Genomic DNA, 141,830 nt, shown 5'->3' with positions numbered 1-141,830 from the left:
GCTTTGTAGTGCTCATCATTTGTGTTATGTTTGGGTTGAGCATGTCGCTGTCTTTGTCCTCTGAGTGTGGACTGATTAATTAAACATTTGGTTCCCTTTTGTGCACTGCCATTAAGAGTCGATGCACTTGCTGGTGGATGTGTTGTCGAAAGTGGATGCTGAGAAAGGGATTGGAGCCAATCCAACCAGTGCTCTGACCGCTTTATCATCTGGCATAAACCCGGTGAGTACTGAATATGCAGCTTGAAACGCCTTTTAAATGCAAAATACAATAAGTACATCAAATTTCACATTGATGATTACAAAAAAATGACAATTTTTAATTCGTAAAATGTTACTATTACAATAAATTTGCGTACATAATTGTATAGTCATAAAATCATATACAAAACGACACTACTGTCCTACTGAACAGATCTTTACTTTCTGGTCAATTGAACAATACATCAGTTTCTTTCTAAAGCCTTTATAATTATACATGTACACTGTATGCCTGCAGGCTGAGGCCGTAGGGAAGGTGCTTCCTGAGATGACGTTTAGCTACACTAACATGCACTGCATTTTATACGCCCTGGGAGTGGGCATGTCTACTAGAGAGGCCGATCACCTCAAGTTCCTCTATGAAGGTCATGAGGAGTTCAGCTGCCTGCCTACATTTGGAGTTATCCCAGCTCAAGCATCAATGCTAGATGGAGGACTGAGTTCTGTTCCAGGACTCAGCTTCGACCCTACCAGGGTAAGCAGATTTTATTTTTTTAAAGTGATGTCAAGTGATTTGACTTCAATTATGCCGCTGATCTCACCGAGGCTTTTGCTTAATCAGATCAGACTTGTGCAGTCCATATATCTTTCTTGCTATATATTCTTTTCTATATTTTCCACTCTCGTATGCCTTTAAGGATGCAGTGGATGAAATGTAAATTCTAACATTCATCCCTCTGTATATTGTTTTGAAGCTCCTACACGGAGAACAGTACTTGGAATTGTACAAACCGTTGCCAACTTCCGGTATGATCTGCTTTCACATGCGTGTACTGTATAATAGATAGATATTTATTTATTTATTTTACCTGGCTGCTTAACGAACATCTATTTTCTAGGAACGCTCACCTCTAAGGCATCAATTGCAGACATTCTCGACAAAGGATCTGGAGCAGTCATACTCCTGGATGGTGAATGATTATCTTTTATCATCATCAGAATATAATGTATTTGGCCTTGATTATATGGAAGAACTACTCAGTAATGTATATTTCTTTGATAAGTGAAAACCGTTCTAACTGAATAAAGAACCGAGCAAGAATTAACATGGAGCACAATGATGCGTCTTCATTCCTGCAGTTTACACGTACAACAAGCAGGAGTTGGTCTGCTACAATCAGTTCTCAGTGTTTATCGTTGGGGCTGGCGGGTTTGGTGGAAAGAGGACATCAGATAAAGCAGTGGTACGCCTGTAAATCATGTAGATTATTCAGTGTTTATTTATGTATTCCTCTTGTTCAGCATTTATAATATTCCTTGTTTTATTCCCCCCCTCCCAGGCCACCGTTGCACCTCCAAACAAATCACCAGATGCAGTCGTGGTTGATGAAACCACCAGAGATCAGGTGTGATAGCGGTGATATACGATCTAGTTAATGAAAGGATTTCAAATTGATTAATAGAATTGCTATACTCCGTTAGTATTTTGTAGGTGGTGGTATATCAGCCAGCATGGAGTAATTGTGCATAGCAATTAGATTTAGTCATATTCATACAGGCATTTATACATATTTTGGACTGACCTCTCTCACAACTATCTCAAAAACATTTTCTGCATTTTAGGCTGCTTTGTATAGGTTGAGTGGTGACTGGAACCCTCTTCACATAGACCCAAGCTTTGCAGCAATGGGAGGTAAGAGGTGCTATCGCTTCCCTCTGTAAACAGGAGCATGTTTTTAGAATCAGTTACAGTAATAGTGTTTGTCCCAAAAAATGATTCATATACAGTTTTAAAAGTTGTCTAAAACTTTAGGATTCAAGTCTCCCATACTGCATGGACTTTGTTCGTTTGGATTTGCTGCACGCCAGGTCCTGAGGCAGTATGCAGGAAACGACGTTTCCAGATTGAAATCTATTAAGGTGAGGCAGATTTATGCAGCGCTACTCAAAACCTTGTAATACTCCTGTAACACACTCTCAACTATCTAGCGATTTTTTTTTTTTTAGAAATTGTATTAGTTTTTTCCGCATACTTTCTTCGAATGATCGCGGCGGTCTGTATTAAAACTTCTTGCTCTATTCTTTATTTTGTATTTCCTAGGTGCGATTTGTGAAGCCGGTGTTCCCAGGCCAGTCGCTACAGACAGAAATGTGGAAAGAGGAAAACAGAGTTCACTTTCAGTGCAAAGTGAGAATAAAGCTTGTGTATAGAGCCTACATCTGTCTATAGCGTACACTGACTGCTGAACCTTCTATTTTCTCCCATTTCGCATTCCACTGTCCAAATCATTTACGTATTTTTATTCTGGCTGTTCAGGTGAAGGAGACGGGAGACGTCGCGTTATCTGGCGCGTATATAGATCTCCACGAAGCTCCCGGCGCTGTCGCGAGCACTTCTCCAGCAGAGGTACAGCATCATTTCTATTAAATATTAATTATAATACATTGTGAGCAAAAATAAGCAATTTGAGGAAAACAACTGTATGGAAAAAATGATTATAAATCACCATGTGACTTTATAGACCAGTGGACTCCAGAGTGACTTGGTGTTTGCTGAAATTGGACGCCGGATCAAAGACCTTGGTGCTGAACTCGTGAAGAAAGTGAATGCTATTTTCAGATGGGAAATTACCAAAGGCGGAAAGACTGCTGCCCAGTGGAGTAAGACTTCAGATTAATCATTCAGAGGGGCTCAAGATTTTATTTCCCAAGTGTTCTTTATTAGACATTACATGTAAGGATGAAATGCTAATATTCTCTCTATGACAGGGGTCAACACATTGTTTTAATGAATTACAATTGCCTTGTGTGAAAAGCAACTTCATACTTTTAGATATTTAAAATGTGGTGCTTTTTGAGCTTTAAAAAAAAAAAGGATCATATCTTGCCTGTTGTTTCTTTTTCTATTTCAACATTTTTCATCTCTCCAAAAGGGGATACATGCTGTAACTTTCTTGGCACACAGATCAAGCTTTCATATTTATTTATCCCTCTAAATCCAAGATCTGATCTTTTTCTGTTCAGCTATTGATCTTAAAACAGCACAAGGTGCACTTCATAAAGGTCCATACAGCGGCAAAGCTGACGTGACATTTACTGTGGCTGATGAGGATTTCATGGATGTAGTGCTGGGGAAACTGAATCCACAGAAGGTACTGTTTCACATTAAGGCTGATTCACCAGATGTGCGAGCGCTAGGACTATTCTAGCACGTTAATGCCGTTGTTCAGAAATCAGCGTTGTTTTTCTTTGTTTTCCACCCCATAGGCATTTTTCGCTGGCAAATTGAAAGTCAGAGGGAACATCATGCTGAGCCAGAAACTGGAGACAATACTGAAGGATTATGCCAAGCTGTGAGACTTCAAACAATCCAATGCCTTCGAGAAATGCAAACGCAGAATGCATGACAGTTTTGCAGAGGGGGTACGATGGTTTCTAGAATGAGATTTAAAATCAAACAGCTAACATTTACAAATCATCAGTAACAGTCTGAGAATGTTTCAGATTCAGAGAGTGAAACACTAATAAAAAAAAAGGAGCAATAACCGTATTCACGTGATCTTGTGTTAATTAGTTTTCCGAGTCTTTGTTGACCCTACATTTTATTAAGGCCTGTTTTCTTGACTTGCAGTCCAAAAGTGACAGACGTGTAAAGTAAAAAATTAATGTTAACAATAAAAATTCCACACTGTTACTTGGTACTTAACAGTAGTCAAAGCTGATTTTATTTTTAAGCAGCTCTGAGTAAAGCTTGTTATTGATGTTTGCATAAAAAAATATTCCTAGCAATCATTTCGCTGACTTTAAATAGAACCGAAAGCATCTTTTCGATTAATTAATGATTATGAAAGTAAAACAACTCAGAATACAGTCAATCGAAAGGTTTCTCATTCTACACTTTGTTCTCAGAAGTTTAATAATGATTTATAAATTTGTAATAAATTAACTTTGTGTACTGCTTAATGGAATTTGCTCATTTAATGTTTGTAAACTGTATATAACAAACAAATGCACAAACCTTTAACCAATTTTGCAGCAAGGTGATTTATTTAATTACATTGGCTGTGTAATTACATATTTTAATTTACAATATATCCATAATAAAATTCAACAGATTTGCGTATATTCACATTTCAAAATTTTAAGGGAGAAGGTTGGACGTGCTCAAAACTACTGCAGTTTATTTCTTACTTCCAAATCAAGTAATGTTTTTTCTATCAATGTGGAATCCTATGAATGATTGATTATTATTTTCAGGGCGTAATCTGTATAACATGAATGATAGCAGTGTGTAAAGCGTGTATGATCTTGTAGCAAGAGCTAAAAGGAACAAAGCGAAAAAAAAAAAGCCATTTCTAAAAAATATATATGTTAAGAGCGTAATTTGCAAGAGCTGATATGTGACATTCTAATCATAAATATATTTTTAAACACTTGTAAATGGCCTATGGTTAGCAGGGTTTAATCAAGATAGTCTTTATTATATTTATATATTTACATAAACAAAATAATTCTTTAGTTGCTTTCTGAAATAAAGCTTAATGTAAAGCTTAATGTACTTTAAAACGAAGTTTTATTCTTGTGCAACATCTGACTGTAATCAGTCTTCATAAATCAGAAGGCTGACAAAAAAACATCAGTCTAACTACTTATTCACCATAGGCTATCAATATGTACCCTTTACCTTTGATTCAAAGAACAAGTCATAAAATGATAAGCTAAAGGCGTAGGAGTGATCAGGTTGAACTTTGGCAGCATGACAGAAGGACAGGACACTCGCTTCTAGTATAATGAACCCTAGTGCTGTTAGAGATGTGGGACAGCGCAGAACTCGGAGATTTAACTCTCAAAGGGCTTGATCATTATCTAAAGTCTAATGATAATATAATATAGAGTTTATGCTAGTATTGAATATACTAGAAATAATCAGCTGTCAGCCAGATCTCAGTCTACCAGAAGATAGTTGTTGGAGGCGATAGAACAGCATTTTATTGGTAACTGACTAATGGCAAGGCTTTTCCACTTACGTACACATAAAAATGCCGATTTCTCAGACTCCTCCTCTGAGGGAAAGTGCGTATGAAAGGTCTCATCCTTCATTACTATAGGATTCAAGTTTGTCTTTGGAGAAAAGAAATAAAAAAATTCAAAAAAAACTTAAGATTGCCTGCGCTGATATACATATTTCCTGGGCAGGTCTTACCCAATCGATGATTATTCTACAATAAACTAAATACTGTTTAAGCTTATTATTATTAATATTCCAGAATACCTTGCTCATACCATTAGGGATACAAGCAAAAACTAGTACATAGTTAAATGTAAGAATGGTCACAAATTTGCAAGTTACAGAATGTAAAGAAGTTTTACAACCCTGACTCGAACCAGTAGGTGTCACAGAGGTTCACGGTTGTAATTCAGGTATAAATATAAGGACACTTTTCACTGTTTATTATTTTTTTTAATCTAGACCACGATCACAACAACTGCTTAGCAACGGATTATGTAAGGCTTACTTAAGTGCTGTGTATATATTACAATAGGATTGAACTCTCCATGTAATGCAGATAAAAATGGAGTAAAATAGATCATCTAATGGACTTAAATACGTTTCTACACTTGATTCGCTTGTAAGTGATATGAAAAAGCGTCTGTTATCTAGAATATCAGTTGGCCTTAATCAATCTGTATGTCCGAAGCTGCGACTGCTGGGTGTTTCAGCAGAGCCGTGTTCGCTCGATTCAAAATGCCTTTTCCCCGTGGTCCGTATTGCTCATCTTACCCTGTGCAAAAGTTGATCCGAAAGTTTTAATTGTGCTAAATAATGAATTTGACATCATTCTTCGAATTGTTGGTGTAAGTGCTGACGTGGTCAGGCAGGACGCGCATTTTCATGGTGCCGTCGGCACCACAAGAAAACATGTGATTGCCTGTTGCCGTCTCGAGCTGCATCACTCCTGTGCCCAGGTTGCGGAAGATGGACTGCCGGGCGTGCTCGTTCGGGAACATGTGCAATAGGCCCTGCGTTAACATGTTCCACACCTACAAAAAACATACAAGCATCATTGTCAATACGTTAAAATAATAAAAAAAACAATTTTTTTATCAATTATTTGACAATTTTAACAAAATAAAAATCCAAATCAAACCAATATTTAGTGTGGTCACCCTTTTGGCTTTCAAGTCTAATTTTTTTATTTATTTTTTTCAATTAGAATTGTGAAGGATCAGAGTCAGCTGTGATCAATTTCATATGTAGGCTGAAATACAGTCAATAACTAACAGAAAAAGCTGTGTGGGAGATTTAAACCAGATGAGGAACAACCAGAGACTAAGATGAGGTTCTGGAAGACAGTTTCATGGAACAGGTCCTACACCATGGCAAGACACTTCCTTTTAATATCAAATATAGATGATGTCCAGCAGTTCCATCAGGAAAGAAATGGAGGAAACCTATCTACTGTCTGGAGTACCCTGGCCAGAAGTGGTCTTCATGGTAGAATTGTGTTCAAAAAGCTAAGCGACTCAAAAAAATCTACAAAAACATAGGATCTTGGGTGCAGAAAAGTGGCAGAAGATGCTCTGGACTGATGTGTCCAAATGCAGGCAACAGTGAAGCATGGTGGAGGTTGTAAGTTTGGTGCTGCATTTTTGCAAATGACAGTGATTATAACAGCTTTAATGGTTCCTCAATGCTGAGAAATACAAATAGATAGTAACTAAATAGAAGAACTGATGCTGTTTCTACGGTTTAAAATGGTTTGTCTCACCAAATATTGATTTGATTTGGATTTTCCATTTCGTTAACTGATATAAATAAATTCTCTCAATACAAAATAAAAATGTTGACATTTCAAATACAATTTGAACCTCAATCTTATACAATTATACTAATTGTAAATTAAAATGTTCATTATTCTGCATGTTGAAAAAGGTCACCGATTAATTTCTGAGATTCTGGATTACACTGTAACATAAGACACATATCTGAATCGAAAATACCTTGATGTTGCCTTCGGCCGAGCCACTGATGAAGCAACATTCGGTGGCATCCACAGCCAACGCTTTGACAGCCGAGTCATGGGCCTGAAAGCTCTGGCGCTGGATCTTAAGTGCGAGGTCCAGCACACTGATCCATCCTTTCCTCCCTCCGCTGAGCAGCAGCTGCTGTTTGGGAGCAAGAGCCAGCACAGTGGCACCAGACTCATGGCAGCTAAAGCCTGCAATCAGATTGACATGCTTGGTGGGATTTCAGGGCCCCTGTTTATAAAAGATGTGTGTGTGTGTGGTATACACTGTACGGCCAAACGTTTGTGGACACATGACATTACAAAAATATGTGCATTTCTAGATTTTCGAGATTTAGTCTCCATTTGCATTTGTAATAACTGTTATTTTCATATTTTAGGGAAGCTTTACTGATTAATGTAAGAAGAGCTGGGGCTGAGCCAGCACTTTTAGTTCTTCACGAAGCTTTTCAGTGGGGTTGAGGTCGGAGGACTAGACTTTATAGGACCAGATCATGCTGGAACAAATTTGGTCTCAGTTTTAATTAAAACACTAAAAAAACACTCTGCTCTTCACCTTTAGGGCAACAGTTTGATTGAGACCCACATATAAGTGTGATGGTCAATTTCTGACATATTTTTGCCGATATAGTTTACAGTGGTGCACCTGTATAGACCCCAAAGGGAGAAAAAAAATGCATTACTGCCAGGTGCAGTGTGTGACACATAATATGATCAGCGCTGCGGTTGTCAGTATCGCCATGGCAACACTTCATTTCACAGCAGGCAAAGACGCAGTTTAGCTGGTGAATAAAACATGTTTGTTTGAGTCTTAAAACTATCGGCAGGGAAATCTAGTTAAATCCTGTCCTGCGTTTTTCTGGGTCATCTAGATGCAAATCTAGAGCATGTTTGAACAAGTCCTCTTTTCTCACTGTAAATGGTCTGAGGTGCTCCCAGAAAAAGCCCACGAATTTGACAATAATTGTAAAGCAGAGGTGAGAGACACTTTAAAAAAGGATATAAAAGGTAATGGAGGCTTTAATGTTATAACACCTCTGCTTGCTAATACAGATTTACTGATAACACTGATCAGCTTTTCAAACGTTTGAATTCCAAATTCTTTGCATTTCTAATTATTATTATTATTTATTTTTTTTTATACAATTTTATATGTAAAAATGACATTATATGCACATTATATACATATGTAAATGATAAAAAAAATGTTTTAAATAAAATTTAGATAGATAATCAATTAGAATCCTACAAGGTTGGTAGATTGTTACTATGGGCAGACTTTCCAAATTTGGCTGAAGATAAAAATAAGAAAAACTGTTAAATACATAACCTTTGAAAAAAAAAAAGGTAAATAAAGGCTTATTAAAAGGTTAATGGGATTAGAGCTAACATTTTACTGTCTGTCTGAAGTTGTGATTGGTTAAAATAATCACAATCCTACAGCATAATTGTCCGTTTTATAATTAATGAATAAACCTGTGTGAGCTGTGTGCTTATTGTTTCTGTAAAATCTGTTTAGGGGATATGTAAGGATTAATTGTTTATTTGTTGTTCATTTTTATCATCACTGCAGTCTAGAATTATTGTCCATTCCAACACAAATGAGGAGAAACCTGAAAGCAGCAATAGCAGTGTAAACTCACCATGAACCAGACTGTTGGATGGTGTGACCAATGTATCCCAGAGACATACGTTTCTGTATAGTGAAAGGAAGAAAGAGAGGTAAAGAAAATGTTTTTCCTGAGTAACCCGACTGAAAAAAGTCAGCTATGATCCAGTGGATTAATTTCCCTGCACAATGTACCTGTTGTCAGTGGAAAGGCCAGCGGTGGCGATGAGGGATGATGAGCCCACGAACACAAAGTCATGCGCTGTTTTGTTATGGCACTGCAATGTCTAAAGAGGAACACAAAGAACACCATCTGTTGCCACCCCCAAAGAAAATAAAATTTTCTTCTTTAAACAAACAAAACAAAACAGAATGATGGAATGTACCAGGTAGGGTTTAGGGGTGTTCCCTGAAGTATTTGTCTGCCAGAGACTAAGAGCTCCATCTGAATCAACAATACCAAACTGGGGAGGGAAGAATCTGTTACATCTAAATATTCAAGTACTTTAGAAGAATAAAAATAGTAGGTAATACCAGGTAAACTATTTTTTATACTACATTTTATCTGTAAAGCACACACAATGTTTTCACTCACCTTATTCCCCTGGTAGTTGAATCTGATCCTCGTCACCCTGGAGTTGCCAGGGCTCCTAAAGCAGATGATCTGCTGCGAATGACCCCATTCAAACATCCTCACACTGCCATCCTGAGCTCCTGTTAGGTCTGTATTTAAAGATAGAGAACCCATTATACCGAAATACAATACCTTATACATAGATTATTATTAGTATATGTTAAATATACCAGTGCTGTGATTAGAAAAATACTAGGATGAATTGTATAATGGATGGGTTTGTCTTTCACACTGAATAAAGATTAGCCTGTTCATGAAGAGGGGAAACTCTTCGCTGGGCTTCACTCAGTAATATATTATTAGCCATAAAACTTCTGGTGGCACTTACAGTATGGGAGTGTAGGGTGGGACGTCATCCTCCTGACGTTGTTAATGTTTCGTTTAATCAGCTACATGGAGGATAAAGCATTTAGTAAGTTATAGAAAGAAACGACATCTTTAACAACTAAATAATCCTAAAGAAACATACACAATACCTGACCATCACATACCTGACATCACATACTTACTGTATGTGCTCATTTGAGTTTATATGCGTTTGTTGAACAGTAATCACAAATGTAATTTATGTAATTTGCTACTGTATTTAAGTAGCTTTTTCGTGTATCTGTACTTTACTGAAGTATTTCTATTTGGTGAGAACTTTAACTTCACTACATTACTAAGTCAAATATCAGACTTTTTACTCAACTATATTTTTTTTGTTTGCGAAATCAGTCGTTTGTATGCATTCATGAGTGGATTAAAACTTAACCGGTCAAGCGTGCAGAAAGCCACCAATCAGGGTAAAGCGCTTTTTGTTTTCAAACTTCGCCGCTTGGTGGTTTCTACTCAACACCAACATACAGTTAAGTGTGAGTTTAACAGCAACCACAACATTTAGAAATGATTAAATAAACGATAGAAGTAACTCCTTTTTTTTTTTTTAGTTACATTTTTTTTTTAAGTAGTTGAAAAGAAGGTTTTGGGCTCATGGTAATTTGAACAGATATCGCTGTTTGTCTCATTAATATCATTCTATTAATAGATTGTGAGAAGAGTAACTTTAGAGTCTTTTCACATAAACAAACAGTTGTTTAAGAGTCTTGTAAGAAAAATGTTAATAGGAACATTATAGCCATAATAAATCATAGTACTTTTGATACCTTATTACATTTAAAGGCAAATACTTTTGTACTTTTATGGCTACTTCATCCATGGTTTGGGTACTTCATCCACCACTGGTTATAATAATCCCCACTCCCCTGGGAATGCTTTCTAAATAAGTTTGCACATGACTATGGGGATTTAACAAATCAGCCATTAGAAAAGCCAAAGGTTAGAAAGTCTGTGGTGTTCCAATTCATCCCAAATTGTGCTCAGTAAAGTTGTTGTCAGGAGGCCGTGTAGACTGCTCGAATTTCTCTACTCTAAACGAGGCAAAATATAGCTTCATGGATTTTGCTTTATGCACAGAGGCACAGTCAGTCTGGAACATGTTTGGACTCCTAAGCTTCAGTAAAGACCATATATGGGTGTGATAGTCAGGTGTCCACAATCTATTCACCATTTATTGTATATTTAATAAAAAACATATATATTAAATATATCCAAAACCATATAATTAAACAGTATATTACCATACACTGGCAGTAAGAATTAAGCTGGCAGTAAGAAAGCCAGTAACATGGTCATGGGCTGCTCACCATTGCTGCTCCTCTGCCAGTCTGGTGGCTGCCCAACCAGGGCATATTAATAGGAGTGCCAGGACTGCTGCGAGTGTAAGGCGTTGTGCCATGCAAAGCGGTAAAGTCATCCCGAGTCTGGACCACCAGAAAGTCATCACCTCTAAAACACAGCAAGAAGCACAATACAGGATCAAATAAGAACTGAACAACATAATGTGTCTGCTCTCTTCCTGTTAATTGAAACAGCAATTTAAATGGATCATTACTGTCGCTCACGGTCAAATCAATCAGAAAACAAAGCATTCACACTGACAATCAGGTAATAATGAGATTCAAATATAATTTCTTCAATGTCTGATCAGTGAATGAAGCGGAAATAAGCTGCAATGATGCCACATTAAATTCATATAAAGGGCTTTTGTGTAGGTTGTGAAAAGAAAATAGGACTCATATAGCTTTGAAACATATGGAACATGCCTTGGTAGAAGTAGAATAGAACAGAAAATAAGAGCTGGCCGAGGAAAATACAGATCCAAACAGCATTTTAATTCCCGCTTCATTGAAAATTGTCAAAGTAAATTTCCCATTATTTTGTCACTGTGACAATTTTCCTTGTTTTGAAATTTGAACAGATTAAAAGAAGTTGCCAAAATTACTTTGCTTCCGTCTCTGTTTCATCATCGATCCATGTCAATATCTGAGTGGCCAGAATGGAGGACACGTCCAGCTCCTGGATGTCATGGGTTGACGCAATTACTAAGCAGTTACGATTAGCCTGTGAAAGCAGAATACATTTCATTACACACACGAACCCAGTTCACAAGCAAAAACTAGAACTACTCAGAAAATGGCAGCAATTCTCTCATGCAGCTCTGCACCTTGTTAATGGCGAAGGCAGTGATGATGTCAGATTCCTTGTGGATGATGCGAGCTTTGCCTCCAGGGTAACCCAGATCTGCCTCAATCTGTGCGAAATAGAGCCATTAATTTCAAGTTTCACTGTTCCACTAACATTTTACTGTCTACAGCAATTCTCACATTCTGATATTGTATTACATATAACAGAGAATAGCTGATGTTAAGTGGTCAGTTACAATAGAAATTACATTCCAAAAGCATAACTGTACATTTTAATAACAAATCTAGGTGAGCTGTGAGCTTATCGTTTCTCCAAAATTTAGTGGTGTAAAATTGCTGTAGAATTAGAGAAATATCTTAATAAATAGAATATTCTATACATTTTTCGTTTGCATCTAATTAGAATCAAATTAAAGCTTGTGGATTTGATGAGAAATAAAAAAAAGGGTTTTTTTTGTAGATATGTTGTGTTGTCATTATTTGATTAACATAAGCAGGCCATATCTCAAATCAAAGATTTTAAAAGTGATATATAAAATCCATCGTGATAGTTTTTCCGGGTTGCGTTATACAGTACGAGAGCGGCCTCTAAACTATTTGTTTATATAATTATATAGTTTATATATTATATACTGTATATAAAAGTGATATTATATCATATATTGCTAATACAAAAAAAAAATTCAAACTAGTGCGTTTTCATGCAGATGTTATTCTTTTGTCATTATTTATTATCAGCTGTGTCAGGGCCAGTTCTAAAATAGAAAGATACTAAGATATTTTTTAACAATAAATAAATCCCCCAACCATAGTCTTTCAAAGTGTCATTCTTTCTCTCAGTCATTATTTCCAGGATAAGCCTGTGCGATGTGGATTTGGCGGGAAAAAATAAATAAATAAATAAATAAATATAAATATAAATATATATATATAAATATATATATATATATATATATATATATATATATATATATATATATATATATATATATATATATATATATATATATATAAAACCTTTTACAATTATTTTTCTCATGATTTATATATACATTTAATAATGTAGTGAACTTAAATATTTAGAGCAAGAGAGATAAAGTACACCTTATGGCAGTAAAAGGTAAAGAAAGAGGTAAAATCACATAATGCTTCTTTAAATATAGCAAGTATGCATACATAACAATATCCACGTGCACCACAAATCTTTAACAAACATTTTAACTATATAACAAGCAGTACCTGATTGGAACCAAGTTGCTCCATCCCTGAATACCTCATGCTGTCAGTGCAGTCCTCAACCAACTTAAATTGTTCAAAATGGCAACATCAGACGAGAAATCAAATGAAAACATGCAAGTCAATAGCTCACATCAAAAGTGAACATACGTATAGACTGTTAAACACCAAAAATAAATTGCACAGAAGCAACAACAAATGGCATGAACATGAATTACATCACAAATAATCAGGCAAAGCAACTGCACAACACAACCGGGAGTTATAGCACACACAGAGAAGCACATTCAAAATTCATCAGTGCTGTATTATATACTAGGTCAGTTCATACGATTGCACAAACCAGATAAGCATGCAAATGACTGTGTACCTCTTTCTGATCCCGCTTTTTGGTAAAGATGTTACGAATAAAAGTCTCCTGCACTTCTTCCTGTTTTACCAGATACTGCCAGAGTCTCTTAACAGAAAGTGCAGAATGATGGTGGGACCTAGATGATTAAGAAGCACAGTCAATACAATAACACAGAATCTTAACTCCCAATATTACAGGTCTTATTATTGTAAAAAAAATAATAATAATTCTAATAATAAATCAAGCAATTTCCCCCAGCATTTTTTTTCAGCATTTAAATTACCTGTTCAGAACATGATTAGAGATCATAATCATTGTAATCATATTCGACAGAATGAAGAAATTGGCTGTGTGTGTGTTTGGCAATCCAAATTGTCTCATCCCCACTGACCTGAACGGTGTGTTAGAGGGTTCGAATAAGGCCTTGTGTCTGAGGAGAGCTGGTCCAGATGCCATGGTCCCATCAATTGGGTGTGTGGAGATATATTCAGAGGGAGGTCCACCGAAAATCTCCAGCCTTTTGAGTAACACCTGTTCCCAGCGCTGTAGCGTTTTCATTACCGAGTGGCACAGTGGAGAGCATACAGGCAGATCTAAAAATATACACGTACAAAATAGGAATAAAAAAGACATTGAATTACATTGCCAACAGTCCCCCTGTTAACATCGGCAAACACAAAATCCTAAATATGACGAGTTTTAACTATAAAGTGGTCATGCAATACGTCTACTACATTTCAACTGCTAGCTGAGGAATTCGCACATCTTACAGCATTTTTTCCTCATTTCTTGAATCATCCTCAATATTTGCAAAACAGTAAGTGCATTTCTCAAAGCAATTTGCACCACATAATGGAATACTTGCAAAAGCCTGTACTTTTTTTTTTTAAAGACAGCACAAATGTACAGGTTTCTGTATATGGGATATTGTTTGCAGAAGGTTTCAACTTTTACTGTACTGTAATAATGTTTGTTTGTTTCCTGGTTGTTTTCGGAAACTATAATTCTGTGTTAAGTGTAGGTTTCCGAGATTCACTTTTTACATGTTTTAGAGAACCGGTACACATGTACACTCGCCTTCATTAGTGACAGTCAAGATTTATCTGAACAATTAAATTCAAGACACATATACATACATTATATATATATATATATATATATATATATATATATATATATATATATAAAAATTAAATAAAAAAAGATTTAATAGAAATTTAAGCTTCATAGATTCTGATAACTGGTTTAACAATTCTGGATTTATGCAATGAACTGAAGCTGGGATGTTTTGGGGGTTGAGACTATTCAGGTGAGAACCAGTATAATATATTTTGATTAACATGACAAAAACAAATGATAATGTAGGAGACAGCAAGCATACACAATCAGTTAAATGAATGTACTGAAGCATTCGCGATTTGTTCAAAGCAACGAGAAATTGCTTTTATGATGTGCACAAGTGACTACATGATGGAGGTTTTGAAAATGTCATTTCGTATCTGAGAAACGTTTCAAAGCAACTGAGAAAAACTAAGTACAGAATACAATTTCCAAGCATACACTATAGAGCTAAAGTTTTGCCAACACCTGACCATTCACATTTGCATTTTATTTACCCCATTCCAGATTTAGTCTCCCCTTTGCTATTATGGTGACCATCCATCTGTGAAGTCCAGTTCATCCCAAAGGTGCTCATTAAGGGTAAGTAATACTTACTGGACACCAGTATTGATTATGACAGATTTAATGAAATATGAGAGCTTACAGAATATACACATGATTATACTGCAAAGTCCTTGTTTAAATATAAAAGTAATATATTTGTTTCCTTTATTAAAATGGCATCTTGTAGATCTTGTGTTTAGATCTTCTATGACAAGTTCTTTTAAACATAATCTATATTTGATTCCACTCAGCCAGTGTTTATTCCTTTTTGACAGGTGATGGTTTAAAAAAACATAAGAGTGAAAAGAGTGTCTTTACTAAATAAGGGAGGTTTTTACCCAGTAGATCAAAGCCAGCCATGGGATAGAATGATTTCAAGCTTCCCAGCACAAGCTTCACCATGGCCACGCGCATCAAACACCAGCTAAGGAAAGAATAATTTAGCATTCATTACACTGAAACTAAATCACAGCATGATCAGAAAATGCACTGCATACAAAAGCCCTGCATACCTATAAGAATTATTGTTGGAATGTTCCTGAAGGTGACAAATAGTATCTCCAAAACCATCCTCTTCTTCCTCTTCTTCTTCCTCATCACTCCCCTGGCTTTCCTCTGAATCATACTCAACTTGGCTTACAGATGGTGGCAGGAAAGGCTGCGGGAGACATATAAATGTGGAATATGTCAAGCCTAATAAGAATGGAAAAAAATAAAGATAAGATTGGACAGAACATAATTTGTCTTGTACCTTTGCAATAAAGTAGTCCCAGATGCTAAGCTCAGGAGGAACAAAGCGTTCCTTAAAAATGGATGCTTCCTGCTCTACTATAGGGCTGTGGCTGACTGGGTTGTCTGCTGCCTCCCTGGAACTGCTTCTAGAAGAATGCTGCCTGAAACGCTTCTGCTTCCATTCCTGGTCCTCCATCACAGCAGGGGCTGACACACACACACACACACACACACACACACACACACACACACACACACACACACACACACACACACACACACACACACACACACAAATAGCAAATTGTCATGAGAAACAGTACTATGCCTACTAGACAAGTGATATATATATATATATATATATATATATATATATATATATATATATATATATATATTGTAAACAGACACAGTAGGCCAATGCTGGGATTGTAAAATACCCTAATAGCTACTGAATAATACATTTTACTTCTACTGAGAAAGCTATTATGTAGGCCAGCATCTTCTGCTGTCTACAAAAAAAAAAAAAAAAGGGAAAAAGGGAAGAAAAAAAATATTTTTAACAAAGCACTAACCCAATGCTGGGCTGGATTTTCCTGTTACAGTAAGCCGAGCCCCCCCACCAAACACAGCCACCCACAGCTTGCTGTTAAGTGGATGCGCCACAATGTGAAAGAGCTCGTTGCTGGAGTGTGTGGCCAGGCCATGCACAAACAAGCTGAGGAAGACAGCTGTGAGGATCTCACACAGCAGCACACCCACACTTGGCTGGTTTTCTTCTGCTGTTGCACCCAAGAGACGCACCAACGAACTGACACCTAAAGACAAAAAAATATATATAAGACTAAAAATACTGCCACATAGCTATTTGTGAGGCTCAGACAGAACATTCCTATTGTGAATACCGAGGCCAGCTGCTTGTATATAAAGGTAAAAAAGGCACAGAGCTAATCTTAGTCATAAGCAATTATCAGCTCAGTGCACTGCTAAAAGTAGATTAAAAGTACTTAAATTACACCTGGTGTGGTAAAAGGGGATATAAAACACATTTATTATATACAGTGGATCGATAATTTCGACCAGGCATATCTTTATGGTTATCGATCAGGCAGAACACCTAACCACCTGCCTAATATTGTGTTGTTCCCCCTTTTGCTGCTAAAACAGTCTTGACCCGTCGAGCATTAACAGCATTAACTTCTTCAGCAATATGAGCCTTTGCTCCACATGTGTATCAGTGATCCTTGACCGCCCATGACCCAGTCACAGCTTACCCACTGTTCCTTCCTTGGACCACTTTTGATAGATACTGACCACTGCAGACCGAGAACAGCCAACAAGAGCTGCAGTTTTGGAGACGCTCTGACCCATTCATCTAGACATCACAATTTGGCCCTTGTCAAACTCACTCAATCCTTACACCTGCCCATTTTTCCTGCTTCGAACACATCACAACTTGACAATATGTTCACTTGCTGCCTAATATATCCCACCCACTAACAGATGCCAATAATGACAATGTTATGTCTGATCAGTGTATTTGTATTTATATATATATATATATATATACACACAAATTGAGATGTTATAAACTCAAAATGACAGACTAAAAACACAATAATAATAATGATTAAAATAATAACAGCAACAAAATAATGAATTAAATAATTAAATAATTAATTAATTAATCATTAAATTAGTTTATTATTATTATTATTATTATTATTTAAAAAATTGTCTACCTGGCCACTGGGCTGGAGAGGTGTTAGGAATGACAGCTTCATCCATACTGAGAGTTCGTACAGGGTGATGATGAGAAAGCAAAATGCTCTCATAGACTGTGCCTGTGAACTGGTTGATATGACTGTCGGGAAGAAACAATATGAAGCTTAAAGATTAGCAACAATCTGCAGCTCCCTTATGTTATATTCTCTTTTATTACATACTGAAAGTGTTAAACAAAAAGGTTTAGAAGTCGATGACTGACTGACATGTTTATATACAGTTTATTTACAGCATTAACATGCCTGACAAAGTGCGTATAACCTTTTCCAGATTATTTTTTTCCGGAACACAATGGGTGCTCTATAACAGAGTTCAACACACCTGTAACTGTGTCCGTCACAGAGGCACTGGTAGATACAGGCAGACAGAGAAGCTGCCAGAGTGTGCATTACATAGATCTGTGTATAAAGCAGACATAGGATTAGAAACGAGATTCGGAACAGGCAGTGTAACAAGAAAATATACAAGAAGCACATTTCTTTATCTACATACAACTGTGCTCAATATGGGGCTTTTCTGTGTATTTAATAGAAATGAATCAAAACTTTGAGTTGTGTGTGAATTTAGTGCCACTGTGTCAAATATACTATATCTCTGAAAACATAGATATCATTAATGTATACTCTGGAAATTTACCACACCTCATTATTAATGACATCTGGGTGAGGAGGAGAGTCCATTGCATTAATGATGTGCAGTATGTCATGTGCCAGGTTGGTCAGGTGAACTATAGGATTGGCCACCACAGTTTTGGAGCTTGCGGTGCAGGCGAGCAGGAGAGGAACTGATGCTTGCGGCTGAACAGGGACCTGAAAACTGTCATCCTAATACAAACAGAAGCAGACTAATTTAACAAAATGCCAAACGATGTGCTAAAATGCATATTTAATGGTGCGTATTGAATAAACAACAAAGTCTGACTATTTTCTGTCACAATGAGGTGACAGAAACCAAATGAAATTTAGACAAACAGAGCTTCCGATTCCTGCGACAGGCTTTTGTGTGTTTTACTCAGTGTGTTTACTCAGGCAGCCCTCTGTTTGAAGATCTGCAAAAAGGAGGACAGGCTCCTCAGAGCCCTGTGTTTCAGCTCCATCTTTCAGTCAATGCTTGAAATGTCACTGCAACATTTAATCTAGTGCTGCAATTATTTTCAGCTGATGTTTCCAAAACAAATCAAGACCAATCAAGCACATTTTAGTCTATTGTTCTGTAACTTTTACATAACAATTACCCTAGCTAAGCAATTGCTTGGTCCTTTATTTAACTAATTAATATACCACAATTTTTTTTTTAAATACTTAGTTTATTTGTTTGTACTTGCTTACATTGGTGGACAAAATACACAAAGCATGTTGTTGAGCTGAAGTAGAGATACAGTAGATTAAATATTAAAAGATCGCCCTTTAAAATTTCACTTGAGTAAAAGTACAAAAGTTTTTGCCTTCAAATGTACTTAAGTATCCAAAGTACTATGATCAATTATGGCTATAAATGTTCCTAATACCGTTTTTGTCTCTGAATCAACTCAGTTTATGTGAAAAGACTCTAATGTTACTCTCAGCACACCACTCTATTAATAGAATAATGTTAATGAATCAAGCACTGAAACCTTTTTATCAACTACTTGAAAGAAAAATCACACAAATAAGACCCTGAGTGTTGTGGCAAGTTAGAAAGTCCGAGTTTAAGTCCATCACTTATTTACTCTCTGCTTGCTGTTGAACTAATGCTGAACTGTATGTTAGTTCTAAGTAGAAACTACTAAGTATTCAAAACAAGTTTAAAACAGAGTTTGTGCTTCTGATTTTGAAAATGTAGTGAAGTTAAAGTCTCCCCAAATTTAAATACTTCAGTAAAGTATGATGTGCGAAAAAACGACTTAAGCACAGTAACAAATTACGTTTACTTTGCTACTGCCACCCACTGCTTACTTACTAATTTGTATAACAATGAAAGGTTTTACAAGTTTGTCAGAATTTGTATCATGAGTCAAGTTACCTGTTGAGATTCCTGCAAAAGCAGAATTAACTCCATCCTGACTGAAGCCAACCCGCCTCCATGAGAACCATGTAGGATACAGTAGCTTAGGAAGATGCGGAGTAGTGGCTGGTTTCTCTGAAGCCACAGTCTGCGTCTGTGTAGCACCTCTCTGACCTGCTCTGCAGTCCCTTGGTATTCTTGCTCATCTCCGGAGGCACCGCTAACTTGACCAGGTTCAACTGAGATGGCCCCGGCCACCTGCTGAAGGTAGGGGTTGTAGCCGCAACACTTCTGAAGGGCCTTCACCTCCCGCTCCAGCCAGTGATACAGCTGGTGGCGCAGCTTGCCACCATCCAGCTCATAACCTGTCGAGAGAGTCCGAAGCTCAGCAGTCAGCATCTTCAGGCAGGAAATGAACTTCAGACGAGCAGCTAAGATGTCATCGAAAAGAACAAGGGAGTTGTCTACAGTGACATCCGTTGACACCGAGGTAGAGGCAGAAGCATCACAAAGGAAAGCAGAGCTCTCTGGTTGGATCTTCTTCATCGCTAGGCCAGCTTCTTCCTCCTCAGATTCTTCTTTGTCACTTTCCCACTTCAGCTCCAAAGACTCATCTTGCAAAGTCATGGAAGGTTGACTCCAGTCAAAGCTCAAAACTGAGTCCGAGTGGCTGTGGTCTTCTTGTGGAGAAGATAAAGTGTCTGAGACAGACCCAAAGCCGTTAAACATGGGTTGGGCCCAGTCTAGTGTAGAGGCCTGGTCTTTTCCACTTCCATTGTCTAAATTGTCAGGACCACTAAATGTTGGTGAGGGCTTCTCTTGGTTGTGTAGCATCTTGGATTTCTTAATAACTTTGGGCATTTTGGAGAGGACATCAAGTGCTAGCATTGGGCAGCCAGCTTGTAAGTGAGCATTAGCAGTAGTGAAGAACAGTCTCCTTTCGGTGAGACTAATGGAGTCGGCCATGGTGGCTTGTCCAGTCAGTCCTGCTTTAGCTTTATCTGAGGATGAAAAACGACGCCTAAGGAGCAGTGGATGGTTTCTGAGGTATTTGTAGAAGTTGAAAACCTCTGGGTTACAAGGAGATGTTTCTAGACTTCCTGAAAAACAGATAGAACAATTTCCAAATAAAATGCATTAATCACTAACCAATCTGTTAAATATCAAATGACATATGTATGACATAGTATTACTTCCTACCTTGGTGTAAAGCATCAGCATTTGGGTTTGGTTGCTCGAGCAAAGTATCCAAAGCGTGACTGTAATCATCTAGAACCCAATATGCCATACTGCGAAGAAAGGGATCCTGGTGCATTGGAAGCTGGTGGTCCTGACCCAGCACATACCTCTGAAGAATTTTCTTATACGTGGAAGAGGTCTCAAATTCAGACTCATATAATCTGCTAATCACCAATGCCAACTGCAGGTCCTGCAACTTCTCCAGGCAAACCTAAATGTATGCATGTTTATTTAAAAATATATAATAAAATGGCAAATAGAAGACAGGAACATACAAAAATAACTAACACTAATGCGTTGATGGCAATGGCACCACCAGTTAGTTTAGTCTGTCTTTTTAACTCATTTGTATGTCTTACATATATACTTAAAAAATGAAAGCTATAAAAGAAGAAAATCCATTTGCCCTTGCTGTGTCAATGGAATTAGATAAATTCCAAAAAATCAGTTCGTCTTTTCATTGCAAAGATAATTTTATATAAATTCTACAAACATTAAAACACTTTTGCCAACAAATGTAATCCCAAATATACGTGAAATACAGACAGTTAAAACACAAGATTACACAAATTGAAGGAAAATACAAAATAAATAATATTCTATATCACATTCCCATTCCCAGTCGGTACGCCATTTTGTACCGAATGGCGAGGCAGAGGGAAGGAGCTGGGAAGGATGTGCTGCAAGTTAGAGCAATGAAGGGTACAGATAGAAGTCTGTTGACTAGTGAGAAAAGTGTGTTAAAAAGATGGAGGGAGTATTTTGAGCAGCTGATGAATAAGAAATACGAGAGAGAGAGAAGGGTGGATGTTGATGAGATTAAGCAGGAAGTGGATAGGATTAGTAAGGAGGAAGTGGAAAGTCGGTAAGACCAGATGACATACCGGTAGAAGCATGGAGATGTTAAGGAGAGATGGCAGTAGAGTTTTTAAACCAGGTTATTCAACAAGATTTTGGAAGGTGAGAGGATGCCTGAGGAATAGAGAAAGAGTGTGCTGGTACCGATCTTCAAGAATAAGAGAGATGCGCAGACCTGCAGTAACTACTGCTACACTACTATTGTTATTTGTAGTGAGAGTAGGGAGCAGGTTGAGAAGAGCCTGGAGAGGTGGAGGTATGCACTGAAGAGAAGGGGAATAAAATTCAATAGGAGTAAGACAGAGTATATGTGTGTGAATGAGAGGGAGGGCAGTGGAGTGGTGCAGTTGCAGGGAGAAGAGGTGGAGAAGGTCGAGGAGTTCAGGTACCTGGGGTCAACAGTGCAAAGTAATTGAGCGTGTGTTAGAAAAGTGACACAAAGAGTGCAGGCAGGGTGGAGTGGGTGGAGAAGAGTGGCAGAAGTGATTTGTGATAGAAGAGTATCTGCAAGAATGAAATGGAAAGTTTATAGGACTGTGGTGAGACCTGTGATGTATGGTTTAGAGACAGTGGTATTGAGTAAAAGACAGGAGGTGGCGCTGGAGGTAGCAGAGCTGAAGATGTTGAGGTTTTCGTTGGGAGTGACGACGATGGACAGGATTAGAAATTAGTTTTTTAGAGGGGCAGTGCATGTAGGATGTTTTGGAGACAAGGTGAGGGAGGCGAGATTGAGATGGTTTGGACATGTGCAGAGGAGGGACATGGGGTATATCGGTAGGAGAATGCTGAGGATGGAGCCCCCAGGAAGGAGGATAAGAGGAAGACCAAGGAGGAGGTTCAAGGAAGTGGTGAAGACATGCAGGTAGTTGGTTTAAAAGAGGCAGATGTAAAGGACAGAGTAGTATGGAGAATTAGGATACGCTGTGGCGACCTCTAACAAGAGCAGCCGAAAGAAGATCACATTTCCCAATAAAAAATTTTTTGGTGATAGTTAAAATGTTTCATTTGTACATTTGGTGAAAATTTTGTAAAGAGCTTAGGAAACAAAGAGGTTAGCAAGAATTTATCAATCATAAAGCTTCACAAACGTTAATCCTTTCAGAATCTCTTATTTAGTGCCTCTATTTTCCAGGACTTGAGAAGCACCAAAGATTTTCCATCAATTACTTTTTTTTCTTCATTACAGCTCTTTAAAAGATTTTCAGTTTCGGAAAACCAAAGCATGAATGCCTCAACTCAAACGTGTCTTTTAACTTCACCAAATGATGCTCGAATTCCAAACACATTCCTTAAATATTTTTCATATTTAAAAAGAATATTTTCAGCCCCAAAATCAGTCACCTCAACAGCATCCTTGAGGGAACCCGCCAACAGAAAGAAGGCTGCCGAGTGCTGAAACCTCTGCTTTCCAAGCAAAGAGAATGCGTTCTTCAATGCAGCCTTCCTCCATCTGTCCTCATTAAAGTTGTTACTGAAGAAAGCAGTCATTTTCACGTTCTTGTGCGACCTTCAAATAATAAAAGTTCCAAGTTAAAATAGGCCAGTATAAAGTTTTTTGTAATCCTAACCCTCACACAAAATAAGATACAAAAAAAAATTGGAAAAAAAGGTTTTACCTGTACAGTCCCCAGACCACAGCTTTCTTTTTCATCGCCAGATAAAACAGAGCTGCATCCAGGGGATCATTATTCCTCTGAAAAGAAGCCTTTGCTACCTGATAAGAGTGATGGAAACAGGAATAACTAACAAAAAAAAAATTCCTAAATTCAATTACACTTCCTAAAAATCTCTAATAAAAATAGTAAAAAAAAAAAAAATTATAATATATTATATATATATATATATATATATATATATATATATATATATATATATATATATATATATATATATATATATATATATACATATACATACATACATACATACATACAGTGAGGAAAATAAGTATTTGAACACGCTGCTATTTTGCAAGTTCTCCCACTTAGAAATCATGGAGGGTCTGAAATTGTCATCGTAGGTGCATGTCCACGGTGAGAGACATAATCTAAAAAAAAAATCCAGAAATCACAATATATGATTTTTTAACTATTTATTTGTATGATACAGCTGCAAATAAGTATTTGAACACCTGTCTATCAGCTAGAATTCTGACCCTCAAAGACCTGTTAGTCTGCCTTTAAAATGTCCACCTCCACTACATTTATTATCCTAAATTACATGCACCTGTTTGAGGTCGTTAGCTGCATAAAGACACCTGTCCACCCCATACAATCAGTAAGAATCCAACTACTAACATGGCCAAGACCAAAGAGACTAGAGACAAAATTATACACCTCCACAAGGCTGGAAAGGGCTACGGGGAAATTGCCAAGCAGCTTGGTGAAAAAAGGTCCACTGTTGGAGCAATCATTAGAAAATGGAAGAAGCTAAACATGACTGTCAATCTCCCTCGGACTGGGGCTCCATGCAAGATCTGACCTTGTGGGGTCTCAATGATCCTAAGGAAGGTGAGAAATCAGCCCAGAACTACACGGGAGGAGCTGGTCAATGACCTGAAAAGAGCTGGGACCACCGTTTCCAAGGTTACTGTTGGTAATACACTAAGACGTCATGGTTTGAAATCATGCATGGCACGGAAGGTTCCCCTGCTTAAACCAGCACATGTCCAGGCACGTCTTAAGTTTGCCAATGACGATTTGGATGATCCAGAGGAGTCATGGGAGAAAGTCATGTGGTCAGATGAGACCAAAATAGAACTTTTGGGTCATAATTCCACTAAACGTGTTTGGAGGAAAAAGATTGATGAGTACCATCCCAAGAACACCATCCCTACTGTGAAGCATGGGGGTGGTAGCATCATGCTTTGGGGGTGTTTTTCTGAACATGGGACAGGGCGACTGCACTGTATCAAGGAGAGGATGACCGGGGCCATGTATTGCGAGATTTTGGGGAATAACCTCCTTCCCTCAGTTAGAGCATTGAAGATGGGTCGAGGCTGGGTCTTCCAACATGACAATGACCTGAAGCACACAGCCAGGATAACCAAGGAGTGGCTCTGTAAGAAGCATATCAAGGTTCTGGCATGGCCTAGCCAGTCTCCAGACCTAAACCCAATAGAGAATCTTTGGAGGGAGCTCAAACTCCGTGTTTCTCAGCGACAGGCCAGAAACCTGACTGATCTAGAGAAGATCTGTGTGGAGGAGTGGGCCAAAATCCCTCCTGCAGTGTGTGCAAACCTGGTGAAAAACTACAGGAAACGTTTAACCTCTGTAATTGCAAACAAAGGCTCCTGTACCAAATATTAACATTGACTTTCTCAGGTGTTCAAATACTTATTTGCAGCTGTATCATACAAATAAATAGTTTAAAAATCATATATTGTGATTTCTGGATTTTTTTTTTAGATTATGTCTCTCACAGTGGACATGCACCTACGATGACAATTTCAGACCCCTCCATGATTTCTAAGTGGGAGAACTTGCAAAATAGCAGAGTGTTCAAATACTTATTTTCCTCACTGTATACATATACATAAATACACACACACACTCACACACACACACACGCATCTCAATAAATTTGAATATCATTAAAAAGTTGATTTATTTTAGTAATTCAATACAAAAAGTGAAACTTGTACTTTATATAGATTCAGATTGATATATTTCTAAGGTTTATTTCTTTTAATTTTGCTAATGAAGCTAATAAAAACCCAAAATTAATTATTAAGTTCAACATTGGAGACTGGTGGTATCACACTCTAATCAGCTAATTATATAGAAAGAGAGAGAGAGAGAATTTTTTGTCTGTTCCAACCTTTTCAATACATCTGCGAAGCTTATTAGTGCTCCTTAGCCACCATCCTAAACCCATGGCTCTCAGTTCAGGCCAAGTTGGTTCTCCTTTCTGCATGCAGGGCAACATGTTGAGCAGTTCCTCCTCAGCTTCAGAGTGAAATGCCCAGGTATAGTGACATGTAGACAGGCCTGCAAGCCAGGAACCAGAATAAAAGCCCCAAGTTGTCAAACTAACTCAAAGTACCAAGAAGAATCACAACAAACTAACAGATGTGTCAGATTTAAAAAATGCAATCAAACCACAGTAAACATTAGAGGCTGACCGATAGTAGATTTTACCGATACTAAAAGCTAAGTTGGATCGTACTTGCCGATAACCGATTAATCAACCGATAGTTGTCAAAGTGAATACTGGATGTGAAATAGAACTAAACTTTATGAAAAAATAAATAAATACATAAAAATTCTGTACTGAATCATGAAATTGTGCTAAATTAAATAAATATATTAATTACATGAATACATATTGAGGAAAATAAAAGACATACATTCAAACTGAAACAAAAAGTAACATTCCAAATAAATATAAAGTTACATCCAAAATTTATTTAAAAAAAAAAGACACTTTAACAAACAGCATGTGGCATCAGTGATTCGCCTCTAGAGGACTTTCTCATACTGTATAATGACGTCATACCGTTTCAACCACTCCAGCAACCTGGAAAAACTATCGGTATGAATTTTTTGCTGATAGCCCAGAGTTCCAGCAATCAACTATCGGTGCTGATTAATCGGTCGACTTCAAGTAAAAACCTAAAAGATTTATCCAATTTCATCCTATTTTGGGAATGACATGACATGAATTTTGATGCTTGTGCTTTGGAAATATACCTTGGCAAAGGAGCTGTGCACGATGCATTGGAGGAAATGAAGTCAGAAGAAAAGTGTGCAATCGAACAGCAAGCAGGAACTTCAAGCCACATTCATCCAGTGTCTCCCCACCTAAATTTTGGTTATAACATTTAGTTACAATTGTAAGAACACAGTCATTAAAAAAAAATCAGACATGTAAACAGTTTATACTGACCTTCACCTTTTCCCTGACTTTCCCTGATGTCTGTGCTGGTTGAGGCAATGGTATCAGCTAAAGCCATGAGAGACATCTGCTCTAGCCGTGTCAGCCCAGGTAGGCTAGAATGAAGCAGGTGGCTTGACAAAACCTGGGCATGCTCAGGTCCAAAGAAAGTGGGACTGTATTTTGACAAATCAATTACTTTAGCCTTAGAATCCTCCTCCTCCCCATTTAAGACATCCATGTCATCTAAACTCACAGGGCTGGTCTGGAAAAGCTCATCATAGGTGTCTGCTCGGCTGGAACCATGACCACTGTCCCCACTAACACTGGATGTTTTGGCTTTAGCACAGGGAGCTGTATCATCATCTGCAGCGAGCAGAGCATACAGGGGCAATGGGGGGATGGAGTCAATCTCTGTGTAGTCCGAGCTCTCAGTTTTGTTGAACATTTTGGGGTCCCTGGACGTGCTGCCACTAGCACTGATAGTGAGTGATCGTAGACGACGTTCCTGGTTCACATTGGTGTCCTTTAGAGTTACAATCTCTCCAGCTATGCACTTAACCAGATGAGACAAAATAGCTTTGGCCCTTCGCACCTTGCCTAGGTCCATGAGTTCCAAAAGCTGCACCGGATGATACTGGGGTAAGGTGGGAAACAAGTGGTGTGCTGCTTCAAACAATCCACAGTCTTCCATTTCAGCTGGAAGGTCATACATTGTCCTCTTACCACTAAGTTTCTGAGCTAGACTGGTCATAGACCTGGTAAGAGTCTTTTTAGATGTTTGGAGACTTAGTCCCTCTTGTTTTAGAGATGTTGAAAGCGAGGTCATGCTGCCACCATTTGCATCACCTGTAGTCAGAGCTGATTTGGCTAATGCTGCAGGCTGCCACTGAGAGTAGACATGCATTTCACAGTCCATGCCCACAACCAGAATGCCATCTCTAACCCAAGACAGTGAGACTGGGATTAGCAAAGAGCCCTCTACAGAGGAGACTAGGTCCACAATACGCAACAGAACAAACCTTGAAGAGCAGTGTTCCCTGCTGGTGTCTGACAGCCCCAGCTCAGGAGGTTTTCCTGACAGCAGCCCATACATGTACAGTTTTGAGCCAAGACCTACAGTCAATATGTGTGAACCATCCTCTCTGGAAACCCAATCCAGATGAACTAGACTCTTACCATTGCTATTTAAACAGTCCTCAGAACTGATTAATCGATCCTGAAAGCTGGGCACAGGCACAGAATTATCAGAACCATTGATATTTAGACTACTTGAAACATCCATTTCAAGGGTCTGCTCTAACATCCACTGGGATCCTCCAGTGGATTCACATTGGAATATGCTCACATGAATGAGGGGCTTCTTGATATGTCTTGAAGGCTTCGGGTCCCTGTATGCCACAGCTACTCTGCTAGTGTGGCAGCAGCTGATGCTCACAGGCCTGTCAGGAAAGTTCAATGCACTACTATTGGTGAGACCTTCTTCCACTAACAAAGGCCATTCCTCCCAAATATAAAGAGAGGTGTCATTGTCAGAGACTCTACAACTCCAAAACCGCACAGTTCCATCTGTACAGGTTGTGGCAAGAAGATATGGGGCCCGGCCAGTTGGCTGCAGAGACGACGAGCTTAAATGGCCTACAAAATATACCACCAAAAAAAGGACTTATTCATATGTTCCTAAAAATTATTATTATTATTTTTTTAAACATATGCAATCAAACAAACGGTAAAGACAAACAAAATGATCGGTTCAACACTAACAACACACAATCTCAATTTACATGGATTTGCATTGATTTACATCAGGGGATATCGCGAAGATAACATTTGCCAGATTCATACCTGCCGCTGGTGTGGCAGATAGAACTTCTACCCCATCTGGAAGGTTCAGCTCCTGACTGAAAACTCTCTCTTTGGCCAGTGTGAGGCGACAGGCACTGCGTAGGCTGGACTTGCTAAGTGATGATTTAAGGGTTGATGTCGAGTCATTCTGCAAGTTGCATGTTAATGATGAAGCCGCAGCGTTTTTATCAGCAGGGGTGGAGGTAACTCCTGAAAATAGCATTATAAAACAGCATGTGCAATGGATAAATATAAGCCAACAAATATCATAACCAAGCATGTTCCAGCATTAAAAAAATGTGATATCACACTCATGAGATATCACAGTGTAAACTACAAAGGCAACACTACTCTGCGCACCCCCATTGGTTTTGAATTTGTGCTATTCCAACAGCAAGCACAGATCATCTTTTTTGTCAAAATGCAAAAGATTTGTGCACAAAAACCGATCAGGAGAAGATAAAGACTAAGGCTACAAACTGCCCCAGGAGTTCACGTTCAGTGTTTTTTCAGTCTATAAATAGCTCACCATATGATGGCTACTATTTAAGACTAAGCACTTATGTTACTGTTACTTATGTTACAGCCCAGCAAAATATGTTACTGAAGCTTTCACTTGCCTGAAGAAATAATGAATTATATTTATTTATCTTTCTATGTGAAAACCATATTTTATTTGTAAGAAAATCAGATACACACCCATAGTAACAGGTGCTGCTGCCAGCTGCAGATGCCACATATGCAGAATCGATCTCCTGCTCTGCGTAATCTCGATCACCACCAGAAAAAAGCGTGCCCGAAATAGTGCCGGGCCAAAGGCTAAAAAAAGAACACGGAAAAATGACATCACAAGTGCGCATACAGCAACCGACAAAGATCTGATGAATTTCCTGAAAGACACACTACTATTCTCAGCAGACAGCAGCTCCTGCGAACAATCATCCTTTTTCTCGTTCCCCAAGATCAGATCCTCCTCAAACACATGTAATAACTGGGTCTCCTTTCCTTGCTGTGGAGGCATTAACAAGAGGTGTAAACTCCCAATGCTACTACTATGACTACATACTAATAACATGTTAAATCTTAATTCATGGTTTGAATCTGAGAACATATACTTACAAACTCTGTGATGGCATCAAGCTCAATGATGCAGCCTGGTCTTGCCGTAGATTGCTGACTTATGATATTGAATACTTCTCCCACATATTTCTGCACCACACAAAACAGATGGATTGTTTGGTTTACTTTTTAATCGAAATTTCATTTAAATCAACTACAGGTAGTCCCTAAGTTACGATGGTTCAACTTTTGGATCTTTCGATCTTACCATGACAATAGTGATGTGAGAAAATTTTAATTTAGTACGATATGTTCTGCCTTGTGAAATTCCAGTTGTGCAGTTGTCTCCGTGTTAGAGATTGTTTTTTTTTTTTATTATTATTATTATTATTATTATTAACAAATACAGAATACTAGGCTAGGCCACTTACGTTATTTTGAAGTTAATATGGAGTTATTGTAATGCATCTCCATCGAAAGTCAGGGTCTACCTGTATTGTAAATATACTTACTGATATTTCAGGATTGGAGAGTTCACTCAACAGTTTTTTTGCCTCAATAACTGCCTGATACAGTCTCAAGGATTGGCCATCACTCGCTACAAAACAGGCGCTTGGCGAGTTGCCATATACACCTTTGTGGAAAGAGTAAATGAATAAGTAGACACAAGTTTTTGCACAAAGGCAACCAGATCCATGCTACAATATCCAAAAACAGAACAGAAAAAAAAGAGACCTCCTTACCAAGACAGTTGCTTGGGATGAGAGTTGGAAGCCAGGCCACATTAGAGAAGGCTGATGCATGAAGTGAATTAATTCTAGCCAGCTCAGAAACGCCCCCTGAAAATGACAGGGGTCCAACTGGATCAACTCTCCATAATATTAGTTCACTATAAACCGCATTTGGATCTTGCGGAACAGCACCCAAGGAAAAGCGGTTTCTTTGCCCCGGAGAGACTTGCCCAGGCCCTGAGTGAGCAATGTGGTTGCACGCCTTGGCATTGTGATGTGAGGTGGTTAGAAGCAGGGGCAGTACAGAGTGGCAGGCCAGGTCATTGAGGTGGAAGCGATGGCCACAGTAGCGTGACTTGTGCGAGACGCTGAGCACAGTGGAGAAGGCTGAGCCCTCAGCAAAGCTCACTGACCACTGGTTTAGTGAGCCATCAGAATGCTTAGAGATCATCAGTACATTGGGCGTGAAGATGCTCAGGCGCAGGCCGTTCGGACACTGCTTGCTCTGCCCCAGGCCAACTAAAACTGAAGAAGTGCGTTGTACGCCTTGAGGACGCTGGCGACCATGTTGGATAGCCAAATCCACATTTTTGTTACAGGCATACATCACTATGCTACGGCTGAGAGAGATGGCATCACCCGTAGGGAAGGCAACCGGAATTCGAGATGCGAAAGACACCTGTGACAGAAAAGATAGCAAAACTATTGTTCCATTGGTAGAGTAACAACCAGACATAGTTGTTTAGACAGTAATTCAACTGCAGAAAATGTGTAAATATAAACAATTTAACAATTTACCTTAATGTTTTGATTGTGTTTTGTAAATGAATAAAACATTAAAAAAATTAATTCGGATGTTGAGGTACTTCACCTCTATTGCTATTTGAAATTTAAATATTTCTACATATCTTACTGCCATGTTGTTAAACCATACCATAAAATGTTTATAGCTTATGTACAGACACACACATTTTGTGTATTTATACATACATACATACATACATACATACATACATACATACATACATATATATATATATATACATACACACACACACACACTTTAGGCAGAATGAATAAGTCAGCGAGAAACTTAGTTGCTACAATTCTGAGACATGAAGAGATGGTTAAGACATCGGTGAGTGCGTGTAAAGTCATAATTGGGAGATAAAGGTTGCGAGAAAAAAAAGTCAGAATTGAGATTAAAAAACACACTCACTGATGTGTTAACCATCAAGGCATTGGACTTTTGATCCGAAGGTCATGAATTCAAATCTCAGCCCTTTGAGCATGGCCCTTAACCCTATAGCTCATTGTTATAGTATATAGCTAAAGTTATATAGCTATAGCTCAGTATTATGAATAAGACAATCGTAAATCGCTCTGGATAAGTGCGTCTGCCAAATGCCGTAAATGTAAAGCTATTTATATAGATCTTTTTAAGAAGAAGTAAGAAAAATTATCTTATAGGCATGCATTAAATATTGTGCCTACCTGTGCCTGTCGGAACATCCCGGGCTGGTATTCATCCAGCCAATCAATATGCCACACCAGTAGTGATCCGTCCATGGGGTGGATGCTAAAAAGCATGTCTGCTCCCTTGTTCCAGTCACTCAGTAACACCTCCACCTGGTGATTCACTGCCGCTTTAGGGAGAGGAATTAAGGCTCCATTTTTGCAGCAAGTCTCTCCTTCTTTGCTTTCAGGGTCTAGAGAATTGTCTTCCTCATCACAGCCTGTACTCATGTAAAAAGGATATACCTTATGTGTATACAATTCCCAAATAAATGCCACTGCTAAATTGACATAGTTAATAAAAAGGGCTTCTAATGTTTAAAACGATGACAACAGCTACCATCATGTGTTGGGTTTTGAAGCTCCAAATTGGTCCTGAGCTGCTGAAGGAACACCTCCATGGTGAGAGTCAGGTGCAGCTCTTTGTTGTTGAGCCAGTGAACATTGAAGGGTCCACCAGGCTCCTCATCATCTGAACCGCTCAGAGATGATATGGAGGGCAGCAGAGGAATATCTAACATAACAGTTCATTAGCTTTTAGACAAATATGTTTAGGAAATTTCAAACAAACAGGGTTTTAATATAATCCAGTGAATGTGGATGTGCATTGAATAATTACATTCAGTACAACATTAATTATCTTGTAGGATAATTATTACAGCTCTCTGAAAATCAAGCACTCAACATAAACACACAAGCATAAGAGATAGTCTGGTTAAAATTGTTGCGGATAATACCAGTGTAGTCCAAATAATGTGTTATGCACACTCACTGAGCACTTTATTAGGAATTTCCTACTAATACTGGGTCTTCCTATGCTCTCAAAACACCCTCAATTGATCATAGCATCTGGTTCTATTAGATGTTGGTAAAATACTTTTAGAATTCTGGTCTATTTTATCTTTCAGGTACAATGTCATGCTGGGAATGACAACAATTGCATAATGACAAAGTGCATTATTATGTAGCCATTCAAAAATGGGAAATTGTAGACATGAAGAAATGCACATGGTCAGCAACAAATACTTAAAACAGGTTGTTGTCCAGAGACAACCCCACACCAGTACTCTACCCTCACCAGACTGTCAACACAAGACACAGGGTTGATTATGTGGGTTCATGCTGTTAGTATCAAATTCTAATTCTTAATCAGCAAAAACCGTGAGTCAGCAGACCACTACAGTTTTAGTGTTCTGTTTTTTGGCTGACGGAAGTGGAACCCAAGGTGGTTTCCTCTTGTTATAGCCCATCTGCTCAATTTTCAATGATTTATGCATTCTGGAATGCATTTCTTTTGTTGTCAATCTTTTTATTGCATTTCAACCATACATACAAATACCACTAAAAAGGGAGAACAAGAACAAAACAACTAACAAAAGAAACTCAGCATTTTACATCAACATACAGTATCACCTCGTTTCATAGTATTTTATCACCTTTCTGTAATTTTGTTCATTTGTGATATCTATAATATAAAATTAATTAATCATGACTGGAAGACATCAGTCAGTCCGGATCGGGAACAGCATCTCCAGCACCACCACACTGAGCACTGGGGCCCCTCAGGGCTGTGTGCTCAGACCACTGCTCTTAACGTTGCTGACTCACAAGTGTGTAGCAATGCACAGCTCGAACCCCATCGTCAAGTTCGCCAATGACACGACCGTCGTGGGTCTCATCAGCAAGAACGATTAGTCAGCTTACAGAGAGGAGGTGCAAAAGGTAACAGCCTGGTGTAGAGCCAACAACCTGTCTCTGAAAGTTGACAAAACGAAAGAGATGATTGTTGACTTCATGAGAGCACAGAGTGACCATTCTCCACTGATCATTGATTGATCCTAAGTGAATATTGTTAAGAGCACCAAATTCCTTAGTGTTCATCTGGCAGAGAACTTCACTTGGTCACTCAACACCAGCTCCATCACCAAGAAAGCCCAGCAACGTCTCTACTTTCTCAAAAAGCTGAGAAAAGCCCATCTCCCTTCCCCCATCTTGACCACGTTCTACAGAGGGACCATCAAGAGTATCCTGAGCAGCTGCAACACTGCCTATACAGAAGATAGTGAGGACAGCTGTTTGCATCCTCAATGCAAACAGCATTGTGGATGCCCCCACACAAGTCTCACACAAACTTTTCACTCTTCTTCCATCAGGGAATCATTCGGGGCCGTCACATCCCGACTATGCAACAGCTCTCAAGCCATCAGGCTCCTTAACCCACAGAAACTAAACTAAAAACTCGCACACAAACTCACTTAACTGTGTGTACTGAACTGCTACAAACTGAACTCAAACACACACTCATACTCATTTCACACATCCATGACTTCAGTATCACCCGTATTATTATTATTATTAGTACACAACTGTTTACATGATGTTTTCGTACATCCATTTGACTGCTGCTATTGCTGCTTTGCGCAACCTTCTATGTTTACATTTTGTGTTCTTTACAAGTACACTGCTGTATCCAGTTCTGTCTTGCACACTGCACAGTATAATATACAGTAGGTTATCGCAGTGTATTTTGTGTATTTGTCCTACACTGTCTTGTGTTGTCTTTTGCCCTGTCGTCTTGCACCGCTTGCACCAGGTTGCACACGATGCCCTTTATGTGGCGAGGACACTTACTAGTCCTTAGCTATGTGTTTCTCTTTTATGTAGCTTTATTGTTGTATATACATAAAATAAGTATTTGAACACGCTGCTATTTTGCAAGTTCTCCCACTTAGAAATCATGGAGGAGTCTGAAATTGTCATCGTAGGTGCATGTCCACTGTGAGAGACGTAATCTAAAAAAAAAAAATCAGAAATCACAATATATGATTTTTAAACTATTTATTTGTATGATACAGCTGCAAATAAGTATTTGAACACCTGTCTATCAGCTAGAATTCTGACCCTCAAAGACCTGTTAGTCTGCCTTTAAAATGTCCACCTCCACTACATTTATTATCCTAAATTAGATGCACCTGTTTGAGGTCGTTAGCTGCATAAAGACACCTGTCCACCCCATACAATCAGTAAGAATCCAACTACTAACATGGCCAAGACCAAAGAGCTGTCCAAAGACACTAGAGACAAAATTGTACACCTCCACAAGGCTGGAAAGGGCTACGGGGAAATTGCCAAGCAGCTTGGTGAAAAAAGGTCCACTGCTGGCGCAATCATTAGAAAATGGAAGAAGCTAAACATGACTGTCAATCTCCCTCGGATTGTCAGTCAATCTGTCAATCTTCCTCCATGCAAGATCTCACCTCATGGGGTCTTAATGATCCTAAGGAAGGTGAGAAATCAGCCCAGAACTACACGGGAGGAGCTGGTCAATGACCTGAAAAGAGCTGGGACCACCGTTTCCAAGGTTACTGTTGGTAATACACTAAGACGTCATGGTTTGAAATCATGCATGGCACGGAAGGTTCCCCTGCTTAAACCAGCACATGTCCAGGCACGTCTTAAGTTTGCCAATGACCATTTGGATGATCCAGAGGAGTCATGGGAGAAAGTCATGTGGTCAGATGAGACCAAAATAGTTAATTATTCCACTAAACGTGTTTGGAGGAAAAAGAATGATGAGTACCATCCCAAGAACACCATCCCGACTGTGAAGCATGGTGGTGGTAGCATCATGCTTTGGGGGTGTTTTTCTGCACATGGGACAGGGCGTCTGCACTGTATTAAGGAGAGGATGACCGGGGCCATGTATTTCGAGATTTTGGGGAACAACCTCTTTCCCTCAGTTAAAACATTGAAGATGGGTCGAGGCTGGGTCTTCCAACATGACAATGACCCGAAGCACACAGCCAGGATAACCAAGGAGTGGCTCTGTAAGAAGCATATCAAAGTTCTGGCGTGGCCTAGCCAGTCTCCAGACCTAAACCCAATAGAGAATCTTTGGAGGGAGCTCAAACTCTGTGTTTCTCAGCGACAGGCCAGAAACCTGACTGATCTAGAGAAGATCTGTGTGGAGGAGTGGACCAAAATCCCTCCTGCAGTGTGTGCAAACCTGGTGAAAAACTATAGGAAACGTTTAACCTCTGTAGTTGCAAACAAAGGCTACTGTACCAAATAATAACATTGACTTTCTCAGGTGTTCAAATACTTATTTGCAGCTGTATCATACAAATAAATAGTTTAAAAATCATATATAGTAATTTCTAAATTTTCTTTTTTAGATTATGTCTCTCACAGTGGACATGCACCTACGATGACAATTTCAGACCCCTCCATGATTTCTAAGTGGGAGAACTTGCAAAATAGCAGGGTGTTTTAATTGAATCCATCACTACGCCGAGAGCGAGCTGATCGCGCAACCCGATGCTGGCGAGTCACGACATAACAGATCCAGTGCGACTGTCTCAAAGTTACCAACAGTTTACACAATAGCGCTTAATTTTAGTACACCATTTTGACATGAGGATTATAAAGTTTTTACTAACAGTGCTGATGCCTGCATCAATGTGGTACTTCCATGCCACACAAGCTCCGTTTTGCATAACTTCCAGGTACAGTTTTTTTTTTTTTGTGTTTAATATAAAATGCTCCCATGCCTTGCGTTTAATTTAAAATGCTCCATTGCCTTGGATGACTTGGGACGCACATTTTTTTTCCTGCTGCCGGTTGACCCTGTACTGTCCGCCATTTTTAATGTCGTTGACAACTAATTTCAAATAGATGTACTATAAATTTTATTGATTAGTTGTTGCAGCTCTAGACGTTATACATTACAAAATGACCGAAAGGAGCGAAATGGAGCAAAAGCTTATTATTGTTACCTAAAGATGCATTTCTGCTAAATTGTACAGAGCGGTTTATACAGTCAGGCCATTCTTTATTGACCTCCTTCATCAGTAATGCATTTCTTTGCAAGGAGTTACAGTTCACTAGATGTTTTTTCTTCACTGCACCATTCTGACTAACCTCTCGCAACTGTTGCGAGTGAACAATTTGTGAAGCTGCTAATGAGTGTATCAATGATCTATTTATGCGCTGCACTGCTGCCACGTGATTGGCCGATTATATATTTGCATGAAAGTGTAAGTGTTCAGGCAAACCTTATAGTGCTCAGTGAGGGCTTGTGAATGTCTGAGTTAACCATTATGTTGTAACAGTTACTTTTTCTTCTATTGCACTCTGATTAATATACAGCAAAAACCTTTGATCATTCACACTAAATATCTTGTGTGGTTACAGTGGGAAAAAACACATCTGAGACATGACAAGCAAGTTCCTCCCACAGGTTTGCCACACACATACATAAATCTTTCCGACTTTTTGTAAAAAAAAAAATAAAAAAGCACACACATGCAAGCATGCATAACAGAGGAACGGAAATGCACACGTATGTAGTTGATTTCGATGGAGTGGTTATTCTCAAACTTTAGAAACAGTTAAAAATACAAAGCATTTTTGTTTGTTTCTGTAAAACCTGTTTGCTCGTGGATGGAAAAGAAGGTACCTGTGGCTGGGTTGATGCTAGCAGCGATGTGAAAGTGGCACAGTGCATTGGCATGAGCGATCGTGGCTCTGTGGGTTTGATGCTTATTCTGCTGCTCAGGGAGAAGCCTTGCGTGAGCCAAACCTCTTACTGGTCCCCGATTTAATTCGGCCAGAGTGGGCTAGGCACCATATAAAAAAAATAATCAATAATAAAAAATAAAAAAAGAGTTAAATTAATAAGATTTTTACAATTTTCAAGCTTGCTTATACTTAATTCAACAGCAAAATTAATTTGATTAATTTGATTATTTAAAACCATTAATTAACTGATTTTAAGTTGCCATTTTAATTGTATCATAATCTTATTTTTGCAAATGTGCTGAAGATTGTCCAATATCCAGTTAATATGTAGTAAAAAGAGATTCTGTGTTGGTCTCTTTCTAACGGATTAATTAGAGGTTAATATAGTGCATAGCAACAGGCAGACTACAGTTAATAGTAAATGATTTGTAATATTGTATTCTGAGTTTATGTAGAACAAGATAGGCTCTATTTTACTACACTTTAATTATATTAATCCACACTAAATGTATTGTTATATTTAAAAACTCATTCTTCCACTTTTTCTCTGTAACAGTTTTTGAAACACTGCATTCTGAGATTTCAGCAATGGGAGAATAAAAGTACATCAGAAGGTTGCAGACATGAAAGGGCATGAAACAAACTGCACTATGCCTCTGAAAGTCCACTTCATAATTTAAAGTGTTCAGATCAGCCATATATCTCAAATCCTCTACACAGGTTTCCTCATAAATAATCCAATTTCTCAGTATTTTTGCATAGCCGTTCATCATGGTTGAACTGTCACTCACCTCGGGCAGGTTTCGACTCTGGCCTTTGTTATTGTAATGAGTCTTTTTAATGTTACTGGACTTGAGTGTATCGTTGCTGCTGCTACCATGATTTTGTCTCAGTCCAGAGAGCAGGCAGTCGCTGGGCAGCAGAGTTTCAGCCCATAGCCGACACACACTGTCTTTACAGCAGGTCAGTAACACATTACACACAGCACCTCTGGAAGCACAGAAGGCACTGTTAAATTCACAATGACTCCTTTGTGTGACAAAACGCCATGGGTCAAATTTAGAGTTGAGTTACACATAGATAATGAGGAGTAATACCGAAATTTCACACATATTCACCTCAGACAACTACACACTAAGTGCTATTTAGGCAGTCGGCATGCACATGGTGGAATTTGCCTGAACCAGGCATTTCTCTGTCACACACGATTCTGACCTAAGCCCTTTTTAGTGCTGACTCGAGGAAGGAGCAGTTTGATGTCACTACACATTATATACACTCCTGAAAAAAATCTTAAGACCGGGGGAAACATTCCAAGTATTCGCATTTAATGCTGGTGGATCATAACCAGGTTGCGTATACTTCTTCAAAATGCCAAAAGAAGAAACAATAGCAAGAGACAAAAAATAGAGAGTAGGCAATTTATTGAAAACTGCACTTAAACTCAAAAAGGCTGTTTATCAGCTGATCAAAAGTTTAAGACCACAGCCTTTAAATTTTTTAATCTGTGCAAAAATATGGCTTTAATGTCATTGTCCTTCAGAAGTCACAATGTTATGATCTCCTGATGGCAAAAAGCAAACTTTCTGTTTTTGAAAGTGTCAGGATTGTTGAGCTGCACAAGCAAGGGCTCTTTGCTGCCGAGGCTGAAAGCAGTTAGACAGTAGTTTTAAATTTCTTAAAAGAGCCTGAGAGTAATGGGACAAAAAAATCAAGTGGTAGACCCAAAATAATTTCACCTTTACTGGGCTGGAGGATCTACCCAAATTAAGGCCCTTACTGATGCTGGCTGCAGCCCAATAACCATTAGACTCTATCTGCGAGAGAAGGGCTTAAAGAGAAAAAACGTCTTCGAAAGCCACGTCTCCTCCCACACCACAAACTTGCCCATTTGGAATTTGCAAGGGGGCACCAAACATGAGACATTGAAAGATTAAGGAAAATGTTATTTTTGTACGAAAAAAATTTAACCTGGATGATCCTGATGGCTTCCAACGATACTGGCACGACAAGGAGATACCACTGGAGATGTTTTGGAAGAGGCTCCATCATGATCTGGGGTGCTTTTTCTTACAATGGGAAAATGGAGCTTCAGGTTGTGCAAGGAAGTCAAACAGCATCTGGCTATGTGGACATGTTGAAGCAGGCATCCCGCTTGACTAAGGGCCCTCGTCTGTGTGGTAATGACTGGGTCTTTCAACAGGACAACGCTGCAGTTCACACTGCCCGCCTGACAAGGGACTTCTTCCAGGACAATAACGCTGCACTTCTGGACCATCCTGTGTGTTCCCCAGATCTAAATACCCTTAAGAATGTTTGGGGATGGATGGCAAGGAAAGTTTACCAAAACGGACGTCAGTTTCAGACTGTGGATGTCCTTCGTGAAGCAGTATTTACCACATTGAGCAACGTTCCCACCAGCCTCCTGAATACAATTTCATTAAGCATGTCGAAACGAGTGTTTAAAGTTAACAACAACAACGGTGGGGCTATTTACTATAGAGTCCTATTTTGACACTTTTAGTTCTGTTGTGGGGATTTTTGTGCTGTGGTCTTAAACTTTTTATCAGCTACTGAACAGCCTGTTTTAGTTTAAATGCAGTTTTTTCAGTTTTTTGGTCTCTTGCTCCTTTTTCTTCTTTTGACATTTTAAAGCAGTTCTTTCAACCTGGTTATGATCCACCAGCATGAAATATATATATGTGTGTGTGTGTGTGTGTGTGTGTGTGTGTGTGTGTGTGTGTGTGTGTGTGTGTGTGTGAGGGTGTGTGTGAGTGTGAGAGAGAGAGAGAGAGAGAGAGAGAGAGAGAGAGAGAGAGAAAGAATATACTACTATTAGATCATTTCAATATTTGTAATCCTCTCATCGTCATAGCAGAGTATTTTTTGTTATTTCTACTTAAATAGTCTTGTTATAACATTTAACAACAAATGTAAAAATATGGCTTCTTCAGCCTCCCCAGTTTTTTCAGTCCTAAAGGCAGTTTTTTATTAATAGACAATTCGACATTAAATCACTGTCTATGACTACAGCTCAATGGGTGGTAAGGAAATATTACAAATATTCAAATACAAAAAGTAATCCATGTGTTTTCCTCACAGTACTACATTGTTTAGCAGTGTAAATTGCAGGACATGCTATAAAAATACATTTATTCCACTCTACAAAACAACCTTTGTAATACACAGATTCATACAAGTCCAGATGTCACTCACTAATTAGTCATTGTCTTTAGCAATACAGGGTGTAAATCTGTGTGTGGCTGTGGGTCTCTCAAAACACTTAAACAAACGAACTATCCACAACTAAACAATGTGGAGTTATTTATAAAGACCTTTTTTATTTATATTACACTACTCAATTTATATATATCATTTATATTATTATTATTATTATTATTATTATTATTATTATTAATAATAATATAGACTTATAATCTGTAGTTAATATCAGGGATTAGTGATTATGAGGGACTTATTATTACCGTAATTTCCGGACTAAATAAGCCGCACCCACAGTGGGAGCGCATCTGATTTAATATAAAGAGTTTCATTGGTTCACCTGAACCCGCTCTGTAATTTCATTGGTCTAATGTTATGGGTCTCAGTTTTTTTGGCTTGAAGCTTGTGACCCAGGAAAAATCCATAAATTAGCCACTTCATTGTTTAAGCCGCAGGGTTCAAAGCGTGGGGAAAAAAGTAGCGGCTTATAGTCTGGAAAATACGGTATTTTTATAGACTGGATATATATATCACTTTCTTCTGGTATATTCTTTAGGAAAAAAGTTATTTACTTATAATTAAGTTAATGGAGTTGCAATTTCTTTGGGTCAAATAAATTAAAATAATAATACAATGTGCATTGAATTTTTATGTGGTGCCAAAGGATTATATAAATATACATTTATTTTTGCCTATCAGTCATTTTTTTCAGCCATCGAAATCCCTTACCTGGGTATGTATTTGCTGATTTTTCTCCAGGAGAAGCCAGTGACCGAGCGTGGATGAGCTAAGTAGATGAAGGAGAAGTCCGGCTTCCCCTGAGGGTTGTGTTCAGGTGGACTAAACAGCTTTGCGGCATCAAACTGCCACTTGCCTGTGCTATACCACACTTTTACCAAACAGTCATCCTAAGATCACACAAGATCACACTCATAATTCAGTACAAACAAAACATACTGAATTTAAAGCAGATAGCAAGCAAGAACTAAAACGCATACAAACCTGCCCCACTGTGGCAAAAAACTCTCCATCTGGACTAAACTTAATGAGGTGAACAGGTGATGCAGTCCTGTGTTAAAAACAGAGGGAAATTGCAGTGTATTAGTGCCAGAACTACAGACTCTAAACAAATGACATCTCGGTGAAATGAGATGAAAGTTTCAAGTACTAAAATACATCAGAAAATCTTACTTGCACTGCCATAAAGACCTCCAAGAGGACAGAGAGTCACCACCCATCTCCTCTTGAGCACCACCACAAAGATTCAGATTGGACCATAACTGCAGGCAACTTGAACCAGTCAAAAGACTAGTACCTACACACACACACACACACACACACACACACACACACACACATTATGTACCAGAGGAAAAAAAGGACTATTCTGGGAGCAAGCACTGATTTAATAATAATTCTCTGTACCTGTGGGGCTCCAGGCAATGTTGTGTGCTATAGACTGTAAAATAAACTGGCCTGTGGTTTGCCAGTGATAGTTCAGTTTCTGTTGAGAGACACAGTATACAATTACGATGACACAATCCTAAAAGTAACATCACTGGGTTGCTAGTTGCGAAACATAAGCTCACCGTTTGCATCTTTTCCTTTTGGCTCAACAACACAGGCTCAAATATGCAAACAATGTTTCCATAGGATGCAGCAATCTGTAGATGACAACATGAAATGCTTTAAATAACAGTAAATAGTTACACAGCCTTGAACTTTGTCTGGGTTCCCAGAATTGTACACAAAAAATAAGATCCATCTCTAGACATCCACGTTGTGGCACTTTTCTTTAAAAAGTCTTTTCTTTAAAAAAACTTTTCTTTAACAATCTATTTGTCTCTCTCATGTTATTTTCTATTACACTAGTCTAGGTATATAAGTGCTACTTCCTAGCTTGTCATCATGCAAGAGTGAGTCACTCCGTGACATATTTGGCTTAGGACTTCTCTAAACCATAATAGTGCATCATCAGTCTATGATCAGTAAGTAACAGACAGCAATTCCACACCAAGCTGTGACCACAACTTATATAAAAACCTTTCTACCATATTTCAATAAAATATGGAAGCATGAGAATAATATCGTCAATTTAATATGCCAAAATAAAAATTCTGCAAGGTTGGTGTTTTTTTTTTCTCTCTCAGGAAGTACACTTCCTGTTTTGATGGGTTTACATGTGATCACATAACCACAACTAAAGCTGCTGTGGATTGCTTTAACCATAAACAGCTTACTTCGAAGGAACTGAATTCTCCGATTTCCACATAGTATTATTGGTTTGCTCCAACTGTGATCAACTATCAACTGCCCTTTAGATAAGTGATCATGCATTAAGAATGTTTTTTAATGTGAAATTATGGTGGTCTTTTAAGATTTAATACACTACATACAGAAGTCCATGTATTCATGTGAACATTCGATGAATTCTGAGATAAAACACAATAGTCAAAAGTCAGGCCAAAAGTTATACAGTATAAACCTGAACTTCAAATCTGAGTTGAAAACTATAAGAAGTTATGACATGGACTGTAATTATGTATCTTGTCAAAAAACATACTTACAAAAAACACTGATGTATGTGCCTTTTAATCTTAAGTAAAATCATGGAAGAAAAGATGAGACACAGGAAATCCCATAATCTTACCTGTCCTTGTTGAGAGCAGTCCACACACCCGACTTGAATGTTCCCATGTTTGGCACCTGGGATGATCTGAAGCCTCTCAAAATCACTTCCCAGTATTACAATATCACAGCCAGAAGCATAGGCCTATCATACAAGAGGACATGAAAATGTATTTAGAGCACGAAAGCATATTTTGCATAACAACATTGCATCAGCTTTAAAAAATTATAACCAACTATAAATAGTGATAATAGAATAAGCGAAAAACTTGCAAATATTAAAAGTTTAAAACACCTTCATGTTATTCAAAGATCAGTCACTGTTTCTCTTTAGATTTCTTCTCTTTTTTATATAGTTTGTTCACTCATTTCTCCTCACAGCTTATACAAGGGTTCAATCGGCAAATGGCCAATATGAATTTTTCTTGACATTTCATTATTCCAGCACTAACACAAAGAAGGAAATATAAAACTTTTATGAGGAAACTTTAAAATATAGAAAAGGAAGTATCCAGCTTCTTCCGTTGATTCGTTCTAATCAGCAGAGGTTCTCTGGGTCATTAAAACCAATGCGGCTGACATTAACACTTCCGAGTGTACATTACACACTGATATCAGATTCATACCCCCTGGTTCAATCCAATTTAGATGCTCCCCTCATGATCAAAAACAACTACTACTGACTGCCATTTTGAGCATTTCGAAGAAAAACACTGGCCAGTGAATAAAACATCCATTCGATCAGCAAACAGCTGATCTTTAGATGATGACTGTGCAGAAATTCTTGTTGAAAAGACCAGATGAATGAAAGCAGCCCAAACACTGAATAATGTGCAACTATTCTGGACACACAAGTGCATTTTTTCAATGGCGTTCTTACCGTGAACGGCACGTTGTTTATGCTTCCGACAGAGAAACAATTGTCTCCGGGGTTGACGGCCCCAGTGAGTACTTGGTGTAAATTCATTGTCCTTAGCGCACCTAAATCTCAAATCCCATCCTCAGAATATCTGATCTTCGATAGAATCCCATGCAAGGTCATGAACAATGTAATGTCCACATCTTGATTACTGATGTTTACCTAAAAGATAAAATGCAAGGATTGATAAATAGTCAGAGGCAACCAGCTGAAAATGCACAACCTTGTAAAATCTTTCTTAATATTCATCATAGCAACATTCATGCATTTAGCGATGACTATTCACTTTTACTAATAAACAGAGGAGATAAACGCAAATGCCGCAATTCCGAAAAAAGTTGGAAAAAGTGTTAACTGTAAATAAAATTAGAATGTAATGATCTCATTAACCCATATTCATTTATAAAAGAACATAAAACTTTTCAAATGTTTAATCTGAAGAAATGTACCATTTGAACAGGGAAAAAAAATAACTATTTTGAATTTGATGGCTGCAAGACGTCTCAAAAAGGTTGGGCCAGTGCCATGTTTACCAATGTCTAGTACCCCCTCTTCTTTAACAACATCTGGAAACTGAAAAGAACAGTTGCTAAAGTTTTGGGAGAGAAATGTTCCAATTCCATTTTTGTCCGATACCGGATTCTAGCTCCTGGGTCTTTTTTGTCCTATTTCTTTTTTCCATGATGCACCAAAGGTTTTCAATTGGTGAAAGATCTGGACTGCAGTTGAATGCAGTTTAGCATTGTTTTGCGAAATTAAGCAAACCAAACCTTAGACAGGGTCTGGATGGAAGCATGTGTTGCTCTAAAACCTCTACTGTATAAACATCTCAGCATTGATAGTCTCCTTCCAGATGTGCAAGTTGCCCAAACCATAGGGACTAATGCACTCTCCTCTTTAGTCCAGAGGATGCATCATTCAGGGTTTTCAAAAACTATTTTTAATTTTAACTCGTCTGAACACAGAAGTTTTCCCACTTTGACTCAGTACATTGTAAATGAGCTTTGGCCCATAGATGACTGTGGTATTTTCGGATTATGTTCACATGTGAATTGGTTTTTGCATGACCGAGATTAAACCTGCATTCGTGGGTTACACCGTGAACTGTGCTCAAAAACTGTTAACATACTGTTATGAGTGGTCGGTAATTTAATATAAATATATATATATGATGTGTTTTTAAATGTCCTTTTCTACCTAGAAACTTCTGCATTACACAGTGACCCAGCTTCTCATAAACCCGCTGTGTTGCTCATCAGTAAATCCCAAATGCATTCATATAAATCATCTAGTGCCCTAGCAGCTCTACAGAATATACACCTTCCTATCCTACCTATATAGTGAGCATGAAGACATTTGACACACAGCCAGCCTATCACCATCCACTAGGGAAGTTCAGCGTGCTTCCTCACGTGATGACGTGCCCAATACGTGGAGTTCGGGCTGCTATAGCATAGCCGCTAAGTCATCTAAACTGCTTTGCTAATCATGTGCAAAAAAAAAAAAGCTCCAGGAATGAAGCATCGCTTCCAAATACACGCCTCTTGTTGAGGCTCAAAGGAACCGAACCCGAGTATTAGCTAACTTTAAACGACTGTCGATTGACCCAGTCAGATGATCTCTTCTGCTGTACCAACGAGCTAAAATGCGCTAATGCAAGCTAGCTGTCAAGGTCTACGCGTTCTACCTCATACCCCATCAAACACGCAACATCACATGAAATACACGCTCGATCCCGCATAACCACCGTGATTATTACCTGCTAATGCACTTACCCCATGTGACGTGTGCATTACTCAATGGCTTGACAGTTGCCCTAAGGTATAGCCTTAGCCAGCTCAGCTACCTTCTACACCAGGATAACCAACTCATTTCACATAACTTGGCAAAGTAAATAAAAAGACCGTGGGCACTGCTAACTCCACCCAATCACCGACTCCGAGCTGATCGCTGGCGATCACCTGTGCCGTGGTGTTTACACGGTTGATCCCGGAGTCTTGCTAACGTTAACGCCTCAGTTGACACACTTTTGACTTTGCCGCGGAGCAGAACTGTCGCGAACAAGCTCGTCACCCCGCACAAACTGCTGCGTAGATGTAAACACACAAATCCTACCTTATGAGATCGGTTAAATAAATCCCGATCGTGTCGAACAGGAATCTATTTCTCTCCCCGGTTACGAGACATAGCCGCTTGTTCACAACTCCACTATGGGCAAAATGTTTAGTGATAGGAGCTTCCAGCGCCTTGCATTGTGGTCGCTGTAGTTCAAAGAGCAACTCCAGGACTACAATGTCCTCATTGACGTCTATTTTTCCCCAGTAACACATCTGTTTGTTCTAATACTTCTCGTCTCTAAAGGTTTTCTGAATCCTTCGTGCTGTCTATATATTCTGATGATATCCTGGGACAATATATTATACATTTCAATTTGCTTATGGAAAGAAAGAAAAAAGGATTTTTACCTGTCACATGTACAATACAGCCCAGTGAAAGTATTTCGCATATCCCAGGAATGATAGGAATCTGGGGTCAGAGCGCAGAGTCAGCCATGATACAGCAGCCATGGAGGGTTAAGGGCCTTGCTGAAGGGCCCAAGAGTGGCATCTTGGCAGAAATGGAAAATAACAAATTACATTTACTCACGTTACTGTAATTGAGGTTTTTTTGTACTTCTACAATATATGTATATATATATATATATATATATATATATATATATATATATATATATATATATATATATATATATATATATATATGTGTGTGTGTGTGTGTGTGTGTGTGTGTGTGTGTGTACAGTGGTGTGAAAAAGTGTTTGCCCCCTTCCATGTTTGTCACACTTTAATGTTTCAGATCATTAAATGAATTAAAATATTTATAAAAGATAACACAAGTGAACACAACATGCAGTTTTTAAATGAAGGTTTTTATTATTAAGGGAAAACTAAATACAAAACTACATGGCCCTGTGTGAAAAAGTGTTTTCCCCCTAAACCTAATAACTGGTTGGGCCGCCCTTAGCAGCAACAACTGCAATCTAGCGTTTGCAATAACTTGCAATGAGTCTGTTACAGCGCTGTGGAGGAATTTTAGCCACATTGGAGTACCGCCTCTTACAGTATATCATATATGTGTGTGTGTGTGTGTGTGTGTGTGTGTGTGTGTGTGTGTGTGTGTGTGTATACAGTTTAAAGTAATTTAAATTCTAATTTTACTTAAGTCTGTTTTGTTTAAAATATTGTACCTTGCTACATTTGAAATAATATCTGTGACTGAGTAAAAAATAAATTAATAAATAAATACAATGCAAAAGGGAAAAAAAAATCACGCCCTTGAAACTACTGCATTGACTGATTGATGGCCGGAGAACAAACACGCTAAGCTCAGAAGAAAGACTGATGGAGACAGGCAGGACAGAAGACAGTGATGCAGACTCAGCTGAAAGCAAAATGCTTTTGATGGAAAGTTGTTCAATGCGTGTGCTCACTGTCTGAAGTGACATTATAACAGGAGATTTTTTCTTTTTGCTTTGAAAGTAGTGCATAACTAATTTTTTTGTTGTTTTTGCACTATGATTTGTAAAGGTGTTCCTTTATTTAAATCCAACTAGTTAGAGATTTATATCCTTGTCCCTTTTGAACTACACTAGAATCCCCCACCTCACCCCCACTGTTAAAAAAGTGCTACTTTTTACTTTTACTTGAGTAGGTTTTTTAGACTGGTAACTTTACTTATACTTAAGTAAAATTTCATTGAAGAAACTGTATTTTTACTTGAGTGGAATATTTTATTACTCTTTCCACCTCTGCAACTTGTCGAACTTGGGGCTTGAATCCTAGATCTTCCAATTAGTAACCCGGAGCCCTAAACACTGAGCGACCACTATATACAATCCGCAAAGCCAATTCTTTTCATTTTTGCAATATAAAATCATTTGGGTTTGATATTAGATGATGATAATGATTTAAATAGACATAATTAAAGCCTTTGTTACCAAATATTATTATCTAGATGTGATAAACAACAACACAGAACCTGCAGACGACACAATTAACCAAGAACGCTACAGGAATTCTTTCATGCCCACTGCATTTAGACTTTGCTATAACTCTGCTGTTTCCCAGGACAGGGATCTCTATCTCTGACATAAGTATAAATAGGGACATATACAGTCTCTTCTGATCTTTATTTATTAACCAGAATGTTAAACTGTTATCCATCAATGCACCTTAATCTACAGTCTCTTAGGTTGTCTTAGGCTCTCTTACTATTACAACTTACTTGTGCACCTTATCTACAGTTATCTGTACATATAATCATCATGTACATAGAAACAATATATTAATTTGTATCCCTTATTATTGCACCTTGCTGTGCAGTTCTTAGATTCCTAGCATGACTCATTACTGTAATCAGTAAATCACAGGTTTTTTTAAACATTCTTAATATTCTTTAAAATATTGCTTTTAATATCTATCTATCTATCTATCTATCTATCTATCTATCTATCTATCTATCTATCTATCTATCTATCTATCTATCTATCTATCTATCTATCTATCTATCTATCTATCTATCTATCTACAGTGAGGAAAATAAGTATTTGAACACCCTGCTATTTTGCAAGTTCTCCCACTTAGAAATCATGGAGTGGTCTGAAATTGTCATCGTAGGTGCATGTCCACTGTGAGAGACATAATCTAAAAAAATAAATCCAGAAATCACAATGTATGATTTTTTAACTATTTATTTGTATAATACAGCTGCAAATAAGTATTTGAACACCTGAGAAAGTCAATGTTAATATTTGGTACAGTAGCCTTTGTTTGCAATTACAGAGGTCAAACGTTTCCTATAGTTTTTCACCAGGTTTGCACACACTGCAGGAGGGATTTTGGCCCACTCCTCCACACAGATCTTCTCTAGATAAGTCAGGTTTCTGGCCTGTCGCTGAGAAACACAGAGTTTGAGCTCCCTCCAAAGATTCTCTATTGGGTTTAGGTCTGGAGACTGGCTAGGCCACGCCAGAACCTTGATATGCTTCTTACAGAGCCACTCCTTGGTTATCCTGGCTGTGTGCTTCGGGTCACTGTCATGTTGGAAGACCCAGCCTCGACCCATCTTCAATGCTCTAACTGGGGGACGGAGGTTGTTCCCCAAAATCTCGCAATACATGGCCCCGGTCATCCTCTCCTTAATACAGTGCAGTCGCCTTGTCCCATGTGCAGAAAAACACGCCTAAAGCATGATGCTACCACCCTCATGCTTCACAGTAGGGATGGTGTTCTTGGGATGGTACTCATCATTCTTCTTCCTCCAAACACGTTTAGTGGAATTATGAAACAAAAGTTCTATATTGGTCTCATCTGACCACATGACTTTCTCCCGACTTACTCCTCTGGATCATTCAAATGGTCATTGGCAAACTTAAGACGTGCCTGGACATGTGCTGGTTTAAGCAGGTTAACCTTTTGTGCCATGCATGATTTCAAACCATGACGTCTTAGTGTATTACCAACAGTAACCTTGGAAACGGTGGTCCCAGCTCTTTTCAGGTCATTGACCAGCTCCTTCCGTGTAGTTCTGGGCTGATTTCTCACCTTCCTTAGGATCATTGAGACCCCACGAGGTGAGATCTTGCATGGAGCCCCAGTCCGAGGGAGATTGACAGTCATGTTTAGCTTCTTCCATTTTCTAATGATGACCTTTTTTCACCAAGCTGCTTGGCAATTTCCCCGTAGCCCTTTCCAGCCTTGTGGAGGTGTACAATTTTGTTTCTAGTGTCTTTGTACAGCTCTTTGGTCTTGGCCATGTTAGTAGTTGGATTCTTACTGATTGTATGAGGTGGACAGGTGTCTTTATGAAGCTAACGACCTCAAACAGGTGCATCTAATTTAGGATAATAAATGTAGTGGAGGTGGACATTTTAAAGGCAGACTAACAGGTCTTTGAGGGTCAGAATTCTAGCTGATAGACAGGTGTTCAAATACTTATTTGCAGCTGTATCATACAAATTCTTCTTCTTCTTCTTCTTCTTTCGGCTGCTCCCATTAGGGGTCGCCACAGCGGATCATCCGTCTCCATACCACCCTGTCCTCTACATCTGCCTCTTTCACACCAACTACCTGCATGTCTTCCCATCACCACATCCATGAACCTCCTCCTTGGCCTTCCTCTTTTGCTCCTACCTGGTGGCTCCATCTTTAGCATTTTTCTACCAATATAATTCATGTCCCTTCTCTGCACATGTCCAAACCATCTCAATCTCGCCTCCCTCACCTTGTCACCAAAACATCCTACATGTGCTGTCCCTCTAATAAACTCATTTCTAATCTTGTCCATCCTCGTCACTCCCAACGAAAACCTTAACATCTTGAGCTCTGCTACCTCCAGCTCCACCTCCTGTCTTTTACTCAATGCCACTGTCTCTAATCCATACAACATCCCAGGTCTCACCACAGTCCTATAAACTTTCCCTTTCATTCGTGCAGATACCCTACTATCACAAATCACTCCTGTCACTTTCCACCCACTCCACCCTGCCTGCACTCTTTTCTTTACTTCTCTAACACACTCTCTATTACTTTGCACTGTTGACCCCAGGTACCTGAAGTCCTCCACCTTCTCCACCTCTTCTCCCTGCAACCGCACAACTCCACTGCCCTCCCTCTCATTCACACACATGTACTCTGTCTTACTCCTACTGACTTTCATTCGCCTTCTCTCCAGCTCATATCTCCACCTCTCCAGGCTCTTCTCAACCTGCTCTCTACTCTCATCACAAATCACAATATCATCTGCAAACATCATAGTCCAGGGAGACTCCTGTCTGACCTCGTCCGTCAACCTGTCCATCACCACTGCAAACAGGAAAGGGCTCAGGGCCGATCCTTGATGCAATCCAACCTTCACCCTGAACCAGTCTGTCGTACCTACTGCACACTTCACTGCCGTCACACTGTCCTCATACATGTCCTGCACCACCCTCACATACTTCTCTGACACACCTGACTTCCTCATACAATACCACAACTCCTCTATCGGCACTCTGTCGTACGCTTTCTCTAAATCCACAAATACACAATGCAATTCCTTCTGTCCTTTTCTATACTTCTCCATCAACATCCTCAAAGCAAATAAGGCATCTGTGGTGCTCTTCCTCGGCATGAAACCATACTGTTGCTCACAGATGGTCACCTCTTCTCTCAGCCTGGCTTCCACTACTCTTTCCCATAACTTCATGGTGTGACCGATCAACTTAATTCCCCTGTAGTTACTGCAGGTCTGCACATCTCCCTTATGCTTAAAGATCGGTACCAGCACACTACTTCTCCATTCCTCAGGCATCCTCTCCCCTTCCAGAATCCTGTTAAACAATCTGGTTAAAAATTCCACTGCCATCTCTCCTAAACATCTCCACGCTTCTACCGGTATGTCATCTTGTCCAACCGACTTTCCATTCTTCATCCTCTTAATCGCTGCTCTTACTTCCTCCTTACTAATCCTATCTACATCCTGCTTCACCAACTCCACATCCTCCAACCTTCTCTCTCTCTGTTTTCCTCATTCATCAGCTGCTCAAAATACTCCCTCCATCTTCTCCTCACTAGTCAACACATTTCCCTCTCCATCCTTTATTGCTCTAACTTGCAGTACATCCTTCCCAGCTCGGTCCCTCTGCCTGGCCAATCGGTATAAATCCTTTTCTCCTTCCCTAGTGTCCAACCTCTTATACAGCTCCTCATATGCCTTTTCCTTGGCTTTCGCCACATCCCTTTTTACCTGCTGCCGCATCTCCTTGTACTCCTGCCTACTTTTCTCATCACTCTGTCGATCCCACTTCTGTTTTGCCAACCTCTTTCCCCTAATGCTCTCCTGTACTTCCTCATTCCACCACCACGTCTCCTTGTCTTGCTTTCTATTTCCAGATGTCACACCAAGTACTTTTTTAGCTGCCTTCCTCATCACTCCTGCAGTAGTTGCCCAATCATCCGGCACCTCTTCACCACCACCAAGCCCCTGTCTGACCTCTTCCCTGAACCTCACACTACACTCTTCCTCCTTCAGTTTCCACCATCTTATTCTTCTTTTAATCCTTACTTTCCTCCTCTTCTTCTTCGCCTCCAAAACCATCCTACAGACCACCATCCGATGCTGTCTAGCTACACTGTCCCCCGCCAACACCTTACAGTCTCCAATCTCCTTCAGGTTGCATCTCCTACACAGAACATAATCCACCTGTGTGCACCTTCCTCCACTCTTATACGTCACCCTATGATCCTCCTTCTTCTTAAAATACGTGTTCACCACTGCCATTTCCATCCTTTTAGCAAAATCTACCACCATCTGCCCTTCCACATTCCTCTCCTTAAAACCATACCTACCCATCACCTCCTCATCACCTTTGTTCCCTTCACCTACATGCCCATTAAAGTCTGCCCCAATCACCAATCGTTCTTTCCTAGGTACACCATCTACCACTTCATCTAATTCACTCCAGAATCTTTCCTTCTCCTCCATCTCACAGCCAACTTGTGGAGCATAGGCACTGATGACATTTATCATCATCCCTTCAACTTCCACCTTCACGATCATCACCCTATCAGAAACTCTCATCACCTCCACTACACTCTTACTGTACTGTTCCTTCAGAATCACCCCTACACCATTTCTCTTCCTATTCACACCATGATAAAACAGTTTAAACCCACCTCCAATGTTCCTGGCCTTACTCCCTTTCCACTTGGTCTCCTGAACACACAACATATCTACCTTTCTCCTCTCCATCATATCAGCTACCTCTCTCCCTTTACCCGTCATAGTACCAACATTTAAAGTACCAACCCGAACCTCCACTCTCCTACACTGCTCCTTTTCCTGCCGTCTCTGTAGACGTCTTCCTCCTCTCCTTCTCCTCCTTCGGCCAACAGTAGCCCAATTTCCACCGGTACCCTGTCGGCTAACGATACCTGTGGTGGTCGTTGTTAACCCGGGCCTCGACCGATCCGGTATGAAATTCTCATTTGTGATCCGCATATTTGATTTGGTACATGATTTACACTGGATGCCCTTCCTAACGCAACCCTCCCCATTTACCCGGGCTTGGGACCGGCACTAAGAGTGCACTGGCTTGTTACTAATGGCTGGGTTAGCTGTATCATACAAATAAATAGTTTAAAAATCATATAATGTGATTTCTTGATTTTTATTTTTTTTTTAGATTATGTCTCTCACAGTGGACATGCACCTACGATGACAATTTCAGACCCCTCCATGATTTCCAAGTGGGAGAACTTGCAAAATAGCAGGGTGTTCAAATACTTATTTTCCTCACTGTATCTGGTGATCAAGCATATTTGGATCAGATTGTTTTAAATGAAATTTGAGCGAATAACAATTCATATACAGTGGCAATCAGAAATATTCAACCTTCTCACCTCAAAAGATATTATTGTGATGTCAATTAACAATAAATGACAAAAAAACCCTAATTAAACAACAAAAAAATATTTATTGATACATATTTAAGTTCTTTTGACCACAGAAGTTGACTTAACATTTAAAGTTCAAGTGAAAAATGTAAATTTTTTAAAACATGTGCATGTGCACGTGCACTATTATTCAACTCCATGCATCAGTATTTTGTAAAGCATACTTTAGCTTTTATAACTTCTAACAAATGTTTTTGGTATGTGCTGTGCAGAAGTCTCTAACTCAGTGATGTTTGATGGCTTGGGTGCTGCAACTGCCTTCTTTAAATCCCACCAAAGATTTTTAATCGGCTTTAAATCTGGTGAAGGAGAAGACCACTCCAGGCGTTCCAAAATCTTTTTCTCAACCAAGCTTTGGTTGACTTGGAGATGTGCTTGGGATTATAGTCTTGCTGGAATGTCCAATGATCACCAAGGTTTAATTTGTCAAAAGAAAGCATCACGTTCCTCTTTAAAATGGTCTGGTATTTCTGAGAATCCATGAGGCCAGGTACAAGATCAAGATTGACAGTTCCTGATGTAAAAATACAGCCTCAAATTATCAATTACCCTCCTCCATGCTTGACCGTGGGGATTGTATTCTTCTGGTTATAAGCCTAGTCTTTCGCACCCCAGACATACCGTTGGCCCATATTTCCTAACAGTTCCAGTTTGGTTTCATCAGTCCATAGAACTTTCTCCCAAAACTCTGCAGTCTAATCCAAATTCCTGTGGCATATTCTAAAATTTGATGTTTCTTGCGTCCTTGTTTATTCGGTGCACGTCGTAGAGTTGCCACTGAAGCACTTGTATCAGCTATCAGGTCATTCTGTAGGTGTCTCACAGTCACATTTTTCACAGTTTTCTTAGTTGTTCTGACTGAGTTGGTATGGGCCCTTAAGGAAACGTTTTTCTTCCAAGGCCAGACAGGTTTGCAGCTGTTCCGTAAGTTTTAAACTTCCTTATAATGCTCCCAATGGTGTCTCTTGGAATGTTTACTTTTCGAAAATATTCTTATGGCCCTTCAGCTGTGATGAAATAATCTCCTCTGTCAGCTTTTGTGAAAGCTCCTTTGTCTTTCCCATGATTGCAACTCACCTTAAATACCCTCATGGGTGGGGTTTATATATGCATTACAGCTAAATCAAATAAAGGAGAATTATAGAGTTCCCATAGGCCTAATTATGTTTCAACTTCAATTTAGGCTATACAAATTGTCAGAAAGCTTGAAAAACAACAATTTTATATAAGGGTTAAATAATTGTGACATGGTTATCTTTACAAAATATCCTGTTACACATAAATACTACATCATGCATTTTCTGTGTTGATTTTATGTATCACACACCTTATAAAGAAGTTATACAAAGCAGAATCTTGCTGATAAAAAAAAAAAAACAAAAAAAAAAACTTAATTGATAGATTCTTTAATCTTTGGTCGTTGTGTATTTCTGATTAAAACTGTATGTTTGTATATCCATTTGCTTGTAAAAACATTGCCAGATTATTATATTCTCCTTTCCTGGTGCTTTTGCCATCTTGTAAATCCAGCTTTTTTCAGTTGTTGTTTATTTAGAGGGATCTAAATTCACTCTCCTGTTCAGTTATATATAGGTGAAATGTTAACACAGTGGTAAATTGTGTTAAGCTCTGGTGATTGGCTTGGCCAGTCCCATCACCTTTTCCCCTATGAGGGTCTTTGTTGGAGAGTTCATTGGTTCATCGTTCATCGTTTTGCCAAATAGATTGGATGCATTTCTCTGGAAATGATTAGAATGTTACTGTAGACTTCTCCATCCTGTTGATACAATTATGAGATACATCATTAGTGAACTTGTTTTAGAAGCAGCAATAAAAGTCAGAGCCATTACACACACACACACACACACACACACACACACACACACACACACACACACACACACACACACACACACACACACACACACACACAAGACTCCTTAGAGATCAGCTTTCATGCCACTGTAAGATTTTTTTTTTTTTTTTACTGGGTTTGTGTCCACCCTCTTCTCAAACGTATAAAATGTGAATTTGTGATTTACTGTATGCAATTTGCTGTTCTGTCAACAGCATATTCTATGATCTATGCTTGAGCTCACGTGCTCGATTACAGATAAGCTGATAGTGAGCTATAACTGAACAGACAGTGCTCCATAACTAAGTTTCCTTGTTAGTGTAGTGGGCTTTGGCATGGATAGATCAGGAAAAATCGATTCTGGCAATTATGCTCATTCAAATAGCTCAAGTAACTCCTCACTTTGTGATCTCTATGATATGTGATACCACTCTAAATCAATTTGTTTTTGGCAATACAGTTGCAATGGCACAATAGACATGTCTCATTTCTCTAAAAGGCCACTGTTTATCTATAACAAGTCGTCCAGTTTGACACTATTATCACCATGTACCAAAATGTAATGTTATTTAATTGATCTCACAGTTTTAATGCTGCGTTACAGTGAAAGCAGTTGAGTTTTGGGATAGCGATGCTTATAAGAGCATAATACAGCATAGGTAAAACAAGTAAATGAGAATTGAACAAAACGGCACAAATGGAGTTAGATGTCAGGGAAAGAAACATTATATCAGAAAAATTATGTTTGATATGAACCCATTGGAAATAAATAATAAAAATATAGTAGATTTCTTTAAGAAGCTTTAATTACTAATGACATTAAATCTGTAAACTGATTTAATACAATACTATACAATAAAAAACACAGCACATGATGAAGTATTGAGTAAAAGGGTGCCAATAATTTTTTCTAAAGGTTTAACAAAACCAAATCTAAAGGTTTAACAAAACCAAATTTTCACAGCGTTTATTGCTCCTACAGTGTGTACCAATGCTGCCAATATGAGTGGAGAGCACTTTTGGAGAAATTAACATGTTTTAGCTAAGCAAATTTTGCCTGTAAGAATAATTAAAGATGAATATAATAAATGCCTTTTCTTGGCAGGATCAGAAGCTGTTGCAAGGTTGTGATGAATAAGCCATCATACACATAACACCAGATGTGTTAACATGAGTTCATCATGAGTGGGAGAGATGATCCATGTATGCATATATTATCATGCTGATATTATACAGTAACTTCTATGATTTTACTATTTAATAATAAAATCATAGAAGTTACTGTATAATATCAGCATGATAATATATGCATACATGGATCATCTCTCCCACTCATGATGAACTCATGTTAACACATCTGGTGTTATGTGTATATATATATATATATATATATATATATATATATATATATATATATATATATATATATATATATATATATATACATATACACTGTATATACTAATGTTTTAGTATGGGGGAAGCTCCAGTTAAACATGGGTCGTATCAAGTACTGCAACAAGAGTTTTGTCAGAACTAATTACTAGAATTTATTAATAAAAAGTAAAAAAAAAAAGTTACCATGGTTATGATCTTCTTCTTTCGGCTTCTCCTATTAGGGGTCACCACAGCGGATTTTCCATCTCCATACCCTCCCTGTCCTCTACATCTGCTTTTTTCAACCCAACCACCTGCATGTCTTCCTTCACCACATCAATAAACCACCTCTTTGGCCTTCCTCTTTATCTCCCTCCTGGTGGCTCCATGTCCCTCCTCTGCACATGTCCAAACCATCTCAATCTCACCTCCCTCACCTTGTCTCCAAAATGTCCTACATGCGCTGTCCTTCTAATTAACTTGTTTCTAATCTTGTCCATCGTCGTCACTCCCAACGAAACCTTAACATCTTCAGCTCTGCTACCTCCAGCTCCACCTCCTGTCTTTTACTCAATGCCACTGTTTCTAAACCATACAACATCACAGGTCTCACCACAGTCCTATAAACTCTTCCTTTCACTCTTGCAGATACCCTTCTATCATAAATCACTCCTGCCAATCTTCTCCACCCACTCCACCCTGCCTGCACTCTTTTCTTCAATTCTTTAAGACACTCTCCATTACTTTGCACTGTTGACCCCAGGTACCTGAACTCCTCCACCTTCTCCACCTCTTCTCCCTGCAACTGCACCACGCCACTTCCCTCCCTCTCATTCACACACATGTACTCTGTCTTACTTCTACTGACTTTTATTCCACTTCTCTCCAGTGTGTACCTCCACCTCCCCAGGCTCTTCTCAACCTGCTCCCTACTCTCACTACAAATAACAATATTATCAGACTCTATAATATTATTATTACAATATTATTATTAGACTCCTGTCTGACCTCGTCCGTCAACCTGTCCATCACCACTGCAAACAGGAAAGGGCTCAGAGCCGATCCTTGATGCAATCCAACCTCCACCTTAAACCAGTCTGTCATTCATACTGCACACTTCACTGCTGTTATATTGTCCTCATCAGTGTTGTGCTCGTTACTAAAAAATAGTAGGTAGTTACAGTTACTCGTTACTTCAGTCAAAAAGTGACTCAGTTACTTTGTTGATTACTTACACCAAAAAGTAATGCGTTACTGTTAAAAGTAACTTTTTAGTTACTTTTTTAAAGAACCTTCTTTAATGTTCCCATTATTGCCCTTTTATGCGTTATGGTTTATACAAACACAAAACTGACTTAAACACAAAGTCATTTTTAAACACTATTTTATTTTAATCAGACCAGCACAAACTGAATATATCACAAGGATTTCTGAAATAAATAACAAAACAAGCTGAATAATATATTCACAATCAAAAACTAAAGTGGCTTCTGCTGTTGTGTTGAGCTCTTTAAAATGTTCCTTTCACAGCTGAAGTATGAAAACTATCAACAATGTAGAACAGCACACTGGGTTAGCTTCTAGCTACTAGCTCCTCAGGCATGGAGGTCCTGGAGGAGCTTCAACAGATTGGAGTTGCTGTTTATCGCAGTAGATACGAGCTTTGAACCAGAAAGACACAGCTTACATTTGACTTAAAAGTTTTTGTCTTTATACTCAACTAAAGTGAAATAATTAGCATATTTCCACTTTGAGAAAACACAGTGCGTCTTCTTCCTGTTTACAGTGGTTTATCCACCAATTCTACAATGCGACGCTGCTGTAAGCAAGTTAGGCTGTAGTCTACACTTCAGCCGAAATTAATTCATTTAAAAAAGTAACCGGTAACGCACCATACTCCTTGTACTTCTGTCTACCTGTACTTCTTCTCATCACTCTGGCGATCCAAATTCTGTTTTGCCAACCTCTTTCTCCTTATGCTCCCCTGCACTTCCTCATTCCACCACCACGTCTCTTTGTCTTCCTTTCTATTTCCAAATGTCACACCAAGTACCTTTCTTGCTGTCTCCCTTATGACTTCTGCAGTAGTTGCCCAATCATCCAGCACCTCTTTACCACCACCGAGCCTCTGTCTGACCTCTTCCCTGAATCTCACACTACAGACTTTCTCCTTCAGTTTCCACCATCTTATTCTTTTTTCAGTCCTCACTCTCCTCCTCTTCTTCTTCACCTCCAAAACCATCCTACAGACCACCATCCGATGCTGTCTAGCTACTCTGTCCCCTGCCAACACTTTACAGTCTCCAATCTCCCTCAGGTTGCATCTCCTACATAGAACATAGTCCACCTGTGTGCACCTTCCTCCACTCTTATACGTCACCCTATGATCCTCCTTCTTCTTAACCCTGGTATAATTATGGGAATGATCTAAAATAATATAAATAATATATACACAGATCAGGCATAAAATTATTGCCCCCTGACTAATATTGTGTTGGGCCCCACTTTGCTGCCAAAACAGTCTTGACCAATCGGGCATTAACGGCATTAACTTCTTCAGCAATTTAAGCTACAGCAGCTTATCTCTTGGATCGGACCACATGGACCAACCTTTACTCCCAGCATGCCTTTGGAGATGCTCTGACCCAGTCGTCTTTAAATTACAATTTGTCCGTTGTCAAATTTACACTTGGCCATTTTTCCTGCTTCTAACACATCAACTTTGAGGACAAAATGTTCACTTGCTGTCTAATATATCCTAAGAGGTGCCATGATAAAGAGAGAAGCAGTGCAATTCACGTCACTGGTCATAATGTTATAATGTCAATGTTATGCCTGGTCAGTGTACATTGTAATGTAAAGTGTAATAGTACTTATATAAGGCTATGTGCTGAAACAAAGTAATGAAATAGTTAAGCAGGCCTGCCAGGATTAAACATTAATGCCAGCTCAAGCCTAATTTATGCTAGAAAGCTATTTAAGGTTGAGTTAACTAATCCTATCAATTATCTGTAAAAGATAAAGCCTTGCATTCCTTAAAATAAAAAGCAGTCTAGATTTTGGTCTCACATAGTCACATATCAGTTTATTTTCACTGATTATTAAATGGGTGGTTGCATATTATACAGTCAGCTTCCTGAGTTTGCTGTTTGTTTCATTAGTTGCTTTGCACCAATATAGAATGACAACAGAGTATTTCAAACTTTACCTCGATAAAAAGTTTTGTACAACAGCTTGAATAAGTAGGTCAAACTTACTTTGCAAGTAATTATGAGGAGAAAAGGGACTCATGTGGTTTTATTCCTGCAAACACTCACACTGCAGCACACCTATAATTTATCTGCAGTGGGTTGGCAGAAACAGAATCATTTTACATTTCATTTATAACCAAGGTTGAGGCTTATACAAAAACCCTGACCTGAGTAGAGGGAATTTTATCCTTACTTCTGTCAGGTACAATATTGCCTAGTAGGCAGTATTCATTTTTTTTATTTCCATGTTTCTTAGTCAATCCATTGTACGCATTGTTTAATATCCGAGTGTGCTTTGTCTTTGACAGTTTTTAATATTGCAGCACATTTAATCACAAAGTAGAACATTACATAATTACATGAAAGCTAAGAAAAGAGCAGTCACACGATTCAATTCAATTTTACTCAAATCAAATCAATTTTTATTTTAATTTTCAATGATAAATGTGTTTCCTATAAGTTGATGCCTAATTAACAAGACAGAGGCAAAAACCTGAAACGATATGAGGAAGAAACTTTTTAAAGATCCAGATTATAAGATTCCTCCTCTGGGAAACACTGGATAGTGCATTTATAAATAATAAACTAAATCATCATGAAACAAGAATGGAGTGCATGGTAAATCACTTTTACAATCTATAAATGAGACAGAGTTCATGAACTAGCCTTATGATTTGCAGAGTGCAACAAAATGCATCACTTCTTAATTGTATCCCTGTTGAGCAATCTAAAGGCAAAAGAAAAACTCTATAAGAAACCTTTTCTTGATGGGGGTGACACTTCCTCTTCACTGAACCATTACTATAATATTTAAAATAATAATATGCTATTTTTGACAAATCAATAGTTCATACTTCTGTAACCTCTAGGTTGAATTAATAAAATGACCACTTACTACCATTCTATCTTATCCATTTAGTGGCTAATAAAATAAATTTGTATAAAATTAAATACGAATATAAAAGATATGAAATTAAGCACTTATTGATCTTGTGCCACAGTATTGGAGTAAACCTTTGGGTTGTTATGGTCTGCCATGTCAGTCATGCTGTGATGCTGTATGCTGTTTTTCATGCAATGTACATTGTTTTTAAACCATAACGTGACAATAAGAATACAGTACCTGGTTATCTGTGTTTCTCTCTCTCTCTCTCTCTCTCTCTCTCTCTCTCTCTCTCTCTCTCTCTCTCTCTCTCACACACACTCACACACACACACACACACACACACACACACACACACACACACACACACACACACACACACACACACATGCTCATAAGATTCTAGTGATCCTGACCCCTTCTGCTATGTATCTGTCTGATCCATCCTAATTTAATCTCATTTTGGTTTTTCTCATCACCAAGATTGAGGATGGCTCCAACATGGACAGCCTAAAGATTACTGTTAATAGAACCATGAAGATGAAAGTTTTATTAATAGAGTTTCTCTATAATGCAACCTCCAATTGTTATTAACGGTTTCAAGTCTCTGCTGGTTACACTATAATTAATGGATATTCAAGGTTACCCAGATGTGAAGGAATTCCCAAGTCTGGTTTCACTCATGGCTTCTTCTTCATTTCGTCTCAGTGCTTCCTTGTCACTGTCGCCTCTGGTTTGCTCATTAGGGATACACAGATCAGGCATAACATTATGACATTATAACATTAGGACAGATGAATTGAATAACACTGATTGTCTCTTCATCATGGCACCTCTTAGTGGGTGAGATATATAAAAGTTATTCAAAATTGATGTGTTAGAAGTGGTCAGTATTTATCAAAAGTGGTCAAAGGAAGGAACAGTGGTGAAAATGGTGACGGGGTCATAGGCAACCAAGGACCTTTGATGCACGTGGGGAGCAAAGGTTGGCCCGTGTGGTCCGATCCAACAGACGAGCAACTGCAGCTCAAATTGCTGAAGAAGTTAATGCTATCCCCCGGGTCGGGACTGTTTTGCCAGCAAAAGGGGGACCAACACAATATTAGGCAGGTAGTCATAATGTTATGCCTGATCAGTGTCATATAGTGTTTGTGCTATTGTTACTTTTCTAAAATAATACAAAATATACCGAATAGCAAAAAATGACTCCACTATTAGCAAGTCTGTCCAGAGCTTTTACATTTCTATTCACTGTAACTATAAAAACTGGATTAACATAACACTATGGCAACTCTGTTATTAATTTCAACCCCAATAATTAAAGTTGCATGCTGTGTGACATTGTGCATGTACCTCACTGTGGCTTTGACACAAGGGAAAGAACATTTCAAGATGAATTATGACATGCTAACAAAAGTGGGAAAGGCAGCTTTCCTATGAATTATGTAAGGCATGCCATGCCACTGACATTAGGATAGTTTAAGGGCATTTTCTCTGTGGCAGTTAGTGGAAAGTTTGCCAGTCTGAAGTAGGCCACAGAGTTATAAAAAATATATATAACTTAAAATACATAACAAGCCACCTACTGTAAGACCAAAATTTTGTTATAAACCTGTACGTTTTCATATGTGTGGGCATGTGTGGCTGTTAACATAGACAATATTATGGATGATTTTTTTTCATTAATTGGTTACATTTTGCTGTTAAATGTTATATATAATAAAATTGCTGTTAAATTATATAATACTAATTATCTTATAAGCGTGTATACATTCCAATTGGGACTTTCCCATGATTTTCTTAAAAGTGCTAGTTTTTTTAATTTATAATTTACTTCGATTTGGTTAAAGTTATTTCAAGTGATCTTGTCAGTTGATACTTTAGTATCACTGTAAACAAAGAAAAAATGTATAAAACATTTTGGAAGAACAGAAAGTGAAGGAGAACAGAGTTTTCAGTGAAGTTTTGATGTGTTCTTGGAAAAATCTTTCATGTGTTCAGGTATTAGGGTTGAGTGAATGCTGTGGGACACACATTTAAAATGAACATTTTTAGGGGCGTAACCCCATCAATCACAATGACACAAGCTAAGCATGGGCATCTGTGAACTCATGCATGTGTAAGTGGGTGGATGGTGTGTTCCTCTGGGTGTTACACTGGCCATAGATGCAGCATGGGCAGCAGTTCAAAAAAGATACGCTTGTCTGGCTTCATTGTCTACAATTGTGCTACATGGCAGGTTGGTTGTTGCATGATGGAGAGATCTGAATTTTAAATGAGAGATTTTTTTTTTTTTACTAAATTAGGATGTCCCAGAATCCCAGAAAAAAATGATATGATCCATAATTTATGAACATGAGATAAATTGACATACTAATGCAAATACACTAATATAATAAGTACAACTAATAAGATGTTCACAAATATGTTAATGACTGTATTTCAAGGTAGTAGGCTAGGACAAGAGGGGGTTACCATAAGCACTGTATATAAATGTTAATATTAAATTAAATGATAATAATACATTTCCTTTAAAATATGTACTTATGTTTTGTTTTGTTTTTTACAATTACTATTTGTAAATGGAATATTAAAGGGATAATGGGACACCATTTCAGAATCACCCTTATAGGAAACTATTGAAGCATGAGTCTGAACAACTGCACAAGGGGGCAGTATTGAAACGTTTAAGAAATCTGAAGCGACACATCCAATGCTCCAGTTTGACAAATGACATGTTGCCACTGGCTCGGAATAACATACTCCCTTTATAGATGAAGGGGTTGTAGGAAAAACTGATTGTGTCAGAGGACTCCTTGAAGTAAAACAGTTTACATCTTGAATTTACATCTTCTGGTTCTGGAACAGCAGTAAAAGACATACAATATCTAAATCCACAATTGCTAACTGCTTGGAAGCCAGAAGCTATTTTTCATGCAATTATACTTGAGATTTGTATTCATTTGCCTGTGAGACGTGAGCTCCCCTTGAAGTGTGTTTCTGATGTTATTGTATCCTGCCCCAATGACTTATTACGTTAATGTCTCTGGCAAGCCATAATTACAGGAATGGAGGGTGGAAAGCGGTGCCAGAACTCTATTGTAGCTCTGGTGAGGCCATCCCTCTGATGTTCGGTCGGGGGAAAAAATTCCATTTTGCCATAGCCATACAATCTTTGCAACAGACGTATGTGCTACCAAAACCACAATGACACATAATGGCACACAAATCATATGCAGCTGAAATAACGTGTTACTTAGCACACGGCATTGTTGATTTGAACTCTTTTTATTAACAAGCGTTCTACATCTTTTGCCATGCCGATCCATTCTTATTCACTGAATGAGTTATTTTATATTCACATGCCTTTGGATCACATTGGCATCCTGCCTGTTTGCCAACTCCTACAACATATGATGCAACGTCTTTTGTTTTAGTTGACATGACTGTAGATTTGTAGTTGTGTTGTTTTTTTTTTCTCTTTCACCAACATGCCTGGTCTATAAATATACACACAGAGTCGTTCTTTACTCCTCAAGCTTTTAAGTTTAAGATGCTTTTTGAGTTTAAGCATTTATTTTGTATTTTTTCAATGGTGTCTACTCTAAAAAGGTCACAGTGTTCACAGTATACTACATATTGTATAGAACATATATACATATAATACACAGTAGTATAGTCTTGCACAGGCAACTGCTACATAGCAACACTGCCTTTTGTGTAGAGCTTTAAGGGTCTTAATATATAATTCGCCATATTTTTTTTTTTAATATGGTATCATTTTGTTGTTTGAACGGTTAATCAATGAAAGAGAAACAGCATTGGCTTGGACAAAGTTGCCAGTTTTGCTTTGGATCATCAATGCTATGACTGAGCCCTAAAAATCTGCATGAGCAGTCAGCATGTCGCATCCTGGGGCTGTGGGAACAATACAGCAACAAAGGAAAGGGAGTGGCCGTACCAGGATATCCCATCCCATTCACTGCGCCCTCTTCCTGAAGAGTTTTCCAGCAGCATCCAAGGAGAGGGCGAAAAGGTCAGACTTGCATATCCTTCCAAACTCTTCTATCACCTGTACAGAGCACTTCATACATTCCAGTTTGCCGACAAGTCAGAGCTATATAATGTTCTAAAAAATATTTAATTATAGTAGACATGAGTAGACAAAACAAAGCAAAACCAATTAAATCAGTTTATACACAGTTTTTAATATGCACTAATATAAAAACCTGTTCCATGAGGGCTCTCTGGAGAGCTAAATGTACCTTAGAACCTGCTTTAAAAGGTAAACCTTCTTTTGTAGGATCTACCCCGGACCTTTAAGATTTAATTTTTGTCTTGCAATCGCAGGATAAAATATCATCTTTCCTTTTATCTTCTCTTTAAATATGAATCAAGATTCTATCTTTTAACCTTCCAATACTTAGACCAGTTATTAAAAATATGGTACCCCCCCTTAACTAGTTTTCTCTTTCCTTTATATTAACCCTCATAAGGTCTTCGTTTCCTGTTTACAAATCTGGTCTTTGGGGTCTATATGACCCCAACAATTGATAGAGAAATTATACAAAAAATATACATTTTTAATTATACAAATAATATATATTTTTTTGTTTACTTCTCATCTATTCATTAATGCTGTGTTTTGGGAGATATGAAGTACTTTTGTACCTATTTATCACACAATTCCTCAACTACACCATAAGCTTGCATATGAAATATTATTTTTTTATGAAAAAATCACTTAAATGATGATCTAAATTTCTGATTTATGCTGGATTTATAGATTTTTTTTTGACAAATGAAGAAAAAATATTGAGGTTTTTTCACATTTCCCATTCATTTCAATGTGGGGTCATATTGACCCCGAAGACCAAAAAATCTTTTTACATACCTTCAGAACAACCGAATCAAGCCCAGTTTTTTTGTGTGTGTATAGATAGATTATGTAGGAAAAGTCACAAAATATTATTCCACTCAGATGAAGGGAACCCTTTTTTTTTATCAAGGAAAAGTCGATTGGGGTCATATAGACCCCAAGGACCAATTAAAGGTTAAATGTGGAACTTTTTTGGCTTGCATGAACTCCCGAATAAATATGTCAAATCCAAATCCTCTTCTTGCCCAAGTCTTCATGTCCCACTAAAAGTCTAACAAGCAGCGTTAATGAGAAAATGTAAATTAATTTTACCTAATTTTAGACTCTTTGCAGCCATGTTTATGGTACAGGGCAGTGGATAACACAGTATATAATATTCTATTTTAGAGACTTCAGTGATGGGAGCTCAAATCTTAGGAACAGTCAGAGGGGCTGCTGAGCAAGTTCTTAAAACTTTGATAAGTAGATATAGTAGATGACTTTATTTATCCCAAAGGGATAATGCTGTTGCTGTGAGCTTGGAGTCTGGAAGAAGTCAGAGTTTGCTTAAGATACAAACATCAATTTTTTTAATACATATTTTGTCACACAACTTGGTGATATACTGGATTCTCTACACATATTCTTCAAGATCTACTAGTGAAATGTTAAAATCATGAGAAACTCATTTTATTAAACCAGCACAACAATGATTGATCAGCTGGAGTTACTCTTAAGCAACTGATTCAGCACCATACAAATTTATAGCTAAGAGTATCACTCAACTTTAAGTTGTATGTTCATCAAATAATGGTAGCATATTGATCCCGTGACTCATAAATAAAGTTGCTGTAGCATTAACTGCGTTCTGTCGAATTTACAGCCAGTTAGCCTATTTCCAGAGTGATCTGAATTGCTTTTATTTGACACATAGGTCAAAGTGTGACTGACCTGTAATGACAAGAAAAAATAGTTTCGGACTAGATGAGTAAGGGGGGGAGAGAGGCATAAATTTACAGAGACAATACATTTGCTAACTAGGAAGAGGAAGAACACATGTTCAGGCTTGTACCTTTTCCAATCACCTTGCTGAACAAATCATTTCGAAGCACTCTGTAAGGATTTCCTTGGGAAGTTCGTGCTGAGAATCTGACCTCCGCAGTGCTATAGGGCATGTCTTTCCCATACAATTGAACATCTGCCTTTTTAATTAATCATTATGCTTGTATAAAAATATGTTGTTTTTAAACATTTTTGGCCAGGTTTGTGAGCTAGTTTATTTCCATTTTCCTATTTTCTGTTGAGTCAGATGGAGCCGTAGATGTAGATGTAGTCAAAAAAGTGTAAATAACTGGGTGGTTTGATAGCATGACCTTTTCAATCGTCATGTTATCATAGTGTAGTTGTTTTTCAAGCCTTTCAGCCATATGACACTTCAGGAACCATTGAGGAGAAAGTGTTTATATTTATAATTGCAATATGCAGCATTGCTGCACCTCCTCACAGCTCCTTGAGGGCCCACAGTCAATTTCGGAGCTCAGGTTACTTTCTGTGTAGGTTTCTTCTGGGTCCTCCAAAAAAAAAATATGCAGGTAGAATAGTGTGAGAATGTGTGTGTGTGTGTGTGTGTGTGTGTGTGTGTGTGTGTGTGTGTGTGTGTGTGTGTGTGTGTGTGTGTGTGTGTGTGTGTGTATGAAAGTGTGTGTATTGTGCCCAGTGATGATCCAACAATTAGAGCTAAAATTTCTGGTTACATTTTTGGTTACTGATGAATGATAGATAATTGATTGATTGATAATTAATAAAAATATATATATTTTAATCACTGACCTTGTCTTTATTCCCAGTTCTCTGTCACAGCATAGAGCAGGTTTGTGTCAAAGTGACATCTCACTGTTCCCTTTCCTGAAATCCACTGTGCACTGATTTGAAATCATCAAGCAGTCAGCAAGCCGCCTCAGACAGTGAAGCCCAGTGGGAAAGGATGAATGACTCAAGCATGCAGTCGGAAGCATGAAAAAAAATAGAAGCTTTGACTAGGTAAATAATGCTCCACATGCACATAAGCTACTGTTGCACTTTAACAAGGAGTAACTAAAATGCACAGGCTAAAAAATTCATGAAATCCATTATGTGTATGTGCCGACAAAATGATTTATTCAACAGGAGCTGCGTATCGCTGCTGCTAAAATCCACAAATTTACCTGCACCTTTCCATTTAACCATCTCATATATAGGAAGTACAAGACTCTATAACATCTCACTGTGCCTTTTACACATTAAATATTTTTTTTTGCCAGATTTGGTTTGATTTGTTTCAGTCCCTAAAGATGTTTTCAGTGACATGCTCCCTAGCTGTTACTGTAAATTAGTGTCTATTGGACAAAAGTCTCTGACATATTTATTACTTTTCTTAGTCCATAAAGCACAGAGTTCACACTGAGGCTAATTCAGCATTATACAATATTTTAGCATTGTAAAATTACACTTTCTATCTGACATGTCTGAAAAACCTCACTGTAGCATTATAATATCATAGAGTTGTCTTAATTAACTGTGCATATAAGGGGAATAAATGACAATCATTAAAATCAATAAAGAATAATTAACATTGAAATAATATTGTGTTTCCCGTGGGCTCACCACCTGCAGGAGGGACTGTAAGGGATGGTGCTGTGAGGATTGGGCAGCAGTCGAAGGCGGGGGCCTGCTTAGACTGCTGCCCCCGCGACCCGAATTACGAATAAGCGGAGAAAATGAATGAATGAATGAATAATATTGTGTTACCTTAAACATATTGGTAGTTGTGGTAGTTTAATTGCACACAACAGTGTGTCTTTTTTTTTTTTTTGCTAGCATTTTTAATATTTTCGCATGTAATATTCTCAGTGGTGAGAAGGAAAGAGCAATGGCAGAGAAAATCTTTAAACTACTGCAGAGCAGGAAATTACAACCGAAAGTACACCAAGCAGGTTGGCATTATTAGTATTAATCCCTAAATCAAGTTGTGTAAACAGTGGTTTACAGCTTCTGCCCTTTACATCGCTCTAAGTAATCAATGTGGTATGCCAGTGAAACAATATGTATTTCAGCTCGCAATAATGATAGACCTCGACGGAATACGCTGTACATTAATCCAATACATTTGATGAAATAAGGCTATTTTGCCAGTGGATCCCATGGGACTTGTCTAGAGACATGACAAGTGCCCCAGCTGCTTTTTTTAAAACACAATTTGGCCATTTCCCAATTCCCATCCATTATCTCCTGCCACATGACAGTGACCAAGCAGGGCAGGTGAAGGCTTGCATGTTAGCATGTCTTCCTCTTCTGCTTCTTCTTATTCTACTCATGATTCCTCACAGGGCAACTCATGAGCTGCCCATAAGTTGTGATTGACAAATGTAAGGGTTATGCCATTCCTCCCATTCAATGAGCATGTCCAATTTTGGCTCTTGGGCTCCAGAATGTCTGTGGAATCTTCAATCTCCTGATGATCTCCCAAGTGCTTTTCTGTCACGCAACTCAAAGCCATAAGGCTGTTTTTTAGTGATGTTTAAGACATTTTCTTTCAAGAAATACAAGTCATGGGATGCATGGGATATCTCTACCTCTGCACAGTAAAATGAAGTATTGCTTTGTGGCTAGGACACACTGATGACCTTTCAAATTGGTTCTATTCAGGGTTTTTTAAAAAAGACTGAGCCCCACATATGGTTAAAATACCATGTAATTACCATGGTGGGACTATTAAAGATGAATTAACCAAGCCTTCAAAGAACGAGAAGAAAACAGTAAATAAGCATGCAATTTGCTCTGTAGTAAATGTAATAACCTATAATAACAGTAACCCATGATAAGTTCCAGGTGGCAGCTGTAGCTACTGTTTCAACTGGTGGACTAATAGCAGGAAAGAGTCCCCACAACTAAGCCGTTGGTTTGGTGTGAAGGTGAGCCTGAATGGCGATTAGAAAATAAGTGTCGGGAGATGACGAGACCACCGGAGTGGGCTTTTTTTCACTCTTAGTTTCATGAGACAAAGACCGAGAGGCCTTGGTTGCGTCTCCAGTCACAGCGTCTCTGTCTCATTCGGGTCATTTGGACAGGCTTTTCTCACAATTCAGGACACCGCCTCTATTGTCGCGCGTCCTCACTCAGCTTTGTAAAGGGGGAAAAAAGACGACAGACACTTTCGATACGCGTCCCAAGTGACGGCTGATTATTTCTTGATTTATTTATTATTTGGGCTACACGTCGATCGGGCAGGTACACGACTCGTGAAACCTCATCAGCCGAACTAAATAAAACAAAAGCTCCTGTTCCGTGGAGCGAGCTCCAGGCTCCACTCAGCAGCTTAGCGCCTCCCTATGTGTGGACCGAGTGACAGCTGCGAGAGTGTGTGCGTGTATGTGAGTGTGTGTGAGTGTGTGAGGGCGCGCGCGCGCGCGCGTGTGTGTGTGTTCTAGTGAAGGAGGCTTCATCTCCCAAATAGGATGAGCAGCCGGTTTGGTGGTGGCACCGCGGATGGTCCGGACCGATTCACTGCTAGTGTTTTGGAGCTTTTCTTTGTTCAGGACTTCCAATGGATATTCCCGTGTGAAGGAGGCGCGCGCGTTATCACGGTACGAGGGAACCTTATTATTCGAAAGAAGGAACGTTTCCGTTATCCTTTTGTAATCGTGTGCTGCGTGGATGTGGGATTTAGGGATCATATCGAAGTTGTGGTGATCATCATGCAAACGTGCGATTGAATGAAAACTTGCTTTGGTATTAACTTGGCTTTTGTGTGTAGCAGATTAGACGCGAGTGCGCTCCTGGAGCGAGCTGCAGCCCCGGCTGACGTCACTCCTGTAAAACTTCTATACTGATTGTTTGTTTGTTTATTTGTTTAAATGCAATTGAGCTCATTGAGGAATGTGATACGTCTCGACACCTCGAGTGTGTGTGTGTGTGTGTGTGTGTGTGTGTGTGTGTGCGCGTGTAGGTGGTGTAATAACGCTGGGAACACAACACTGTCTAAATCGGATGTCAGTGCAAATATAGACACACTTCACCTATAGACCAGGTTTCATTCAGTGAACCTGTGCCGATTGGATCCCTGCGCTCGAATACGGACCCCATGCATATCTAATACACAGCATGATTTTTATTTGAATGGGAAAATAATAATATTGGATGTCTGATCAGTGTGCATGTAGTTATTAAAGTAAAAACATGGCGTGTCTTTGTTTTCTTAAAGCAATAATGTGGATTTTGCCACATGAGGAATAAGTCTGGGAACCTGTCTCATAATCTCTTCTGTGAATCAGTTTTTTAATATTACATATCACCTATAGGAAAAAGGATCTTTTATTCTACAGTCCTTCAGCCTACATTTTTAGCCACATTAGAGCAAAGAGTCTCTTGAATAGACTTTTGTGGAGATGAATGTTACTCAAATCTTCAATATTTGCAAAAAACAAAACAAAAAAAAAGGTTTGGTTGCGAAATCCAAAGTGCCAAAATGTACATACACATATGCACATATGTCAAAATTGATGCACATTGAGCGTTATGTCTTGATAAGGTGTTAATTGTGCCTCGTCGAATCGTTCGACAGATAGCTGATCTTGTGAGAAATCAGTTTGAATGTGAACGAACAAAGACGACGTGGTCAGATTTTGCTCAAGTGGGATGTAACAGTATGACCGATTACCCCGCCTGTAACCTCAACCTTTTGTATCTATCTGTGCGATTGATAGGCAGCAATTTATGATTTCAATTTCGGTTACGTCCACTTATATCTTCTGTGCTAAAAAGGTGCAAGAATGCAGTTAGGTGGTTTGAAAGAAATCTGGAAACCCCATCACTTGAGACCCTCTGGTCTTGACCCCAAAGGTCAAGTAGGGTGTGACTGTTTCAGCTCTGTCTGCGTTCGCTTCTCTCTGCACACAACAATACAGAGCATCTGTTTCTAGACGGGGAACAGAATGACAAAGCCTGTCCAAACTATTCAATCTCTCATGATTCTCCATGTGTCAGTGCTCTCTTATGACACTAATGGTACTTGTTAAGACTGCTGTCTGCTGTTCTGATGATGAAAAACTGGCTCCTGGACCAGGCAATATTCTAAGACTACTTTATATTCATGAGACTTTAAGGAGACTTTATTGTTTTTGGGGTTGGCTGCAATTTCCCACACATTTGCCTTTTTTCCTAGGTCAGTTGAACTTGTCCATTTCTGTGCGTTTTGTAATTGGTAAAACTCACTGCTGTGCGTCTGTTTAATCATAAGTAAGAGAAACTTGTATAAATTCAGAAGCACAGCTGAGGTTAGCCCACATTCACCTTTCATTAGTACTGCTGGGGCGGTTTATTGTGATATCGCCTGTACACCACCCATTTATAAACATCCAATTAAAGTTTTTTTTAATACCTACACCGCATCCGTCTTTAATTGCATATATTAGATTGAGGGGTTTATGTTTCATCTCTGCATTTGCATTTCATTCTGACTGTGTACTGTATTTCATTGCAGCACAGCATTTCACAATCTATGATATTGATTTGTTTGGGGGGCCGTAATAAATTTTTTTCAGGAAAAAATAATCAGGTTCTCAGTACTAACCTGCAGTGATGATGCATCCCACCTATCAGTTTGCCAGATGGCTTTCAGCAACGCCACCTACCAAACATGATTATGCTGCAAGTATGAAAAGGGCGTACTGTGTGAACTTGGAATCTTATGATGCTCTGTGAGCAGGCAGTACATGTGACCAGACTCCTTGGTTCTAATAGCATAAAAAGGGCATGCTGTAAGAGACAATAATCATAAAAAAAATAGTGTTTATATCTGAAATGATTTTTTTTTATTGTTCTGGAAAAAAAACAATAATGGACAAAATGACAAATGTATTACATTCTATAAAGCATAAGAATGAAGCACTCTAATTCATGTACGTAACCTTTTTTATATTTAGCGCCATTGTTATTTTTGTGTTTTTTGCAATCTGTTCTTTCAATTTATTCGATACTCCAGTAAACCTTGCAATGGGCGACAAAAAAAATTGCTTTTACAAGCCGCAACGCACTGGGAGGCATTTGGTCTTCACACCCCAACAATGGCAGTAAAGGCTCCATTGTGTGTGACTGATGTGGATTTGTCACACCGGTGGGCTTGAATCGCTTGTGGTGTAGTCTGTTTAGATTTTTATTGTCAAGAACAGGTACATTTGCTCAGCTTGAATAATTGAAGTGGGTTTATAATTTCAGCTCCATCACAATACTCTTATCGATGTGTCGCATGGATGGGGAACTTCATGTGATTTCCATGATCATGCATTATTAATGGACTCATGTATAGGAGATAATAGTAGGATATAGAATAATAGTATAGTTTAATAGATAGTATAATTTCTTATATTGGCTGCAGTTTCTGATTGTTAAATGCTCCCTTGATACTCAGTTTTTTAAAGCGAATATTTCACAGTAATAATGATGACATAATCAGAATAAGTGTTTGTGCTTCTATATACTCTATTGCCATAATTGTCTTTTGATATGATTAAAGCAGACTATTATTTACCATCCCACTCGCTACTGTGGATTCTTCCAGACCTGGTGGTTCTCTTGTTCAATCATAATAATGCCAGTATTTCATTTGAAATAGAGCTCGTTTAAATAAATAAGCAAAAGCCCAATCCAAAGTCATTTTCCAACCTGAAGCATGCTCTTGACCTGAAAATTCTCAAAGGTTTTATTTACTTCCGATTAAAGTATCCAGGTCATTGTTTATAGTGTTTTTTTTCCATTATAACTTCGCAATGTATATTTAAATCAATATTTTGTTTCCGGTCAATTGGTTCCACAGTGGCGTCAAATGGCTATCTGACATTTATTTGTTTATTATTGGTGTGACTGCTTCTGAACAATTGCTTCTTCTATAAAACTGAAAATATCTTTTCCTCCCTCTAAATTTACATGGTTGCTATCATATAAACATCATCTAAAATGGTAAGGACTGATTTATTACAGCTCAATCTACTTGTTTCTTTCTTGGCTAGATGCCCAAAATCCTTGTATAAAATTTGAGGTTAAACACAGGTGTGGATAAATGCTAGCGTCAGGCTTTGTGTTTATTTTCTTGTTTGTACAGGGATGGTTAGATGCCGTCGCTTGTGCTGAAGTGTGTAGCTTATTCACTGGTGATCCGCGGTTGCGCGTTCCACCAGGTTTTCGCATGCCGTGGTGGTGTGTGACACCGAGGACAACATGTACATCTGTCCCGTCCCCAGACCCAGCGTGACTGGCACGGCTTTGCTCATCTATTAATCATGGAGAGCGCCTTCTTATTCCGTTGCCATAGTTTCAGGGCCTGAGACGGCGCCGGGGCTGGAGGGGAGATGGCAGGGGCCAGCAATTCCAAACAGCCTCTCAAGGAGAGAGTATGCTTAAAGGGGCCACTATGGCTTGTGATGGTGGAGACTTATTGTGCATGCATGCCACAGATAGACTGAATGAAATATTGGGGAACTGACAGTGAAGACACCAAGAGAGAGCTCATATTTTTTTTAAATCACACTACGGCCCTTTGGATGGAAGCTGGCCCAGAGGCGTTGATAAGTGCAAATGAAACTGCTCTGCAGAAATCAGATAGAAGACTGATGATACCATTGGTTGAGATGATCGTTGTATATAGAGAAGCTCCATCTCAGAGTTTGACACAAATGCATGGCATTCGATGGTAAGATTGGTTCATTGTTTAAGTCATTTTAGTTAAGTAGTTTATTCAATGGCGCAGAGAAAATGAATATACTCCAATAGCGCTAAATCTCACTGACAGGCTGATGAGATTTTATAACTCTATATTGCCTTGTTTAACTTCACAGTATGCATAACTTTTCAGCGATGTCTTGAACTGAGCATGCTGATTAGACATTAGAGTCTAAAGTGTAAATAAATACAGCTATACAGGATAACATCTGGAGCTGAGTGAGCATCATTTTTTTTGCGTATTCGCTTGTCGTAGATATTCACAGTCATTCTTTATACACTATGTGATGTGCGCTTTTCAGCCAAATACCTGTTATACGGTATGTCAGATTATGATTCTCGAATTCCAAAGATAAATGAACTGCTAATTTTGGCATCAATGGTTATAATCTTTAGGGTGTTTTTACCTTGTTATAATGGTCATGGCCACTGTGTAGCTCCTCATCATATTTCTTTTTTAGCAAGCATTTTAGGGCACAGAACAAGCAGCGACAGGAGCACTGTAATCATGAGTCTTTCTCCTGTGCCTTTCATGTGGCTTTCGTTCTGAATAAAGAACCTTGTCATTGTCAGGACTGTTGGGCGGCAGTCCAAACCAGCATGATTTCCACTCTGCTTCTCATATCTATGACCTTTCTTGGATGGGCCACCCATAGCAGTTACAAAATAAGGGCTGTGGTGTTTTTTTCCTCTCGGCTGTTGGAGATTTCCCGGTGGTTTTGAACTTCTACAGTTGTGTTACATCACCCCTCTGCCTTCAGCAGGTGGTGTTGGAAAGAAAGATGTGGCTCTTGGAGGATTGTCAGGTTTTTTAAGGTATTGCATCACATTAAAGGACAGCTGCTGTAACTGTTCAAGCAGACTTAGTCACCACATTTAATATCTATTTTTGCATATCATTATTCTCAACTGTCTGCAGACTTATACCAGTTGGCACTAAGATCTAATCTCAGTGATTTTTTTTTCAGAGGCATTACTGTACATAAATCACATGACCAATAATCTTCAGAATTAGTACACGTTCATTTTGGGTGATTTAAGTTTTGCTCGTAAAGTATTCCAGATTTTCTTGGAGTTGGCTAATCAGGCACATGCAAAAATCATCCCTGGGGAGGTTTTAACTCTCTGAGACTTGTCGAAGAATGTTTAACAATAAAGGTCCTTTGTGTACATTTATGACATATCTAATGAACAAATTGCAGCCATGTGGCGTCGTGTGCCTGGTAACATAAGCTCAACCACAAGGCTTCCAGTGTTCAGCCCCTGCATGTCCATCAGCCCAGCGTTGAGAAACGAGGCAGGCACACTTATCATCACTCTCAGAGGACCTGCTCAACAGCCCCAACATTGTTTCCTTCCTCTGCCGCAACAGGAACCACACGTGAAACACCAGAAGTCGATCTAAAACAAGCACAGCTTTGTTGAACATTTTTTTAAGGTTTATTTTTCTTCTGCTTTTATTTAATAATCTTTGGGTTCTCTCTCACGTACAGAGATCACTGCATAAACACTATTTATGATGAATGACAGCCAGAGCAAATAAACACAGTGTTTCTTACAATCGTACCAAAGGGTTAGATGTTTGAGGTGTAATTGGATTGCTGGGCCCAGTGTATGGAAATAATTTGTCACCACTACTGAATTAAACATCGAGCAGTGTTATTTGGATAGCTGGTGCCTTGTTTGTTTTGTGTAAATTAATATGTTATTTGGAGGATTCTGCTTGCCTTAAAGCATTCATAGCACTCCTTTTAACCAAGCAGACAATTCGGAACACACCAGTCTATTCTTTGGCAGCATTGCTGATATGGGGAAAAAGAGCAACCCCTTTGTCTTAAGTTTCTCTAAGCTTGTTTCGGCTGCAGGATAGCATATATCAGCTAATGCAGCGTAACTGGATAGAGAGGAATGAAATGCTATCCAGATGCATTGCTCCTGCGTAACAACTGACCTATATAAGAGAGCGTGAGAGATCCAGGTGTATTATTGCAAGAGCATTTCCTCTTCGTCTCACTTTGATCTTTGTCGCTCGGGGGCCGAATGGATTTTTACCCCCTCTCTCCTACAGAGATGCATTTGTCCAAGGCCTGTTTCATCTTCAAATGAACCGAGAACGACTCTAAAACAAACTTTGTGTTCCCAGCTTAAGCCAATTAGACCAATTAGGCGGAATGCCGCATCCTTGACACCATCTACAATCTTTGTGAAGTTTTTGGAGCATAATATTCAGAGATGGGTAGTATTTTTGCGACAACATTCTACTTTCACTCATTCATTTTTGTACACATTTATCTGTACTTTCAAAATGTAAGACAGACTATTTGTCTTACATTTTCAAACCAGGCTCCTTACTTTAGTTTTAATCTATTTAGTGGCATGATACATTTTTGTCCTTTTTATTGGGCACCATTTTCAGCCTATCAACCTATCATTAACCGACTGTCACGTACTACAGTCATAGGCTAGCCTACAAAGCTACTAACGAGCAAGGCAGAAGGCAACAAGTAGAATGGCTAATGTTAAATAAACAGAGCGAGTCAGTGCTTTATATGGTGGTTGTTCAACCTCGATACATTCATTAGACAACAAAATTAGAAATTCTTATTTTATATATATATATATGTGTGTGTGTGTGTGTGTGTGTGTGTGTGTGTGTGTGTGTGTGTGTGTGTGTGTGTGTGTGTATATATGTGTGTATATACATATATAAAATGTGAGGTCCAGTTACAAGAGTGACACTAACAGTTAGTAGTAATGGCTACTTTTTACTTAAATACATGTCAGAGCCTATTTCTTTACCTTGAGTAAATAAAGTATACTCAGTACTTCAACTTTTAAAGCAGGAGTATCTATACTTCTACTTGGGTGAAGGATGTGTGTATTTGAGAAGACTTTACAGTGTTTCTGTATTTAAAAAGAAACATTATTGATTGGCACAACAGATACTTTCGTTTGTCAGCTTGCCTCATGCTAGATTTTTATCACAATGCTTGTTTTGACCATCGAACAAATTTGTCAGAAAAAAAACAGGCATAAATACAAGCTCTATTATGCGCATTCATTCAAATCAGGAGGAAGATGCACAGCACCCCATTAGAGTGAATTGATGTCACACCGGGAGAGATTTTATTGCTAGTTTGACAGTGCAGTGTGAGTGAAATTAGGCATGAAGCGCCACTACTTTATTACTAATGTCTGATCTGTCAGGCTTCGCTAACGGTTGTAGCCATGACTATACCTACAAAACGGCCACGGCTATTTGTTAAAGGGTCGTATTTTCTCCACAGTTTGTAGCAGGTTCTCTGTGCAGCTTCTCTGTCCTGGTTCTTTCTGGCAGCATGGGCTGAAGCTCAAGGAGACTCTGAGGCTTGGCAGTATTGATCTTCTGCTGATAACTATGAGGGGTATTTATATAGCCATTGATGGTTATTTATTCGCACAGATGCATTGTATTACATTTTGGAGGTTATTGAGTGTGAACTGAGATTCAAATCAATGAAACCGTAATATAGTTTTGTTTCCATTAATAGCACTCACACTTGGTGTTCACAGAAATGTCCTGAAAGGTTATTTTGAAGAAATAGCCACCGTGAGCAAGAACTGTGTGCATTATTTTAATCATTTAGGGTCAACAACTGACAGACCACGGTTCAGTAAGTGACCCAGCGGAAACTTAAAAAAATTCTCAATAAAAGTGGTAAATAAGAAGCAAGGTGTTTAGTGAATCTAGGTTTCAAAACATGAACTATAGTGGCTTTGTTAACAGATCTTTCTTTGCAGAAAATAAAAAAATTTTACGAGTTTTTTACTGAAGAAAGCTTAGACCAGAGACACCAGAGCTACCAAAATAGAAACATAAACTCAGTAAAGGAAGAGTAGAAACTCTTTGTCATTATGATTTGTCATTATGTTTACCCTTTCTGAGTGTCTGAGTAGGGAGCCATGATATGGCTTGTTTAAAGTGAACAACAAATAGAGAATGGCCACAGAAATATGTGCAGCATGTGTTGAGCATGAGCCTACTACTCAAAAGCAGTATTGTGATGCATCATTAAAAATAAAATCCACTACAAACAATCAAAATTATGAATAAAAAGTAATACCAATCTTTAAAAAAAAAAAAAAAAAAAAACGGTTACCATTGTGAGTTATTTATTTCCAATTGAACATAAAATTGACCTTTACAATTTTTTTTGTTTAGTAAGTGAACATGCCTACTTTATAACTTAGAATCTTTCTTTAAATAGCATATGACACAATACATTATAGATTCCAGTTTGCTAGAAACTTAAGGCACACACAATAGCTGGACAGCTGCTTGACTTTTGCTTGCATGCCATGCTGGATGGGATGTGGCATCAGTTGCAAGTCTGGCATCTTAATGCTGCTTTAACAGATCATATGACACTTGGGCATGTGTGAAAAGTCCAGTGTCCCCTTAGACCAGTGGGTGTCTGATTCAGGGACCTTGGGCTGATCAAATTTCTTGGGTTTTTCTGGTCAGGTGTTGTGGCAGGGACCTAATGAACACCATTTAGAGGTTTCTTGGTGTACTGGAAATCTGAAATACCAAAAGCTGTGTATTTTATAACTATTTTAAAATAGCCATTGAAATGTTTTACATCATTTATTGCTATCCTTGTTGTATAGGGTAGCATGATATATATACTTTACTTAACTTCACTGTTAGTGAAAACATAGTTAAAAATGTTATTCCAAATGTTCCTTAACATTCGGTCCCGTTGCAGATATATATATATATATATATATATATATATATATATATATATATATATATATATATATATATATATATATATATATATATATATATATATATATATATCATGCTACCCTATACAACAAGGATAGCAATAAATGATGTAAAACATTTCAATGGCTATTTTAAATTATATATATATATATATATATATATATATATATATATATATATATATATATATATATATATATATATATATATATATATATATATATATACACATATATATATACACATATATATATATTTACATTATATTGTGACTTCTCCATACTGATTCATTTTCATTATGCTTTATATCTATTCCATTGAACTGTAATCATTCTGCTTATTCAAGATTTTAGATGAGCATTTTTGAATAACACACAAGATGAAAAGAATGAGTCAGAGGAAACCACAATAACCTTCCCTTAGTCCTGAGCATGAAGAACTTTCAATAGGTTTGTCTCAAAAGAACAAAATACTGAATGCAGTATCACAAGCATCCCCCATGATACATCCCATATCTGTGTAATAGAGACAGCACTGCTATATCGTTTTCTCGTTTTGTATATATAGAATTGTAAAGGAAGGCTTTTGAACAAGATCCATCACACACTCCCAAACCCCCATATCAATAAAGCTGAAAATGAACCCGCAATTAAAAAAAGTCGAGAGAAAGGGATTTTCAGTGTGCCAGTGGGACCAAGCAACAGTTGCCTTGGCATAAAAAGAGTGACAGAGTCCTCTGACACTGTAATACTGAGGCCCTGCGCTCTGCTCACTGGCTGTGCGCAAAGAGTTTACTGTACTTTTCAGACTGTGGGCTGAATGAAGGCCGCCAGAGACCAGGGGGAGGCCTGTCGAGTTTGTAAAACATTCAGTGGTTTTCATATGGTAATTGTTCCTGAACTCTGTTTCTTCTAGTTTGCTTTAATGAAAGTAGTCATTCAATGCGTGGTGCCCCCCAACTCATATGGAATGTGACAGGGTGTAGTATTTAGGTGGCTTAATTGACCCTGCAAAGAAAGAAGAATAAAGAGAGAAAGAGGAGTGAGAAGGGCTTTTTATAGTGAGAGACTGTCCGCTTTGCTGCCATATCTAGTTAATATAAAAGCCACTGTCTAATGTTAGGCAGATAACAAGAGGTAGATTCATTTTGAGCTGCTCTTATTTCCATGTAATGGATGGTAATTCAAGAACAATTATTACTTTGCAAATAAATTTTGTTAACAAGAAAAGATGAAAAGAGAAAAACTAAAAAAATCCAAGACAGAATGTTTCCGCTAGAGTCAACAGGAAATGTGCAAGCGAAACCCTGCTCTTAATGGATTTTTCATTGCAGTGTTTAGATTGTGTTAATCTAGATTGATTAATTAAGTTGAAATAAATGGCCTCAGCGGGTAAAAAGCATGAGGATGTATTGACCATGCTCCAGGGTTAAAGGAGTGGATTTTTATACAAATGTAGTTGTTTTTTGTTTTTTTACAGTTATTATAGATACATGAATGGTTCCTTCAACTGAACGAGTTTAGTCCAAACCTCAATAACTGAAAACACAAAAAGGCAAAGAAAATACCCTGAGCATTGACCTAGTGTGTTCTGTAGGTGAAAAATTCAGGTATAGAAAACTATTTGGGGCTAATAACTACACCAATAGTAATGTACACATTTCAATAAAGTTCATAAAATAAGCTTATATTTAGTTGCTAAGTAGAATTTACTATACAGCAAAAGAGGTCCCTGGTTGCAAAAGCTTCAAGACCACCAGAGCTTGACAACATTTAATTTGTTAATGTCAGATTGGATGTGTGTGTATGTCAAAACCAAGGTGCCTGGGGGTCACAGGAAATACAGAAGGCCAGTCTTGTCAGTGCAGGAACTAAATCGTTATCAAGACCTTCATGAGCTTTGCTGATGAAAACATTTCCTATTTGGACTACAAGCCTTAAGCTTCCTTCACTCTGCTAACTTGGAGTCATTAATCTCTGACAAGCAACGTCGAAGACCAAACAGACTCTGACTGTGAGGCGGAAAAATGTGTGTTTGAACTTTCCGGTACCTTATTTGAGTAATGTGGGATTCTATCCGCATCCTTTATTTTGTGGCACCTGCAAATTTTACACTGAATTTCCGCTGTATGACTGCATCACCCTACCAGCTGAGCCAAAAGTGTCACATTTTTAAGTGTATAACCAGAAGAAGAAACTTGGACCATAAACCCACATATGTTTTTCATAATTGTAAAAACATGTAGGTTTGGCTTGTGTCTTAAAATATTTTTTTCTTGATTTCCATGTTTCAAAGAACTCAGTAACATTTATCTATTTAGTCCCTGTCTTCACCATGTAATGGAATTACAGGCATTGAGAGGGCAGGGAGATTCAGGTCATGTGCACATCTGTGCAAAGATCCTCTTTCTCTTTATTATAAAAAATGAGCGATAAAGTGAGAATAACACTGTTTCAGGTTTTGTGAATTATATACCTGTTAGGTATAAAGTGTGGGTGATGTCTGAATGGAAAGCCGAAATATTTTGTTTATGTGTTTGTGAAAATGTGAATTGCAAGTTGAATTTCACCAAAACTGTTTTTTGGATCAGATTTTTTTTTTTAAGATCTATGGGTTAGAGTCTGTGGCCTTGGACAATTCAAGTGGCCTTGGACAATTGTTCAAAATTACAGAAATAAATAATAAATAAGATTTTTGTATTCATTGTGATTGTTGCTTTGCAGACATGAATTTGAAATTCCACCTGAACATAAATACACATAGCTATTGTATAATACTGGTAAAATACTGCAGGGTCTTTTTGCCATGACCTTGTAGAGTCTTTCTTTATCATTCAACTATTTTAAGTACCTACTTTTACATAAACAGTAATCGAATCAACGATACGCTTAAGATGAACCAAGATCTGTTCAGCTCATTTGATATACTTTAATCATTTCATTCATGAAGCACTGACTTCAATGCATGTGGCACAGAGTGAAGCCATGCATGTCATGTGTTATAAATGTAGCCCAGTTTGCTAATATGACGCTTGTATGTTAACTGTAGTTTCAAAGGATTGTTGAACCAGGCATAAATATTTTGTTGCACTTGAGCTTTCATAATACTACATGTAAAGTTTTGTGTGGTTTTGTCATGCAATGTTCACAGATTTTTGTTGTTGTTTATGATAATGAGCAAATCAACCGTAAAGATCTCATGCTCCAGATGACAGAGACAGTCGTGTAAGGCTATGGCATGTGGGTCAGCTGAACCTATTTCCCCTTTGTGCCTGTACTTCCTGTTTTGTTAGTCTTTATTTAGCGATTAAGCATCTCATGAAGGTGAAACAAGGTATAAAACTTGTCTTGTGCACTGTACTGCTTAGCAAGCTGTTGGTGGATTGCTTGTATGCGGGTGCTCTTATTCACTTTGTTAAGGAGCACTGCCTTCCAACCATGACAGATAACATGGAGCCGGTTGTGCAAATCCTGGAGGATGTTGTAGGTGCAGGTCCGTTGTGGCTGTTCTATTCATGCAGCTTACCACCCGATGGGGCTCGGCTAATTGGTGGCCCCAGCTAGGGCCCTTTCTAAGGCTTTCTCACAAAAGATTACATGGTGGTGCCACCAAAAGCGGGGAGGGGGATGTGAAGAAGAGAAGTTTCCCACTCAAAGAATGTTTCAGTGGAAAGAGTCCTATTGCTGACCGCGGGAGCGAATCATCCCTCAACAAGTTATCTGTGACCCACTTGCCCATCCGTGTGTGAAGAACTCCTTTTATTTTCTCTTTCCTCTGGCCTGCAACATTTAATCTCTGTTGCTTTTTTGGGGACCTGTTGTTCGTGGTGGAACACAAAGCGAGGCTTGTCCTGTAGGTCCTGTCTCTACATTCTCACCTCCAGACAAGGACAATGACATTGTCAGAACCGCTCCAGTTGCTTGATATTGATTCTCTCTGAGTGTAAATGTCGAAGAAACAGTAAAGAGAGAGGTCATTATTTATCTTTAATCTTGTACTCTTGAATTGTAGTGGGTCTTTAACATACTGAATATTGATTTTTTTTTTCCCTTCCTGATTTCAACCCTTTTTTCTTTAGCTAAGAACTAATGATTTCATTTGTCATTTAAAGTCACACCCAGGATTAAATAGGCAGCCTACAGTAAAGAGGTGAGAAGGAGAAGGGATTTAAGGCATGCTCGGTTTCAGCCAGCTCTTTCACTTGCCGTGTGGTTGAGAGCCAAAGCAGCTTTGAGTGGGCTTGATTGAAAAGGTGTTATGACTTCTAATGATCACAATCTGCCAATCAACATGGCCATGTAATATTTCAAACAATGCATCATTTAGGAAATTGTCACTTTTACATAGATACATTTCTGGAATTTATACTGCATTTTTATGCATATAAAAAAGTTTGTTCATGCCTTCAGTGCAACACACTGTCCTATTTTTATTGTTTGACTTAAAAAGAGTATTATTTTCTACAAAATATTCCCTAGAGTCCATCATAGGTCAGCTACAATCTTATCATAAGTGGCATCTGGTTTGAAAACAAGTTTTTAATCAATGTGTTTTAAATATGTCGAATGCAACCCAATCCACACACAGCCTATGAGAGACCACTTTAACTGGATTTTGGTGAGTTATTACTTTAACGCAGACCAATGCTTTTTGAGGGCTCAGATGTAAAAATGCTAATTTTTCCTGACCCTTGAGAGGGATATAATGTCCTACCAGCTCAAGACCGGTATAGGCCTGCGAGTGCTCTATTTTCAAGCCCGACAGTCTGGCACGAATTTGCAAAATCAGCTGTACTGTAACTGAGCTTAATCAATTTGGAGTGTACATGATGAAGATACACAATATGCTTGACTCTTTTGACTTGTCTTTAATTAGAAAGGGCAACTTGATGAGTAATTTTTCTGTAAAGCACTACACTGAGTAGCTGAAGGCTATATTAAGTAACGGTTACTTGAGAGAATAAATAAAACATAAATCAGCTGGTAAAAATATTCACTCATTCTCCAATTTGCCTCAGTGGAGTACTAACATTTAATCATATCCGGAATGGACATTTTCATGGAGTGTTAAAAAAAAAAGCTTTAGTACATTTATATCATTACTATATGATTTACACTGTATTATATTGAACAGTCAGTGTTCTTGAAGATCAATTTTAAGTTGTGATTACAAAAGTACAAATTGAAATTAAGTACTTTTCCTGAGGGTGTTTACATAGCGATATTCTGTTCTCCGTGTCACTAGCCTTATCATAAGACTTGCTGTGCTTATTTTTGGCCACAATCATAATTGTGTCACCTGACTGGGTTGTGGAATTGGTCTGTGTGGGGGGTTGAAAGGGATGCCTTGTAAAGCTCAACAGGAGCTTCCCTACGGTATGGCCACTGACTTGTACAGCTCCAGTGACAAACCCAGGAGAGCGATAAACCCAGTGAGGGCCTCCCCTTCAATACTTCCCTGTTTTATAGCAGTGTCAAGTAGAATGTCAGCCATTTCACAGGGATCGTGTCTGTTCAACAAAAGATTTCCTTTGAACATGAGATGGTCATGACAACACACATGACAGCAGCTGTTAAACTGGTGATTTCTTTCAGTTAATTTAGCTGTCTGATTTCTAAGTCTTGATTCCACAATGGAGTTTAATTCGTCTTCATGGATTATTCATTGTCTCAGACCTCAACGCATGGGGATTTCATGTAAATGTGGTATCAAAACGTTAATTCCAGTGTGTCCCTTGCTCTCTTACTCATTATAAGGAATGGAGAAATGAGTCTTAATCAGAGGCAGGGCAGCTGCCGGTGTTGTGTTACAGTTTGGCTCGTGCGTAGCGAGTGGTTTGATTGTGCTGCGGAACAGCCCTGAGTGAGCTTTAAAAGCAGCCTTGATTAGAGTCAGATCTCTTTCAGGGAGCAGGCCATGTCACCTCATTTTGAAACGGTTTAATCTGACATTAAGGACAATGAAGCCTTTAACTTTATGTAGACACACAGTCAAACACTCACACACACGTTGTATTCTCTTGACTCGCTTTGCTTAGCCACAGACTTCTGTCTCCCATCAGGATCAGTTGCTAAAACCACTATTCCTTTGATTTGCCCTCCGGACGCCAACCCGAAATTGCGCGGTTTTAACTTGAAAAGATCTAACTTCCTCCACCCCATGGACTCAATTATTTCTCCATGCTTGAGTCGGCAAAATGTCAAATTGTGTAGGATCTTCTCACATGTGGAGCTGCTACATTGTAACTGGCTTCTGTATAGCCAGAACTGGTACACTATCTGGCTACGGTCACTATGGTGGTGGCCCTAATCGCATCGAGAGGAGTAAAAAAAAGGCACTGGGATTTGCAGTGTTGGCTCGAGGGGGGCTCTGTTCTCAACAGATAAAACTGTTTCTGTGGGCCCCCCGAGTGCTAAAGCTGTAATAAATCCCTAACGAGTCACTCTAATGAGTATTTACCTGAAATACTCCTTTATCTACCCTACAGTCATTTCTAGTTTGTGGGGTGTACTGCCAGATTGCTATTATTATTATTATTATTATTATTATTATTATTATTATTATTATTATTATTATTATTATTATTTATCATTATGAGTGATGACTGATATATATATATATATTTGTATATCAAAAAAATTTCTTGACAAAATACTTGAAGTGGCCTTCAGCTTCAGTTTAAATATTGTATCTTAAATATACTCAAAAGGCAATTGGCTTTTAGTGCAGTAGTCTCACCACTTTGTTTAAACAAATATAAAATCATGAGACATTCACTTCCTCCTTGAATTACCATCTTAAATAATGCCATACCTCTTTTAAGATCTAAAGCTCTTAAAAAGATTTTTAAGATTACATTTAATTAGTTTACAAACAAAAGAAAATGGGTTCAAGGGTAACAAGGTTGTGTTCATGAGTGATAAAATAAATTACTTTTCATAACAGTACAAACCAGTGATTTATTGAATTATGCTTATCTGAGATCTGTGCAATGTTTCTTCAAACAATATATACAAAAAAAATGCTTATACTAAGTGTTCTAAATATGAAATACTGTAGATAATGACCTGCAACACTGGATTGTGTGGGATTGAATTTGATATATAACATGAGAACTGTTCTCATGTTATTCCATATTCCATGAGAACTAACGTGGATATGGACATTTAGAAGTTTACTGGAAATGTCAGATCAGTACAGTATAACATATAAGCCAAAACCAGTGCTTTGAAATTGTTATTCATATTGAAGTGGAAGTTGGGATTGGTGCATTCATACATACAGTATGCCTGAAGTAGTAATACACAACAATCAAGTTACGAAAACATATATGAATATATGCGAGACAAATACCTGGTTACAAAACCTAACTATGCGTGTGGCATAAGTTTTATTGTGGGATAAACTAAAGATTAGAAATGTCTCATTACTATTAGTGCTGGTCATATTATTGTTGTGTCTGATTTACATAAAACTAACCCTTGCTCAACTTTATAGGATCACCCAACCCTCCAACTTCACTTTGCCAACAGCTGCTACACCTCCTGTCTCTGTTAATTGCCAACTCTCAATGAAAATTAATGACTTCTGGCTGGGTTGTCACATCACATGGGTGCCAGCGAGAAGGCAGGGTAAGGGGCTGACACCAGTACTAATGCTGATTCAATTTGAACTGTTGCATTAAGAGGATGCTGTCATTCAGAACTTTTTTTTTTTTTTTTTTTTTGCTGTGTTAGAAAACTTGCAAGTGCAAGTTTAATGGATTGGATTAATCATGCTAGAGAAAAGAAATTGGAATACAAAAGAAAAGGGAAAGAGAGTTTTTCTTGCCTAGGCCAGTACAACAGCAGTGAGCAGCTGATGCTCTCTTTCTGGACTCATTAGTTGAGTGGATATTTGAACCTAAGTACTCTCTAAGAGACAGTCACTCTTTAATTCCATTAAGGCATTGTACATTATTCACCTGTTTCATTAATCAAATTTCCGCTTAAATTTACAGCACTTGATATCCTAAGGCAAACAGTTGAAAAGAGACAAAAAATTAGCAGAGGGAAGGCTTTCCATTCTTTTAGCTTTTGTGAAAATGACAGAGGCCACAACAGTTCAGTGCAGCTGAGCTCATCTTTGTGGATATTGTGTCTGCATGAGCTGTCTCAAAGCAGTCTGCTTATCTGAAGGCTGAGATAGAGAATGAAGTCAGTGATGACAAATTGCCTTGACAGAAGGAATAGAAACAAAATAGTGTGTGTGTGTGTGTGTGTGTGTGTGTGTGTGTGTGTGTGTGTGTGTGTGTGTGTGTGTGTGTGTGTGTGTGTGTGTGAGAGAGAGAGTGTGTGTGTGTGTGTGTGTGTGTGTGTGTGTGTGTGTGTGTGTGTGTGTGTGTGTGTGTGTTTAGGGTGGGGGCAGGGGTTGGGGAGTTATGGCTTAGATCATTTGGGGCCTTCTGTGGTAAAATGGGCATGGTGGTGGAGTTTGTTTTGGAGAATAAATATTTTTATCTACATCTTGTCCCATACACTGCCACAACAACTGAAAAAATCTGTTGGAAAAAGTGGGCTGGGTGACTTAATGAAACTAGTTTACTTGGTTTTTTTTAGATAGTGATGTTTATTATAATATAATTTAGTTTTTTACTGTATTGTAAAAATGTACACATTTTTTTTATTCTATATTATGCTCTGAGATGATTAATATTTCTTATGTATTAGTAGCTGAATTGTTAGTTTCAGATGCATATTGATGCAAATCAGGATCAGGATCCGCTGTGGCGACCCCTAACGGAAGAAGCCGAAAGAAAGTTTTTTATTTGGCTTATAGCATATTGTTATGTCCAAATTGATTAAACCAGGTAATGTTTAGTTAAGGATTTTGGAAGGATTAGAATAGATCCTAGTGGAAGGTCCCCTGGTGGTCTAGTGGTTAAGATGCAGCGCTCCCACCGCTGCGACCCGGGTTCGATTCCCGGTCAGGGAACCATCCCCAGCCACTCTTAGTGCCGGTCCCAAGCCCGGATAAATTGGGGAGGGTTGCGTTAGGAAGGGCATCCAGCGTAAAACATGTGCCAAATCAAACGTGCGGAGGATCCGCTGTGGCGACCCCTAACGGGAGAAGCCGAAAAGAACGTACTAGAATAGATCCTAGTGGAGAAACTACAATCATTTTAGGTACTTAAATATATATGTTTATTTAGACTCTCAGAGGCAGAATTATTGGCAAGTTCTTTTAAAAGAGACTGTTTTCTCATCAGAGACGGGTTAGGAAGTCTCAAAATCTGTTCAAAGTAAAAAACTTCCACTTTGCACATAGCAGGATATAGCTGGTGGAGACTGCAGTATAAGCTCCTTTACTAGTGTTGTTTATTTTTCACCCGGGGAAGGTTTTAGCCGAAAGGATCCTGTAATCCTTATGCCATGCAATCTACACTGAGTTGTTGCTGACAGCTCTGAGTTTCCTTTTGTGCGTGAGGACTCATGCCTGCGAGAGATAGGTTCCTCATCAGGGCATAGCTGCCTGTTTATACCATTCTCTGTTTCTCCCACACAACCTCACTCAGCTTTGTTTTTCATCCATACAGGCTTCTTTTGCACTTGAGAACCTTAAGGAACTGACTGCCATTAGCACCCTGGAAAAGTGTGCATGACCGAAAGCTAATAACACAACCACTAATTTGCACATTGGCACATTTGAAATATCCGGCACGTGTGACTAAGCAGCATGAGGCAAATAGTTCAGTTTTACTTACTTCCTAACTCTTGAGTTTTATAGAGAACAATCATTAACACTCTCTTATTTGCAATGAATTTCTTTTGGGGAGAAGAATATAAATGAGTCTGCTCATATCATATATTTACTATTCTCTTGAAGGAGCAAAAGGCTTTCAAATTAGTGCCAATTACTCAAAAGCTAAAATTGAATTAGAGGGTCTAATAAATGAGCTGCGGCGGCTTCCTTTAAAATTAAATTTATACGCTTGTTTTTGCTTTGTGTTTTTCCTTGCAGCGAGACAATAACTGTACCCTTAACCTTTGAAAGGAATAGATACCAGTGATCTATAGCTCCACTGCCTAAATTAATGAGCCATTTCCATTAGAAAAATTACACGACACAACTGATCTACAGATCAGGGAATCAAAAATGTCCTCTGACGCAGCACCGAAAATTAGATATTGAAGAACTATCATGTGCTTCGAAGAGGAGGTACTCCAGGGAGAATGATATACTGAGACTCCTGGCAGAGGCAGGAAAAAGATGCGAATGAGATTTCATGTGGATACCAAGACTTCTTTCTGCTAGCAAGCTTTAAATTAGCTTTTATGTTTGTCCCTTGTGGTTGAACATAGTGGTTTCATGTTGCACACATGTGATTTGGTGATAGCATGTGTAATTAGTGTTCTGGGTAGTTGCAGCCAGAGTCTGTACAGTTATTGTGTGTAATAGGTTCTTACAGTGCGGTCAAGCGTGCAGCGAAAAGCATCTGTGTAGTACAGGAAGGCCTGGTGTATACTAACAGCCAAAGGTTTGGACAGGCTAGATTAAATATATGTTTAATTTACATTAGGCCTAGGTTTGACATGTGTTTGTAAGATAAAAGTAATCGTGAAGAATGTTTATGTATAAATTTAGCTCTGAAAATGTCATTTCTAATTAGCAGGGTAGTATTTCTTTAATGTAAGTAGTTTTCATTTAGAACATGGTAGAAATAAGAAAACACTCCAGAATGAAACAAGTTGAAAGCTATCAAATTATAATATTATAATATTATTCTTATTATTCTTCTTATTATTATTATTATTATTATTATTAATATTATTATTATATAGTGGAAATTGGTAGAAATTTTATAAGAAAAACGTGCAAAAACATGAGTAACATCTGATCATGCTACTTCACATTTTGTGCCACTGTACTATTTATAACCATCACCAGAAAACTGAATGTGGTGTGTAGTTTTGGAATTAGGCAGTATTCGATTAGTAGTTGCTCTGTCTCGGCCATGTTTCTTCTGTTGTCTTTAAAGGTTCAATAAAACTAGATGTACAGGGTTATTCAAAAAGAATGAACCGATTTCATTGCGCAATATAACAACTGAACGTTTCCGGAAGAACGACGTGACTACATCGCCCCTGTGGCAGCCATTCAAAACTTAGATAACTCCTCTTTCAAATGGTCACTGACTCATTCCATGGCGATGCTTGAGAACTGAAGCAATGCGTCATGATATCGGTTCATTATTTTTGAATAACCCTGTATTTTCAAACAGCACTTTGTATGTTCCGGTTTCATGTGAATCAATGAACTTTAGCAAAAAGATTCAGCAAATTCACTTTGAAGCTTTGCAGAAGGCCATTACTGCTGAACTGCTTGGACATGGACCCACCTACGAGAATAATAGATTAAATGCAGATTGGAGGGTCAGGGAGCATTTGGATTCTAGTTACCATTTAGCTGAGTGGACTGACACAAGAACTCACTCACAGCCCATCAGAGGATTAACATTCGCCTTGGATTGGCTAGCAGACAAGTTCGAGAGGGCCTCGACTCACCAAAGCCTAGAAACAGACGTAAAGCCAAAACCACAAGCTTTCAAAAATCCAACAAATCAAAAACAATGTTGCTTCTTGGAAAGGATTTTAAAGGCTACCTCATCTATACATCTGTGATCTATCATTTGTATGTAAAGATGTTTGATGTTGTTACATGCACCAAAATTGAAAAAGACATTTCATTGTAGCACTGCTCTTTTGGCAAAATCTACTCACAGAATCTGTGTCAGAAATAAGTGCAGTGTTTTTTCTTTGGTACAAAGATAGTAGGGCTACTAGACTAGAGGAAGGTGCAGAGAGGGATGTAGATCTCCAGCGTGTGTATAAGAGTGTTTTATTTATACTCTCTCAGTGTGTTTGTTCCACTTCCAGCTAAATACAGCTTATTATGTTGAACGTGTTTTGTGTTTTTGGTAGTAGCAAATGGTCCAAAATTATACAAACAATACGTTTCTCAGTCATTATCATAATCGGTATGACATATAGTTGTGCGCCATTATATTGTAAGCATAATGAATTTACCTAGAATTTAGAAGAAATTACAGTAATTGTATAGCTGTGAGAACTGACTCCAAAGTGCCTGGTTTTACTGATTTCACCGTAACAAACATAAAAATAATTAATAAAACATAAACATAATCTACTGACAAAAAATTGTCAGTAGATTTCACAATAATTCCATGACCATAAAATGCACTTGTTATGTATTTCTTAGGTTAGTAAGTCAAAAATTTTACTGTGGTCTGTTGTCGTAATTGTGTAGCTTAAAATCAATATTTTTGAATATATCATTTATTATTTTTCATAAATAATAAACAGATTGTTTTACAGTTTGAATACTGTAATAGAATTTCAATTTCTTGAAAATAGTTTAATGCTTTATATATACATTTACAATGCTGCTATGGTTATATTATAAATGAGCCAAAAAGTCAGAAATGAACAATCAATAATCACTGTTAGGCGAAATGATCAACAATTTAACAGGCCTAGTAAAAGTATGAGGTATTTGCTTAAAGTGGCCTAAAAATATTCTACAATTGAGATACAGCCACCATTTTGCAGCTGCTCAATTGTTCTGCCTTCTTTGTACGTTTATATGGAAGTGCAAGCTGACATAAGGAAGCTCCAGTCTCCTTTCTCTGCTCCTGTTAACAGGAAATTGAACGGATAAGCCACTCGTCCAGCTGCATTTGCATGCGTGTTATAATATTTGATTTTGTCGTCCATTACTTTGTGCCGAAATATTGAATGCAAATGAATAGCAGTGGCTATGAATGGAGCGCGAGATATGATAAATGGATCAAAGTGAGGCAGGAAATGATTGCCAGCCTCCTTCTTATCTTTAATAAATTTCTGTTCTGCTCAGGCTGTCAGCTGCACTTGGCTCAGATTTGGTTTGTCTCCATCCGGCCCCTATTTGATTGACAGAAATGAAAAAGGTTTGAATGTATGACTTTATTCTTTTTTCTGACTACTATTGGAAGCAGCAGTTGGTGGTCTTTACTTATATTCTCCACACAAAACCTCAGGAGTGACTGCTTTTTGGCATGCTGAAACAGGTCTAGATTTTTTTTATTTCAGTTTTCCTTAGTGGAAATCCTCCTCATCTTAATTAAGAGCATAGTCAGTGTGAACTACATTTTATCTTACATATTACATTTTCTCCACTGTGCCAGTATCACCTTCAGGCGTTATTAATAAGTGTGGCCTCTTTGGAAGGATGCAGGAAACTTCAATTATACAGCATTTCAGCTACAGGTTATGTTGTCAAGAAATGATTTAATTAATTCTGCCCATTGTAATTTTGCAGGTTTGTAAAGCACTGATGCGGGGAGTGGTAGCACAGTGGTTAAGGTGCTGGGTTTCTGATTGGAAGGTCGGGGGGTTCAAGCGCGAGTATCGCCAAGCTGCCACTCTTGGGCCCTTGAGCAAGACCCTTAACCCCTGTGCACCAGGGGTGCTGTGTCTTGGCTGCAAAGAAACGAATATGCTTCTGTAATGCATATGTGACAAATTAAGGCTATTCTATAGCTATTCTATTTATAACTGTGTTACATCATTAGCCTGCTTTGACATTTGTTTCGAGATTGTGTTTTTCTAAACAGCGGGTATTTGCGTGTGGCAGGCTGAAGAGTGCTAAATTACTCCTCTGACATGCTGTTTATCAAGGTTGGCCCTCAACATTCTGTGTTAAGGAGCATACTGCACTGCCTTGCTGTATGACTGAGGCGTAATTGCAGGTTGTGCCTCTTTAATTCAGTGTTTGTCTATCGTTGCAGTGTTTGCTATGTCTGATAAGGATCATTCCACCACTGTGTGTGTGTGGTGTAAACTTGCACAGGCATATGGTCTCCAGTGGATGAACAGGCAGTTAGAGGTGCGAATAGAGGTGTGTGTGCCGCCTCATTTCCGCTAAGCTTTATTGCCTGCCCAAATTTCCCCTCAACATCCGGGGTAATAAAGGTGTTGGCTTAATTTCTTGCCAAAACACCTAGATTTCTGTCAGGCTCCTTAGTCAAGTGTGCTAAAATTTACATTTATTTCATCTCTGGTTATTGCATTTAAATATCATTTTAAAAACACTACAGCTCTGTAATCCTGCTACAGGAAAGAAATACATGCTTTCTTTTCATGCTAGACCCTCACCCCCACCTACAGCACACACATGCATATGCTTACACATAACATAGGAGCTGTGTTGATTCAGACAGCAGGCTAACAGAGTTTAATCATTAATCTTTAGTCAAACAGTAAGACATTACATTTGAGGCATTTTACACATGTTGGAGCTGTTTTGTTGCCCATAATGCCAGCATTTTAGTGAAGCTAATTTTCATAATTATGGAAAATGATAGTGCTTTCAAGTCTGTGTTTTATTTCAGAGTAACCTCTTTTCAGTTAGCTGAGACTAATTACTTTGCACAAGTGTAAACTATATTTGAAAACGTTCTCCTGAATTTGCCTTATGGTTCTAAACACATTTTATGAGCATTCATTAGTTGATGAGACAGTTTTGCCTATGGGTTCAGTCTATATTGTTTAAATTAGCATTAACCATTGTGGAGGAAGTAGTATGTCTCTGATTAAATAGACAGCAATTTTAACTGCATTTGCTTCATGAACATGACTGCGCGCTCAGTGACAGGCTCTCATGTCAGATTGAGACCATATTAGTCATGTCAGCCTACGCTGGAGACACTGATTTGATTTTATTTACAGTGGACAGTTTTGCCTAGGGTCTAGTATTTCATTCAGGTCATCCATCACTCAGTCAGCAGGCATAAAACCATACCATCCACCATGCTTTTTTACTGTATAAAGTGGAAAAATCAGCCTGGATTTGTTATAAAGCACAGTTTGACAGCCGTTTTTGCTATAATATAGTCGAGATGCACACCCTTTGAGGTCGAGAGCATAGAGAGCCAGAGCCTCCTCTATCAAGGTTGTTTCCTAGGATTTCAGTTGCATGCCCCATGCTATTAAGGGAATCTGAGTGGAGAATAGTGTTTTCACAGTGCTCTAAATGGGATTCACAGGCACATGGAAGCTCTCTCTCTCTCTCTCTCTCTCTCTCTCTCTCTCTCTCTCTCTCTCTCGCTCTCTCTCTCTCTCTCTCTCTCTCTCTCTCTCTCTCTCTCTCTCTCTCTCTCTCTCTCACACACACACACACACTGTCACCTCGCCTTCCTCTGTCCCTATATTCCTTCCCCTCTCTTCTTCACCTTCTCTCTCTCAGCTTTCTGGCACCACTGTGTCATCATGATAGCTATCAAACGTGATGGTGAAATAGGAGTTGCATTAATATGCTTTAAAATTGATACCTGAAAACCAGCAGTGCTATTCATTTTAAGAAAATTAACCTGTCAATTCTGGTCATGCCTGACCCTGGAGTAATTATCAGCCATGATTTGAGGGGCTGATTTGTTTCCTACAATGCACTAGCAAAAACAGCGGAATAAAAATGTCAGAAGGCCAGTAGGTTGCTGTAAATCTTTTCCATACGAAAGAGCCTTGGTTTCAATCCAAGTAAGTGATGGAAGGCAGAGCAATTGGGGAATCATTTCTTTGATCGATCTAATCATATGAGTTTCTCCAATTAATTAATCATATTGAATTGGATGTACTATGGTTTAAAAAAAAGGCAAATGTCTGATCCTTCGAGTAAAGCCGAGTCCACTTCAGGCTCAGCCATCGATCTGTGACGCATACTACTGAGCTAATCCAATTAATTTGTTTTGCTGGCAAGGCAAGATTGTAAAATCATGGCCTGTCCGGCATGTATGTAACCAGTTTCTACAGGTGCCTATGATGAAACTAATGAAGGAATGAAGGGATAACACGTCTCGCTTCCTCATTCTTGCAGGCTGAAGTAAAGACATAGCGAGGAGCCAGAGCAAAAATGAGGTCAGAGGCCTTGTTGCTGTATTTCACCCTGCTACAGATGGCTGGAGCTGCCTTCCCAGAGGACTCGGAGCCAATCACTATTTCACATAGCAACTGTGAGTAACCAGGAGCTGTTGGGAGCAACGTCTACACCTCTTTGTTCTTCACTCCTTTCCTTCACTGTCCATCTTTCATACACATTTCTCATTCTCCCAAGCTCGCATTCGCATTCACATTCATTTCCCTCTTTGCCCCCTCTTTTTATTTATTGTCCTTTTCTCATTCTGATGCACATTCTTCCCTTACATTTTTCCTCTCCTTCTGTTATTTATTAAGCCAGAAACACTTCTCTCACTCATGATAACAAGACAGCACATATTCTTTTCTCCTTTAATTCTGTCACAATTTTTTACTTGCTTTTTTCCCCCTTTCACTTAAATCCTTTGTCTATTTCTCACTCATTCTCTGTGGCACCCTCACCTGCTAACTCTTTCCTAGTTTCTTTCTCTCTCTCTTTTTCTCTCTCTTTTTCTCTCTCTTTTTCTCTCTCTTTTTCTCTCTCTCTCTCTCTCTCTCTCTCTCTCTCTCTCTCTCTCTCTCTCTCTCTCTCTCTCTCTCTCTTTCTCTCTCTCTGTCTCTCTCTCTCTCTCCCCTCTTCTTGCACTGTTTGAAACATGATTTGACACTGAAGGAAGCACACGAGAAAATGTGAACTTTAAATGCTATTTGAAATGGATTCTTTTGAACATCAAAGGATAATCCTTTATTTTCCCCCGTCAAAGTTTAAAGCCTTATGTTGAGGTCTAACTGCTATGTGGGGCATAGAGATTTAGGGTAACTTTTATTTCCTTTTTATTCCTACCCTTTTCACTCTCTCAGTGAAATCAACTAGCGATCCCAATATTATTTGTTGATGTACTTGGAATTCTTTTTGCCTCTATTTTATCTCACTTTTTTTTTAATATATATATATCTTTGCAGATACAAAACACTACCCAGTGTTTGTCGGACACAGACCGGGAAGGAACAACACACAACGGCACAAACTGGATATTCAGCTGATCGTCATAACGAATCGGACTCTTTATATAGCTGCAAGGTCAGTTAGCTTACTGTCTACATTCGGCAAAAGGATTTTTGGACGAATGCAAACCACAAGACTTAAAAGAGCCTCGTTCTCATGCAACCATAACCAGAGCTTCTGCCATCACAAAAATACACACCATCTCTGGAATTTTGAGGGAGTAGCATTTCCGTAAAAATGGTTTATACGAATGAAACATAACCATAATGACTCAAGCAGACCAACATCATTCACATGGGTAGAATCAGAAAGTTTATACGAAGGTCACTCATGATGTTTATATATGCTGTGTAAATTTTATGAATATTGGATAATTATTGCCAAAATATTGTTAAGGTCACAAAAGATACATTTGATATTTAGGAACTAAACAACATTTAAAATTGTATTCCATTAAAAAAACTAAGCCTGTATGCACCGAAGAAAGTGCTACATTGTCTAGAAGACGTGAGATGATCCAGTTTAACAAACTATTGAAGTAGTAAAACAGCTATTCCGCTAGAAATAATGAAAAGTATTATTGCACAAATGCCAAAAAAACCCAATGAAAAGCAATAAAGAAATTCAAACTGAAGGGATGTATGGAGCTACTGGCAGCTGTAAGAGTGAATAATGCTGGTGTGTGGTTGATATCTGGGGTGCACAGAATTGGAAATGAGTATTTTTTTTCTTTTCGTGCTTCATGGGGTTTTTGCAAATGAAAGTCTAGCCAGCAATGCCAGTATCACCTTTGGAAATATATTAGATTACTATGCACACAACACCCAGTTTGGTTCACATTTACCGCACCAACTAGTTGAGAGATAAGAGTCCTATGGGCTGGTGAGCTATCACAAACGACCTGGCTGCTGACTGGTGTTCAGACATTGTGGCCTGCTCTGTGGCTGTCGTTTGTCCAAAACCATGCATACATTTGATCAAAATAATTTTCTACAGAGTTTGTCAGAATAGTCATTGTAAGCTGCACTACTATATAAATAGTATGCAAAAAATTATATTTTCTATTTTCTATTTTAAAATGTTAATGAGTCATTCAGTTTGTGGTTTTGGACACGTCTCTGCTGTGGCACATAAGATTGGTTTCATTCAGTTTGCTGTATCTTGGCCCACAGATGGCCCACAGAGATACGGTCCAAAAGCTGATGCTACTTGTGAATGGCTTCACATCATTTGGCTCATCATGAGGTCCAGTGATTAAAAGGTTAGCCAGCTCGATAGTGTAGCACACAGCACAGTATTAGAAAAGTGGATTTGGATTTTTTTTTTTTTATTGGCCGCCTGGAAGCTCTAGCAGATGCTTTAAATAGAATTTAGTGGGAGGCTGGAAATATTTACCCACAAAGATTTAAATGAGGTTGTTATTACATAATTATGGTGCAGTGTTTATATAAATTTGGTTCATGTGTTCCATGAGTTGGTTTGAAATACCTCAAGGTATTGTTCTCTTGTTAGCTAGCTTTCAACTCGTCTTTGAACCTAAACATTGCATTCAGATTATAAAGCCCAAAAAAACATTGGGATTTATTTCTTACAAAAATAAATGAAATTATTAAATAATTGGGTTTGGCAAAACTTATTTTAAGCTGTGGGTGGCTTTTTTAAACCAGTGTATGAGTCCATTCGTTGTGGTCACTAACTGGAATTGATCACCGGCTGGTGGATTTCTATTATTTTGTTTTGTCTAAGGCCTCTTTGTTTTAATAGTAAGTAAATATGTGCCACTGTAGCCACTGGCTTGCACAGACAAGAAAAGTCATGGCTTTTCTGATGATGTTACAGATAGGAGAATGACCATGAATTTTAATTGGTTGGCACATATTTAAATTTTATGTTTAATAACACAATATTTTTAAACATATTACATTTTTATCCAGCAAGATAGTTAACATTAGAAAAAACATTCTATGATTAAAAAAATTTAAACCATTCGATTTAGAAATTACTTATTTGGATGCAAGTCATGTTTTTTTTTCTTTTCTTTTTTTTCTTTTTTTTTTTTTTATCTTAGCAGTACATTTTCCTGCTGGAAAATTTAGCTTAGCTTCAGCACCAGCTAAACTGATTAAGCATCTAGATCATCTTTGCTCGTAAGTGCTTGTTGAAAAGAAACCGTTTCTCAATTACAGCACGTCCTGGCAAAAGTAATTTTTCAAAGAACAATTCACAACAGTAAGGCAATTTAAACATCGCTTCTCTTGATCAGTTCAATCAAGTACTAAGGAAGCTGGATAATAACCTTCCGCAGAAAAAAAATGCTTGATCTGTGTTCTGAGAGCTGAAAACAAGTAAAAGCACTCAAATATTCCCTATGATCACGAACAAGCAGTACAAGCACCGAGGTAAACCTGGTTTACATTATGGCCTGTATACTATTATGATTTATATTCCCAGACAGCTTGAAAATTTGTCTAATTTTTAAATAAGTACTAAGTCTAAAATTAGCACCAAATTCTTATAATTCATCAAAGCGATTAGCAGAATTGGCTGGCAGTTGCATTTTTCTCAATCTAGAAGGAATCTAGGGAGAAGTCACAATTTTGTGACCCCTTAATGCTACTGAGAGGTCTGTGCAGATTCATTGTTCACATTCCCTTTTCACTGTCTGTGGCTTGCCAGGGCAACTGTTCTCATCATTCTTGTGGGAGCCCCTTTGGCATGCTATGGGAATGGGTCTAGTGGTCCATGAGGTATTCAGGTTCATCCCTTTCAAAACAGAGCAGCAAATGAGGTCCAGGAGTCTTGGATTCATCCACTGTTTTCAAATCCCATTAAGGGCCCACTAATGATGTGGATTGTGATTTTCTACTTTGTGCTTTTTCAGCTGGTCTAAGAGGACCCCCCCCAACAACCTTCTTTTATAAATGGGACAGGTATACTCACTGGAACTGACTATATCTGTGCAGCCTAATTGCTGGTGGTGGTGTTCATTTTTGTAGGTTGTATTTAAGGTCGAAGCAGACAATATACAATGTTGCCCCAGCCATCTACAATGTGGTTATGAAGGGGGTCGGTAGTAAACTGGGGTACGTTATTAGGTGTGGGGTGCATACTAATGAAGGTCCCCATCCCTCCTGTCAGAGAGTGAGATTGTTTTACAAAAGGCCACCAGATGGACCACAGTGGCCCTCAGTCACCCCTGAAAAAAAACTGGGGTGTTATGAAAACGACATTCCTCAGCACAAAGCCACTCTGTTCTCCTGGTGGGCGGCCAAGTCCTCTCCCCCTCCTCTCTGCCCAAGCAAAACACACCCCGATATCAGATCTTTAAGCAAACGGATACACTTGGAGCATATCAAAGTTTTGTAACACCTCAGGCACCGCAAATAAAAGGAGGTGCTCAACTCATGCAGCCAAATGTTGGGTTTTGTTTGTTTGCTTGTGGTGAGCTCCAGAGGTCTATGTTTGCTTGGCTAGTCCAGTACTTGCACAGCATGAAAGGAACCCTGCGCTTGTTATACTCGGGTCTTTTGCAGCTGGATGAAAAGCAGAACTGTTCAAATGCTTTAAGGCTATCAAAATAGGAAACCTGGGGAGTTTCATCCAGCAGGTAGCAATGTGTGGAGTTGGTATGTGTCCACAGGTGCAACTGGAGCTTGAACTGGCCATATTTGCACAGTGTTTGCTGAAGTATTCTGCTGTCATCCTACTTCATTATCTATTAACTTATCTGTTGGTTTGTGGCTGAAATAATTAAACTGCTGTTAAATGTTTAAGAATGCAGAGAGGTTGGGTTTCAAAAGCATTTCAGTAGGTTTCGGTGTTACTCTCTCTGAATATTGTTCCATTTAACATCCTTAAGGGTTCATCTGTTTATCAGATCTTTGTCAAAGAAAAAGTCCTATTAAAAAAAGAAGACTCATTTTAAACCTTTAATTATCCTTTATATATATATATGTCATTACTTAAATGGCATGTAGCTATTGCAGGTGTGAGCTGTTCACATACAGAATTACTTTGTATTCATCATGCTTTTTAATATAAGGGTAGAAAAGATTTACCCTGATAATATTTAATGACCCGCTGTGCTGATATTCATGTTGAACTTTACAATGTAACGGCATACATTTCACTCAATTAATGATCCTCTGCTGTTGTAATTATTCGGTAGAATAGAGTTTCATTAACGGACTGTGAGACCGTCAGGTGAGATGACACCTTACCCATGCTAATTGAAATGCATTAGGAGTGGAGCTCAATTACTCCTTAGAAGAAGTGGTATAGGATCACTTATGGGTTTAGTTTTTCGCGTTCTAGAAGTGCGTCAGTGATCTTGACCTGCATTTCAAGTTAAGAAGTATAGCCTTTGAAATGAATAGAGATAGTGAGTGTTTGTGGGTGGTTTGTAAACCCAGGAATGCACCTTCATGATTAGCTTTAGACTTGAATACCCAACCAGCGGTGCACAGAGAATGAGCAAAAATTAGGAGCCAGCATATCGGCTTCACCAGCCCTAATCATTTTGAGCACCGTGTAATGAAGATGTTTAAAACAAGATCATTTCTTGGCTCAGAGTCATGCAGAACTTACCATTTATCCGAGGCAACTAAGAGTGAGATTATTTATCTATTTTTTACCCAACAAAAGCGGCTACACCATTCAAAAGAGACTGGAGACTGAACTATTTGAAATTCGACACATGTATGATTAATTACCAGCTTCTGACGGAGACTTTGGATAACATAATTGGAAAGAAGTTTATCCAGCTGGAGATTGCCAAGCCCCAGGAAACTTGTATAAGTGGATTCATTTCAGAAATGGCTTCTCTTCCAGACTTTATTAAATTTGTATAATGAGAATGCAAGCCACTGTGCAGGTTGTTAGATATAATTAAACAGAACTCAGCGGATGTTGACGAGGCACTTTGATTAAACACACATTTACAAGTAGTCTCAAACAAATTAAACAGTTTACAGTACAGCCAGTCCCACAATCCCACCTGTCCAAAACTGAAGACTATACAATCCGACCTTTGTCAAGTATACAAACCGGGGAGGGTTTCACATAGGTTGTTTGACTTGAGTTTATCAGCACCATATGCAAGTGGAGATTTTGTTATAACCAGTCAAAACACATAACTTCTGTCTCATATTTTAATGAGTGTTGGTATCGGTTTCCTGTGCTTGAGCACTGAACTTAATTGACCTGAACAGCACAGAATGACTTGGCACTCTCCCAGCGAGCAGCCTTCCATCAGAACAAAGGCAGCTTTGTAGGTACTGAAGCCCTTTAAAACCTTTGTAGCTTGTGCCTATTCCCTGAAGTGGTGTTCATTTTAAAAAGAAAGCACACTGGAGATTGACAGTAAGGGACGATCTCTAATTCCACATTCAAATGAATTATTTTTGTCATCTTTGCAGAGATCACATATATACAGTGGACATCGACACAGCAGACACTGAGGAGATCTTTTTCAACAAGGTAAGCGGTTTGTGTCAGACTGTCTTCAGGGATACGATCCTGTACTCCATCGTAATTACTTGGCAGCACTGAAACCCAAGCAGGAGACACTCCAGCACTGTGACGCTGCTAAGCAGATTATCCTATCAAGAGTCGACGCTATGCGTCATCTATTCTAGTAAATAGGGACCCGGGAGGCTGACAATTTACACGTACATGTAACTCCCGATTATGCCAGTGATGTGGGCAGTGAAATACCAACACAGCGTGATTGATCCTGGTCCTGAGCAGGCGAGAGAGATTGATTAATGAAAGGTTACGATTTAGTATCAGTGATTTATTTAATTAGCGGTTCGTGAATGCGGCTTCGGACTTAAATCGTATGTTAGAATGACTGCTGATCTGACCTCAAGGGGTAATAAGAGACTGACATAATCCAGTCTAATGTGTTGTATTCATTGCACAAGCTTGTCTTCAGTGTAAAGCCTAAGCAGATCAGCCATCGATTTTTTCTCTCCACAGAAACTCACATGGAAGTCCAGGCAACCCGATGTGGACACCTGTAGAATGAAAGGAAAGCACAAGGTATATGGAGCATTTCTTTATTATTTTATCATGTCATCATATCACAGGATCTATTTTTTGCTCATCCAGATAATGTAATAGTTTGAAATTGAATAAAGGCTTTTAGGGCCAGGCTAATGTCATTTTGTAACATGAGACGGCATAACGTATTTGAAAATGACACAATTGGTAACGTAATGGACCGAAATAAAGGTGATAAAGTAGAACGATGAGCAGGCAAACACATAGACTTGGGTTACACAAGTTCATGCTTGAATTTGACATTTGTTCTCATCTGCAGGATGAATGCCACAATTTCATCAAGGTCCTTCTCCAGCAAACCGATGACACCTTGTTTGTGTGCGGGACCAACGCATTCAACCCTTCTTGTCGATCCTACAAGGTATCACCATCTGCCCTATGGCCTCTCTTCACACAATCCGCTGCAGATTGGAATGCGGGCAACTCAATAAAAGATGACATATAATATAGCAAGAAAGCTAAGGAGCTATGAACAGTGATGGAATATTCTCACATGAGTGATTTGCAGCTGTGGGCCCACAGTGTTGATAAAAGCAGTGGCAGCCAGTTGTGCATGGATGATTTGTTTTAGTTCCTAAAATGCTACAGGTAGTCATATGTAAGTTTGTTCTTGTTTTATGTTATGACATATTTATCACTGAGTAATGTCTTTGGCTTGATAACATGCGAGAGCATGCACTGTCTTCTGCAAGAAAGTTTGAAATGTCATTAAAAGGGCACACCAACTAGAGAAATAGCCCCTGACGCTTGCACATTTTTCTAAAGGTCTCCATGGGTGGTTTTTTTCTTCAGATTTCTGAGGTATTAATTGCTGATGTTTTTCATTCGTTACAGTTACAGAAATTGTAGGGGTGTAAAGGTCCTTTTTTTTATTTTTTATTTTTTTTTTTTTATGAACGTTGTTTACTATTAGGAACAGTTGTGTTTACAGTTTATAGTTTCCATTTTAAATAAAATGCCTGCTTGGTTTAAAAAATATATATAAAAAATATATATTATAAATCGAATTAATGCAATTCACTTTTTAATTATATCAACTAAATTGAGTATATATCCATGTCGCTAGACAGTGACACTGCGCTACTTGATCTGTACCGAAAACAAATTTGAACTGCACATGTGAAAAAAGTCATCAATGACTTTCTGTCATTGCGAACATTTTTACAACAGTCTAGCGATATGGACATATCGCATTATATTGCATTAATTGCAAGAAGTGCATTCAGTACACATGTGCATCGTATCGAAAAGGTTCTGGTTTGGTACGAATAAATGTACCATTACCTCTCTAGTTAATTAACATAAAGTCACAATATGTGTTTGTGGGCGCCTTACCATCCCAACCAAATGGAAAAACCTTTTAGAAGATTTCGGAGATTGGCTTGGGGAATTTGTGCTCATTCAGCCACAAGAGCATCAGTGGGGTCAGGCAGTGATGTCAGGTAAGGATGCATGGAGCTCAGCTGGTGTTCTGTTTCATCCCCAAGGTGTTCAGTGGGATTGAAATCAGAGCTCTGTGAAGGCCATTCGAGTTCTTTTACACCGACCATGTACAAATGGAGCTCGTTTTTTGTACAGGGGCGCGGACATGCTGGAACATGTTTGGGCCCCTTAGTTTCAGTTAAGTGAGTTTGTAAAACTGCAGCAACTTTGTGGCAGCAGTTTGGGGAAGGCTGACAAACGGGTGTAATCTTTTATCACATTTTTTTTGTATAGTGCACGTCCTTTTATTAGGCTTAGGGCCTCAAATATACTCTTTGTTCTTTGCCAAATTGCATTTGGACCCTGTTTTCTTTGTTTTTCTCAATCATTTTAGGTGTGCATACATTTTTTTTTAATAAAATTTCTCTTATTGTATCATAGTAATTTACATATTGAATTTAAAACAGCAGCATGTTCTCTAGTGAGTAAGGTGCAAAGTGGGTAAAATCACTGGCACAACAAAATGCCTCAGCCTTTTTTTAAACAAAAGGGAGTGAATTCTTTTTGCCAAGAACCGCGGTATCTGCTCACAGATTTCCCGCCTCCCAGGGATATTTGGCCCTTGCTGGGTTGTGTGACAGCGGTGTGCTTGTGTGTGTCCACCGTGGCCACTCTTTCACCTTTCCATCCTCACAGCATGATGACTCTGAAAAAGGGGCCTCTGTTCCAGGTCCAAACTCAGTTCACATTAATCAGCACCTTTCAGACAGAGAGAGAGAGAGAGAGAGAGAGAGAGAGAGAGAGAGAGAGAGAGTAAAGAGAGAAAGAGCTGAAGAGAGGGGTGGACACAAAGTACTACAGCTCTGCTCCATGCACACCCCCACACACCCCCACACACACCTCTCACCCCTAAGGGCCTATCTATAGCCCTCTCAACACTTGCCCTGGGATCATTTAGACACATACCTCAGAGTCGAACAGGCGACCAGTTCTTTGTGTGTTAATACCCCCCCTCAGCTTCCTCATATACAGGTGGTGTGGATTATGTCACCTGTTGCTGGACATAGCGGCAGGAAAATAAGGGGCACTGAGGTGATGTCCCTCACCATGTAATTACTGGAAAGAGCACACAAAAACTTCCCCTACCCATGTCAAAGAGGGGCCCTACCTAGTCCATTACGGAAACCATTAGTCCATATGGGAATGATGGGTCTTTTGGGTGTAATGTGATACGCCTCCTACGGTTGTCGACTGAATTGCCTGTGACTCTGCTGCGATTCCGGGCAAACGTCGATCCTTTGATGGAATTAATTAATATCTCAATCAATGTCATTGTTAAAGGAAAACTCCAGGATGCCAAAGTGGAGGAACACATCTGTCAAGACCTTTTTTATGATTTGTCTGGTCTATATACGATAGGGTTTTGACCTCATATATCAAACTAATCTTTAGGAGTCTCTTCCTCCCATTGAAATGCTCAGGAAAAGCTCAGTAGCATAAGGGACAGATTTAATACACACAAAAACTCTTACACCGTTAAACTGACAAATAAAAATGTATGGTGTAGTCAGTGGTGGATGAAGTACACAAAGCTTGTAGTTGAGTTAAAGTAGAGATACAGTCGGTAAAATATTACTCCAGTTAAAGTAAAAGTGCTCCCTTTAAATGTTCACTTTTACACGTAAAATTAAAAGTATAAAAGTATTTGCCTTCAAATGCACTTAGGTATCCAAAGTATTATATCTATTATGGCTTTAATGTTCCTATTATAATTTTTGTAACAAGGCTTTTGCTTAATCAAATCAGTTTATGTGAAAAGACTCTAATTTTACTCTCAGCACATAGAATGATAATAATGAGTTTCACACTGATTGATATCTATTCAAATTATCATGAGCCTAAAACCTTCTTTTCAACTACTTAAAAAACAATCATGCAGATCAGGCAATGGGTGTTGTGACAAGTTAGAATCAGGAGTTTCTTTGTCATGAACTGTATGTTTGTGTTAAATAGAAGCCACCAAGCACCAATCAAAAAAGTTTAACACAAAGATCTCATGCTCTACCCTGATTGCATGCTTGACCAGCTATGTTTTTTATCCACTAATATATAAAAGGAATGACTGATTTCACTAAATGTAGTTGAGTAAAAAAAGTTAAATTTTTGACAGAAATGTTTTTCTTGGTGTTCTTTTTCTTTGGTTTAACACGTCATGATAGGAAATGTTAATTAGGCTTCTGGTGTGGGCTTCTGATATTTCTTACTCTCAAGCAGAAATTCAAAATTTTCCGAGCTTTCAGCATGACCTTTTTCACTTTGTAGATAATAGCTCTTTCCGCCAAGAAAAAAATAGAATATGAAATGACCTGTTTGGAAGCCAAAAAGGGTGGCGTAAGCAGTTAAACTTTTTGGCAAGCTTGAGCCATTGTCAAGAGCAAGAAATGCTGTTAAAAATAACTCCTTGAGAAAAAAACTATGTACTCTGATATACTTTTTTGTCACAAATTAAATTTTTTTTGCCTCATATTCATTATGTTCATTTTGTTTGCTTTTGGAACTGAACAGACTGGCATTGTTGCACTATGTTAAGGGAGGCCTTGCTGCTCCCTTGAGTGTAGTTGAACTCTAACCTTTGGCTTCCTTTCTCTAGACGGACACTCTGGATGCACTTGGGGAGGAGATTAGTGGAATGGCCCGGTGCCCGTATGATGCCAAGCATGCCAACGTTGCCCTGTTTGCTGGTGAGACATCTAATGAACTGTTTTTTATAAGAACACTTAAAACACTTGCTAATTTGCTCATTATGGAAAATTGGATTTACTTGGATCATTTTATTTCTAGACAGTTGATACTCAGTAATAGCTGCAGGACATGCCCCAGCTTTTAAATAGCGAAAGAGATCGGCATCATTAGGCCAATTAAAAAAAAGCATGTGAGGAAATCAGGGAACTCCGAGGCGGACTGAGGCTGGTGGCAGTCATTTATGCGACAGTTGCTCTCTGTTTCTGGGAAGAGCATGTTGCTTGGCAAGATTTCGCCTGTGGTCAGTTTGGAAACACATGAAACTATTGTGACACTAGAAAAAAAAAGCGGAGTCCTCCCTGAAAAATTGGAATTAAAAATAACTCCCAAGATGGAAAACCCATGTGATTCATCTCTTTTTTAGTGGCTTGAGAATGCAGTCCAAATCGTAGTCTGCTAAAGTGATTCAAGCGATTGTCATAGTTACACTAATTACTTTGTTGCTATTATATGTTTTATTTGTTTTTGCCAATGAAGAGCAAACATTTTACTATGAGTCATTAACTTTTACTTACAGTGCAAGCCTCATCTCTGGTAGTGGTACATTGGTTTTTGGTTTGGAACTTCCCAGGGTTGGGCTTTGTGAATGCTTGTGTAGAAAATTTCATGCAGTGGAACCTTTTAGTATGTACGTGATGTTTATTTTGTAGATGGAAAGTTGTACTCTGCTACGGTCACTGATTTCCTGGCCATCGATGCGGTTATTTATCGTAGCCTGGGAGACAGTCCGACTTTGCGCACAGTAAAACACGATTCAAAGTGGCTGAAAGGTAAGTAAACAGAGAAACTGTGTGGGATTATGTTTTTATACAGAGGAGAGCACATCTCTAAATGTTGCTTAGAACCAGAGCCAGGCTACATGACAATTCTTTCCATTTTCTGGTTTTGTACTACTACTTAGTTTTATTAAATCTTTAGCTTAAACTTTAACTATAATATTATAAAACTGATATATGATATATGTCACTATTCATTTGGTTAAATAACTTTTTTCTTTTTTTTTGCAGAGCCCTATTTTGTTCAGGCAGTAGATTACGGGGACTTCATTTACTTTTTCTTTCGAGAAATTGCTATGGAATATAACAGCATGGGAAAGGTGAAAACCCTGTTCATGATATGGCTTTTGATTAAAATAACTTGTAATGTCTACCTTTTCCTCCTTGATTGCCACAGGCGGAAAAAAAAAATCAAAGGTCCTAGGAAGAAAACAGGAAGTGGGTTGTGGGGTGGGTCACTGATATTGGAGACAGTTTTCAGGAAGGGTCAGCCAGTTTCAAAATAGGAAAACCCACTCAGGATGGAGGGCCTAAAAATAAACAAAAGCACCATAGACATTGTTTGAATTGGTTGAAGTACTAAAATAGTTTGATATTTCTGCAGAAGCACCTGCTGCATATTGAAGCCTAAGTCACGAACACGTAATTAGGAATTAAAGAGAATTCATTTCATTAATTTGACCCTGTTTTTGTAATTGTTTGTGTCAGTTTACATGGTGCTGTTCATATGTGCATGTGCTCTGTGGCAGATAATTACTTGTAGCACGATCACTAACCATGATTTTCACTGTATATTAGGTTGTGACGGTACACAAATTTCGGTTCATACATAGGTTTTTAAGTCACGGCTCAATTACGCTAGTTAGGGGGAAGAAATGCAAAACATAAAATTGCTTGTCTTTTTCTTTTAACATTTTTATTATTATTATTATTATTATTATTATTATTATTATTATTATTATTGATTATTATTAACAATATAACATCAACAGTTTACATTTTTTAAAACAATTTTAAATAAAATGCCTGCTAATTTAAATATATAGATTCAGTTTAAATTAATGCAATTCAGTTTTTTATTATATTGATTAAATTAATTAGTATATATCCATATTTCTGGCCAGTGACACTGCACTATTCGATCCATATGGGAAACACGATTTGTACTACGCATGTTAGAAAACACAAATATTGTTCTGATGACTTTCAATTATTGCCAATGCTTTTACAGCAGTCTAGCGATATGAGTATATACTCAATTTATTCAATATCATAAAAAGTGTATTGCGTTCATTTGATTTATTCGATTTTATTTTGATATATTTTATTTTAGCGAGAGCACGTGAGAGGCTAAACAAACTTTAATATGTTTGTGAGGGAACTCACGTTTTGCCCGTAAAACAAGATTTGCATATGAACAAGTGTACCAATACACCTCTAATATATATTATTTATATATCATATATTTATAGATTTAGAGATTTTCAAAGGAGGAACAAGATATTTAGTGACAACACTATTAAATGTTATTGTAAGATAAATCTGAATTATTTTATTGTAAAAAAAAAAACACTATCCAGTTAGTTTTGCACTCAAACATAACTGCTCACATGATCAATCAGTCTGTATGACCATCTTTTTGCCAGGTGGTCTTCCCACGAGTAGCTCGTGTGTGTAAGAATGACCGTGGCGGCTCACAACGAGTACTGGAGAAACAGTGGACATCTTTCTTAAAGGCTCGCCTCAACTGCTCCATCCCAGGCGATTCGCACTTCTACTTCAACATCCTGCAAGCCGTAACCGGCGTCATCCGCATCAATGGTCGTGATGTTGTCATGGCGATCTTCTCCACGCCATTTAACAGGTATGCGTTTGTTTGTTTTTAATTCAGAGGCAAATCTAATCCATTGGGAAAGTTTGATCCGTCAGTAATGAATAGAAAATAGACCTGGCAGCTACTTTCTTAATCTAAATTTGAATCAAAGAGCTGGCATAATGCTCATGGTTCTAATGCTCAATTCCTAAGTCGTAGCGATTTGTAGCAGGGCAATTAAGCTTGCGTAATGGGCCAAACAACTACAAAATTTCAATAAGAGTTTCAGTAAGGGCCATATACATAGTTAATCCAAGCGCAGAGAATGAACCGCTATTGACTGGAAGTTCCAGCCATACAGTGCATACAGGGATGCATTAGTCATTGTTTCTGGGCAACTGCTTCGACAATATGCCGGTTCATATTTTGGATTTATTACTCAGATTTACAGTTTTGGCCACAGAGGTTAACAGAATCCCATCTCTGTAATTATCACAATTCTGTCCTTGTGCGCTCTTTGTTCCGCTGAAGCTGCATAGTTGACGAGACAAATGACGAGGAATGATTCAGAGTTCTGTTATGTACACAGTAGCGGGTATCCGCAGGCGAATTACTGCATGTCTCTTGGCTCCTCTGTAGCATTCCAGGCTCAGCCGTGTGCGCCTACGACATGGCGGACATCGCCACGGCTTTCACCGGCCGCTTTAAAGAGCAAAAGTCACCAGAGTCGACCTGGACACCAGTACCTGAAGATAAAGTTCCCAAGCCCAGGTATTTACCAGTGTTTTTTCCTGTGTTTCTTTAAATCCCCCCCAGAGATTTCTTGAAAGCGCCTCATTTCGAGCGATTGGGCAACGGTGCACTGAACAACAACGCCTTTGTGCTCTTTCGTCAGAGATGATGTTTAGGATTCTGTGATATGGCGCCAACTGCAGTCATGAATATTTACAATTGACTTAGGGAGATATTATGTAGGTCTTATAAATAAATCATTGCCACACTGGGCAATTCTCTTTGAATAACATTACTACCATGCCATGCCATGAGAGAAAAAGTCAAAGAAAAAAAGAAGTGTGGATATCAGCAAATGAGGCATGAGCTCATTTTCCAGATGGTTGACTAATTTTCCAAATGCACCAGTTAGCCTGGTCAATCTTTGTCCTCCGTCCCTCTAATTATCACACCAAGAGTGAGCTGCATTTCCCCTGAAATAGCATTTTACTCGAAGGAAAGACTTAGGGTAGACAATTGAGAGGTTCTTCTAGCATCCATATGGTGTGTCAATGTGCCATGTGCAACAGGTGTTTTCCTGGTGCTGATTAGCATCAAATTATGTGTTTGTAGGAAACAGGGTCAGGTGTTAATGAGCACAAAGGTACTTACTCTTCTTTTATGTGATCCTTATTTTATCATTACATGTTGCTAGTGTTTTTTTTCTGTCATATGCTGTGAGTGTATGCAATACTGCACTTAGAACAGTGAATTGAATTTATGGAGTATACAGTATGCTTACATTTCTTTCTTTCTTTCTTTCTTTCTTTCTTTCTTTCTTTCTTTCTTTCTTTCTTTCTTTCTTTCTTTCTTTCTTTCTTTCTGTCTGTCTGTCTGTCTGTCTGTCTGTCTGTCTGTCTGTCTAGGCCTGGCTGCTGTGCTGGAACACCATCAGCAGAGAAATACAAAGTGTCCAATGAGTTTCCAGATGACACACTAAACTTCATAAAGATGCACCCCTTGATGGATGAGGCCGTAGCATCTATAGCCAACCGGCCCTGGTTTCTAAAGACAATGGTCCGGTGAGCATTCGCTTCCGATTGCATTGGCCTCCATGCACAATTGAGGCCTAGTGATTGTTTTCTAGCACACATTTATCTTAAATAGCGGGACCACAAATCCAAGAGTAGATAGGGAAGGCTTATAAGAAATTATATCATGAATTCACAATCCTGTCACCCGAAATCTTATTCCATATTGGTGCTTCCCTAATAATATGTGTGAATTAATGGTTTCTATTTAGCATGATAATTCTTCTCAACTGACCATTAGATCTAGGCATTTGTAATTCAGATTGATGGCCAGGTCAAATTCAGACTCAAATCAATTAATCTTGTATATAGAGCAGGGGGTTGGAATATCTGCCTCAGCTGCAGGAAGTGAGCTAGACACTCAATCCAGAATAAGATTCTATCTCCTCTTTTGCCTGGAGGAGGTAATTTAAATTCATTTGTTTCTTCTTCTTTTTTTTCTTCTTTTCAAATTAGAACAGTTTTAGACAGTAAAAATCGATGTTCCTGTTAGAGGATATATTTCATCTGACCCTTCAGATTTTTACACTAACAGTGATTTTCTTAGCAACCTTATGTAAAGGGAACTTGCTTAAGGGTAGCTTGGCAGTGTTGGGATTTAAACTCATGACTGTCTGATCAGAGGTCCAACCATTTTCTATGTACTGGTTAAATAATTGTGCACAAGGGCAACATTGTGGCACAACATGTACTGTTGCTCCCTTACTGCTCCAGGATGCCCAGTTTATTCCTGAGTTCAGGTTACTATTAGCATATTTTGGACATGTTCTTCATGTGTTTTCCTGGGTTTACTCCTAAAACTTGGATTTCCTCTCAAAAGCCTTCCATGTAGAGGATTGGTGACTTAAAATTTCCTTTTAGTATAAATAAGTGTGTGCATATTATACAATGAATTGGCATCCCGTTTAGGATGTATTCCCATGTTGCACTGATCGCTGCTGGATTCACAATAAGTCTGACCAGGATAAAAGACCAGGATGCTACACTATTGAAAATTGAATCCTGTAGTCTCTTATCGTTTCCTTCCTTACCCATTTTAGAACTCTAGATCCAAAAGTATGGCAGAAATTTCCATGATAATTTATTTGTCTTAGCAGTTTCATCTCACCCAGCTTTAATTATTTTGAAATTGTATTTGCATACTGATTTGAGTATTATAGATACATTTGATTAACATGGAGGTCAGCTCAGTAATTGGAGCAGCAGACGGCAGACAACAGTCTCATTTCTACAGCCAGAACGGAGCTAAATGTTATTAAGTCGGAGAATCACAGAGCGATTTCATTATCTCAACTCTGCTGCATCACACATTATTCTTTCTTCACTCTTCCAGATATCGGCTCACTCGCATTGCGGTGGATAACGCCGCTGGGCCCTATCGCAACTACACTATTGTTTTCCTGGGCTCTGAGAGAGGCATAATCCTCAAGTTTCTGGCTAAAATAAGCAGCGGTTTTCTGAACGACAGCCTCTTTCTGGAGGAGCTGAGCATCTACAACCCCGAGAAGTATGTATTCCATTAGAAACACACCACCATCGTGCAGATCATTAAAAAAAAATTCAGGTTTCAGTCCCTCGATTGTGGTGAGCAAAATTAAAGGGAGCAGAGTGGAACTTTTGCAGCTGGGCCATTACCACGAAGCCCCGCTGAAAGTATGGCAAATGATTAAAGTATTTCAGAGCCGTAAAAAGAAAAGGGGGGAATTGGATGAATGTCTCAAAGCTTAGCTGAGATCCCCTCTTTTCTTAGATGTGATAGAGGTTTGGAACCTGCTGCTGTGGAATAAACAGAGAAACAGAGGCCAAATGTAATTTTCGGATAAAAACTGGAGTTAGTCAGTGGTTATGAGAGATTTCAAAATGCTACTGAGCTGTGTCATGTGACAAAGTCGGGATTTGGGAGAGCGTGCAATGCAACCTCCAAACATACAGTGTGGCGGTTTCTGTGCGTTTCCTGGCTAAGAGCCATATGGCTTTGTTTTAGCAGTTAGCGTAAGTAACGGATCTGAGTATAGACCCTTACTGCAGACTGCAAAAGGAAAATAAGTGCTTGATGTAATTGAGAAAAACCTATGCATGCAGTCCGGCTGTCAAAAAGTTTCATTTAAATATGACCATTAGATGTGTGGGATTTTTCTTCGATTTTATTTCCTACTGGGCAACCACAAAATACACTTCATAGCTAATTGCTAAATGATTCTTAATTATTTCAGTATGCACATATACTGTATTAAACTGGTCTGCTTGTTTGCACTGGGTAAGGTTTATGTCACATTGACATTGTTGCACAGAACAGTCCAAAAGCACTGAATATGCAGTAGGATCCAAATGTCTAGACCACTAGTGAAAATGCACAAATGTTTTCATTACAAATTATATTATTATAGTCTGTTTCCACTCAATGTTTTTTTCTCATCACTGGCTCTCTCATTATGGAAAAACGTACAATTATAAGGAGCAAACTTTATCCGTGTAAAGCTGCTTTCAGACATTATTAAAACCGCTATACAAATAAAAAAATAATTTTATTGAATTATTATTATTAGCAATAACCTGTGGGAAATGTTGAACTGAAGAAATGTCAGAGATTCTTATAATTTGGTAGGTCTACATTTTTGCTGTAGTGACAAACAAAACCTTAGATCTAGATGTATAGACTGTAGAACAAATCTATCCGTGTTTCCTCTGAACCTCTGTGCTTAAATGGAAGGTATACCACTCTGACAATCTGACCTTTTATACAAAGGAGTTAACATGGTTAATTTGTCTTCATTTGTCTTCATTTTCATATAGTAGTGACCTTGAAATTGTCAGGCATCTTGGATACTGACAAGTCAAGCTGTCGCACATTTGCATTTGCAAATTTTTCGAAATTCGAAGACTTTCTGTTTTTTTCCAGATTCAAATAAAAACTTATATGACCTTTTATTGTAGTTTTGTCAGAGTTTTAAACCCCACTGGCCATGTATTCTTTCAGGTGCAGCATTGACGGCGTAGATGACAAGCGCATCATCAGCATGGAGATCGACAGCAAGAGTCACTCACTTTTCGTGGCTTTCACGTCTTGTGTGGTAAAGGTGCCTCTTTCACGCTGCGAACGACACGGGAAGTGCAAGAAGTGAGTCTGGCTCAGCCTCCGACAATAATGTTATCAACAATGAATGCAATAGTGTTTATTTTATTTCTGAGAAAAGATGTGGGATGTAAACAGTATGAGAAGAGGTTGAAGAGCATCCATGGGTCATGGGCTTGCTAATCCTGGTTAAAGACATCAGAATAGAGCAGCTGTATGTTCTTCTGTCACAGGTCCTGTATCGCCTCCAGGGATCCGTACTGCGGCTGGGTGTCGGAAGGCGCTTGCCGAGAAATCACAAGCACAAAGTACGCTATTCTGAAGCATACAACTATAAGTTGATATTATGTTTGTCTAATCATTCTACTGTTTTTAAGCACTTTTATATATTAATATATATTAGAGGGAATATATTAGAAATCAAGCTGATATACTGTAATGTTGAAGGGGAATACTTTTCTTCTATACGTACAGGCTTATCTGTTCCTAGATTTCCTAGCAATTTTCCATTCTTTGTGCGATTTTGTCGAAGGAACGGTGATGTTATACATTCGTTAGAAAATTGGAAAAATGTCCTCTGGTCTTTGTCCAATTTTTCACTCCCCACTTAAGGTGAAACTGTGCGTACTGAAGACTTCATTTTCTGCTCTTGACTGACAGCAGTGGAATTAGTTTGTTCCTGTTGCATCCCATATTTCTAAGGAAGTGTTCGTTTTTAAATTATTCTCTTCTCACCACATTTGTAAAGAGTAGCTAGTTAATGTAGCCTTCCTGCAAGCTTTAACCAATCTGGCCATCAGGAGGTGTCTTCAAAACTGCTTTTTTTTTTTTGCACCATTCTGGGTATACTCCGGGGACTATTGTGTGTGAAAATCCCAAGGGAGATCAGCACTTTCGAAAATGATCAAAGCATCCAATTTAGCAACAACACTCATGCCACAGTCTATTTTTTCTCATTCCGCTGATGTTTGATTTGGACATGAACTAAAGCTGTTGAGCGGAATCTGCATCATTTTCTGATGACCGGCTGATAATTGCATAAATGTGCAGGTGTTCATAATAAATTGACCCTGATTAATAATTCATAGCTTGTTTACTATGCTGCCGTGGTTTCTTCCCGAGCAAATCACACAGCATTCCCACAGTGAGAGATAAATCATTCTGCAGATATAGAAGTCACTAGACCAGTAGCGGGCCTTGCTCATGTGGAAAGTGACCAGCCATTGCACACTATTTTATTCTATCCTGTTATTATTTCCTTAGGCTTGTCTGCTATGATTGAGCATTTGACTTTGAAAATTGAGTAGAGAGAGGCATTAAGAGGTTAGATGACCTCACCCTGCCTGAACAGTGCTTCTGAAGTGACTGAGTAGAGGATTACATGGTTATGATCTGTTGGCTTTTGTGGTTAGCAATTGAAAGGCATTTGGCTCAACACTTTGTGCAGCATTTAATGGAAAGTGTCAATGTAAAATGGGCCTCGGAGAGAAACAGTTGAAAGTTCAGACTTTCCTAGTTTGTCACTATGCACTGCAAAACTTTGGAGTTAGATTTGTGTTTGTCTATGGTTTGTTGCACTTAGTCAGAAAAAGAACTGAACCTTGACAATGTTTTGCCTCTTTGTCAATAACACAGAAAGACTCTATAACCTGTAGTCTGGTGTGTGTACAGCTGACTCAGTGTGACACTTAGATGTTATATACACTGCATCTCTATTCACAAAGTACAGCAAGCAAGTGCATTATATATATACATATATATATATATATATATATATATATATATATATATATATATATATATATATATATATATATATATATATATATATATATATATATAAATAACTATATTCCTATTTGGAAAAATGAGTTAACTTTAGATAAATTAAACTTTTAGCCAGAATGGCACGTGCATGAAGGTTGGCCTGTTTCCTCCAAACACATGACTGAGCACCATCAGGAACAGCAGGTTTAACAAGCCCAAAAAACAATAAGTCACAGTATGAGAACAGAATAGTTGATTCCTCAGTGATATGGCTTTATTTCCACTTTAGACTACATCAAGGCTTTTATTTGGGAAAACTTCTTTCTACCTTTTAAAAGGAAATGAAGAAACCTACAGAATTATATTGAAACGAACCAAAATATATTTTTATACCAAAAAATATTATTAACAATAAGATGCAAATAATAAAGACATTTATTTCTATAAATCCCTTAATTAAATGCATGTTACTGCATTATATTGCTTTATATAAATGCATTACAAATGCATAGTCATGCGTAGAATCGCTAAATTCTCATCAACTCATTTACAATCGAATGTGTTCACGTTTTTAATATTAATATTATTATTAATTATTAGTTATTATATTAGTGAAATAATGATGGGTTATAAGTGATAATTGCTGCAATTATGCTGATAAGCAGCTTTAATTAGTACAATAATGAATGATAGCTCATACCACGTTACCCATTTGATTGACCTCTTGGCACACCAGCTTATATTAAAAAGTATTGTGATTTTTTTTTTATTGTGTTTAAACTTTACCTGTTCACAGTTCTGTTTAGTTCAGCTGTACATTTGAGAAATCCTCAATAATTGACCCATTTTTCAAGCTCAACATTGAAAAAGAGTTTTATGTAAGACCGCCTGTAGTGCAAAAAAAACGAATGGAATATTGCCATTGAGGGCAGGTGTTTTTGTTTGGACACCACTACTTTAATCTTCTTTGTGGACAGTTGGCTTCTGTCCTAAGTCTTCCATTGTTTTAATGTTTGGCTCTTTTCTTGTTAAAAGCTCTAGAGACAAATCTGTACTTCTTGGCGGAGGCAAACTTTTTTAAAGCTATCCTGACAGTTAGCAGAATTCAAAATGTCATCTTCTATAAATCTATCTATCTATCTATCTATCTATCTATCTATCTATCTATCTATCTATCTATCTGTCTGTCTGTCTGTCTGTCTGTCTGTCTGTCTGTCTGTCTGTCTGTCTGTCTGTCTGTCTGTCTGTCTAATTAACTTCTTTACTTTGATTCAGTGTGACACTCGGATATTATATGCACTGCATTTTTATTCACAGTGTGCAAGTAATTTAAACACCTAATATATATATATATATATATATATATATATATACAGTGAGGAAAATAAGTATTTGAACACCCTGCTATTTTGCAAGTTCTCCCACTTAGAAATCATGGCGGGGTCTGAAATTGTCATCGTAGGTGCATGTCCACTGTGAGAGACATAATCTAAAAAAAAAAATCCAGAAATCACAATATATTATTTTTAAACTATTTATTTGTATGATACAGCTGCAAATAAGTATTTGAACACCTGTCTATCAGCTAGAATTCTGACCCTCAAAGACCTGTTAGTCTGCCTTTAAAATGTCCACCTCCAATACATTTATTATCCTAAATTAGTTGCACCTGTTTGAGGTTGTTAGCTGCATAAAGACACCTGTCCACCCCATACAATCAATAAGAATCCAACTACTAACATGGCCAAGACCAAAGAGCTGTCCAAAGACACTAGAGACAAAATTGTACCTCCACAAGGCTGGAAAGGGCTACGGGGAAATTGCCAAGCAGCTTGGTGAAAAAAGATCCACTGTTGGAGCAATCATTAGAAAATGGAAGAAGTTAAACATGACTGTCAATCTCCCTCGGACTGGGGCTTCATGCAAGATCACACCTCGTGGGGCCTCAATGATCCTAATCAGCCCAGAACTACATGGGAGGAGCTGGTCAATGACCTGAAAAGAGCTGGGACCACCGTTTCCAAGGTTACTGTTGGTAATACACTCAGACGTCATGGTTTGAAATCATGCATGGCACTAAAGGTTCCCCTGCTTAAACCAGCACATGTCCAGGCACGTCTTAAGTTTGCCAATGACCATTTGGATGATCCAGAGGAGTCATGGGAGAAAGTCATGTGGTCAGATGAGACCAAAATAGAACTTTTGGGTCATAATTCCACTAAACGTGTTTGGAGGAAGAAGAATGATGAGTACCATCCCAAGAACGCCATCCCTACTGTGAAGCTTGGGGGTGGTAGCATCATGCTTTGGGGGTGTTTTTCTGCACATTGGACAGGGCGACTGCACTGTATTAAGGAGAGGATGACCGGGGCCATGTATAGCGAGATTTTGGGGAACAACCTCCTTCCCTCAGTTAGAGCATCGAAGATGGGTCGAGGCTGGGTCTTCCAACATGACAATGACCCAAAGCACACAGCCAGGATAACCAAGGAGTGTCTCTGTAAGAAGCATATCAAGGTTCTGGCATGGCCTAGCCAGTCTCCAGACCTAAACACAATAGAGAATCTTTGGAGGGAGCTTAAACTCCGTGTTTCTCAGTAACAGGCCAGAAACCTGACTGATCTAGAGAAGATCTGTGTGGAGGAGTGGGCCAAAATCCCTCCTGCAGTGTGTGCAAACCTGGTGAAAAACTACAGGAAACGTTTGACCTCTGTAATTGCAAACAAAGGCTACTGTACCAAATATTAACATTGACTTTCTCAGGTGTTTAAATACTTATTTGCAGCTGTATCATACAAATAAATAGTTAAAAAAATCATACATTGTGATTTCTGGATTTTTTTTTTGAGATTATGGCTCTCACAGTGGACATGCACCTACGATGACAATTTCAGACCCCTCCATGATTTCTAAGTGGGAGAACTTGCAAAATAGCAGGGTGTTCAAATACTTATTTTCCTCACTGTATATATATATATATATATATATAAATACTGATTATCCTAGAAAAAAATTATCCTTTCCCAAAATGTAATGTGCATGAAGATTTACTTGTCTTTTCTAATTGCATGACTGAGTGTTCATCAGGAATAGCAGGTTCAACCTGACCATAAAATAATAATAGACATAAAACAAAAAGTCTTTGTTAGAGCACAGAATATGTCATTCCTTAGTGACATGACTATATTTGTTTATTTATTTATTTTGGATTGCATTTGGGCTTTTAGATGAGAAAATTTTGAAGAACCTTCAAGCATTATATTACAGCTATACTTATGAAATCATTATCTACATATTAAAATCAACCAAAAATGTTCTAAACTATTCAAGTACATTTTCTCCTAAAAGTTTTTAAAATGTTATATTAATGTCTTGGCCCTTAGTTGTAAGTCAGTAAGTCCCATTGGAAAATGGAGGGTGTGGCTCAGGGTTCGAGCGCGGCTGTTCCTTGCATGGGCTTGTTTGAGGCAGCAGGGCTACAGCAGCTCACCACTGTGTGTCTTGTCTCTGTTGATTATGCAGATGGCCATTCGAGCAGGACGTGGAGCAGGGCAACACAGATGGACTGGGAGACTGCCAAAGTAAGCAAGGGCCTCTTCCCTCTTACTCTGTCTCTCCCTATCATTCTCTTCACTCTCTTTTTCTCTCTCCTGTTTATCTGGGCTCAGCCTTGACCCTGTCCTTCAGCTGCAGAAACACACTATACACAAGGATCTGCTTTAGATAGACAGAGACACACAGACACACACACACACACACACACACACACACACACACACACACACACACACACACACACACACACACACACATTGACAAAAGCTTGCATTGTGACCTATTCACATAGCTACTCTAAGCCTTAAAGAAGCATTCATTTATTACATCATTTTATCTGTGGTGAATAGCGAAATAGCTGTAAACTGCTTTCTTTTTTATTCTGCACTTATTTACAATGTAACTAAATGTTTTGTTGCTGTGATGCTGGCCATGATGTTCATTAAAGGCTTTTTCTTTTTACTATTTTCCTATTATACACAAAAAAAAAATAATTAGTACAACATGCGTATTTTTCTTAACCCGACTGTAATACATTAACACATTTTTTCACTTGCTTTTTTCAGACTCCTTTGTGGCTCTAAATGGTAAGTGGTATAAGTCAGAAGCTACTTGCATGAAGCCAGACCTCATTAATTTCTCACAAGCATTCAATCTTGCACTCCCAGGTCACACACTTAATTTCTTGAGGCTTTCCTTTCTTCTTTTATCTGACTCCCCATGTTTGTAAAGAAAAACACATACTTTAGTTCCTCTGCTGCCTTTAATCCTCTGTGGACATTAAGCCAAGATTTCAAATTCCAAAATTCATTTTACCGGCACATTTTTTTTTTCATATAAAAAATTTCCTTTTTTTCCTGCCTGGCACAGTGATCTTTTAGCAGCTCAGCTACACTCGCTCAATTTCTACCCAGTTAGCTAAATTTCGAGACACTTCTCCTCCCTCCCTGCCATAACTCTCCCCCTTTTCTATTCTGTGCAAGCCTTCACTGGTCCCATTGATTCGTTCTGACCTTTGATTTCCTAATTGGATGGATCTAGCTGCTTAATAGAAGACGGCTTTGTGGGTTAGCGATGTGGCCAAATGCAAATGGTGGAAGCTGTTTACAGAGGCTGAACAGCGGCGTGTTCTTCGAAGCTCCTTTAGAAATTATTCATGAAATACAATCCGGCAAATGCGGGCCACATCAGTGTTGTGCATATGCACACACACACACACACACACACACACACACACACACACACACACACACACACACACACACACACACACACACACACACACAAAAGCACCCATAAACCCACCATACGTTCAAATTGGCACAGAAAAGAACGTTAACTATTTAGTTGGAAGTAGGTGGTGAGAATGTCTATCTTCCTGACCTACATATCGCATTATTTCTCAACCCGGGTGGAAAAGGTTTTATTATCCTTAGCATTTATGATAAAAATAGGAATTGTAAATATTTCTGCTTTCATTCCTGCTTCTCTTGTCCTCTGCTTCTTGGATTCACACTGCACAAAATGTACACTAACGTTTGCTTGCTTTACGTATATTATCTATATGATTTCAGATTGCATTTAAAAATGTAATCAAACACTTCCCTCCCTTGTGCAAACTGGTGAATGTGTGGCGAAACAGGATGAAACCTCGGATGAAACAGCATCATTTTCACCCGCTTCCTTTCTGAATACCTCCATTTCCCTTCGCACACACACACACACACGCACACACACACACACACACACACACACACACACACACACACACACACACACACACACACACACACATTAATACTTTTAATACTTTAAAATATAGGCCTTTTTTAGCAAAGTGTAATTTTCTATTCTTTTTAACTAGTAAAAAGAAGTTGGCATTTCAGAGATTTTTTCCCCCTACCAAGCTCAAGCCTTTACTTTGTGTATGTGTGTCATCTGCCTCTATCCCACTTTTCCTGGCCGTGGAAAATGAATTATAAAATAGCTCTGTCACACTAATCACTCAGCCTCCAGCACATTTTTAAATAAATCATTTTAATGATAGCTACTGGGAGATCATGAAGCTGTTGCACATGACAGACCAATGGCAAACAACTACAGATTCAGACCCTTCAGACTAAAACATACAGTCATGAAACAGGAGGTCCTGATTATTCAATTAATATATAAAAGCATTTTATTAATATTTCATCAAAATAATCAGCGTAATCGAGTAATTGGGTGACTTAGGTGTAAAAAAGTCTAAGCTTTGTACGTGTCTAAGTGAAAAAAAAAGAAAAGAGCAAAAGAGAGGATAATTTATTTAAAGCCTGTTTTTGGTCTTTCATGTGATTTGTTCTGCACATTGCCACAGGCTTCAAAAAAAAGGGCTCATTTTAATTGGTAGAATTTGAGTGACTATGAGCAGTTTTTTTTGGCGCGTATCCAGAGCCGTAGATGCGAGCAAGGTAATTCATGCCCTGTATGATAAGGTAAAGGAGGATTCGCAAAAAGGGCAAATTTGTCAGCCCCTGAATTGGATGTTGGTACAATGAACATATCTTGCAAGGTCACCAGGCTCACAAGGCCAAAGTGGAGCTGTGCTCGAGTGACACATAGACAATGCTTAGCACATAGTTCAGTTTATGCACCAGGAGCTGTAGCCATGCTTTAAAGGTCAGAGCTTAATTGAGCGCTTATGTTCTTTATGACTTAAAATTACTTGATTTAAATATGGAGCAAAATCAAAAAGCTTTTTTTTTTTTTTTTGAGCTGAGCGATAAAAATGGTTTGTTTTTGTAATTATAGAGTAGATTTTAGTTTCTTTAAAGTTTTCAGGTCTCATTTGATTGTAAAAAAAATATCAGGAAGATGTCTAAGCATGTAAAAGGCTGTTGCATAGTTTGTCTCTGGATGAAGATTTATTAGGTGTTATAAAACTTTACACTTGCCATAAACTCAAAAGGTTCTATTTATACATTATGGATAACAGCATGCACTCTCAAGAAAAAACAAAATGTACCTTTTCTTACTAGGGAAGTACCTTTTGTGTGATTTAATACCCAGAAAGATGATATCCCATTGAGGCAGGGATATCCAAAATTTGATCACTTGAAACACCTCAACAAAATATTAATCATATTACACTTTGGTCCTTTAAAATGTGCCTGTTGAAGGAACTAAAAGTTAATTGGACAAGCTACAATATTATAATCATACACTGATCAGGCATAAGTTTATGACCACTTGCCTAATATTGTGTTGGTCCCTCTTTTGCTTCTAAAACAGTCCCGACCATTGAGCATTAACAGCATTAACTTCTTCAGCAATTTGAGCTACAGTTGCTCGTCTGACATGGGCCAATCTATGACCCTGTCGCTGGTTCACCACTGTTCCTTCCTTGGACCACCTTTGATAGATACTGACAACTGCAGACCGGGAACAGACCCAGTCATCTAGTCATCACAATTTGGCCATTGTTAAAATCACTCAAATCCTAACACCTGCCCATTTTTCCTGCTTTATACACATCAAATTGTTCACTTGCTGCCTAATATATCCCACCCACTAACAGGTGCCCTGATGAAAAGATAATCAGTGTTATTCACTCACCGGTTATAATGTTATCATGTCATAATGTTACGCCTGGACATTGTAAATCAGATAATTGTTTTTAATACTTACATACAAATTTACTTTAGTTAATATTCTTTCAAAAATATAGGAAACTGCTTTGCCACTACTTAACTAATAATGTTCTGTGCCCAATTTCATAAAAGTTCTTTTAGTCAGGATAGCTTTGAACTTATTCTCTTTTTGGATGGTCCATGATTTGTTTCATTCATGTCTCATGATTAAATTCCATAATTACCACAACAATCTCTTGGCATATGAGGCACATGCATTTGAGATGGCTCTTGATGAAAAGGTAGTCTTGTTTTCAGCTCTTTTGAAATCACCCTTTTGTACTTCTAACTTTCTGGTTATGTTCCCATGAATAAATTCATAAATCATTCAGTAAATTCCTTTGTAGTTGTAGTCAGAGAAAATATATTTATCCATGTAGCTAACTCTGTTAACACAGTCTGATGCCACCATCAGGTGAAAAGAAAAATGATAATATGTTGAGGTAGCACCCTAGTGACAAGAGGAGGTACAGTTCAGTACTATTTTTCCAGACAGTGGTCATTCAGACCGATTGCAGGTAGTATATTTTTTTTTTTTAACAGATGATTGTGTATTAATCTGTGTTATGCTCTGGCAGGCCACTCCACCTCTTCTCTCAGCACTGTGCAGCCCAAAGAGCCCCCTGAATCCATCGATAAGAGGGACCCCTATATCGCAGTGCCCTCTTTAACCCAGCACGAGTCCACCGGTAAGCCTTGGAATGGGAATGGGAGACCCCTATTTTTGTCCTGTTGTCGGGGGAGCAGATTGCTACAGTTTTATGCTGCTTCTAGTCGACCAGCACACAAAACACGATATGCAGTTACACTTGTAATAAATTACTGTGCTCCTGGAACAGAGAGAATTATTAAACAAAGAATGTTATGGCCCCTGAGGAGGAAGGCAATATCCAGGCTATTGCAGCTAAAAGGAGAAGATTGCACTCTCTTTATTTGGCCATTCACATGATGGCCCAGCCTTTATCTTGTCCTTATGACATGACATTGAACACTCTTGCTTGGCAAGAGGAATTCACAGAATTATTCAAGGTCAGTCAAAAAGCAGGTTTATAGTGAAGCTGTTGACAAAAGCAGCACACAGTATATTATGTTCCAAAAAAATCGATATTAACATGTTACACAGCAAGGACATCAGTTCAAAGAAAGTCATAGCAAGTTTTATGACAGTCTGCTTTTGTCCTTAACCATAACACTGCTCATCTATATGAATATGCTTCTATTAACCTCATGCTTAATATCTCTCTGTTTTGGGATTCTTCCGCAGAATTAGCCTCAAAAAGCTTAGTAAAGACAGCATTATAATTTTTTGACTAACTTTATTTACACATGGTACCTGGGACAGGTTGTATGAGTTACATTAAGTTAGAAAACAAAATTAAATATTTCCATTTTTTTGCATAACCCAGGCTTGCAACATATAGTGTCTTAGGTCTTTAACAATTTGAAAGTGAAATACACTCTTCTATTCAACCTTACCAAGTCAAGGTCCTACTACTAGGTCACACGAGGATACTAGCGTTTTTCTCAAAGGTTATCTTTCTGCACCTTTCACAGTATATAAGTTGATTTATTAATTTATATTTATTTATTTATTTATTTATTTATTTATTTATTTATAGAATGTACACTACCAAAGTAAAGTTCAGCACAAATATTTGTTCATTTAGAATAACAGGACAAACACTAAGACTGTTAACTCGCAGTTAGGAACGTAAATACTCCACTCGTGCACTGCGTAGCAATTCTCCAACTATTATGCTGCCATTTAAGTCTTATCATAAGTCTCGATAAAACACAGGATGTAATCTTGTTACTCATCTGGCACTGCATTTTACTGCCCCACCCTTGTTTAAATGTGGGAGGTGATGTGCTGCACAGACCTGTGGAATGCTAAATTGTTTATTTCATTGGGTATATAATTAGTAGATTTGAATTGTAGATGTGAAGTGTGCCATCAAGATTCTGTAGACAATACCTGAATTGTCTTATTCTTAGGCAGTATGGCCGGAGAGAAGTCAATATGTGAGCAAAGATTTAGTGCTAAAATATAATGTTCATTCATGTATTAGACAATAAAATGACGTGCAATGTGTAAAAGTGCTGAACTGCTTTTATGCTCTCAAAAAAGTCTCCCCCTATTAAATACTGTAGAAGGTGCAGAATTCTGAGGGAACTAATTGTAGAAAACAGTTTTACTAACAGAGGATATGCTATCAATATGATATCAGTACTGTGACAAATAATACCATAAGATTTTTATAATGTTACAGATTATCAATACTTGACTGGATGTTATTTAATTAGATTTTTTTTTACTGGTCTAGTAGAAAATATAATTCAATAATATTTTGGGGCCATTACTGGGAAAAACGTCACTAGGTTAAGTAGGTAACCCTAGTTCCCTGAGGGAACGAGAGCTGCGTCGAAAAAGCTTTGGGAACTTTTTAAAATCTGGCCAATAGGCTGATGTGAGGGAGTTCTCATCTAAGGGATTTTTTCCTTGCCACAGTCACCATGGCTGCTCATCAGGGATAAATACACATCGTTCGCCTTAACTGTTAAATTTTTTAAGGCTGCTTTGAGACAATGTCTGTTGTGAAAAGTGCTATAGAAAGAAGCTTAACTATACTTGACTAGACTCGTGATGCCATTGGGGGGCGACGTTGTCCAAAAACAACAGGTTGCGAGGGAGCCGCAGGCACCTAAGGCACATACCCCGGTTTGGGGTAAAGAATAGCAATGGCCATGCAAGGGGGAAACTCCATGAGAGACGAGGCCACATAAAGAGCCTGTATGTCCCTGACCCTCTTAAGGAAGGAGATTGTCTTAACCGACAAATACCTACAGGCCACATTGGCCAAGGGCTCGAAGGGGGGCTCAGGTAGAGCCGCCAGCACAACGGCCAAGTCCCACACAGGCACTTTGGGCCTTAGCCTCCTGGTGCCGTGTAGGAAACGTGTCACGAGGGAGTGTTTACAATAAGCCGCGATAGCAGACACCTAAACCTTTAGGGTTGATGAAGCCAATCCTGCGGCAAACTGTTCCTGCAGGAACTCCTGAACTAAACCGACTAGGCTCCAACTGGATCCAAGTGGTGGTGCTCACACCACGTGGTGAACAGATGCCATTTAAAAGGCATACAACTTCCTCATGAAGGGAGCTTTGGAATGGAGAATGATCTCTACTACCTCATGAAAAAATCCAGCTGCTAGGAACTGCCCCTCCTTAGGGGCCACAGCCACAGCTTCCAGGAATTTCCCAAGAAGGTCCCTCGAGGAGGGACAGCAGGTCCGTAAACCAAGGTCTGCCCGGCCACCAAGGTGCAACCGGGAGGAGACGAGTTCCCTCCTGGCGGATTTTCTCCAGAACTCCAGATTTTTTCCAGAACTCCCGGGAGCAGCGCAATAGGTCTTGGTGGAAGTGTTCCAGTGCCAAGAACACGGCCATCATCTCCAGGCAGTTTATGTGCAATGAAAGATGTGACTTGTCCCACCGACCTTGGGCATGACCACCCCGTGAGGGATACGTCTGTCGTTAGGACAAAAAGCTCCCAAGATGGTGCCCTGAGACAGGAAGATCGGTTCTCTCCATACTTCTTAGGCCCGCAGGGCTCACCATGAGACCTTGATAGTACGGAACGGATTGCCCTTTCGCGAGAACCCTCTGCTCTCTGAGCCACCACTGGAGGGGTCCCAAATGGAGGAGACCAAGTGGGATCACACTGGCCGCTGCTGTTATGCGACCGAGCAGCCTCTGGAACTGTTTCACAGTCAGTGACTGGTCTACTTTTACTCTCTTGACTGCACTGAGGATAACATTGATCCGGGCAGGAGACAATTGTGCCCTCAACACGGTTAAGTCCCACACTATGCTCAAGAAGGTGGTTCTCTGCACTGGAGAAAGCACACTCTTCTTTGCGTTTAGTCTTAACCCTAATTCCTTCATGTGGGCGAGAACGACATCTCAATGCCGTGCGGGGTAAAAGTGCTAGGACGAATGGGAGGACCCGATATTGGGTCCCCCCATAGTAAAATGGGGGCAAGGAGGGACACACATGCGAAAGTTTGTTTGCAATTTAACCATGCTGCACAGATTCACTCACAAAGCGCTTACCTGAACAACAGAAACTGATGTCGCTCCTATCGCGCTCCCATTGTGTAGCTTCCTGGTTTGCGTGACGTCGCCCGCAAATTACGTCACGACTGCTATTGGCCAGATTTTACACGTGATTCAGAATGTAAACAATGCGGGGCGTTCCCAAAGCGTTTTCGATGCAGCTCAATTTCCTAAAAGGGAACCTCTTTTTCCTGACATACATCTCTCCAGTATCACAAAACTATATTTTTGGTATATCAATCATCATCATCAGAGAATAGATTAGCTACAAGCACATTTCCTACATTTGCATGGTCACTGGAAGCAGCACACCTGTTGAACCTACACAATGGTGGCAGAGAAGTAGCATGTTTACTTGGCATCACTGCAGTGTTGCTGTCTCTTTTGCCAATCCCCAGTGCTGTCATCCAGAACACTGTGGTGCTGTGGCTAAGGCAAAAGGTCCATATCTAAATGCTTTTTTTTTTTTTGCTGTTGTTTCTTTTTCTTATTGCATTATTTTTCTTATTTTTCTTATTATTATTATTATTATTATTATTATTATTATTATTATTATATACTGCTAATTTTGTCTTAACCAGTTTTACATAAGCTGCTTTTATTCTTTTCAAAATGAGCAATGATGTTCACTGGCTTTCATGCTGCTGTCTTGACGTTTGCTTCTTTCTTGGCCTTGCATGACTCTAGCTTCGGGACTTCTTTTAAGGGCTGTTTCCTTCACTGCAATATTATTTCTGCTTCACATATTATTAGCACCTTTTTTTATATTCACGCTTCCCTTTCGCCTCCTGTGGACACCTTCATGCTGGGCTTCATCGCTTCCAAAGTGACCAAGTGTACTCGGGGAAAAAAAAGGAGATATCTGCGATTTGATATCATTTGCTAAAATGGTTATGAGGAGAATGTTTATTTATGAAAAACACTACGCATTTTGCATAATAAGAGTGTGTAAGCATTAGTTCTTTGTACACAGCCACATTTCTGGCTTTTCTTAGGCCTGTGATGTCGCTGCACTGTGGCACATTAGTGTGACACAGGCAAAATTTGAATTTAATGAATATTCAAAAAGCGGTGTTTATGAGTTCACCCCAGTCTCTCCGTGCCAACGCTGGCTGGTGGTAACATTTTTCGCAGTACATTTGAGCACTCCATGTCTGGTCACATTTGTGTGTGTGTGTGTGTGTGTGTGTGTGTGTGTGTGTGTGTGTGTGCGTGTGAATCCTACCCACCCTATCTGCACCTCCACCATCTGCTGCCATTGTAAGTAGTCTCCCTTCCCCAGGACCTTTCATCTCCCCAGATGGAATGTTCCAAGGCTGGACCTTAATGTAGCCACCACCAATTACTAACCTAAATCTACTGTACAGCACATCCTCCCTGCTACCAAATGGAGATGTATTTCTCTTCCCTTCATCTAGGGAATGGCTTCTGTTAGCCCCACCCTCTCTTTCTCTCTTCCTTTTCTCTTCCCACCCCTAACCCCCCCAACCTGTGGCTGTCTCTCTGTGCCTTTCAAATTTATAGGTCAATTATAAAAGCTATATAGATACTGAGATAGAAAGCGGTCTCTCTGGAGTTTTCTCGCCCTATATTCCATGTAGAATAATCTTTTGCTGCAACAGCAGGAAATATATGATTATCATTAATGCCTTCCAAGCATACTGCACTGAGCCAGGAGGGGCTCACTGGATGTGAACCGAGAGCCGGCATGTGATATCTATGCGCAGATCGAGTATAAAGCACGCACACGATTACACCTTCCATTTAATCATAAGTGCTTCGCAGTGCACTAGTTTATTTGTTTTATGGTTGAAATCCGCTCTTTTTTCCTCTATTGAGATTGGATTTCAGCCAGTGTGTACATTTGCTAATGGGGTTTCCCTGGGCTGCCATGGCTAAAGATGTTAAATCTGCAAAGTGAGCTTTCATTATGGAATGCTCACAATTTTATAGCACATTTGACACTGTTTTACAGCTTGGTCTTCCATCACACTGACAGTTATGGAGATAGGCGGGTTTAGGCTAGATCACTATTTTCAGCTACTTGTATCCTAATGATGTTTATATTAGTGGCTTTAACCTCCACTGAAATGTAAGGCTTAATTTATATAGGGTAGATTTTGGCTTTTGATTTTAACCCAGTTCTGCTTCTCCTCGACCCCATTAAACCATGGCCAATTACTTTTTAATATTAATGCTATGATTCTGATGCCAATTTCAGTTTTAACTTTTTTCCATATAGAATTTGTGTGATTTATATATTTACAGGTCTCATATGTTAGGGCTACTTTTTATTACACATCTAAGAAATGCCATTTCATTATGTAGGTTATGATTAGAACGTTAGAAGTCTAAATGCATTCATGTAGACGGGAGGTAATATAAATGCCAGCTTGACATTTTCTAAAAGGGATATGTGCACTTGTAAACAAAGTGATGTGTGCAGTCTAGATGTAAGTAAAAGATTGCTCACTGTGGCATATGCCAGGCTTAAACCTTGACTGTTATATGCCTGCATGTGTACTGAACATGCATTTGTCGGCCTCAATCAGAAGATTTAGAACGCAAAGCTTTTTAAATTACTCTGTACATATAGAGATCTAGAGCATACACATAATCAGCTATTCAAGACACTGACAGCAAAATGCACTATTAAATACGTCACAGTTTAGACTGTAACTATATGTTTGAAGAAAGTCACTGAAGGTAGTGGAAGAAACAAGAAATAAATGACAACTGAAATGAACGAACTGCCGTCAATGCTCCCAAAATGTTTTATTTATTGCAGGAAATATGGAAGATGTTTATTTTACCAAGGCAACGTAGCTTTGGAACACAACATCCGAATCCACATCATGTAAAAGTTCACGTCAAGTCCAAAGTGAAATGCTATAAATAAGTCACTGTAAATTCCTCACGTAAATGAATGCTATGCCCAATTTAATCACCCAAGTAACAGTTCTGTATTAAATTGACATAATTAATGAACCCCTTTTTATTGCTGAGTCACCATAAATACATAATTTCTTGTATTGAATGCATTTACATGTTGCATTTAGAAAATGAAAAGATGTAGAGTTTGCCACAGCTCCTCTGTTACCTAGCACATTGAAGCATTTACTATTTACAAGTTACAAATTTACTTCATTTGAAATATTCTTTGACCCTGACTACTGAAACTGTAGTCAAACCAGTATCTTCAGTAGAAGGCATTTCTAGTGTATCATGACCAGTGGTAAAAAAAAAAGTATTTATTTGTAATGTGCCCAAAAAAGTTGCTACCTTTACTTAAGTGTTTAAAAAGTTCAAAACTTTTTTCACATCTCTAAATATAAGAAAAAAGTGCATGATTTAAAAACATACAGACTAGAAACAAGTCAAATTATCTGCAGTAAGATAACTGCACTTGAAATAAGAAAAACATCTCAGCTTTAGAAAAGAACAAAATGTCTTAAAATAATCATTGAAACGCTTATATTAAGCAGTTGCAGTTTAGTAAAATTAACTTAAAACTAGCTTGAAAAATTTTTTTTAAACAGATTTTCTTAATTTGTACAAAAAGATTTTAAAACCAAAGCTACTAAACAAGAGAAATCCTCCTAATTCACACATTGTCATCTTTGCATATTCTGTAATAAAATTAGACAATTAAACCAGATTATTATCCAAATCAAGATTACGCATACATGCATATTGTCAACAATTATTTATTCAAATGAAGACACACAGTAGTTACAATGCAAAAACAAAGCAAAACGATTACTTGCTGCTTTTTCAAGTTATTACAACATAAAACAGTATTGAATGTATATTGTCATTACTGAACACTGAAAGATACTCAACATGAGAAACTGAAACATCAAACTGCAAAACAACTTACAAAAAAAGCCATAAATACTTTGTATAAAGGACAAGGTTCCAAAAAATTTATAAATGTACTGCATAATTTTTGAGTCTTATAATTAGGTTGTAAATAAATGTTTTGGTGCTGACATTTGAAATACATACAGTAATGCTAATGAGCTAAAGTTTTTACTGTGATTATTTAGGGGTTATTACAGCTAAAATAAAGTCTTAAAAGATAAAATGCCTCAAATTATGTCTCTAATAGTAATTACTGTAAGCTCAATTTGCAGGTAAAATAACTACTATTAAAACAATATTATAATATTATATATTATTATTATTACTACTATTATTATTATATTATATTAAAATAACAAATATTAAGCTTTACACACTAAGTAAGAAAAAATATATAAATAATATTAAAACAATTATCAGAATCTGAAACAATCTGCTCTTGCGTAGTATTTCATTCTTGAAATAAAATTTTTACGATGTACTGTACGAAGTCTTGACTAGATGAGGCGTTTTTGCAGTGCAGCTGCAGTTGCAAGTAGTGCTTTTATTAAAGTTGGAACACAGCAAACCAAAACACTTGGCTTAAAGGCGGGCAGGAGGTCAGGGGATTCACAAGCAGGATGAAAAAACTAGGAAAACAGACCAGATGAAAAAAAAGCAAAACCATAATTGAGAACAGTGATGCAAAAGCTTGGTATGTCAGCTGCAAAAACACAGCACTGAGCAGACCCTAAGAGCGAGCACATGTATGTGAGTGGTAATTGTGTCCATGTGTGTACGAGCAGTACTCTGGTCACTGTAAATGTGGCAGTAATGAGACAGTTGGATATTGTAGTACTTGGGCATTTTTGTAGGCCATGGTTTGTTCTTTAAGATTTAGGTCAGTACGTATTTTGGTGTTAACAAAATTACAGTTTTCAAGTGATCACAGAAAGGTAATGTCATGTGTTCAAAGTAACAATTCTGAATGAAAACATTATTACATCTTTTTAAAAATTTGTGCCATTTGACATTAGCTAGAATTTGATTTTCCTTCTAGCCAATTACATAAGCCTTTGGGATTAATAAACTAACCTTGCATTAGCAAAGAAAACAGTCTATTTTTGACCCATTTTATAGTAATCATTGCTAACTTCAGGATACAAAAACAGACTGCAGCCTGGAAGATTATTAATCTTCAAACCCTCATGGATAACAAGTACATAGTAGGAGTAAGTACTAGATGTAGTATAAAAAAAGTCAGAGCTTCTGTGGAATTGATGTGAATGATTGGATGCTAAAACTAAGCCCATTCTCTTGATCGATATAGCCAGCCACTGGCTGGAGGAGAGAAGAACTGTGAGTACTTTGAAGGCAATATATTGAGTCAAAAATTGCCTAGACTTTTTTAAGTATTCAATTTCTGTAATAATCAAGTTCAATACAAATATGCCAAAAATAATACTTTTCCCAAGTAATGTGATTGTTTTCAGTCCACCAATCTCTACCCAAATAGAGCCTTATAATACGGATGAGATTAAAATGCTCAAATTATTTGAGAGTTCATGCCCAAGGTATTACTGATAAAATTAATAAATATTCTAAATCTGTTTTTATTTTGAACAAAAAAAAAGGACAAAATGAAATATTAAACATGGAGGGTGTTAAACCAGAGCAACTATGAAAACAAGTTTAAAAAGAAAAGAAAGAGTTTTAATATTTTGCAGAGAAGTAAACATATTAGAGATGCAGTGGCAGAACAATTTTCTGTGCTGTTTGCTTGGCTAGAATGTCACTTTTCTCACATGATAATCTGAACAGAATCAACAGGAACATTTGTCACTTGAACCGGAGCCTTCAATGGAGCTTCACACAACACACATGTTCGTGCTTCTGCAAGTCATTCCGAATCCTCCAGTCTGACTGGGAGGTTAAATAGTCTACTCTTGTACATCAGACACCACCATTAATGACTGTCAACCTGTCTTTGACCTCATGTACCTTTGAAGCCTCTACAGAAAAAAAATGGATTTCTTTTTCTGGTAAACATTCGCTGCTTCACACAGAACAGAGAGTAGTGAAAGGCTTTGGATTTGATTTAACTCACCCGAATGCAGCGAAGCATTTTTTTTTAAGATACCTAATTTATCTGCGATTGGAGCCTCATGAAATTCAGATTTCATGAATGAGGATTCTCAGCTTGAGTTTTGTTTTTGCAACTTCTTTTATGTCAACAACCCGTTCCGGAAAAGATTGCATGAATAAGTTTTAGTTGGCGTGCATACATTTTTGTGAGAGTAGACTATTTGACTATAATTAGTCCATCGTGATGACTTCTGCATTCAGAAGGAATCAAAAGAGTTTGTTAAAAGAGATATAAGATCTTAAAAGTAAGGCGAGATTGCGCAATCATGTGCCTTTAGCTAATAGAGCACTGCTTGTCTGAGACCAGAGGTTTTCTTTATGGCTGCAGGTCTTTTGAAGTCAATTCGAGAAACAATTTGTTTCATACATGAAAGTTGAATATCTTCAAAGGTCTGATGAAGCCCGGAGGCTGTGTTTAAGTGGGGCCCTCTATAGCTTAGTAGCCCAATGCCAAGGTCAGTGCAAGTGGCCCAGAGAGTCATAGGAAGAGTACTTTAACTTCTCTTCCTTTCTGAGACTGAGTGAGTTTTTGTCCCTGGGTCTGATGATCAATCAAAAGCTTGTTTTGTTCCATTCCACTTCAAACAAGTTTCACAGACTCGGTAAGGAACAGTAGATTTTGAACATAGAGTTCTAATCTGCAGGTGACTTGATGAATCTCCTTTCATCATGTAGTTTAGGTTAAGATGATCCCTGTCAGACCTCTCTCCCCATCTACCCAGGATTAAATTATCAACCATCAATACATCCCTCCTCACCTTTTACAGTGAGTTAAAGCTTTACCGCAAGATCTCCAAGTTTAAATACAGGAATAAAAATCCCTCATGGTGGTAGAAGTCAATTTAGAAAGACTACAGCTGCTCTGGGAATGAGGAGGATATTTGTGAGGGGCTGATTGATTCCCCCCCCCCCCCCAGCTCCCTCACTAGCTAATGCAAAAGGCAATCAGAGATTAATGGTACAAAAAGCTAAGAAGCTGAATAGCAGAATTTTAATTGTAGGCTATAATTTTGCCAATGAAACAGCTAGCAGTGGCAAAAGCAACACACACTTAACCTTAAGTTGTTTTAAAATCTAGAACAAACCAAAGTATGCATTATTTTGTCATTACTAGACACATTTAATATATAGTAACATTGCAAGCTAAAGGCTAATGTTAGCATACTTTTTTTTTTTTTTTTTTTTTTTTAGAAATGGGGTGAAAATGTAGTTTTCACATTTCACATTGATCTGTGACGAGTAATTTTTTTCTCACTTTTATTCCCACAAATTCCTCCTTGTATATGACTAGGTTATTATTTGTTACCACTATGGTTCTAATGATTTATGTTTTCATATTTAGGAATCTCAAGGATTGTGTGACTAATTTGTCTAATGCATGCTGAGTAATATCTGGACCAAATACAAATACTGATGGTACAATATCTAGACTGGCTTGTATTAAAACTTTACAGTAGCTTATGACTAATGAAGCTAGCAATAAACTCTAAGCCAGAAATTTGGGGTAATAGAATAGACTTCCAATGATTGTTACACAAGCTACCATTTTTGGCTCACACTATTAATTTCACCTTAAATCTAAACAACACTACTAGATATTTAGATTTATAGATCAACAAGTATTATTTACCAGAAGCCTAACTCACTGAAAGCTTTTAAGGCTCTAATACTCTGTATTTTGACACTTGTTTACTGTCATGAACATTCGGAATGTAAGTTTCTCAGCCCTCACATTAAGCAGGCACTTTTAAAATTCTCTTTCGGACAGATTCTGTATATCAAATCATCAAATCCAGAGCTTTAAGGGAGAAAATGGTTTACTTAAGCAGAAAAAGAACCTCACTTATGGGGTTAAAAGGAAAAGCGTTGCAGATCTCTCCATTAGCAGAGAAGAAGTAGACATGTACTGTAGAACTGTGTCATCATCTTTGTTACCTACGGTCTCCAAAAATATGTCATCAGTTCAGGTACTTGCTAGAAGATGAAGCCAAGTGATCTACAAAAGTCTGGAGAACAAAATAGATAGATAGTATAGATAGAAGAACATCAAGACAGGTTTCTCTGAAAAGGGAACGTCATAGCTTGAGTCAATGAATTTTAAAGCCATTGCTAGAGCCATGGATCAGAGTGACACCAGGCTGACCCTGTGGATTTTATGAGGCCAGTGCGACTTGGATCACTGTCTGTTCTAGACATGACTTATTGCACCTCAGTGTGTCTGTGTGGATGATGAAAACCATTTGCCTTAATCCCTACAGAAAACAGATGAGTCTGTGCTAAATGTTGTCGGTGCTAACCCACTGTTTTGTCTTATCCAAGATTTATACCCCATTTTTTCTTTTTTTCCTTTTAGCTAATTTATTGCTTCCTCCTCTTCATCTCCTTTTTCCCTTTTTTTTGGACTTATGTGAAATGCTGCAAACTGTTCTTACTTCCTTTAAAAGCATGACAATACATAAATTGTTTCATTAACTGACAAAGCAAAATATTTTAGGAAAATGTTGTAATAGGAAAATAATCCATAATTAACCGATGTTTTACCTCATAAACAAGGGTTACTTTAATATAACAGCATGTTCCAAAGTCTTTTTTCTCCCTCTTATACCACAGCAAAATCAATGATTACAAATGATTAAAAATGAAGAATAACTTATTGTTACATATACGGTTTGGAACATCAGCAAACTTATGTTATAAAAGCTATAAACAACCTTTTCCTCACTAGCCTCTCTCTTGAAGTTAATGATGCTGAGAAATGCCTCTGGTCATGCCAGAGAAAAATCACAAAAATCAAAGCCCTCCATCCTGAAACCGTACCCATGTCATAAAACATGTGTCGCTTACAGCTTTATCTCTTTACATAGTGCTGACAGTGTAGACAATACCAAATCAATTCTAAAGAAACATCGCTACACCCTTACTTTATCAACAATTTTACAAGTTGTTACTACAGAAACATTAACGCAGAAAAAATTTGAATTTAATTTGCCTATCAGAGCTGCTTTTTTCGAAAATGAATCAATACTGTGGTATAAGGTGTTCTAACAGGTTTAAACTAACACTCTATTCCACCCTTAGGCTTCTACCCACTACTCTTCCTTTTTTCCATATACTTCTTTTTAGATTGTGATGCCAGTGTAATTATCATTTATTTGATTACTTGTTACTTCTCCCAGTACAGGTAGTCCCAGAGTTATGATGGTTTGACGTGATTTTTCAATCTTTTTTTATTTTCCGATATTTTTTTTAATGAAAAATACTTTTTTTTTTACAAATCTTTCAAGTTTCACAAAGCAGGCAAATGTAGCAGCATATATGCAGTACAATACGTTGGGATACTACCAGTCTGTATGTATCTCCCACTTTTTGAGATGCCTCACTCTCTCCAGCAGTCAACAGAGTTTGGTTGTCTCTGTATTAGAGCGCATGTTTTTGATGTTTCACAGCCCAATTTTAGCCCCTGGCCTTTTTTCCGACAGGGTCATTGGAAAGCATTTCCATCATAAGTACGGGGGCTACCTGTACTTTTATTTGTGTTTTATAGTGTTCTCATTTTAGGTTCTTATGTACTACTTTAACTGCCTAAAAAAATCTTCTTTTTAGTCGATTGTCTCTTCAATCCATTGTATAACTACTATATAATTTATGTATTATGAGTTACAATAGTAAAAGATGCTTTCCACATTTTCCTGATTACGGTTGTAGTGTATTATCCACATATATTTGAAGCACAGTATTTCCCAGACAGCTGAATCAGGTTCACATTTTATCATACATTGTATCTATATTTAAAAACCTGCCCAGATATATCTCGCTTCTATCAAAGCATACAACAACCAACTGTACCACTGCTACACACTGTTTGAAATTTCATCTGTTTCTCATTGTTAGAAGCTTATAAAATATCAAGACATGAAAAGTAATTAATTCTGGCTTTTTTGATCGTTCTTCACCCATGTAGACAGTTGTCTTAAATATGTTTTTTACATATTGTATATCTTTTCATTTGAAACCACACATGTTCAGGTCTTATTATAGTGAAATATAGCCAGTCGGTGGTATGTACAATTTCAGCTTTGCATCACAATTCTTAATTATGACAGGTACGTTCACCTTTATGTTTAATGCTTCAATTAAAAACATTGAAAATATCTGCATTGATAAAATAGTGTAGGTGATCTAACAGAAGGCTTTTCTAACAGTAGTAAGTGGAAGTAAATCTCAGTTGGATTATTCAAAGAGCACATATGGGTGTGACTAGAGATATACAGTAGCTTTTGGGCATTTAGTGTAGTTGTGGTACAAGTACGGTATATTCTTATCAAACCGTTATCAAACGATTATCTACACTGAACAAAATTATAAACGCAACATTTTTGTTTTTGCCCCAATTTTTCATTAACTGAACTCAAAGATCTAAGACTTTTTCATGAACACAAAATGCCTATTTCTCTCAAATATTGTTCACAAATCTCTTTACATCTGTGTTAGTGAGCACTTCTCCTTTGCCGAGATAATCTATCTTCCTCACAGGTTCAGCTCATGAAAAATAGGGGCAAAAACCAAAGTGATGCGTTCAGTATATGTTCGCATAACAAACATTCAATTGTATCTCCTGTATCAGCAGCAGGGTTGTTATCTGGAGAAATCTTTAAAGTTTTTAGCACTGTAACACTGAATCAATATGATGTGTGTAAATGTTTCAACTATTGTAAAGATTTTCTTGACTTTCACCTACAGGCGTGATTCGTGAAAGCTTCCAGAAGGGACGTGATCAGATGGTGCCCATCACTCTGCTGGCTGTGGCTGTGGTGCTGGCATTTATCATGGGTGCTGTCTTCTCTGGTATTGTAGTCTACTGTGTGTGTGACCATCGCCGGCGCCATATTGAGCTCTCTGCACGCAAGAAAACCAAGGATGCTGTGAACTCCAGACGTGGCTCCATGAACAGCGTGACCAAGCTGACAGGCCTATTTGAGACGCAAGCCAAAGATGGCCGGCCTGAGGCCATTCTTGCTCCTCTGATGCACAATGGTAAGACAATTATCAAAGCTGAGGAGCAGCAACACCTGGACCTGGTGGCACTTCCCACACCTGAGTCCACACCCATGCAGCTGCGCCGCAAGCCCAGCCGTGCCAGCCGGGATTGGGAGAGAAATCAAAATCTAATTAATGCCTGCGCCAAAGAGCTGGCATCCATGGGCTCACCAAATGTCCTGATAGGCACTGACCTTCCACTGAGGGCATCTCCAGGCCACATCCCAAGTGTAGTGGTGCTACCTTTACAACAGCATCAGCACCAGCAGGTCTACCAGCACCAGCATGAATATGTAGAGCAGCCACATCGCACTGATTTGCCAGATGATCAAGCAGCTACGCTAGAATACAAAACAATGAAGAACCCATGCCACAATGTCATAGTGGATTCGGATGGGGTGCCACCCCGCGTGCCCCAAAGGGAGGCCTCATTAGCAGCTGTGGTACCTCCAGCGGTTCCTCAGATGGGCAAGAGGCTAGATATGTACTGTCGCGGATACCCAATGGGCCTAAAGAAGCAGCAGCACAACACCAACTCATCCAACTCGTCTCACATGTCAAGGAAGCGCAGCTTCAGCCGTGCCGAGACACCACCACCGGCTCCACAGAGGCTTGACTCTATACACGTCTCTTCTCCTTCAGGCCTTTCACGTCACTCCAGCTTGAGCTCATATGGCTCGTTGCCTCGCTGCAGCTCTAGGCACCGCAAACCAGACGTCCCACCCAAACCTTCGCAGTTCGCCCTCTCCGGGCAAGTTAAGTGCAGCGACTCGGGGACATAATCAGTGCACCTTGGACAGGGGAACATAAAATCTGTGTTGTACAGCTGTGTACAGGAAATGCTCACTGTTTTTTTAAGAAAACACACAAAAAACACACTTTTCACATAAATGTACGTGTTTAACTCAGGCTGTTGATTCCCTCGTGGTGAAACATGTAAACACCTGCTCCCGAAACAAGAGAGACTCTTAAATCTCTTGTCACTGAGCCAGATTTGACTGTATTGCTCAATGTTTTTCAAGATGACAGTATGCCAGGCTAGAGACACGACCACGTCGCAACCGGCGTTTTCTTTACAGCCTGCCAAAAGCACACATTGTGGATCACAGAGAGGAGTGTTATTGTGTAGTTCTAATACTGGGATATACCCCAGTAAAAAAAAGGAGAAAAAAACAAACAAACAACATATGGACAACAGCAATCTCAGCCTGGAACAACAGCTGGTTTACAAAGGAAAACTGTGAAGTAAGATAAAAAAAAAAAATGAATTGCCTCTCAGTGTTGCAGCTACTGGACACAGCAATCAAGTTCTGCCTTTAGCGAGGTCTGAAGAATTGTCTACTGTAACAGGTGACTGAATAACCCGTGACTGTTAGTACTAATAGCTGGTTGTATTTATTTTTTAATAAAGACAGACTCTTTTTAGACTCAGAGGAAGAGAAAGAAAGAACTTTTTAATTTTGAATTAATTATGTAAAATTATTTAAAGTCATTCAACTGGAGCCAGTACAACTCATCGAACTGAAGTCCTCTAACACTTTTTCGATTACTTCAAGCAACCTATGGAGGGAATTAAGGCCTCCGAGGAGCTATTTATTGAACTTTGCCAGGGGAGTATGAGAAAGGTTAAGATCAAGCATCACACCAAGATGAATCTCCCTTTTGTGGAAAAGGGTGGATGAAAATCAAACAATCTTCAAACTGGAACTCCTGAAACACACCTTCACATCTCCATGTGCATCCTCATTCAGCACTGTGGATTGTATCATCAACCTCTAACCCAAATGGCCATAGCTTCACTGAGTGCCATTCTGGTTCACTTTTTGCATGAAAGTTTGCAAAGACTGAGCCGAGGAAGAACAAAAAAAAATCCCCATATTATTTGCATCACAAAAGGATGAATGCTGGCAAATGCCCAGCGTGGTAGAAATGTTTTAATTTTTTTATTTGGCAGGTATTAAAAGGTCTCATTTCCTAGTCTCATCTTCACACACCCTCATACTGAATTATATGTTTGATAGCCTGTTTTTATTTTTGTTGTTTGTTTTTTCCATGTGTAAATTTGTGCCTTACACCCCTGAGTAGTGAAGAGTTTGTTAGCTGTTAACTGTTACCTAGTAGTCCTTATGATTATGTATTTTCCTTGTTTGATAAAAGAAAAAAAAAGAAAAAAAAAAAAAAGCAACTCAAGAATGTAGGTATTCTTGTTGTTCATTCTGGTCACTTTGGAAATACTGGGTGGGCGGGGCTAACCACACAACATATTTTAGTGATTGATTTCTAATTGTGCCAATGAAACACTTGAACGCAGCCCTTTTTGTTGTGCTAGCAGTGCTGTCAGTGTTGTTGTTTTTGGGATTTTTCTGCTGTTGTTTGGTTTTCCAGGGGCTGATGATGTTCTTACTTTGGGTTCACAATCTGAAAATTAATTGTATATTCCTGGAAAAGTCTCCTTAGTTCCGGCTGGCACAAAGCAATGAAACGGCTAATTGGCGAAATGGTTTTGAATTCATCTTCTTAGCGTATCTCCCACCGATTGACCCTAATCTCTTAATATACATGTTGAAATCGAGTTTTTGAGGCAGGAAAAAAACAGGCTGGCTCCTGTGAAAAGAAAAGCACTTGAATGATATTAGGGAACAAATAAATGCGTTTGATGTTTATGACAGATGCTAACTAATATAATGTCCTAACTGTAGCTTAATTATGTACAATAAAGGTTCGAATCATCAGATTTAAGAATTTAACTACTTCCCTGAAACGATTTATAGCTCAAATTTTTCACAAACGGACAAAGTACTCTTCTAGTCTCAGTAGAGATCAGGAGATTGCTCTATTTCCTGTCAGAAGTTGCCTCTGATATGGGAGTCACTCATCAGTAAGAGAGAAGGGAAGCAGGATTTGCCGGTTCCTCTTCTTTACCCGTATGTTACTTGGACTAATATGTACATAGGTTCAGACAGCATTGGCCTCGTCTCGGATCAGATTAGGAGTAGTGAAGGGCCACTCAGACTCGCTCACTCGTTTTCGGAGAAATGCATCTCGGCCTGTGGTTCCCGATTGTGGACAGTGGGCTCTTTGGTGTGCCTTTTGTTTTTCACTCTGTCTGCTACACTCTGCTCAAGGTGAACAGAGCTGGACATTCCAAAATCGCTTGAAGTTTACACTCCTGTAAGATATTGCTCTGTCACAAGGTTTTTTTTTCCTTGTCCTTCTCCAACCTCCTTAACATCTGATTCATAAGTAAATGTATGTTGTAAAGACATTCTCTTTAATAAATGAAAAAAACCTAATAAAAACATTTAAAATTCTTGTCACAAAAAAAGCTTTTTTTTTATATTTACATTTACATCATAACTGTACATTTACTGTACTCACTTCAATTGTTCACGCTTTAATTGTACACCGATTTAACCTCCTCATTTGTGCATCGGCCAATCAGTGCATGCATTCATGAGCTGATCCAGATCAAGAGCTGTAATTAATGTGTACATCAAACATTGGGAAGAGGGTTTTTTATTATGGAATGATGCTACAGGTTGGATCAGGTAACACAGAAACTGCTTATCTCTTGGAACTTTCACAAGCAG

General features: G+C 38.4%; 3 protein-coding genes and 1 long non-coding RNA gene across 9 annotated transcripts in view; 2 read left to right on the top strand and 2 right to left on the bottom strand.

The window, feature by feature from the left end:
- Positions 1 to 4,164, top strand: part of hsd17b4 (hydroxysteroid (17-beta) dehydrogenase 4) — a 23,722-nt gene extending 19,558 nt beyond the window's left edge. The window contains exons 12-24 of the mRNA XM_083553696.1: positions 117 to 223; positions 500 to 736; positions 957 to 1,008; positions 1,101 to 1,172; positions 1,342 to 1,445; positions 1,542 to 1,607; positions 1,825 to 1,894; positions 2,015 to 2,121; positions 2,303 to 2,389; positions 2,519 to 2,608; positions 2,724 to 2,862; positions 3,226 to 3,353; positions 3,469 to 4,164. Of these exons, the coding sequence (XP_083409822.1) occupies positions 117 to 223; positions 500 to 736; positions 957 to 1,008; positions 1,101 to 1,172; positions 1,342 to 1,445; positions 1,542 to 1,607; positions 1,825 to 1,894; positions 2,015 to 2,121; positions 2,303 to 2,389; positions 2,519 to 2,608; positions 2,724 to 2,862; positions 3,226 to 3,353; positions 3,469 to 3,558 (1,349 nt within the window). The 3' untranslated portion in view covers positions 3,559 to 4,164. The remainder of the gene's footprint in view (positions 1 to 116; positions 224 to 499; positions 737 to 956; positions 1,009 to 1,100; positions 1,173 to 1,341; positions 1,446 to 1,541; positions 1,608 to 1,824; positions 1,895 to 2,014; positions 2,122 to 2,302; positions 2,390 to 2,518; positions 2,609 to 2,723; positions 2,863 to 3,225; positions 3,354 to 3,468) is intronic.
- A 596-nt stretch (positions 4,165 to 4,760) lies between these two features.
- On the bottom strand, positions 4,761 to 46,418 carry dmxl1 (Dmx like 1). Of its 3 annotated transcripts, none has more exons than XM_083553689.1 (45): positions 46,277 to 46,418; positions 44,123 to 44,323; positions 43,265 to 43,387; positions 42,204 to 42,278; positions 42,040 to 42,118; positions 41,806 to 41,929; positions 41,617 to 41,683; positions 41,344 to 41,522; positions 38,184 to 38,382; positions 37,331 to 37,490; positions 32,213 to 32,386; positions 31,852 to 32,093; positions 30,370 to 31,036; positions 30,139 to 30,260; positions 29,687 to 29,776; positions 29,471 to 29,576; positions 29,267 to 29,386; positions 28,568 to 28,777; positions 26,735 to 28,360; positions 26,539 to 26,649; positions 25,667 to 25,836; positions 23,464 to 23,561; positions 23,189 to 23,354; positions 20,951 to 21,200; positions 19,769 to 20,850; positions 18,409 to 18,591; positions 18,089 to 18,165; positions 17,725 to 17,846; positions 16,558 to 16,800; positions 16,002 to 16,189; positions 15,763 to 15,908; positions 15,589 to 15,674; positions 13,977 to 14,178; positions 13,604 to 13,721; positions 13,237 to 13,299; positions 12,018 to 12,104; positions 11,796 to 11,914; positions 11,158 to 11,299; positions 9,801 to 9,861; positions 9,434 to 9,561; positions 9,225 to 9,302; positions 9,034 to 9,125; positions 8,873 to 8,925; positions 7,204 to 7,421; positions 4,761 to 6,243 (listed from the first exon to the last, which is right to left on the bottom strand). In XM_083553689.1, the coding sequence occupies exons 2-45, from the start codon at positions 44,207 to 44,209 to the stop codon at positions 6,019 to 6,021; spliced, it is 8,958 nt and encodes a 2,985-aa protein (XP_083409815.1). In that variant the 5' UTR covers positions 44,210 to 44,323; positions 46,277 to 46,418; the 3' UTR covers positions 4,761 to 6,018. The 3 variants fall into 3 exon arrangements, with proteins under 3 accessions (XP_083409815.1, XP_083409817.1, XP_083409816.1); XM_083553691.1 differs by having other exon boundaries at positions 29,474 to 29,576; XM_083553690.1 differs by lacking the exon at positions 46,277 to 46,418 and adding an exon at positions 45,937 to 46,246.
- Positions 46,419 to 62,119: 15,701 nt separating this feature from the next.
- LOC310732915 lies at positions 62,120 to 69,732 on the bottom strand. The gene is made up of 3 exons (XR_014535582.1): positions 68,675 to 69,732; positions 67,711 to 68,518; positions 62,120 to 65,094 (listed from the first exon to the last, which is right to left on the bottom strand). It is a non-coding gene; the product is annotated as an uncharacterized lncRNA (long non-coding RNA).
- A 198-nt stretch (positions 69,733 to 69,930) lies between these two features.
- Positions 69,931 to 141,565, top strand: sema6a (sema domain, transmembrane domain (TM), and cytoplasmic domain, (semaphorin) 6A). Of its 4 annotated transcripts, none has more exons than XM_083553630.1 (19): positions 70,008 to 70,502; positions 95,315 to 95,450; positions 96,316 to 96,433; positions 101,776 to 101,836; positions 102,338 to 102,400; positions 102,681 to 102,782; positions 106,494 to 106,584; positions 107,296 to 107,415; positions 107,653 to 107,741; positions 109,068 to 109,285; positions 109,874 to 110,005; positions 110,872 to 111,027; positions 112,370 to 112,543; positions 114,014 to 114,154; positions 114,343 to 114,417; positions 119,399 to 119,457; positions 119,998 to 120,018; positions 123,678 to 123,788; positions 137,944 to 141,565. In XM_083553630.1, exons 2-19 carry the CDS (start codon positions 95,351 to 95,353, stop codon positions 139,020 to 139,022), a joined length of 2,910 nt encoding a protein of 969 aa, XP_083409756.1. In that variant the 5' UTR covers positions 70,008 to 70,502; positions 95,315 to 95,350; the 3' UTR covers positions 139,023 to 141,565. The 4 variants fall into 4 exon arrangements, with proteins under 4 accessions (XP_083409758.1, XP_083409756.1, XP_083409759.1 ...); XM_083553631.1 differs by lacking the exon at positions 70,008 to 70,502 and adding an exon at positions 86,902 to 87,036; XM_083553632.1 differs by lacking the exon at positions 123,678 to 123,788 and having other exon boundaries at positions 69,931 to 70,502.
- The last annotated feature ends 265 nt before the right edge of the window (positions 141,566 to 141,830 follow it).

Source organism: Silurus aristotelis, assembly GCF_946808225.1.
Source record: "Silurus aristotelis genome assembly, chromosome: 11".
NCBI lineage: Eukaryota > Metazoa > Chordata > Actinopteri > Siluriformes > Siluridae > Silurus > Silurus aristotelis.
This window is presented reverse-complemented; position numbering and strand designations above follow the sequence as displayed.

What these genes read in the sequence shown, in the direction of transcription:
- sema6a (XM_083553630.1), top strand. Translation starts at nt 95,351, where the DNA reads ATGAGGTCAGAGGCCTTGTTGCTGTATTTCACCCTGCTACAGATGGCT. An exon ending in CAACGTTGCCCTGTTTGCTG is followed by an intron (nt 106,585 to 107,295) that starts GTGAGACATCTA and finishes TTTATTTTGTAG; the next exon opens with ATGGAAAGTTGTACTCTGCT. An exon ending in GATAAAGTTCCCAAGCCCAG is followed by an intron (nt 110,006 to 110,871) that starts GTATTTACCAGT and finishes CTGTCTGTCTAG; the next exon opens with GCCTGGCTGCTGTGCTGGAA.
- dmxl1 (XM_083553689.1), bottom strand. Translation starts at nt 44,209, where the DNA reads ATGAATTTACACCAAGTACTCACTGGGGCCGTCAACCCCGGAGACAAT. An exon ending in CTCTCCAGCCCAGTGGCCAG is followed by an intron (nt 16,801 to 17,724) that starts GTAGACAATTTT and finishes TTTTGTCTTTAG; the next exon opens with GTGTCAGTTCGTTGGTGCGT. An exon ending in CTGCCTTCGCCATTAACAAG is followed by an intron (nt 11,915 to 12,017) that starts GTGCAGAGCTGC and finishes CTGCTTTCACAG; the next exon opens with GCTAATCGTAACTGCTTAGT.